This window comes from Salvelinus namaycush, chromosome 31 (assembly GCF_016432855.1).
Source record: "Salvelinus namaycush isolate Seneca chromosome 31, SaNama_1.0, whole genome shotgun sequence".
NCBI lineage: Eukaryota > Metazoa > Chordata > Actinopteri > Salmoniformes > Salmonidae > Salvelinus > Salvelinus namaycush.
Window position 1 is genome coordinate 32,907,680 of NC_052337.1, and position 119,579 is coordinate 33,027,258.

A 119,579-nucleotide genomic window follows, 5' to 3' on the forward strand; every position below is an offset into this window, starting at 1 on the left:
TACAGACAGAAATACTCCTCAGTTTCATCAGTTCTCAGTGTGGCTGGTCTCAGACGATCCCGCAGGTGAAGAAGCCGGATGTGGAGGTCCTGTGCTGGCGTGGTTGCATGTGGTCTGCGGTTGGGAGACTGGTTGGACGTACTGCCAAATTCTATAAAATGGTGTTGGAAGCAGCTTATGGTAGAGAAATGAACATTCAACTCTCTGGCAACAGCTCTGGTGGACATTCCTGCAGTCAGCATTACAATTGCCCGCTCCCTCAACTTAAGACATCTGTTGCGACAAAACTGCACATTTTAGTGGCCTTTTATTGTCCACAGCGCAAGGTGCACCTGTGTAATGATCATGCTGTTTAATCAGCTTCTTGATATGCCACACCTGTCAGGTGGATGGATTATCTTGGCAAAGGAGAAATGCTCACTAACAGGGATGTAAACCACATTTGAGAGAAATAAACTTTTTGTGCATATGGAACATTTCTGGGATCTTTTATTTCAGCTCATGAAACATGTACCAACACTTTGCATGTTGCGTATATATTTTTGTTCAGTATATAATATAACATATTACTGTTTTGAATCAGTCACTTAGTAAACTTGTATTGCTTTGTACATGAGTTATGTAGATGAGGTTAGTGTCTTGGGTGGTCTGTCCTTATTGTCTACAGCTGGACACTCACCTATGTGCCAAAGCAGGAAGGGCTCCATTGAAAGGCCACTACACATGACCATGTACAATCTTGTGTTATGTAGATTAAGTTAATGTCTCAAGGGTCTAGCCTGGGCAATTATTTTCCATGGAGGGCCACATTAGAATACATTTTTGCCATCGTGGGCCAGAATCATATTACAGGATTATAAATGTGTATGACTGTGCTGACATATCTCCTGTAAATCACGTCCAGATATGCTACTTATTCCATTTTTTTAACATGCACAGAAATAAACCACAATGTTCTCCTTTTGGTAGGTATTTTCATTATTTAACATGCGATGAACTACACAGAGGGAAAGTACACTGCATTCAGCACCACGGACAGAGCTCTTGTTAATGGTTATGCACAAAAACACAGAGAGAGCTCAACATTTACATTTAAACTACTCAATCAGCGTGAAGAGTGAAGTCTCTGATGGGTATTGACTAGAGCAGTGAAGTCAGGTATAGTTTCTGATGTCGCTATGCGCAGGATTGCTGAGAGGTGAGAATCAGTAAGAGATGATCTGTGCCTTGACTTGTTATATTTCGTCACTGAAAATGTCTGTTCAAATACATAGGTTGACCCGAACATCTTCTGAGCATGACTCCTAATCTTTGGAAAGTTTTGTTCATCGAAAGATGCATAGAACCTCGTCAGTGACATTGTTTTGAATAGTTCTCCAATCACTGCACCAGACTGAGGATCGATAAACTCAAGTTGCAGGTCAGTGGGAGCGTTATCCCACTGAGCTGCAAGGTCCTAAACGATATAACCGCCATCGATAAGAGACAATACCATGCAGCTGTATTCATCGACCTGGCCAAGGCTTTTGACTCTGTCAATCACCACATTCTTATCGGCAGACTCAACAGCCTTGGTTTCTCAAATGACTGCCTCGCCTGGTTCACCAACTACTTCTTAGACAGAGCTCAGTGTGTCAAATCGGAGGGCCTGTTGTCCGGACCTCTGGCAGTCTCTATGGGGGTGCCACAGGGTTCAATTCTCAGGCCGACTCTTTTCTCTGTATATATCAATGATGTCGCTCTTGCTGCTGGTAATTCTCTGATCCACCTCTACGCAGACGACACCATTCTGTATACTTCTGGCCCTTCTTTGGACACTGTTAACTAACCCCCAGACGAGCTTCAATGCCATACAACTCTCCTTCCATGGCCTCCAACTGCTCTTAAATGCAAGTAAAACGAAATGCATGCTCTTCAACCGATCGCTGCCCACACCTGCCCGCCCATCCAGCATCACTACTCTGTACGGTTCTGACTTAGAATATGTGGACAACTACAAATACCTAGGTGTGTGGTTAGACTGTAAACTCTCCTTCCAGACTCACATTAAGCATCTCCAATCCAAAATTAAATCTAGAATCGGCTTCCTATTTCGCAGCAACGCATCCTTCACTCATGCTGCCAAACATACCCTCGTAAAACTGACTATCCTGCCGATTCTTGACTTCGGCGATGTCATTTACAAAATAGCCTCCAACACTCTACTCAGCAAATTGGATGCAGTCTATCACAGTGCCATCCATTTTGTCACCAGTGCCCCATACCCACCACTGCGACCTGTATACTCTCGTTGGCTGGCCCTCGCTTCATATTCATCGCCAAATCCACTGGCTCCAGGTCATCTATAAGTCTTTGCTAGGTAAAGCTCCGCCTTATCTCAGCTCACTGGTCACCATAGCAGCATCCACCCGTAGCACGCGCTCCAGAAGGTATATTTTGCTGGTCACCCCCAAAGCCAATTCCTACTTTGGCCACCTTTCCTTCCAGTTCTCTGCTGCCAATGACTGGAACAAATTGCAAAAATCACTGAAGCTGGAGACCCATATCTCCCTCACTAGCTTTAAGCACCAGCTGTCAGAGCAGCTCACAAGATCACTGCACCTGTACATAGCCCATCTGTAAAGAGCCCATCCATCTTCCTCATCTCCATACTGTTATTTTTTTTTTTTAATTGCTCCTTTGCACCCCAATATCTCTACTTGCACATTCACCTTTTGCACATCTATCACTCCAGTGTTTAATTGCTAAATTGTAATTATTTCGCCACTATGGCCTATTTATTGCCTTACCTCCCTTATCTTATCTCATTTGCACACACTGTATATAGACTTTGTCTCTATTGTGTTCTTGACTGTACGCTTGTTTATTCCATGTGTAACTCTGTGTTGTTGTTTGTGTCGCACTGCTTTGCTTTATCTTGGCCAGGTCGCAGTTGTAAATGAGAACTTGTTCTCAACTAGCCTACCTGGTTAAATAAAGGTCACACACCACACACTGAGAAAAAGTTATTTTGTTGGCATTTACATATGTCCCCATTACCAGTAAAACATAATCAAAACCTATTTCTTTCACCTCTTTCGTTGTTCATTTGTTCAGTTGTTATATTCTCAACCAGGATTTCATCATACATGTCAAACAGTGAAGTTTCAGCTCTGTCTGTCCGTGGCCTCCTCCTCGGTGCGCACTGTCACTGTCCGTTTCCATCTCGTCCAGCTGTGTATAGAACATCCCACGTAAACCCTGTTTCTTGTCTGCATCGAAGTAGCGGTCCTTGGACATAGCATCGAGCATGGTGGCGACACAGTAAAGAGGCTCAGAGAGAATGCCTGTTAACGAAGTAGCGGTCCTTGTATCTAGCGTCGAGCATGGTGGCGACACAGTAAAGAGGCTCAGAGAGAATGCCTGTTAACGAAGTAGCGGTCCTTGTACCTAGCATCGAGCATGGTGGCGACACAGTAAAGAGGCTCAGAGAGAATGCCTGTTAACGAAGTAGCGGTCCTTGTATCTAGCATCGAGCATGGTGGCGACACAGTAAAGAGGCTCAGAGAGAATGCCTGTTAACGAAGTAGCGGTCCTTGTACCTAGCATCGAGCATGGTGGCGACACAGTAAAGAGGCTCAGAGAGAATGCCTGTTAACGAAGTAGCGGTCCTTGCACATAGCATCGAGCATGGTGGCGACACAGTAAAGAGGCTCAGAGAGAATGCCACCGAATCGCTTGTTCACTGCCTCGAGTACTTTTGTAAGTTTTAACACCACGATCTGTGTCGGTAGTTTTGTTGACGGGGTATCACATCTGCTGCAGATGCAGTTTATGAGCTTATTTCTCGAGTCAGTTGTTCGAATGGAGCTAGGAGTGTGTTCATGTTTCCAGGTTTCAAACACGTTCTCAAATGCCATTGAAATGGCAGTATGAGAACCAGCACATTCTTGAGCATGCAAAACAGCTTTCGTCAGTACGAAATCCTCATCCACCCACTGTGCTGTCAGACTCGGCATGCTCATGGGGCTGACATCGCTGGTCCAAATGTCAGTCGTGAAGCTAATAGCAGTGACGCCCATAGCATGTAGCTCATTGATGTACGTTTCAACAATACTGTGTAACTCCGGTAGGGCAACATCTGAAAAATAGTGTGTACCGCGGCTTGACCAGTCGGCGAAAGCCAACATCAGAGGACAGTTGATTGTCAAGGGCAATGAATTCCATTATCTTGCCGTTAATAGATTTCGCCTTTGAGTTGTCTCGCTGAAATGTTCTTACTCTTTCAAATGACTGCTCGACTTGAACTTGTTTAGTTGTTGGAAGTGTGTGCTTAGTATTTTTCTGCTTTTGTTCTGTGTAGCGCTGTATTTTTTGTGGCGTCATTACGTCATCTACTTATGTTATAGGTATGCACGTCAGCTTTGACATCGGTTTTGCATATTGGCGTTAAACTAATCATCGGGCCGCTGCCGATGTTGGCATTTTTAGCTAATATTGTCCGATTCCGATATGCTCACCGATATATCATGCATCCCTAGTTCAAAGCACGCAGCAGCGATATATACGTCTCTAGTAGTGTCGGAAGGTGGGTGAGATTGTTGGCTTCTACTTGGCGGGTCAGGAGGAGTAATCTTCCCTTGAAGGCTTTGACAAGGCTGTACATCTGATGTGCAAAAGGCCCTTCCCTTGTAGTTTGGAATTCAGTTCATTCATGAGGGCCATGATGTCCATGGTGAAAGCAAAATCAGCCAACCATTCTTTGTCTTGCAGTTGAGGGAAATCCACATATTTTCCTTTCATTTGCAAAAACTCAGCAATCTCTGACTTCAGGTCCCACACCCTTTTAAGCACCTTCCCCAAACTCAGCCATCTCACGTTTGTGTGGTAGGGGAGATCTGCATGACCCGACTCTGTCTCTTCCAACAGTGAGACAAACTGCCTGTGGTAAAAGATTTTGCTCTTATGAAGTTTACCACTTTAGTGACTGTATCCACAACATGGCTCATTTTCAGAACACATTTACAGAGCAGCTCCTGATGAATAAATGCAATGCAGGAAAATCATTTTATGTTCTGGGTTCAGCTCAGCTACCTGATCTGGTATCCTTTTCAAAGGGCCAATGTTTTTTCCTGTCAAGTTTGGCACCCATCACTGGATAACTTTTCAAAACTCAGTCCCAGCTTTGCCACACACTTATTAACCTCCTCCAATATTGACTGCACTGAAGCAAGCTCCTCTGTAATTTCAAAGTCTGGGGTTATGCCTCGTAAGAATATCAACAACTGTGCTGTGTCACATGCATCACTGTTCTCATCCAGGGCCAAGGAGAAATGGGTGAAATCCTTTACCTTGTCTTTCAACTGATGTTCCATATTCTCTGCGATGTCCTCAACACGCTGTGTAACATGCTGTGTCACTGAAAATATTTCCCTGTCAAGACGAACAAACAGCTCTTTCTTGTCCGGGCAAAGTATTGCTGCAAAGTCAAATAAACATTCTTCAATGAATTCGCCCTCAGCAAATGGCTTGCTATGTTTAGCAATTTTGTGGGACAGTACATAGCTAGCTCTTGCAATTCCGTCGTTTGCTGAATGCAGTTTTGTGAAAAGTTCTTGCTGCTTTTGCAACTGAGAAAGCAACTCTTTCGATGCACTGGCCCTCTGTTCAGAAGACATATTCCTATATTTCTCTGCATGCTTCGTCTGGAAGTGTCGGGACAAGTTGTAGTCTTTCAAGACAGTGATGCTCTCTCTGCACACTAAGCACACAGCTTTCCCTGATACCTCAATAAAGAAGTATTTCGATGTCCACTCTTGCTGGAACACCCTACATTCATTGTCTACTTTCCTTTTCTTTGAAATCTTTAAACTTATTTTTGCGCAATTTCTAGCTAGCTACTATTTGTAACTGTGACGTGTGTGTCAGCCTGTCAGACACTGTCTGTCCTCGTGCAGTTGTTATTTATACGTGCCTTCAAAATAAATGTCCCACGAGCTGTGGGAGTTAAATCCTTACACAAAGACGAGTATTCATTGGGCTTTTAATGTTCTTTTAATGTTTTTATTTAACTAGGCAAGTCAGTTAAGGACACATTTTTATTTACAATGACGGCCTACCAAAAGGCAAAAGACCTCCTGCGGGGACGGGGGCCTGGGATTAAACATTTAAAATAAATAACATATAAATATAGGACAAAACACACATCACGACAAGAGAGACAACACAACACTACATAAAGAGAGACCTAAAGACAACAACATAGCATGGCAGCAACACATGACAACACAGCATGGTAGCAACACAACATGACAACAACACGATAGCAAAACAATATGGTAGCACCACAAAACATGGTACAAACATTATTGGGCACAGACAACAGCACAAAGGGCAAGAAGGTAGAGACAACAATGCATCACGCAAAGCTGCCATAACTGTCAGTAAGAGTGTCCATGATTGAGTCTTTGAATGAAGAGATTGCGATAAAACTGTCCAGTTTGAGTGTTTGTTGCAGCTCATTCCAGTCGCTAGCTGCAGTGAACTGAAGAGGAGCGTCCCAGGGATGTGTGTGCTTTGGGGACCTTTAACAGAATGTGACTGGCAGAACGGGTGTTGTATGTGGAGGATGAGGGCTGCAGTAGATATCTCAGATAGGGGGTAGTGAGGCTTAAGAGGGTTTTATAAATGAGCATCAACCAGTGGGTCTTGCGACGGGTATACAGAGATGACCAGTTTACAGAGTAGTATAGAGTGCAGTGATGTGTCCTATAAGGAGCATTGGTGGCAAATCTGATGGCCGAATGGTAAAGATCATCTAGCCGCTCGAGAGCACCCTTACCTGCTGATCTATAAATTACGTCTCCGTAATCTAGCATTGGTAGGATGGTCATCTGAATCATGGTTAGTTTGGCAGCTGGGGTGAAAGAGGAGTGATTACGATAGAGGAAACCAAGTCTAGATTTAACTTTAACCTCCAGCTTTGATATGTGCTGAGAGAAGGACAGTGTACCGTCTAGCCATACTCCCAAGTACTTGTATGAGGTGACTACCTCAAGCTTTAAACCCTCAGAGGTAGTAATCACACCGGTGGGGAGAGGAGCATTCTTCTTACCAAACCACATTACTTTTGTTTTGGAGGTGTTCAGAACAAGGTTAAGGGTAGAGAAAGCTTGTTGGACATTAAGAAAGCTTTGTTGTAGAGCGTTTAACACAAAATCCGGGGAGGGGCCAGCTGAGTATAAGACTGTATCATCTGTATATAAATGGATGAGAGAGCTTCCTACTGCCTGAGCTATGTTGTTGTAATTTGAATAACAAATGCGTTTTTCAAAACTTTACTGTCGCAAATGATTTGATCTGTGTTTTAATCACTTAATAACTCCTAAACAAAAATGTATATCAAAAAACACTAGGCCTATAACTCATTGGTAGGTCTACGTTTTTACTTCTGTGAACTTGTATTATCCCTCCTCATGGGAGAAATTAGAAAATCTCTTTCAAGATATGTGCTTTTGGTAAACTTACAGAAGGCCAATCATTTGTCCAAAATGAAATACAAGTGTTGAAATTAGTTGGCAGGTTTTTTACTTCAACACCATTGTTTTGATGTATTACCTTATTAATACTTTTTATTTGCAAGTATTTTTAGAAGAACCCATTTCCATCTGTTTGACCAGAAATCAAAGCCATACATTTTTCAGATGGAAAATGTTATGAAAATGTATCAATGCCTTTTATTTCCCCAAAATATAGACTCTTTGCTTTCATTTCACACCCAATTTGATATCCTCCTATAAACTTCACATGTTGGTGCTCATGGATACTTTTACATGGAAATGTATCACATTCCTTCCATTGACAATGTAACATTAGACTAATATTAGTTTACTGCTGTTTGGAAGATCAAAAAACAAACTGATCCTGATAATGACAGGTTTGTTTATTTGTTACTGGTGTGGTGGGGAAGGTAGTTGATAGGCTAGTAAAATGTGGAAGTGGATCCCACTCCGATTCAGCTGCATTTTGGACTCACTGGTCCAACCAAGCTGAGGAAATCTGCAAATTTCAAAGCCTGGATTTCTGTATTTTACAGACAATTTATGGCACGGAATACAAAGTTCATAACTTTTGAATATTCCACACACATCTTCTAACAGAGGTTTCCAGCTGTCATTTCTTAAGGCCTACATTTTCTGTCCCTCCATAAAAATGGAGCGCAGTATGGAATCGCTGGAATAATGAAAGACACAACAGTCAGATTCTCAAAGTGTGAATGATTATTATTATTACTGGAATAGGCTGGATGGCTTGTAATAATTATCAGGGCCATATCCCAGTCGGCCTCTCCACTAAAACATCATTAAAATGGCTTTGGACACCCTTTTTTACTCTCTGAACCTCTGCAATTTGCATTAAATGTTATGAATCTACAGGATGGAAATATCCTAGGCTTCCTAAACAGAATGGTGGTTTGGTGTTTGCTCAGTCAAGACAGGTGTGTAAACCTACTGCCCAGATTAAATTATGCTTTCCTCTCATGCTACTCCTTACAGACATAGCTTTTTTTACTTCATAAATGATACAGTATTGCATTGTTTTAAAGCAAATTGTCAATGAAAGTGTAGAGACATCTCTATATATGATCAGTTTCCTCCTAGTGGTTTTGTGGCTCTTATGGTCTCTTGGCTGACTGTAGATGGATTTGGACCCCTCTTATGGCCTCTTGGCTGACTATAGATGAATTTGGACCCCTCTTATGGCCTCTTGGCTGACTATAGATGGATTTGGACCCCTCTTATGGCCTCTTGGATGAGGAAGGAGAAAGCTCCAGGGTTGTTGTAAGGAAGGAAAAGCTCCATGGTTCTCTGTGTTGCATCATCATTCTCTACAGTCAGGTCCACTGGGTGTTCTCTGCAGCCAGCCGCAGCCCTCTGTTCCCACCTAGGGGAGAGGAACAGGTGTGTGTCGAGAGGGGGAGGTGGAAGGGGGGACAGGTGCACAGTGGGTCTTAGTGGGACTCCTGACCACCTAGGGGAGAGGAACAGGTGTGTGTCGAGAGGGGGAGGTGGAAGGGGGGACAGGTGCACAGTGGGTCTTAGTGGGACTCCTGACCACCTAAGGGGGAGAGGAACAGGTGTGTCGAGAGGGGGAGGGGGAAGGGGGGACAGGTGCACAGTGGGTCTTAGTGGGACTCCTGACCACCTAGGGGAGAGGAACAGGTGTGTGTCGAGAGGGGGAGGTGGAAGGGGGGACAGGTGCACAGTGGGTCTTAGTGGGACTCCTGACCACCTAGGGGAGAGGAACAGGTGTGTGTCGAGAGGGGGAGGTGGAAGGGGGGACAGGTGCACAGTGGATCTTAGTGGGACTCCTGAACACCTAAGGGGGAGAGGAACAGGTGTGTGTCGAGAGGGGGAGGTGGAAGGGGGGACAGGTGCACAGTGGGTCTTAGTGGGACTCCTGACCACCTAGGGGAGAGGAACAGGTGTGTGTAGAGAGGGGGAGGTGGAAGGGGGGACAGGTGCACAGTGGGTCTTAGTGGGACTCCTGACCACCTAGGGGAGAGGAACAGGTGTGTGTCGAGAGGGGGAGGTGGAAGGGGGGACAGGTGCACAGTGGGTCTTAGTGGGACTCCTGACCACCTAGGCTAATTGTTTTTGGGCCACCCTAAGTCTTTCCCTGACAAACATGCCAAGAAATGACTGGTATATATGTAGATAGGCTATAGGCCCACCAAGCTTGCAATTAGGCTAGATATTACAATTTCCATGGTTACTGCAAGTTTATATGGGTAGCATCTCACAATAAAGTCGTTTCAATCTGTCACTCCATATTCCACTGAATTTGTGTGGACCATGATGCGATAAGACACATAGCAATCCCAAATGAACGGAACAGACTGGCAACATCTGGAAAATAAGCTAATGAATTTAACTGAAATTAATTAGCTTAATGATTATTTGCACAGCTTGATTTTAGTTAAAATAAGTTATTTCTGTGATATGAGGACTCCAGTTCTAAACCGTGAGCATTTGAAGGTCTGTCTATTGACACTATTGTTGTTTTGCATTGTAAAAATAGTGCCTAGGCCAGGGATGGATAACTGGTGGCCCCCCTTTTGTAGGCCCATGGATAAATTCCCCCACCCCCCCCCCCCCCCACAAATGTATTTGTGTATACACTACCGGTTAAAATTTTTAGAACACCTACTCATTCAAGGGTTTATCTTTATTTATACTATTTTCTACATTGTAGAATAATAGTGAAGACATCAAAACTATGAAATAACACATATGGAATCATGTAGTAACCAAAAAAGTGTTAAGCAAATATTTGAGATTCTTCAAATAGCCACCCGTTGCTATTTAACACTTTGTTTTGTTTACTACATGATTCCATGTGTGTTATTTCATAGTTTTGATGTCTTCACTATTATTCTACAATGTAGAAAATAGTACAAATAAAGAAAATCCCTTGAATGTGTAGGTCTGTCCAAACTTTTGACTGATTGTGTGTGTCTGTCATTTATATATATTTATTTCTTTATTTATTTGTTTATTTTTAGGACTCAGTTGGGTCTCGACTTAAGTGTTGAGAGTTAGAATAGTAGAATATACAAGGTGCAATTTTTAAATGTTGTGTATCAGCAGTTTTTATCTTGTCGGTCACTGACAGTCACTCAAATTAGAACATGTCAAAAAATGTTTAGATTGGTAAGTTAGTATAGCAGCCAGCTATCTTAACTTGTAGTAAGCATGGTCGAATTACTGACCCGGGCCCCCATTGATTTTGTTAGGCACTCTCACTCAGATGTCATATTAAGAACTGCAAATATTCGCTCCACCCCAAGGCAAAATGTGTAGAATTGCAGCAAACCTGCATTAAAACGGTAACATTTTCTCTACTCCCCATGGAAAAATGTGGAGAATGGCAGGAAATGAACTCTAAAACGTCACTTTGCTGTCAAGAGGGGGGGCCACTAAAATGTTTTGCTCCCAAGTTGGGGGAAGCCCCCCAACAAAATATTCCTTATGGCCCGTAAAAGGCTAGCGCCGCATGTATGGATGTGGGTATGTAGACCCGCGAGCCACTGCAGCTTTTTTGTGGCCCCCACCCCCATCAAAGATGCCCATCCCTGGCCTAGGCCTATAGCCTATTCTAAGGCAATAATGGCATACACACCTCTGTGGACAGAGGACAGGATGTCAGAAATGGCTAGTTATCAGATCACGTTACCACTTACCTGAAGTCAGGTGTTGGGTGGGCAAAAATAGAACCATGCCACCTGTTCACTGGATCCTGTTCCGTTTCCAATCACTTAAAGAGCCGCTGATTCATTTGATTATTCATCCATCAATTTTCATGGCTTAGCAGCATTAACTGGGGCTTTTGCTGTGTTATTTGCACGCACAGCAGCCTGTGTACACTGTTTTTACATTGCAAGGTGTACTTTATCACTAACCTCAACCCTGTTCCATAGTTGTAAAGGAAATGGGTTAATGCTGCAGCTTCAGACAGTGTTTTTATCACTGCCAGCCTAACATGGCCACAGGTCTAACATGATGGAGATGGGAAGGAAATGAGATCAATACAAAGGAGACGTGCCTCTTTCTTTGGGGTTGTGTTTCTTTCACAGTGTTACAACTCCTCTCTAAAGCATGTTGTTCCTGGACATTCATCAATACTTTTTAGGTTGAGGACAATCCACTTGCTACCAGTCTCATGCTCACAATGGATATCCCAGGCATTTTAACCGCATTTTAGACTTTAAACATATTTTGTTTTGATCATGCCATTAAAGTTACCCCTTTATTGACTGTGGGTGATGTGATGAGATAACATTATAGATCTCGTTCTGATCGTCTGATGTAATAAGTCCTGTTCCCCCTATTTCCCCAGCTGTCAGTCAAATGGGGAGGAAGGACCCGGGGGAGGGTGAAGGAGAGGCAAGGCGAGTGCTGCCCTCCTCTCTGGCCTTTGTTCCTGCGTGGGCTTGTAGAGCTTGCAGTTGTTCAGTTGAGCACAGCGCTTAAGTGGGCCACAGGGGAGCGAGAGCAGGCTGAAGGGGTGGGGGGTGCTGCGGCAGGAGTGGGGTAGGTGCCCTGTTTACATCCAGAAAGTCCCTCCTCTCCTCATCTCCTAATCATCAGGGGCAGGCTGCAGGGAGCAGGTGGATTTTGTGTAGTAGAGGCCTATAGGGCCTTGCACTTTAGCTCTCCTACTGCAGAGTGCATGGAGCAGAAGACAAATGGTACCTGTAGAGACTAAAAAGAGAAAGCATGACAACCTCTGAATGGATCACTTGACTGCCATGTCAGCAGCATCTCCCTGGCACCAAGACTGGCACAATTTACCGTATAACCACGTAACTGATGGTTATAAAAGAACTGAAGACGGGATGGCCAGGCATTTGTAAGGCTGAGTCCATTTTTGAGGTAACATGGACTCTTAACAATGTGAAGAAACTTTGTTGCTCAAGCAAATTGTTGTAGCAAACGAGTCTTCGGTTGCCTAGGTGACGCTCGCATGCCTGCAGCAGCAGCACTCATAGAAATAGAGTTGATAGTCCCAGTCGGTATTCACGCAAACAAATTGGGGGAAACCAACATTATTTTCTATTGGCTCCCATTGTAAAAGAGGTAACTTCGTCATACATTTTTTTGTTATACAGAAATAACAAAACATGCCGAAAAGCTGCTGTGTTAGTTAATGTACATGTAACCTTGTCACAAATCATGACCTCTGGTTCGCAATGCTCCCACGTAGGGAAATAGAGCCTGTGAGCAGAGTTCTGTGTGGGGGATGCAGTGTCCGAAGAGTCTACACGTACTGTAGATATGTGTGTGGGAAACATTCAATCACAGGTAAGACATAGCTTGTTTAGTACAGTCCGTTTGTAACTCCACTCACTACTTGCAGCTGTATAGTCCGTTTGTTTGTGTTGTTAGTCTTGGCAAGTTTAATGTTACGGTCGGTAGCTAGCACTCACTCAAGTGGCTGCTAGCATCGTCATGAAAAGGGGCACGAGGAAAGCCCTACAATATTACGTTTTTGTAAGTAGTGAGAACGCTAGGGAGCACGATTACAGAATGTAGTTTTGTAATCGACTAAAACAAGCAGACAACAAGAACTGCATTTGAAAAAGTTAATGGGGTAGCCTATTGTAGGTAACCACAGGTTGTTTTCCCCACAGGCGGGATGGGTCGCGACGTTCTATCTAATACCAACTGGGTCTATAGAAGAGGCTTGGTAAAGAGGTCAATCGAACCCGACCAAAACAATGGAATTGCCATGGAAACGCGTGGAGGAAAGGGCGGTGGGGGAAAGATCCTTAGTCTCCTCATTGCCCCCCCAGCAAAATGAGGCTACATTTAGGCTATTGTTTACATGTGTATTTCACACTATGTTGAGGTAACAATCTGAGTATAATGCTTGTATGGATGTCAACCCCAACACATGTTCATGTCATCATTACTAATCAACTGCATTACAGTTCAAAACGACTGACTTCCACCACCGTTGCTAACCAGCTTATACATTTGGCATTTTTAGCAGTCACTTCTTCTAAACCTGAAAATAGACTTGTTGAAGTTCTACATGTTATGCAGAGGAAAAAATCTCAATATATAAAAATTGTGCGCCTGTTACAATACATAAATCATGACTGATTTGACGAATATCCACTTTGTCAGATCAGTTGAATGTGAGCCAATCTGCTCAATGGAACTATCTGCGTTCCATTGACTCCTTTACCGCATCTACAGTATTTGACTGGTGAACTCATGGATACACTCTCAATGGCTGCCTCGTATTGGGATGCAATCATTTCAATGGTAATGTAGAATGTTAATTCAAGTAACTGATGTGGCTCATTCAATGGAATGTATTTTTTGTGATGTCGGTTGAGTTGAATCAACAAATCACAGCACATACTGATGGGTATAGAAACAAGGGGAACACTTTTCTAAAACCCCTGCTGCACCATCAAAGTATAGGCTATGTTCCTTCAACTGAGAGGTTTCAGTTTGAAAGTCCTGACTGGTGGCAGAACAGGAGCGGAATGGTCTGACTGACTGGTCTCTGGTTCTTTCTGTGAACAGCATGGAGAACCACCTGTCTGAATCAGTGCTCAACTGTTTTAGTGTTTTACCAATACAGGATGGAAGAAAATACTATTCAATCCAATGCAGCCTCCTGAGTTAAAAGGAAACTACGCTGATTGACACCCTGTGCATGCACTATACTGTGCTGTACTATCATGCACTATACTGTGCTGTACTATCATGCACTATACTGTGCTGTACTATCATGCACTATACTGTGCTGTACTATCATGCACAATACTGTGCTGTACTATCATGCACTATACTGTGCTGTACTATCATGCACTATACTGTGCTGTACTATCATGCACTATACTGTGCTGTACTATCATGCACTATACTGTGCTGTACTATCATGCACTATACTGTACTGTACTATCATGCACTATACTGTACTGTACTATCATGCACTATGAAGGGAGAAATGCATCTGAACACAACCTCTGGTATATCACTAAAGATGAAGAGGAGTAGTAGTAGGGTGGAGAGAAGGAGGTGGAGGAGGACAGGCAGACCCCGGAGAGATCCAGGGCTCTTAGGAGACAGGTTAATTAACCAGGAGAGGCTTGGTCATGGAAACTAAGTTGAGCAGATGAGGGGGAGTGTGGGAGGGGGGGGGGGGGGGGGGGGGTCACCGCAGAGGACAGAGCAGGAGGAGGAGAGGTGGCTGTTCTATGATTAGCCTACATGCTGCTTTACTGTGAATGTCTCCCTCTGCCCAAGTCCTCATCTCACCGTAGCTCTGTGTGTTCAGGGTTGGGTCGTTAGCCAATAAAGATGGATTCTAAATCTCTGACACCAGCTGCATTTTTGGACACCTATGCATGTGTTCCAATGCCGAGGTGTGAGAACAAAGTAAAAACCGCGGTTTGACAAATACGACCACATTTTCACAAAATTAGCCTAAATGTGTTTGGCAAGAATTAATCAACGAATGTCTGAATGATAAAAATCGTTGGAAGATGTGAAGGGAACAGATTTGTGAGAGCAGAGGGAGAAAGATAAGCTCATTAGGGCTGTTAAATATTAACTGTTTTTTTATTGCTGTGAACACGGAGACAGGAGACGAGCTCTCTGCTCGGACCACTGACTCATACACTACCTTGAGTACATTCAGTACTGCTGGCCACAGCTGCCTGTTCTAGCAGCACAGCAGTCAGAATTACATCGGTGCAGTCAATGTGATGAGTTGCTTAAGCACTGACTCTCAAATGGACAGTTATTGTACACACAGAGTCAGTATTCTTATTCCAATTATACCAAAGAATAATGATGATATGGTATTGTGACTGTATTAGTACATGTTGTGCATAGATGATTGGTTGAGAGAAGCGTACTTCGTCTTCCCAGGAACCAAATAATCTAATCAAATCACTTTTTTTTTGTCACGTGCGCCGAATACAACAGGTGTAGACCTTACCATGAAATGCTTACTTACAAGCCGTTAACCAACAATGCAGTTCAAGAAAGTGGTTAAGAAAATATTTACTAAATAAACTAAAGTACAAATAGTAAAATAAATAAAAAGTAACAAAATAAAAATAACAATAATGAGTCTATATACAAGTCAATGTGCAGGTTAGTAGAGTTAGTAGAGGGGGGGGGGGGTGTGTCAATGTAAATAGTCCAGGTGGCCATTTTGATTAATTGTTCAGCAGTCTTAAGGCTTGGGGGTAGAAGCTGTTAAGGAGCCTTTTGGTCCTAGACTTGGCGCTCCGGTACTGCTTGCCGTGTGGTAGCAGAGAGAACAGTCCATAACTTGGGTGACTGGAGTCTTTGACAATTTTATGGGCTTTCCTCTAACACCGCCTAGTACATAGAGTTGAGGTCAGAAGTTTACATACACCTTAGCCAAATACATTTAAACTCAGTTTTTCACAATTCCTGACATTTAGTCCTAGTAAAAATTCCCTGTCTTAGGTCAGTTAGGATCACCACTTTATTTTAAGAATGTGAAATGTCAGAATAATAGTAGAGAGCATTATTTATTTCAGCTTTTATTTCTTTCATCACATTCCCAGTGGGTCAGAAGTTTACATACACTCAATTAGTATTTGGTAACATTGCCTTCAAAGCTATTTAATTTGGGTCAAACATTTTGGGTAGCCTTCCACAAGCTTCCCACAATAAGTTGGGTGAATTTTGGCCCATTCCTCCTGGCAGAGCTGGTGTAACTGAGTCAGGTTTGTAGGCCTCCTTGCTTGCACACGCTTTTTCAGTTCTGCCCACAAATCTTCTATAGGATTGAGGTCAGGGCTTTGTAATGGCCACTCCAATACCTTGACTTTGTTGTCCTTAAGCTATTTTGCCACAACTTTGTAAGTATGCCTGGGGTCGTTGTCCATTTGGAAGACCCATTTGCGACCAAGCTTTAACTTCCTGACTGAATTCTTGAGATTTTGCTTTAATATATCCACATAATTTTCCATCCTCATGATGCCATTTATTTTGTGAAGTGCACCAGTCCCTCTTGCAGCAAAGCCCCCCCACAACATGACGCTGCCACCTCCGTGCTTCACGGTTGGGATGGGGTTCTTCGGCTTGCAAGCCTCCCCCTTTTTCCTCCAAACATAATGATGGTCATTAAAGATTTTATTTTTGTTTCATCAGACCAGAGGACATTTCTCCAAAAAGTACGATCTTTGTCTCCATGTGCAGTTGCAAACTGTAGTCTGGCTTTTTTATGGCGGTTTTGGAGCAGTGGCAACTTCCTTGCTGAGTGGCCTTTCAGGTTATGTCAACATAGGACTCGTTTTACTGTGGATCTAGATACTTTTGTACCTGTTTCATCCAGCATCTTCACAAGGTCCTTTTGCTGTTGTTCTGGGATTGATTTGCACTTTTCGCACCAAGGTACGTTCATCTCTAGGAGACAGAACGCGTCTCCTTCCTGAGCGGTATAATGGCTGCGTTGTCCCATGGTGTTTATACTTGCGTACTATTGTTTGTACAGATGAACCTGGTACCGTCAGGCATTTGGAAATTGCTCCCAAGGATGAACCAGACTTGTGGAGGTCTACAATTTTTTGACTGATTTCTTTCGATTTTCCCATGATGTCAAGCTGAAATACATCTACAAGTACACCTCCAATTGACTCAAATGATGTCAATTAGCCTATCAGAAGTTTCTAAAGCCATGACATCATTTTATGGAAGTTTCCAAGCTATTTAAAGGCACAGTCAACTTAGTGTATGTAAACTTCTGACCCACTGGAATTGTGATACAGTGAATTATAAGTGAAATAATCTGTCTGTAAACAATTGTTGGGAAAATTACTTGTGTCATGCACAAAGTAGATGTCCTAACCAACTTACCAAAACTATAGTTTGTCAGCAATAAATTTGTGGAGTGGTTGAAAAACGAGTTTTAATGACTCCAACCTAAGTGAATGTAAACTTCCGACTTCAACTGTAGGTCCTGGATGGTAGGAAGCTTGGCTCCAGTGATGTACTGGGCCATACGCACTACCCTCTGTAGCGCCTTACGGTCAGATGCCGCGCAGTTTCCATACTAGGCAGGGATGCAACCGGTCCGGATGCTCTCGATGGTGCAGCTGTTGAACTTTTTGAGGATCTGGGGACCCATGCCAAATCTTTTCAGTCTCCTGTGGGGGAAAAGGTTTTGTCGTACCATCTTCACGACTGTCTTGGAGTGTTTGGACCATGATAGTTTGTTGGTGATGTGAACACCAAGGAACTTGAAACTCTCGACCCGCTCCTCTACAGCCCCTGTTCATTAGTCAACCTGGGTACAGTAGATATAATCTAGAATTTATGTCTCTGTGAGTGATATTGATTTTATACTCCCAGACCCAGATACACCTTAGTTAGCGCTTAAATTGTCCTGGTACTGTGCATGCAAACCAAATTGAGACAAAGGTTGCTTGTGGAGTTCTTTGCAGTGGACTTTGTTCTGCCACTTTGGCGCCAGGCCAGAGAAGAGCTTGTGGTTCTCTATAGTCCGTCTATCAATGTGCTCCCCTCCATCGATGGCTCTGGTGGTACCCAGTTGACCAATGTGTCCTCTCTCTCCTGCAGGCGCCATGCAGACCCCTGAGGCAGGCGCTGACTCCGCCTCCACTGTCCCTCTCCAGACCGCCGTGTCTGTGCAGCCCGCAGGCTCCGCCCAGCAGGTGACCTCTCAGGTGCCTGTCCAGCAGCAGGTAAACGGGCTGTGTGTGTGTGTGTGTGTGTGTGTGTGTGTGTGTGTGTGTGTGTGTGTGTGTGTGTGTGTGTGTGTGTGTGTGTGTGTGTGTGTGTTTGTGTGTCGTTTCTAACTTGTTGCCCTACCGTTGCAGACCCAGACTGTTCAACAGGTTCAGCATGTATACCCAGCACAGGTGCAGTACGTGGAGGAGAACAGTGGCGTCTACACCAACGGAACCATGTGAGTGTTTAGTGTTGCTCAACCACCGCTGCCTTTGTCACTCACTCTGCAGTGGCACTACACAGTGGCTTTCACGTCTTCTCTGTAGTCAACGGCAACAGGTAAAGTCACTTCACAGCAGTAGTTCTGCCACACACACATGGCGGGCGCGGAGGGCGTATGTAACAGCACAGTGAAGTACTGTGTGATTGTGTGCAGTCACCTGGAGATGATCAGGAGTATGAATAAGTGCTGCGTACTCCTTGGCTCGGGGGACAAGGTTATGTACACACTCCACAGGTTGGGGCTGTCCCATAGTGAGTGACACACAGTCACAAATCGACCGACAGCAGTCTCTGATGGAGGGGCTTAGGGAGGGGCAAGGCCTGGCTAACAAGCCAGCTCAACACAGTCTCACTTCAGGACAGAACAAGTGAGCTGAGCACACACCCACTTACTATTTGAGTCTGTTAACAGTGTGTTAGTACCAGCTGCTTGTCCCCTCCACAGTTCTATTGGGTATAGAAGTAGACTCACTACACACCAGAAGAGTACATGAGAAAGGGGCAGGGGTTATTTCTTACCGTTCAGATGATTTGTCAACAAGAATCATTCCGGTGTCTTAAACTTTCCTCCATAACCTGGTATTTCTCCAGAGTTTCAGTATAAGTCTTATGCACTCCTCTACACATTTATTTGGACAGTGACACTTTTAATTTGGCTTTGGATTTGAGATCAAATGTTTTATGAGGCGAGAGAACAGACAATAGGACAGCATTCTGGTAAATAAACTTAAATTGACGTTTTTATTACTGCACTAAAAATATGTCAATTTAAGTTTATTTCCCGGAGTGCTGTCCGATTTCTGTTCTTTGGATTATATACAAGTACAGAATGTCACCTTTTTATTTGAGGTTATTTTATTACATATCTGTTTCACCCTTTAGAAATGAAAGCACTTTATGTATCTTGGCCCCCCATTTAAAAGTATGTGGACAAATTCACTTATAATGTATTTCATTTTGTCAAGTTTAGTATTTGGTCCCATATTCCTAGCACACAAACACTGCGTCAAGCTTGTGACTCTACAAACTTGTTGGATTCATTTGCAGTTTGTTTATGTTGTGTTTTGGATTGTGTTGTGCCCAATAGAAATGAATGGTAAATAACATATTGTCTTATTTTGGAGTCACTTTTATTGTCAATAATTATATAATATGTTTCTGAACACGTCTACATTAATGTGGATGCTACCATTACGGATAATCATGAATGAATCGTGACTAATGAGCGAAAAAGTTAGAGGCATAATTATCACATATGACGCAATACATTATTTACCATTCATTTCTATTTGGCATAACATAATCCAAAACATAACCAACATGAACTGCAAATGAATCCAACAAATTTGTAGTCACAAGCTTGATGTAGTCATTGCGTGCTAGGAATATGGGACCAAATTAGTGCTGCATGGTATACTGAAACTTCTGTACCTTTCTGATACTAGAACCTGAAAAACAGTTTGGTACTCAAATGTTTGTTTCTTTCAGTACTTCTGTCAAATGTGTCTCACTTCGTCTACTGACTGAGAGAGGATCAAGTCTGTCTATCAGCGAGTCAATGTCTCTTTTATAGCACGAGTGCACTGTGCCTGCTCCAAGTACTCATTGCTAGCTCTAGCCTGAACCACTGCACTCACTGGGACTCTGGGCTGCGTAACATTAGCTTCCCACTCACGCTGCATAGAAGCTAACACACAGTTTCAACACAATGTTGAAACTGTTCATTACTGTTTGCAAAACTATTTCCGTTACAGACTAGAATGCTTTACAATGTAAGAAGAAACTGTTAGCTTCCAGTTTTGTAGGCTAACTTTTCTTGCTAGCTTACAGCTGAAGCTAACATCAATTTACTACCCTAGTACTTCTTTGTGATAATGTGCAAACCATAATGCAAAATATGCTGATTGTCACCACAAACTTTATTCATTCAGTTCAGAGCAACTGACCGTGTGTGAATTACTTCTTTACTGGGTCTTAAAGAGACAGCGCACACTTTTATAAAATAAGAGATTGCTTCGTTTATGCAAATCTTGTTCAGCCGTATAATAAAAGAAGTCCCAAATGGAAGGGAAACGAATAGTTTTTCTCCTTCCTTCTCCCCATGAAAGCTGCCAAATCAAGCTCAATATCTCAATGCATGCGCACACTCCTATTGAATATGCATTTCCCTGTATTAGGAATAGGCCTAGGCTTGATTATATCTTGATTTACCCAGTTCATCAATAGAGATTTACCATTCAAATAAATTATTACTATTATGTTGTTACGTAGTTAGATTGGTAAAAACAAAGGCAAATTCATGAATGCATATACATGGCTGTCTCTGAAAAAAATGGACATATAACATTTCAAATGTAATGATATTGAACTCAAAAGATCTATCTGGATCAAGTGCCTTTCTTTGACTTTTTTTTGCGTATTGAGTATTGTGATGGTATCGAGTATTGTTATACTAAAACTGGTATCCGTATGGAAGTCAAAATTCGGGTATCGTGACAACCCTAGACCAAATACTAAACTTTTGACGAAATGTAATACATTATAAATGAATTTGTCCAAATACTTATGACACCCTCAAATGGGAGGACTAGATGCATAAAGTGCATTTATTTCTTAACGGTGAAACAGATATGTATGAAAATACCCTCAAGTTAAAGGTGACATGCTGTACTGTCGCTTCATATGAAACATTTGATCTCAAATCCAAAATGGAGTATAGAGCCGCATTTGAAAGTTTTAGCATCACTGTCCCAAATTTATATGTAGGGGAATGTATATAAAGGTCTGACAGAGAGAATATATTTCTGGTCCACAACACCTGTTGTGTCAAGGCACTGAAGGGTGTCATTATATCAGAGGCCAAGGTAATGGTCTGAGTCACTGCAGAGGAAAACGACAATCACACAAATCTCTGTCGGCACGGCGACTCCTCAGGTGATTTGTGTAACTATGGAAACTCCACTTTCATTAACACAGGAATATTGCCTTCCCGTGAAGGCTCAGAATGGCACCGCTAATTCACATCAAATAGGCACTCTAGCACCATTCAAACTTGCCTTTATGTAAAAGGAAATTATCCTGACCTATCACTCTTGGGGGGGGGGGAAATTCCTAACTTTTCCCTCCATTGTTTTTGTCCAGACGGACGTACTCGTACTCCGAGCCCCAGGTGTACAGCCAGAACAGTGGAGGGAGCTACTTTGATACGCAGGGCAGCTCGTCCGAGGTGTCTACAGTGGTGTCGTCCCATGGCATGGCCAACAATGGAGGGGGGAACGGGGGTCTGACCATGGGTCTGGCCGGGGGGCAGATCATCAGCAGCTCTGGAGCCTACCTCATCGGGGGCAACTCCATGGACAACTCTGCCCCCCACCCAGCCACCCAGACTACCCGAGCCTCCCCGTCCACTGTGAGTGTACGGCCCCCCTTTACTTACTCTTCTCGTCCTGTCAGTCTGTCTGTCTGTCTGTCTGTCTGGCCGCTCTCTCCTGCCTGTCATAATGCATATCTGAAGCCTTTCTTGAGTAACTATAGTACCGCTTAGCTACTTTATGTCAGTGTCTGAGAATGTGTTATTTTGTCAAGTCTCCCTCTGTCCTGTGGTCTTCTCAGCTAGTACTTTCTATAGGTATCTACCCTTCCAGTGCTGTGAATTGGAATTTCCTCTCGTGCTGTGTTTTAACTAAAGATTAAAATAAATATTAAATAATATTTGTTAGTACTGCTTTACTGTGTCGTGAAGCTTTTAAGACAAAACACAATGGGTGTGTTTGAGCAGTAAGCGTAACGAAGACTACTGTAGAGTGAAGTCGGCGAGTGAAGTCAGGAGTTTCATCTTCGACAGCCGAAGGTCGGATACTGTAGTGGTTTTCCAACAGCAAGGCTCGGACCAACATGGCAGTGTCAACAAAGCTGCTATTATTTCTAAACGTATTTCTGTATAAATGTCACAAAACTTTATACCCCCATATCACACACTCACAAACTGAAAACATAACGGGGCAATACTTGCGAACATTAGAAACAGTTTAAATGTAAACAATTTCTCAGTCTAAAACTGTTCATCAGACAGTTAAAATCGTCGATTTTGATACAACGCTACATTGTAGCTAGTCCCATCAGATAATCTGGCACACGTTAGCCCTATGCTAACCTCAACAGATGACCGGGATTATTTCCTGTCAAAGACCTTAGACTTTATATCCACCAACTAATGGCATTTCTTAAAATCAACCCTGGCCACCAGAGGGATATTTTAAACCTTAAAATTCAAGATTCACTTTTGTTCCATTGGTCTGTAACAAAATGTTTTGTGCCAATATTGCATTGAGGCATCCTTGACTAGGCTACTAGCTATTAGTACTAACGTTAGACAAAATGTTCACGTTTTGGCCGCGACCGGGAGGTCCGTGGGGCGACGCACAATTGGCATAGCGTCGTCCGGGTTAGGGAGGGTTTGGCCGGTAGGGATATCCTTGTCTCATCGCGCTCCAGCGACTCCTGTGGCGGGCCGGGCGCAGTGCGCGCTAACCAAGGGGGCCAGGTACACGGTGTTTCCTCCGACACATTGGTGCGGCTGGCTTCCGGGTTGGAGGCGCGCTGTGTTAAGAAGCAGTGCGGCTTGGTTGGGTTGTGCTTCGGAGGACGCATGGCTTTCGACCTTCGTCTCTCCCGAGCCCGTACGGGAGTTGTAGCGATGAGACAAGATAGTAATTACTAGCGATTGTATACCACGAAAATTGGGGAGAAAATGGGATAAAATAAAAAAATATATAATAATAATAATAATAATAATAATGTTCACGTTTTCGCATATATTTGACACGCATTCATGTGCTTTCACAGCAATAAAGATGTAGGAGGATTGTACAACATGTACGTTGTATATTCACAAATTCTTAGTTTTTTAAAACTCTGACGCTCGCGGTCTTGTCAAATACCCTACATGACCAAAAGTATGTGGACAGCTGCTCGTCGAACATCTCATTCTAAAATCATCGGTATTAATATGGAGTCAGTCTCGCCTTTGCTGTTATAACAGCCTCCACTCTTCTGGGAAGGCTTTCCACTAGATGTTGGAACATTGTTGCAGGGACTTGCTTCCATTCAGCAACAAGAGCGTTAGTGAGGTCGGGCACTGATGTTGTGCGATTAGGCCTGGCTCGCAGTCGGTGTTCCAATTCATCCCAAAGGTGTTCGATGGGGTTGAGGTCAACGTCTGTGCAGGCCAGTCAAGTTCTTCCACTCCGATCTCGACAAACCATTTCTGTATGGACCTCGCTTTGTGCATGGGGGCATTGTCATGCTGAAACAGGGAACTAAGGGGCCTAGCCCAAACCATGAAAAACAGCCCCAGACCATTATTCCTCCTCTACCAAACTTTACAGTTAGCACTATGCATTGGGGCAGGTAGCGTTCTCCTGGCATCCGCCAAACCCAGATTCGTCTGTCGGACTGCCAGATGGTGAAGCGTGATTCATCACTCCTGAGAACGCGTTTCCACTGCTCCAGAGTCCAATGACGGCAAGCTTTACACCACTCCAGCCGACGCTTGGCATTGCGCATGGTGATCTTAGGCTTGTGTGTGGCTGCTCGGCCAGGGAAACCCATTTCATGAAGCTCCAGACAAACAGTTATTTTGCTGACATTGCTTCCAGAGGCAGTTTGGAACGCGGTAGTGAGTTGCAACTGAGGACAAACAATTTTTACACACTTCAGCACTCGGCGGTACCATTCTTTGAGCTTGTGTGGCCTACCACTTCGCAACTGAGCCGTTTTTGCTCCTAGACATTTCACAGCACTTACCTTTGACTGGGGCAGCTCTAGCAAGGTAGAAATTTTACAAACTGACTTGTTGGAAAGGTGGCATCCTATGACAGTTCCACGTTGAAAGTCACTGAGCTCTTCAGTAAGGTCATTCTACTGCCAATGTTGCCTAAGGAGATTGCATGGCTGTGTGCTCGATTTTATACATCTGTCATGTTCTAGTATACACATGTCAGCAATCCACCAATTTGAAGGGGTCTCCACATAGATTTGTGTGTATATATAGTGTAGCTGTAATTTACCCTTACTGCTATCATTAATTTTTGGCGTGATCCACTAAGGCAGTAAGCCCAGAGATGGCAAGATTTTTATTTGAGGGAAAAATCGCTCCATTGTTGGTCCTCGAGTCAAATAACGCATATGTGACAAAGTAGATGATTATAAAAACGCATATAAAACATTGTACATGTAAGTGTAGCCTACACGTCTATGTAATATAGCCTATATTAGCAAATATTATTTATGTAGCACTGCCAGTAGCTTATGTGTCGTCTGGAAGAGGGACTCCAACAAGAAGCTCCTCATAAAATATATTCGTAACCTTCATTTACAAGGTTTTGCCGGCACAACACACTACCACAATTAGTGTAGGTCTAATATGTAGTTCTACATTTGTGTCACCCCTCCAAGCCATGTGAAGTGAGTGATTTTAGGTTGTTTCGTTATAACTGTGCTTGTAATAGGCTGTTTGGGGAAAAGTTTCTCTGGTGAAAACACGTGATTGGAATGACTAACAGAACATACCATTTCATTTTTGTCATTTGCATCAAATGTAAGGTAAACGACAAGTTGTAGGTTACAATTGTAGAAAGTGTCTCCTCGCCAGGCGAGGGCGTAATCGCTACGGGTATCCTCTACTAGGCTTTCACCTCACAGCCTGGAAACCGAGGCTGCCCTATGGAATAGTTGACCTGCATGGGGGAAGGTTTGTTCCTGGGTTGTCATGTTCTGTGCTAAGCTAGCAGTAAGATGAAATATGAATCGTCGAGGAGAGAGGTTGTTCAGCTCGTCTTTCTATCCACGCCTTACACAATCAAGGAGAAACACTTGAGCAACGAGGCAAGCAGTGACATGCTGTAAAATATGTGCTGGCGATGTAAAAGACGTGCTGTTGAGTTAATACATTTAAATACCGTTTTTTAAAAGTTATTTTTCATGGTATTATATGCAGTTGTCACTATGACAATGAAGACACCCTGAAAGCACGGAATGATCTTGTTACCACCTTATTAGTAGGCCTACAGCGTGCAGTAGGATGTGTTGATCAGTTGATTGACAGGTGTGCTGTAGAACGATAAACATCAAACTTTCCTCTAGTGTGGATGCTTGCAAATGTGGGTTCTTCAAAATAACTTAACACTATTACTGCAATACTGCCATCTGTAGGATGATAACGAGAGTGCTTGACTTTGTTAAGGACGCTGTTATGGAAAAGCGTTTGTTCACCTCCATCACCTCAACATTTGTAATTGGCTGATGTAGAACTTGTTCCAAGAAATCATCACTGTCATCTGGTGAGGTTAGCATAGGGCAAAGTGCTAACGTGTGCCAGGTTATCTGATGGAACCAGCTACAATGTATCGTACTATCATGTAAATCGACTATTTTACTTGGCAGATGGGTATTTTGAGACGGGTCCAACAAAAACACCCTAATGATTGGTTGACAGTGCGTCCCACAATGCAGGTGAGAAGCAACTGCAGCGACTTCATCAAAAGCTTCATGATCTTTGATCACATCATTTTTGTAAAGTTCGTGCAGTCGACATGGAGTCGCAAGTCTGACAATTTTTAGAACTATAATACAACACACTTTGAAAGGACTTGAAAAAATTGGTCTCCTCCAACATGCGCAGTGAGGTCTACCTCAGTGGATCTGTGCTCTCCTCTGGTGGCTGAAAATGGTAGTTTCACAGCTTCTGTTTACTGTGGCGCTTGTTTATTTATGTAACTATGCAAGTCAGTTAAGAACAAATTCTTATTTACAATGACGGCCTACCGGGGAACAGTGGGTTAACTACGTTGTTCAGGGGCAGAACAACAGATTTTTACCTTGTCAGTTCCGGGATTTGATCCAGCAACCTTTCAGTTACTGGCCCAACGCTCTAACCACTAGGCTATGTGCCTCTTGACTTTCTGTTAGCACTCTGCTTCATTAAGACAATGGGAAATGTAATTCAAATGACAGTTAGGTAAATTTAAGTTTAAACTGACTTTGCTATGCTGGGCTTTTGGCACTAGTTTGGGTGACGCTTGCTTTCGGAGCTGTTCTGGATTTTTCTGATTTTCTATGTGTGTCAGTACTGTGTCAGTATTCTAGTGCAACTTTTTCCTTTGTTGTTTTTGTTTTTCCTTCTATTTTTTGCTCCTTGGTCTATCAGATTGAAATGGCGATTGAGACGCTCCAAAAGACTGAAGGTTTATCCAGTCAGAGAAGCTCGCTGCTCAACAGCCATGTAAGTCGCCACTCTAAACGCCTCGCCTGCCTGACCTGTATAGCTGTTCTCACTCTCTAGTACCTCCAGAACTCTCTCTTTGCCTCTCCCTCTCTTTCTCTCTATGGTGGTGGGGGTGCTTCCTATGCTCCAATTTTTATTTTCCGCTGCTTTAGTTAATTGTGCTTTTAAAGCTAGGGAAGGGGGTGTTTGTATTTACAGACAAGTGGGTGGTGAAACATGCATCTGCTGTGGATTACAGAGAGGTGTAGTGACATACATGTGTGTAATTGACAGCATATCTTCTCTCCCCCACAGCTGCAATGGCTACTGGATAACTATGAGACTGCGGAGGGGGTGAGTCTGCCTCGCTCCACCCTCTACAACCACTACTTGCGCCACTGCCAGGAGCAGAAATTGGACCCGGTCAACGCCGCTTCCTTCGGCAAACTCATCCGCTCCATCTTCATGGGGCTACGCACGCGACGCCTCGGCACAAGGTGAGCTACTGAGAGGACAGACACGTTCTGATAACTCCCCCTGCACCTTGCACCCCCTCCTCCCCTTCTCCTCTATCCTGTCACTGCATCTCAAGTCCCCCAGTTCTGCTCTCCCTAACTCTCCTCTGACGCCTTCAGTTTAGCCTTGTCCCTTCCTTTTTCCTTGGTTGTCTTCATTATGATTTCCTGTTTGGTATTACAGCATGTTTTGGAAAAAAAATTATAAACACATTAAAATATTTTTTGGCTGCTGAATTAATATAGGGGAAACACTGAGGACTGTTAGCTGTCTGTTCATTCCTGTCTGTCTGTCTGTCTCTCTCTCTCTGTGTGTGTGTGTGTGTGTGTGTGTGTGTGTGTGTGTGTGTGTGTGTGTGTGTGTGTGTGTGTGTGTGTGTGTGTGTGTGTGTGTGTGTGTGTGTGTGTGTTGCAGAGGGAACTCGAAGTACCACTACTATGGGATCCGGCTGAAGCCGGACTCTCCTCTCAACAGACTGCAGGAGGACATGCAGTACATGGCCCTCAGACAGCAGCCTGTCCAACAGAAACAAAGGTACAATGCATACAGTGCATTTGGAAATTATTCAGACCCCTTTACCTTTTCCACATTTTGTTTACGTTACAGCTTTACTCTAAAATGTATCAAATTGTTTTTTTCCCTCAACAATCTACACACAATACCCAATAATGACAAAGCAAAAACAGGTTTTTAGAATGTTTGCAAATGTATATAAAAAAACAAAAACTGAAATAACACATTTCAGTAAGTATTCAGACCCTTTACTCAGTACCTTGTTGAAGCACCTTTTGCAATGATTACAGCCTCGAGTCTTCTTGGGTATGACACTACAAGCTTGGCACACCTGTATTTGGGGAGTTTCTCCCATTCTTTTCTGTAGATCCTCTCAAGCTCTGTCAGGTTGGATGGGGAGTGTCAATGCAAGTCTCCAGTAATGTTCGATCGGGTTCAAGTCTGGGCTCTGGCTGGGCCACTCAAGGACATTCAGAAACTTGTCCCGAAGCCACTCCTGCATTGTCTTGGTTGTGTGCTTAGGGTCGTTGTCCTGAGCGCTCTGGAGCAGGTTTTCATCAAGGATCTCTCTCTCTGTGCTCTGTTCATCTTTCCTTCGATCCTGACTAGTCTCCCAGTTCCTGCCGCTGAAAAGCATCACAGAATGATGCTGCCATCACCATGCTTCACCATAGGGATGGTGCCAAGTTTCCTCCAGATGAGACCAAAGCTAATTGACATTCAGGCCAAAGAGTTCAATCTTGGTTTCATCAGACCAGAGAATCATGTTTCTCATGGTTAGAGTCCTGTAGGTGCCTTTTGGCAAACTCCAAGCGGGCTGTCATGTGTCTTTTTACTGAGGAGTGGCTTCTGTCTGGCAACTCTACCACAAAGGCCTGATTGGTGGAGTGCTGAAAAGATGGTTGTCCTTCTGGATGGTTCTCCCATCTCCACAGAGGGACTCTGGAGCTCTGTCAGTGACCATCGGGTTCTTGGTCACCTCCCTGACCAAGGCCCTTCTCCCCCGGTTGCTCAGTTTGGCCGGGCGTCCAGCTCTAGGAAGAGTCTTGGTGGTTCCAAACTTCTTCCATTTAAGAATGATTGAGGCCACTGTGTTCTTGGGGACCTTCAATGCTGCAGACATTTTTTGGTACCCTTCCCCAGATCAGTGCCTCAACACAATCCTGTCTCGGTGCTCTAAGGACAATTCCTTCGACCTCATGGCTTGGTTTTTGCTCTGACATGCACTGTCAACTGTGGGACCTTATGTAGACAGGTGTGTGTCTTTCCAAGTCATGTCCAATCAATTGAATTTACCACAGGTGGACTCCAGTCACGTTGTAGAAACATCTCAAGGATGATCAATGGAAACCGGATGCACCTGGGATAAATTTCGAGTCTCATAGCAAAGGGGCTGAATACTTATGTAAATAAGGTATTTCAGTTTATTAAAAAAACTGTTTTTCGCTTTTTCGTTATGGGGTATTGTGTGTAGATTGAGGATTTTTAAATATTTTTTTATGCATTTTAGAATAAGGCTGTAACGTAACACTGTGGAAAAGGGGAAGGGGTCTGAATACTTTCCGAATGTACTGTACATACTTACACTGACATTAAGAACCCTGCTTTTTTCATGACCTAGATTAACCAGTTGAATCCAGGTGAAAGCTATGATCCCTTATTGATGTCACTTGTTAAATCCACTTCAATCAGTGTAGATTAAGTGGAGGAGACAGGTCAAAGAAGGACTTTTTAGCCCTGAGACAATTGAGACATGGATTGTGTATGTGTGCCATTCAGAGGGTGAATGGGCAAGACAAAAGATGGAAGTGCCTTTGAACGGGGTATGGTAGTAGGTGCCAGGCGTACCGGTTTGTGTCAAGAACTGCAACTGCTGGGTTTCTCACGCTCAACAGTTTCCCTTGTGTATCAAGAATGGTCCACCATCCAAAGGACATCCAGCCAACTTGACACAGCTGTGGGAAGCATTGACTTCGGCGATATCATTTACAAAATAGCCTCCAACACTCTACTCAGCTAATTGGATGCGGTCTATCACAGTGCCATCCGTTTTGTCACCAAAGCCCCATATACTACCCACCACTGCAACCTGTATGCTCTCGTTGGCTGGCCCTCGCTTCATATCCGTCGCCAAACCCACTGGCTTCAGGTCATCTATAAGTCTTTGCTAGGTAAAGCCCCGCCTTATCTCAGCTCACTGGTCACCATAGCAGCACCCACCCGTAGCACGCGCTCCAGCAGGTATATTTCACTGGTCACCCCCAAATCCTATTCCTCCTTTGGCCGCCTTTCCTTCCAGTTCTCTGCTGCCAATGACTGGAACGAATTGCAAAAATCACTGAAGCTGGAGACTCATATCTCCCTCGCCAACTTTAAGTATCAGCTGTCAGAGCAGCTCACAGATCATTGTACCTGTACACAGCCCATCTGTAAATAGCCCATCCAACTACCTCATTCCCATATTGTTATTTATTTTTTGCTCCTTTGCACCCCAGTATCTCTACTTGCACATTCATCTTCTGCACATCTATCACTCCAGTGTTTAATTGCTACATTGTAATTACTTCGCCACTACGGCCTATTTATTGCCTTACATCCCTAATCTTTCCTCATTTTCACACACTGTATATAGATTTTTTTCTATTGTGTTATTGACTGTACGTTTGTTTATTCCGTGTGTAACTCTGTGTTGTTGTTTGTGTCGCACTGCTTTGCTTTATCTTGGCCAGGTCGCAGTTGTAAATGAGAACTTGTTCTCAAATAGCCTACCTGGTTAAATAAAGGTTAAATAAAAAAATAAACAAATTGGAGTCAACATGGGCCAGCATCCCTGTTGAACGATTTCGACACCTTGTAGAGTCCATGCCCCGACGAATTGAGGCTGTTCTGAGGGGAAAAGGGTGTTCAACTCAATATTAGGAAGGTGTTCCTAATGTTTGCTATACTCAGTGTACATATACAAACAGTACTGACTGAGGCATTGTCATTGTAGGTTTAAGCCGGTGCAGAAGGTTGATGGTGTGTCTGGGGAGAACTTCTCAGGCGGTGGCCAGCACACCCCCAGTGCAGCGGAGCAGACCGTCATTGCACAGAGCCAGCATCACCAGCAGTACCTGGGTGAGTGAGCGGTGTGTATGCATCTGTGTGTGTAGACTGACTCAGTGACTTTCAGCAGCAATAGACTGCTACTGTTTGATGTTCCCTTGTTATGACACAATAAGTTGTGATACCACTTCATGAAAATGCTCCTCCGCTGAGTGCAGTAAGGGTTCCCCTGTCGGGTTATATTCTGCAATGAACCACTGATAGGATTTTCTCAGCCTTCAGTATTTCCTTGTTAAATATCTACCCCTGTGTTCCTTTGCTTTATACTGGATTCATAACGTGAGTTGTTGTTGACCTTGTCTGATTTACATACGTCTCTCCCTGACAGACGCGTCCCGGGCGCTGCCAGACTTTATGGAGCTGGACCTGGGAGAGACCAACGTGGACAACATCGGCCCAGACGACATCAAAGCTCTCCAGTCACTCTACAGAGAGCACTGTGAGGTCAGAGATTATACATCACCTCTAACAAAGTTCTACAGGAAAGTTTGTATTATTCTCTACGGGGTAAATTCAGACCAGAGATACGCGCATGTAAATGTAACTTCATTCTGTTTTCATGCACTTTCCTCTCTGCACACATTCTGACCTAGAACTTAAGCAAGGGGAATCGAATGTGCCCAACAGGTATTCGTTTGGGGTGGAGATTGCAGAAATGGAGGTGTATCTACAAATCAAATCAAACTTTGTCACATGCGCCGAATACAACAAGTGTAGACCTTACAGTGAAATGTGTACTTAACAAGACCTTAACCAACAGTGCAGTTCAAGAGGAGTTAAGAAAATATTTACCAAATAAACTAAACTAAAAAATAATACAAATTAACATAGTAATAACGAGGCTATATACAGGGGGTACCGAGTCAGTGTGCGGGGGTACAGGTTAGAGGGAATTTGTACATGTAGGTAGGGGTGAAGTGACTATGCATAGATAATAAACAGCGAGTAGCAGCAGTGTACAAAACAAATGGAGGGGGGGGGGTCAATGCAATAGTCCGGTGGCCATTTGATTAATAGTTCAGCAGTCTTATGGCTTGGGGATGAAGCTGTTAACTTCTCTGGGATATGTGGGACGCTAACGTCCCACTTGGCCAAAAGCCAGTAAAAATGCAGAGCGCCAAATTCAAATAAATTACTATAAAAATCTAACTTTCATGAAATCACACATGAAAGACACCAAATTAAAGCTACACTTGTTGTGAATCCAGCCAACATGTCTGATTTCAAAAAGGATTTACGGCGAAAGCACACCTTGCGATTATGTTAGGTCAGTACCTAGTCACAGAAAAACACAGCCCTTTTTCCAGCCAAAGAGAGGAGTAACAAAAAGCAGAAATAGAGATTAAATTAATCACTAACCTTTGATGATCTTCATCAGATGACACTCATAGGACTTCATGTTACACAATACATGTATGTTTTGTTCGGTAATGTTCATATTTATATCCAAAAATCTGAGTTTAGGCGGGACGCTACTGTCTCACTTGGCCAAAAGCCAGAGAAAATGCAGAGCGCCAAATTCAAATAAATTACTATAAAAATCAAACTTTCATTAAATCACACATGAAAGATACCAAATTAAAGCTACACTGGTTGTGAATCCAGCCAACATGTCAGAATTCAAATAGGCTTTTCGGCGAAAGCAAACGATGCTATTATCTGAGGATAGCATCATAGTAAACAAAGAGAGAGAAGCATATTTCAACCCTGCAGGTGCGACACAAAACTCAGAAATAAAAATATAATTCATGCCTTACCTTTGACGAGCTTCTGTTGTTGGCACTCCAATATGTCCCATAAACATCACAAATGGTCCTTTTGTTCGATTAATTCCGTCGATATATCCAAAATGTCCATTTATTTGGCGCGTTTGATCCAGAAAAACACCGGTTCCAACCTGAGCAACGTGACTAAAAAATATCTCAAAGGTTACCTGTAAACTTTGCCAAAACATTTCAAACTACTTTTGTAATACAACTTTAGGTATTTTTTAACGTAAATAATCGATCAAATTGAAGACGGGATGATCTGTGTTCAATACAGAATTAAAACAAACTGTAGCTAGCTTTCTGGTCACGCGCATCTAACAAACAGTACACAACAAGTGACCCTCGTTGAAGATGGCCGTACTTCTTCATTACACAAAGGAAAAACCCTCAACCAACTTCTAAAGACTGTTGACATCCAGTGGAAGCGGTAGGAACTGCAAGAAGGTCAATTAGAAATCTGGATTCCCAATGAAAATCCATTGAAAAGAGAGTGACCTCAAAAAAAAGCACTGAGTGGTTTGTCCTCGGGGTTTCGCCTGCTAAATAAGTTCTGTTATACTCACAGACATGATTCAAACAGTTTTAGAAACTTCAGAGTGTTTTCTATCCAAATCTACTAATGATATGCATATCTTATCTTCTGGGGATGAGTAGCTGGCAGTTGAATTTGGGTATGCTTTTCATCCAAACGTGAAAATGCTGCCCCCTATCCTAGAGAAGTTAACTGACTTGCCTAGTTAAATAAAGGTAAAATAAAAAAAAATACATTCAAAATCTAGTCCTGATAGCATAAGCTACCAGCTAACTGGTAATAAAATGTGGTGAGTAGTAGACTCAAAGAGAAAGACAAAAGTTGAACAGTTTTGAACAAATTCATTTGAGTCTTTTTTTATACATTTGTTTTACTTTCAATTACTTAGCTAGCAAATGCAGCTAGCTAGTTTAGCCTACTCAAACAGAGAGATGCTATGTTAGCTAGCTGGCTATGACTATCCAACACTGGAACTTTTCCAAATCAAGGTAAGCTTTTGGTTTTACAAATGTATTGCCACCGGGCCCCACAGGTGTATCTGCTTACTAACTGTACCCCATACAGCATGATTGTAGCCGGTTTACTAACGCGTTAGTTCTATTAGCTATTTTGACTATGACGTTACTTTAGCTAATCAAATCAAATCTTATTTGTCACATACACAAGGTTAGCAGATGTTAATGCGAGTGTAGCGAAATGCTTGTGCTTCTAGTTCCGACAATGCAGTAATAACCAACGAGTAATCTAACCTAACAATTCCACAACTACTACCTTATACACACAAGTGTAAAGGGATAAAGAATATGTACATAAAGATATATGAATGAGTGATGGTACAGAACGGCATAGGCAAGATGCAGTAGATGGTATCGAGTACAGTATATACATATGAGATGAGTAATGTAGGGTATGTAAACATAAGAGTGCATAGTTTAAAGTGGCTAGTGATACATGTATTACATAAAGATGGCAAGATGCAGTAGATGATATAGAGTACAGTATATACATATTCATTATATTAAGTGGCATTGTTTAAAGTGGCTAGTGATACATTTTTGATCAATTTCCATCAATTTCCATTATTAAAGTGAGCTGGAATTGAGTCAGTATGTTGGCAGCAGCCGCTCAATGTTAGTGGTGGCTGTTTAACAGTCTGATGGCCTTGAGATAGAAGCTGTTTTTCAGTCTCTCGGTCCCTGCTTTGATGCACCTGTACTGACCTCGCCTTCTGGATGATAGCGGGGTGAACAGGCAGTGGCTCGGGTGGTTGTTGTTCTTGATGATCTTTATGGCCTTCCTGTGACATCGGGTGGTGTAGGTGTCCTGGAGGGCAGGTAGTTTGCCCCCAGTGATGCGTTGTGCAGACCTCACTACCCTCTGGAGAGCCTTACGGTTGTGGGTGGAGCAGTTGCCGTACCAGGCGGTGATACAGCCCGACAGGATGCCCTCGATTGTGCATCTGTAGAAGTTTGTGAGTGCTTTTGGTGACAAGCGGAATTTCTTCAGCCTCCTGAGGTTGAAGAGGCGCTGCTGCGCCTTCTTCACAACGCTGTCTGTGTGGGTGGACCAATTCAGTTTGTCCGTGATGCGTACGCCGAGGAACTTAAAACTTACTACCCTCTCCACTACTGTCCCGTCGATGTGGATAGGGGGGTGCTCCCTCTGCTGTTTCCTGAAGTCCACAATCATCTCCTTTGTTTTGTTGACGTTGAGTGTGAGGTTATTTTCCTGACACCACACTCCGAGGGCCCTCACCTCCTCCCTGTAGGCCGTCTCGTTGTTGTTGGTAATCAAGCCTACCACTGTAGTGTCGTCCGCAAACTTGATGATTGAGTTGGAGGCGTGCATGGCCACGCAGTCGTGGGTGAACAGGGAGTACAGGAGAGGGCTCAGAACGCACCCTTGTGGGGCCCCAGTGTTGAGGATCAGCGGGGTGGAGATGTTGTTACCTACCCTCACCACCTGGGGGCGGCCCGTCAGGAAGTCCAGTACCCAGTTGCACAGGGCGGGGTCGAGACCCAGGGTCTCGAGCTTGATGACGAGTTTGGAGCGTACTATGGTGTTAAATTCTGAGCTGTAGTCGATGAACAGCATTCTCACATAGGTATTCCTCTTGTCCAGATGGGTTAGGGCAGTGTGGTTGCGATTGCGTTGTCTGTGGACCTATTGGGGCGGTAAGCAAATTGGAGTGGGTCTAGGGTGTCAGGTAGGGTGGAGGTGATATGGTCCTTGACTAGTCTCTCAAAGCACTTCATGATGACGGAAGTGAGTGCTACGGGGCGGTAGTCGTTTAGCTCAGTTACCTTAGCTTTCTTGGGAACAGGAACAATGGTGGCCCTCTTGAAGCATGTGGGAACAGCAGACTGGGATAAGGATTCATTGAATATGTCCGTAAACACACCAGCCAGCTGGTCTGAGCATGCTCTGAGGACGCGGCTGGGGATGCCGTCTGGGCCTGCAGCCTTGCGAGGGTTAACACGTTTAAATGTTTTACTCACGTTGGCTGCAGTGAAGGAGAGTCCGCAGGTTTTGGTAGCGGGCCGTGTCAGTGGCACTGTATTGTCCTCAAAGTGAGAAAATAAGTTATTTAGTCTGTCTGGGAGCAAGACATCCTAATATGGTGACAACGATGTAGGCTGTGAGTAGCGGTTATGATATGAAGGTTTGGCTTTTTTTTGCATCTACAGCTGATGTATTGGTCATTGAAGTCCACAAGTGAAGGGAAACCCTGAGAAGAGGAGAGCGCATAGATGCGAGAGGGAATACAACAAGGTGTTTGTATGTGGCTATGAAATTGAACTATTTTCGTGTGATCAGGGTGTATTCATTCCGCCGATTCTGTTGAAACATTTTCTTAAATAGAAGCATACGGAATGAAATGGGGATAAACATACCTGAATTTGTCTAATAGAAACTTGTTTGCAACTTTTAAACTAATGATTACACCCTAAATCAACTAGATGCAGGCAAGAGTGTGCAAGGCTGTATTGAATGTGTCACTGTCTGTCACCTCAAATCTTTCTCTCGACCTGTGTGCACCTACGTTGTAAACTTTCATTCATAGGCTAGGTTGTAGCAACCTCATGATGGGTATAGGGAAAATGTTTGTATTATGTAGTAGCCTAGACCTATCAATGTTACATTGAGCTGGGTGAATGGAATATGAATAACAGTCATCCAATATGCTGTAATAAAAATAAGGCCATGCTCATAAAAACAAATATCGTCCTCCTTCATCTTAAACGGCACCGACCCCCACCGTTGTATACTTTTCTCACCTTACAATAATTCATGGATTGAATATGGCAACTTTCAGGATGAATCAAACCACTGTATTGTTTTATGCAACAATATATTTAGTGTGTAAAGGCTCTCCTCAACCTTTTTTAAAAAATTATTCATAAATACATTCCCAACCCTAAGTAATCTACAAGATCAGAGTATTTTTTAATCTTAAAGGGATGGCTTTAGATAAAACCCTATTGAGCGAACACTCCACAAGAACACTCCACGAACACTCCACGAGAAAATCTATTGGCCAGCAAGAGTGAGGGGTTTTCAGCAGTTGAATTGAATGTATTCAGTATGCGCAAGGGAGCCACACCCATAAGGTAAGTCTGAATACCAACTACTGAGAAGTACTTGAATTAAAAGGTGTTTTAAAAAAACACAAATAAACAGATTTTCCATGTCTGAATCAGCCCCCATGTGCAGATTAATGGGAGCTTTCTTTGGTATGCATGATATTTACAAGTCTTCATCTTCATTGATCCACACCAGGTCATCCACACTAATCAGCTTGACTGTGAATAGTTATTCAGCTCAGTTGTGTGATGCTGACCATGTCTCTCTTGCAGGCCATCCTGGATGTGGTGGTGAACCTCCAGTTCAGTCTAATAGAGAAGCTGTGGCAGACATTCTGGCGCTATTCCCCCTCTGACTTAGTGGAGGGCACCACCATCACAGAAAACAGGTCAGCTCTTTCGGTTTCTCTCTCGGTTTCTCTCTCGTTCTCTCCCTCTCTCTTGAAGGTCAGTTCTGGTGACTTTTTAAAATTCTGGGGACTCCAAAATGAATGAAAATGTAATTATGTTGACACCATGTAAAATATAATTTCTACCTCGAGAAATGAGCCCAATATCATATTGGTATAGCCTATGCATGCTCCATATTATCAGGTATACTATTAGCAATATACAATTATCACCTGTATCTCGTAGACAGATGACTAGTACCGTAGAATCTGTTTGGACTGAAAGGGATGTGTAGGATAACGAGAAGCAGTAGTTCTGGTGTTTGGGTTTTTCGTCTCTGGTTATTTGGACAAATCAGAATTTTGTAGATGTTAGCATCTTTCATATTTCGGAAGGGGAGGGGATATTTGGCCCATAGCTTGCAAAGAGAGAGGGCGGAGCTCCTCATTCTAGCATTTCTTGATCCCTGTCTGTGTATGGACTGTCTGTTTGGAACCAGAACTTAATCGGGCCGCTGACTTTAGTTCTGGGTTAACCCGAGATTAAGTTGGCCTCGACTCCGATTCTTCTTGAATGCTTCAAATATCCTTTGATCAGTGGCAACGCTGAGGAGTATTTCTCTCTGCTCTGCTGAGGAGTATTTCTCGCTGCTCTGCTCTCTGCTGAGGAGTATTTCTCTCTGCTCTGCTGAGGAGTATTTCTCTCTGCTCTGCTGAGGAGTATTTCTCTCTGCTCTGCTGAGGAGTATTTCTCTCTGCTCTGCTGAGGAGTATTTCTCTCTGCTCTGCTGAGGAGTATTTCTCTCTGCTCTGCTCTCTGCTGAGGAGTATTTCTCTCTGCTCTCCTGAGGAGTATTTCTCTCTGCTCTGCTGAGGAGTATTTCTCTCTGCTCTGCTGAGGAGTATTTCTCTCTGCTCTGCTGAGGAGTATTTATCTCTGCTCTGCTGAGGAGTATTTATATCTGCTCTGCTGAGGAGTATTTTTCTCCGCTCATACAGGAGCAAAAAAGGCCTAGTGCACTTTGGTGGGATTTAAAAAAATATATATAATATATTTTTTATACGGGTGAGTGAATTCATTGGGACAGTGCACGACCCCTGTAACTACTGTAAAACTTCAAACAAATGCAAATAGCCGTTTGTCCCTTTTTAATAGCTGGGCAACGGCACACTTTTCAGCAAATACACACCTGTTTCAAATAAATACCTGGTTTAAATTAATTGTTTACCAGGTTTAATATTTGATTTGCTACATACAATAATTCAGTAATGACTCAACCCCCCCCCCCCGCCCCCCCACAGTAGGCCGAGTGAGATTGAGGTGAATCTGATCCAGTATATAAGATGAGTATGTGTAACTTTGAACTCTGTCTCCACAGTGGTATGAGTGAGATTGAGGGCCGTTTGCCCTGCTCCAGGCTGGTGGTGCTCTGTAGGAACGAGGCTGTGCTCAAGTGGATGAGTTCCTGTGACCACCTGATGTACCAGGCCCTAGTGGAGATCCTCATTCCTGATGTCCTCAGACCTATCCCCAGTGAGTGACTGACACACACAGTCACACACACACTTTCTCGCTCATTCCTAGTTGGGTATCAGAATTAAAATGGTGATCTTTATATAGACTTCTGTCCTCTGTATCTGTCCCTCTCTAGGTGCCTTGACTCAAGCCATCCGCAACTTTGCCAAAAGCCTGGAAGGCTGGCTCAACAATGCCATGAACGTCATTCCACAGAGAATGATCCAAACCAAGGTACAGACACTCTCTCTCGCTCACACTCACTCACACACATATTGGCAAATAAACTTAAATTGCCTCTATTTTGTTTGATCCAGACTTTCCTCTCTTTTATCTTTTCTGACTGGTCTTGGTCTGATTTTAATTGGCTGCTGTTTGATCCTCTGTGTGTTTGATTGGCTGCAGGTTGCCGCTGTTAGTGCCTTTTCTCAGACGATGCGTCGTTACACTAGTCTGAACCACCTGGCCCAGGCAGCCCGCGCCGTGTTGCAGAACACCTCCCAGATCAATCAGATGCTCAGCGACCTCAATCGCGTCGACTTCGCCAACGTGCAGGTCCGTCTGTCCCTCTGGCTGGCTGTCTGTCTGCTTGTCCCTCCATCTGGCTGGATGTGGTTTGGTCTGCCTGTCTGTGTATTTAGTTAGAGGGACACGTCTGTCCACCGTATAGCCATCTGTCATCATCTCTATGTCCTCTCCCCGCTTGAGGTTGCTGTTTATTTCATCAAGGGGTGCGTGTGCATCTGTGTTTTTGTATGTTTGTTTGTGTTATCCCACCCTGATCCGTCCTCTCTCTCTCGCTCTCTCTTTCTTTAGGAGCAGGCGTCGTGGGTTTGTCAGTGTGAGGAGGGTATGGTTCAGAGGTTAGAGCAGGACTTCAAGGCCACCCTGCAGCAGCAGAGCTCTCTGGAGCAGTGGGCTGCCTGGCTGGACAACGTGGTGACCCAGGTCCTACAGCCCTTCGAGGACCGGCCCAGCTTCCCCAGGGCTGCGCGGCAGTTCCTGCTCAAGTGGTCCTTCTACAGGTCAGCTACTGTACTGTCCATAGAAATTGAATGAGATCATAGATGAGATCATGAGATCAAAAAATGTCTTATTTTGGTACGCAACTCACAGAAAATACAACGTACACACTTAAAAAGTATATATGTTTTTGCTCCCTCAAACAATTTAAGTAGTGTGTTGTGATATTTATTGTTTATCATATCAATTGATTTGGTTTGGCAGCTAATTAGAAGTTTTCCAGTGGTTGATCTCGTTGTCCATCTCTTTGTCAGCTCCATGGTGATTCGAGACCTGACTCTGCGCAGCGCGGCCAGTTTCGGCTCGTTCCACCTGATCCGCCTGCTCTACGACGAGTACATGTTCTACCTGGTGGAACACCGCGTCGCCCAGGCAACCGGCGAGACGCCCATCGGCGTCATGGGAGAAGTAAGGCCCCGATGAAATGAACACACACCACACACGCACATAATTATAATGTTCCCATTACTCCTTGGCTCAGTCTCAGTATGGTTTCTTTGTGCTGCTTAATGTATTGCAGTTCGATGACCTCAACGCCATGTCGCCTGCTTACATGGACAAAGGTAAGCCAACCCCAAGCTGTGTCTACAGGCTAAGTCTCTGTAGGCTTCTGCTTCCACATTACATGGAGTTATTAAGCCCTTTGAAGCCATGTCCGTTCAGCATTGCTGTGCGTCATTCTTCTTTTGTTCCGCGTCGTACCTCCTTCTACATTCGTCTCAACGTGCTGCAACTTAGAGAATAGCAGTTTCAATTATTACCCGTTCAAAAATGTTATGGTCAGTTGCAGCCGAGAAGCTATTGGATCCTTTCACATTTTTGTGAAGTTACATTTAATACTAAGATGTTCATGAGAAAAGGCGAGGAACTTTTGTTAAACAGTTGCCGTGCCTAAACACCAGCCTGTTGCCATGGTTACCCCATGAATATCAGTCAGAAAGAAGTCGCTGTTAAAAAATAAGCAATAGTCTCTACAAGGCAGAATGTTGAGTAAGATGATATTTACACTTATTTTAACGGTTGTACATGCTGTTGGTCCTTTTGGCAGTAGGAGGTGGCGATAGGGTGTCCACAGGAAAGGGTTGTTTACCCGACTTCTTGTGGCGCCTGTTGGTTCTGTCGCTTGTATTTTCCATATGTTGCACGTAATGCACAATATGTAAACAATAGCTGAATGTAACCGGATGTAGTCGACCAAAACACGTTTCCTCCCAATCAGCTAGAAGTGGTTGCCGTTCGGTTAGGCTCATCCGTATTGTGAAAGTTTTTGTCACGTGCGAATTGCATCAGTATTGAAAATAAAAACCGGAAATACAAACTGGAAATACAAACTATGTGCAGACCAACATACTGAAGGTCGGGTTGATAACACTACTCTGAAGATATTTTGTCTCACAAAAGTATGTGGACACCTGCTTGTCGAACATCTCATTCAAAAATCATGGGCATTAATATGGAGTTGGTCCTCCCTTTGCTGCATATAACAGCCTCCACTCTTCTGGGAAGGCTTTCCACTAGATGTTGGAACATTGATTTGGGGACTTTCTTCCATTCAGCCACAAGAGCCTTAGTGAGGTCGGGCACTGATGTTGGGCGATTAGGCCTGGCCCGCAGTCGGTGTACCAATTCATCCAAAATGTGTTCAATGGGGTTGAGATCAGGGCTCTGTGCAGGCCAGTCAAGTTCTTCCACACCGATCTTGACAAACTATTTCTGTATGGACCTCGCTTTGTGCACGGGGGAATTGTCATGCTGAAACAGGAAAGGGCCTTCCCCAAACAGTTGCCACACATTTGGAGGCACAGAATCGTCTAGAATGTCATTGTATGTTGTAGCATTAAGATTTCCCTTCACTGGAATTAAGGGGCCTAGCCGAAACCTTGAAAAACATCCCCAGACCATTATTCCTCCTCCACCAAACTTTACAGTTGGCACTATGCATTGGGGCAGGTACTGTTCTCCTGGCATCTGCCAAACTCAGATTTGTCAGTCGGACTGCCAGATGGTGAAGCGTGATTCATCACTCCAGACTTTCGCCACTCCAGCCGATGCTTGGCATTGCGCATGGTGATCTTAGGCTTGTGTGCGACTGCTCGGCCATGGAAACCCATTTCATGAAGCTCTTGATGAGCAGTTCTTGTGCTGGCGTTGCTTCCAGAGGCAGTTTGGAACTCAGTAGTGAGTGTTGCAATGTAGGACAGACGATTTTTACGCGCTTCAGCACTCGGTGGTCTCGTTCTGTAAGCTTGTGTGGCCTACCACTTCGCGGCTGAGCCGTTGCTCCTAGACGTTTCTACTTCACAATAACAGCACTTACAGTTGACCGGGGCAGCTCTAGCAGGGGAGAAATTTGACGAACTGACTTGTTGGAAAGGTGGCATCCTATGACAGTTCCACGTTGAAAGTCACTGAGCTCTTCAGTAAGGTCATTCTACTGCCAATGTGTGTCTGGAGTTTGAATGCCTGTGTGCTCAATTTTATACATCTGTCAGCAATGGGTGTGGCTGAATTCAAATCAAGCTTTCTTTATACAGCACATTTCAGACATGGAATGCAACGCAATGTGCTTTACAGAAAGAAAATATATATATTTACTACACAAAATACATTAGATAAAAAAACTAAAGAATGACACAAACTGAACTAAAATGAACCCTAACACTGTAGGCAAACTGTCCGCAAATAGATTTTGTCCCCCCACACCAAACGCGATCACGACACGCAGGTTGAAATATCAAAACAAACTCTGAACCAATTATATTCATTTGGGGACAGGTCGAAAAGCATTAAACATTTATGGCAATTTAGCTAGCTAGCTTGCAGTTGCTAGCTAATTTGTCCTATTTAGCTAGCTTGCTGTAGGTAGCTAATTTGTCCTGGGATATAAATGTTGAGTTGTTATTTTACCTGAAATGCGCAAGGTCCTCTACTCCGATAATTAATCCACACAAAACGGTCAACCGAATCGTTTGTAGTCATCTCTCCTCCTTCCAGGCTTTTTTTTCTTTGGACTTTATATGGTGATTGGCATCTCACTTTCATAGTTACCACGACGACCGACCAAACTCAGTTCATTTTCAATCACCCACGTGGGTATAACCAATGAGGAGATGGCACGTGGATATCTGCTTCTATAAACCAATGAGGAGATGGAAGAGGCAGGACTTGCACCGCGTTCAGCGTAACAAATGGAACTGACTATTTTAGCGCTTGGCAACACAGGCGCTCGTTGGCGCACGCAATAATTGAATCCACGTGTATCCACATGTATGCTTACATTTATTTTGCAACGCTCGCACGCACCATGCGATCGGTGTGGTCAGCATGTAAGGTGCTTTTAAGATCTCTTTTAAATATGTCCACAGTTTTCGGCCCCCCTCAGGTTCTCTGGTAGGCTATTCCTGAGGCTGCGGGCATAATAACTAAAGGCTGCCTCTTCATGCCTCTTGGTCCTAGGCTTTGGGATAGTTAAAAGGCCAGTGCCAGAGGACCGAGGGACCTACTGGGTACATAACTTAAAGCACGTCTGACATGTATTGGGATGAGCAATTGTGGATTGGTTTAAAAACAGTAGAAGAATCTTTAAATTATTTTTAAAACTCACAGGCAGCCAGTACAGAGACCTTTAAACCAGTGTAATGTGTGCTCTCCGTCTGGTCTTGGTCAGTACCCGTGCTGCAGCATTCTGTATGTTTTGCAGTTGACCAATGGCTTTCTAAGGTAGACCAGACAGGAGAGCATTACAGTAGTCAAGCCTGCTTGTAGTAAAAGCATGGATGTGTCTCTCTGTATCAGTCAGAGAGAGAAACAGCCGCACCTTGGCAATTTTCCTCAGGTGGTAAAAAGCTATTTTGGTCACTTTCCTAATGTGTGACTCAAAATGTTGTTCACAATCTAAAATAACACAGTTTTTTTTTTACCTGGTGTTTTATCTTTATTGCTTGTGAATTCAAATGTGCGGCTAGATTCTCTCTCTGTGCTTCGGCTCCAAGTACCATTGTCTTGATTTAGCTGGAGGAAGTTGTGAGCCATCCAAGTATTTAAATCAGTAATACAGTCCAATAATTTATCTGTGGAGCTAAAATCCTCAGGTGACACAGAAATGTAAAGTTGTGTATCGTCTGCGTAGGTGTGAAAATCAATGCTGTGCTTTCTGATAATGCTGTCAAGGCATAACATATAAACTGAACAGTACCAGACCCAAAATCGAACCTTGTGGAACGCCACATGTGATATGTATTTTCTGAGTTATGTTCACTAAGGGTGACAAAAAAACGAATTGACTGGTTAAATTGGTCCTAAACTCATTTAGAACTGGACCTGAGAGGCCAACCTACCTCTCCAGTCTGTCCAGAAAGACATCATGATCAACAGTGTCGAATGCAGCACTTAAATCTAAGAGTACAACGACCGAGAGCTGTTATCTGTCAAGATAATTTACCACTTTAACTAAGGCTTTCTCTGTGCTGTGGTGGGCACAAAAACCAGATTGGAATTTTTCACTTGGCAATACAGTTGGCACTTCAAACAATATTTTAGCTTTTTGAACACCAATTCATCCCGAATTTTTCTTAAGAATGGAAGGTTTGAGGTTGGCAGAGAATGGAAGGTTGAGAATTGCTAAGAGCTGAAGAATCTAAATGACTTTTCTTCAGAAGGGGTTTCACCATAGCAGTTTTTAGTGCAGTGGGGAAAGTGCCTGTGAACAGGGAGTGATTAACAATAGCTTGCACTTCTTCAGATATGCAATTAAAAACCGTTTTAAAGAAAGTGGTGAGGATAGGATTGAGAAATCAGGTTGAAGGCTTAAATTGTGATATCACTTTCCTGCGCATGTCTGTGTCAACTTCTCATCAGGCCTTGACTGAAATATGCCACAAACTCATTACATTTCGATGTGGAGGAAAGTTCTCATAGGTTTGCGGGGGTGGGATTTATCAGGCCACCAATGGTCGTGAAGAGTGCTCTCTAATTATTCTGATTAATAGTGATCAAGTTAGAAAAATGAGCCCGTCTGGCAATTCTAATTGCCAACTTGCGCTCTCAGAATATCATAATAGACCTGCAACTTTTACTTTCACCACTTCCGCTCTGCCTTTGTGCAATTTCTCTTTATTTGATTAGTTTCTTCACTTATCCAAGGGGCTCTGCGTTTGGATGTGGCCTTTTTCAACTTTACTGGAGCTATGGCATCAATGGTTGCCCTTAATTTGCTATTAACGTTATCAACTAAATCATCACAAGACGAAGGCAGAATAGGTGGTGGAGTATTGTTTATACACTCAATAAAATCTGTAGCAACTTCAGAGGTAAGATAGCGTTTCTTAATGATGCGTTCAGTATTACCCTGTGCTATGGGCAACAAGGTAGTAAGAAATCCACAGTGGTGATCAGATAAAGCAACATCAACAATAGAGGATATGTCAATACAAAGCCCCTTGGTAATAACCTGGTATGGCTGCAGCTATGGGTGTGCCCGGTAACATGTTGGATAAAGTCCATAGAGCTCAAAAGATTCATAAATTCAATGGCCTTTGAGTCAGTCTCTTTGTCAACATGAATATTAAAATCTCCCAACACAATGATTTTATCATCTTAAGGACAATAGGCAATAGTTCAGATAAACCAGTAAAGAAAGTGGGGCAGTGCTTTGGTGGCCTATACAGGGTTATGGCCATCACTGGTGGCTGACATTTAAACAGTACAGCATGATGCTCAAAATACCCAAAGTCGCCAAACAAAATGTCCGTAGAGCTAAGAGCATTAGTAAAAACAGAGGCTGATAGAGTATGAACAGCTGTAGTCCGAGGGGGAGGCTTCAATAAGATCGGCACTACAGTCTGATGACAGCTATGTTTCAGTGAGAAACATGCAATCATCTTAACGCTCAGTAATGAGGTCAATCACGAGAAAGGTTTTACTAGTGATTGCTCTAACATTTAAAAGCACCATATTCAATGAGTGTGGGCCACTCTGCCACTGGGGCATCTGCCTTCGAGGTAACCAATAGAATAACAACCAAATGATTAACGTTACAACCACATTTTCTGACAGTCTCCAATCTATCAGAATGGTAGGAGATGACAGTTTGTATAACCTCACTAGAAGGCAGAGTTAAAGGAACATACAGTGCCTTCGGAAAGTATAAAGACCCCTTGACTTTTTTTGCAAATGTATTAATAAAATACATAAATACCTTATTTACATAAGTATTCAGACCCTTTGCTATGAGACTTGAAAATGAGCTCCGGTGAATCCTGTTTCCATTGATCATTGTCGAGATGTTTCTACAACTTGATTGGAGTCCACCTGTGGTCAATTAAATTGATTGGACATGATTTGGAAAGGCACACACCTGTCTATATAATGTCCCACAGTTGTCCGTACATGTCAGAGCAAAAACCAAGCCATGAGGTCGAAGGAATTGTCCATAGAGCTCCGAGACAGGATTGTGTCAAGGCACAGATCTGGGGAAGGGTACCAAAACATTTCTGCAGCATTGTAGATCCCCAAGAACACAGTGGCCTCCATCATTCTTAAATGAAGATGTTTGGAACCACCAAGACTCTTCCTAGAGCTGGCCGCCCGGCCAAATTGAGCAATCGGGGGAGAAGGGCGTTGGTCAGGACCCGATGGTCACTCTGACCGAGCTCTAGAATTCCTCTATGGAGATGGGAGAACTTTCTAGAAGGACAACCATCTATGCAGCACTCCACCAATCAGGCCTTTATGGTAGAGTGGCCAGACAGAAGCCACTCCTCAGTAAAAGGCAATTGACAGCCCACTTGGAGTTTGCCAAAAGGCACCTAAAGACTGATGAGATTGATGAGGAAAAGGCAATCGATTTTAGAAGAAGGCTGTAACGTAACAAAATGTGGGAAAAGTCTGAATACTTTCACAGACCATGAGAAACATGATTCTCTGGTCTGATGAAACCAAGCGTCACATCTTTAAGAAATAGGGCACCATCCCTACGATGAAGCATGGTGGTGGCTGCATCATGCTGTGGGGATGTTTTTCAGCGGCATTATGGGGTGTTGCTTTGTCATTATGGGGTTTTGTGTGTAGATTGATGAGGAAAAGGCAATCGATTTTAGAAGAAGGCTGTAACGTAACAAAATGGGGAAAAAGTCTGAATACTTTGCCGAAGGCACTGTAAATTGGGTTACTCACAATAACTATAGTGCCATTTCTACAGGAATTGATATGCTTTCCAAGTCCTCTGTTGCTTATTCTGACAGGGAGAACTGGAGGACTACCAGGCCCTGTCCATCAGTCTCTAAAACAGTTTGTGATGTTGCTCGAACTAAGCCTGGAACCCCTGCGTTGTTACAAAAAGAGATGTTCCTGTCGTTGGAAAGTTTTCTTCAAGTACTTGTTCGGGGCAAAGAGTTGTCTGAAACGTTCCGAACCCCTTTGGTAGCATGGGAGGGTGCCAGATATAATTATTCTCTTCTATGTGCTAGTGAGGGTGTTTAAAACATGTTTGTAGTCCTCCCTCAGTTCCGAATCCACTCATTTGAAGGGGTGTCCACATCATTTTCTGTTTATATAGTGTTCCTTCAAAAGGACCAACCACTCAGACAACCGTTAAAGTATCATTTTATTCAGCATTCGGGCTTATAGAGGTTGTGAGAGGAAACCTTCTTGAACCAAACGCTCATTTCTGCCCAACGTAGAATTCTATGCAATTCAAAGTCGGGTCTTCAGGTCTATCAGCCTTTCCTGCAAACACAATGGGCCAACCTGACTAATGAGAATCCTGAAGAGTCGGCATTCTAACCCTGTACATCTTTCTGTCTGTCTGTCTACCTGTCTGTCTGACTGACTGACCCTGTCCCCTTGTCTGTGTCTCCAGATGAGGTGAGTGAGATGGACAGTGACCTGGAGGAGGACATGGAGGAGTCTGGGGAGCCGCTGGCCAAGCGGGAGAAGGCTGAGTTGCAGCATGAGCACCAGGTGATCCAGGTGATCCAGGTGGGGGCTCTGGAGGACGGCTGTAACCCCGTGGTGGGGGTGGTCCAGCCGGGCATCCTGCACTCCCTGCCCCAGCCCCCCCAGGACCACGCTGAGCACATCCTCACCCCTTCTGCTGCCACCCCCACCATCCGCCACTGCAGCGCCACCGGCAACACCTACGCCTCCGTCTGAAGAGAGAGAGACGCCCACAAACCACTCGTCTCTTGATCTGTCTGTCTCTCCCTCTCTCTCTATTTCTATGGATCACGCTGTCACACACACGTCTGCACTATTTCCCTCTGTCATGCGCTGTGTTTTCTCTGCTCTCCTCCGCCCCGGGCCACTAGAGGACGATGAAAATCACCATGACCACAGCCGCTGGCGTCACACAAACCGTGGATAGATTAAGAGAGCTAGATGTGAATAGGAATGTGGGCGGGCCGCCTCTGTCTGCTGTCATCCCATGTTTCTGTCCTCTGGGAGGGGATGCTGGGTGAAGGAGGAGGATTGGAAGGGGTGGGGGGGGGTGACCCATGAGATGCTGCCAGACGTGAGACACTGACTGACCCTAGCTGTGTAGAGGGGAGGGTATATATTCAAAGCTCAAATCCAAGCCACCAGCCCCAGATGAGCGATGTGATTGATTGATAAGAGTACACTTGGTTCACTCTTAGATCGGGTTGTTTTGTATATAGTGCATATATAATAAACAAAACACAGGTGCTGTTCTCTCAAATTAGCAGATATTCCTCCCAATCATGAGGTGATATACGTTCTTACAGAGAAAGCATTGACACATTCCAGTTAAGGACAGAATTGAGTTGAACGATATGAGATTTTTTTGTTGTTGACTTTTCTGTGTATTTCAAACCTTTGTTTAGATATGACATTCGGTGATGTATGATTGCTTGTGATGTGGCAGTTGTTTTGCGTTCTATGATTTATTGAATAGTGTATAATCGTAGCCATGATCCCCTGATTACCCCTAATGGCTTCTAGCCGTGAAGTATGTTCTGCCCATGAAGAAAGACGTACTCTTATGTGTGCTGCTACTCTATAGAAACACGAGGTGAGACAGACAGACGGACTGGATGTACTATACCACTACAACACTAGCTTTTCTACGCACTTCATGCATCGTATGGGATGCTCTTGACTTATTGCCTTGGTTTGGTTAGATTTAGATCCTGGATAGTGTGATTAAAAATGTAATTAGTTAGACTCGTATAATCTACTGACATGTTCTCAGTGTGTGTGTGTGTGTTTGTAGTTTCTATCTTGGTAGATGTCTTAAGTTGTGAATGGACCAAAAAACAAACCAACCAGAGGAAACTGGCAGAGAATGAGAGCCATCATGGCCGCCACAGTGGTCCCGGCGAGGCTGCTGCGTGTCCCGTTTTCCTGTCCCAATGTCAGGGATTCTATGTACCTCAGCTTCATCCTAGTGCCTTAATAACCCTTACTGCAGCTGTCCACGTAGTCCTGACTGATTATGTGGTTGTGGGGAGGGATAGTACATTCTGCGTTACTGTCCCAGCCACAGCTTTGGCCCTCTCTCTGGTGACTTGTGGCTGGATTTGGGCTGGCTCATTGGTGTTACTGAAGGCTGGGGAGGTGCACGTTCAGAGGTGCTTGTAGTTTTCTCTGGATTGTGCCGGTTCTATTACTTTTTGTTTGTTTGTTCGGTACTCCGATGTGGGTGTGTTGCCTCGTTCCTGCTCTCACTCTCTCTTGAGGCTCCTGCTTTGGCATGTGCTATCGGGTGAAGCGTGCACGTGAGCCGACGTGATTGAGATGATGGTTGCGCGTGCCGTTGTGGTTGTTGTGGATGAATGAGTCCGAGCGTGGGTTTTGCGCACACCCACTAGTCACCCTACCTCACACCAGCGGTGCCAGCCTTTTAACACATGCAGCACGTCACCAAACCTTGTTCTCGCACACATATGTAACCTTACTACTCCCACGACACACCACGATAACACTATATGCCTCTCACACTACACAGCTAAAAATACACATTGTCATTTTAGCCCATTCAGTCCTCAGTCCTCAGTCCACATCATCATCTCTTGTTCTATCGGTTGTAAAGTGCATATTTGTATAGTGGACCAAAAGTAGATATTTTCTGATATTTAAAGATATATATATATAGATATATATAAGGATGATACAATACGTATGTATTCATCTTTGTTTGTTTTGTTTTTCATGTGGTTGATCTGTCATCTGTGGTTGTTTCGTTGTTAGCTAGCTCTTCTGTGATTGGTCGATTGACTGTGAAATGGGCGGGGCATGGGGACCAGCTTCTGACGACACTGGATACACATCTGAGCTGTTACTGATAGCTTTTAGGAGATGGACATCACACTGGCAAAAGGTGTTGAACTGGAAGAATCTTGTTGATACTACTGAAATTACCTTTCTGTTTTTTGTTTAACTCTCATATCTGGAGAACTGTATGCACCAATGCTTTGCCTAGACTTTATTTATTGGTATTTATTGTGCTTTTGTTTTACTATTTGAGAAGTTATTCTTAAGTTATGCACACGTATCCATACCAGTCTTGAAAATGAAATTACACTGTATATACAAAAGTATGTGGACATCCCTTCAAATTAGTGGATTCAGCTATTTCAGCCACACCCGTTGCTGACAGGTGTATAAAATCATCGATCACACAGCCATGCAATCTCCATAGACACACTTTGTCAGTAGTTTGGCCTCACTGAAGAGCTCTGTGACTTTCAACGTGGCACCGTCTTTCCAACAAGTCAGTTCGTCAAATTTCTGCCCTGCTAGAGCTGCCCCAGTCAACTGTAAGTGCTGTTATTGTAAAGTGGAAACCTCTAGGAGTAACAATCACTCCGAAGTGAAGTGGTAGGCCACACAAGTTCACAGAACAGGACCACCGAGTGCTGAAGCGCGTAGCGAGTAAAAATTGTCTGTCCTCGGTTGCAACACTCACTAACGAGTTCCAAACGGCCTCTGGAAGCAACGTCAGCACAAAAACTTGCCTGCACAGACCCTGACCTCAACCCCATTGAACATCTTTGGGATGAATTGGAAGGCTGAATGCAAGCCAGGCCTAAAAGCCTTCCCAGAAGAGTGGAGGCTGTTATAGCAGCAAAGGAGAGACCAACTCCATATTAATGCCCATGATTTTGAAATGAGATGTTCGACGAGCAGGTGTCCACATACTTTTGGTCTTGTAGTGTATGAGTTCTGATGATTTTTACTACTGAGAAACAAAATGTACCTGCTAAAAAACTGGAAATTATGTTTTCAGAGGATCATGAATTTATTTGATCAACTACATTTTCTTTAGATATATATGGTACTTAGCAGATTGTGCTTGTGTGATTTACTTTATGAGAAAGGGCCATTCTACTGATAATGCCTTTTACTAGTTCACTGAAGATAGTGCATTCACTTTAGACTGAAAAGGCAATTGACCTTGCTTACAGATTATTGAAGGCTTTGGGCATTTGTTTACATGTCAAACTCAGACCACACAGAAATTACAAGATCTTACTCAACCTGACTGTACAGTCACCTAACATGTCATTAGAGATGGCTCTTGAACTTTGAACATTGACCTTTTTGTCCGGAAAATACTGAAGATGTTAAGATGAATTGTGTATTCATTTGTGCCTGGAGTGCAAACAGCTTACAGATGTGCTTTAGAATCTTGAAAGTGCTTTTTTTGATCTTGCATGCCTTTTTGTGCTGCTAGAATCTATTGGTTCGTCTACTTTGTGTTTGGTTTTCTTTGGAATATGTGCCAGATTGTAAATGCTGTATTCACTCTGCGACCTCATCAAACCTGCCTGTTTCAAAACTGGACTCAAGCCAATTCTGTCAACACAAATTATGTTGTAATCATAGATAACCATTCACAAAAAGTAATACGTTTATTTGTTTGGAACAAAAAATATTATAGGGCCTTCCCCATTGTCTTACGTCACTGACGGCTCCTGGCAACGTGTGGCGTTAGAAGACAATAGGGCCTTTTTAGTTCCTTGATTAATTGAGCCCATTTCTAACGTAAAAGGTTTGATACAGCAACTACAACAACAACAAAATGAAAAGGAAACAATCTTAACATCCTGAAAAACATATCAGCTATTCTCAAACTGTCAGTTGGAAGTGGTGAGAATACATCAGCTTCACTGATCCACAAGACTCCAGTGCCTTTAATTTGACCCAGACAGCTGGGCCTAACGTCTCTGGTCTGACTCCATGGTTCCAGACACAGGCTCTTTAGAGCAGACTTTATGGAAGAGGTGAAAATGGCTGCTCACATGGAGAAGAGGATATGGGCCTAAGGGATCGTACAGTCTTAATTCTTAATTCTGACCTCATCCAACTGACTACTGGTCAACTGTCACTGACCAATGACCAAACATGACAGTTTACACTGGGTGGGGCTTTCTCCACATATTTGCTGTTGGATGGAGCTTTAGGAGAGAACTACAGATTTACATTATCACTAAACTAAGAGAAAGATTGGAGTACTACTGGACTGGGATATTTGTCAATGGCAACACTGTACTATCATTGTCATCATTATCATTTCCTTTTGTATGATATTCACTGATTGCTGTATGGTGGCTTTATTCAGTTTGATTTTGAATATTTTCTTGATCTATTTTAAGTGCCATTTGACGGTCTAGTGAGTTGTGGCCCACTGTAGCACGCTCTAATGCAAGCATTAGGCAGTGGATACTAGGGAAACCTTTTCAATGAACCACCCCCAAGATGTAACCAAGATGTAAATATAGACAAAATGGGAAGAAAGGATATTTATTTGTCTCTTAAATATTTGTTTTGTTCCTTTTCGATGAGTTTTATTTCATCCGATATGTTGGCAAAAGTACTTTGTGATTTCTCTTGTTTTGGATAATGTATTTGTATTTATATATACATATCATGTGACTTTTTGTTTCAAGTTACGTCTTAGTATATACTATATTGGCAAGAGAAAACCAATAAGTGTAGGGTGATTTGTATTGTGTATTTTACATAAAAGATGAAACTGTGGAACTTTTATATTTATAAAGGCATATTAACATTAAGGCCAAGGGCTCTATTCAATTTAAAGGCAATGTTCCCGCGTTAGCAGAGACTGCATTCACGGTAAACACTGCATGTCGGCTCAATCGGAAATAACTATTTACAGTTCTATCGCGCAATCTGTAACGCTTCAGCGATAGATTGAATAGAGCCCTCAGTGTGTCGTAATGATGGAAATATAGGAACTATTAAAGACATGTTTGGTTTTCTGAATATTTCAGACTTGAGCTCAGGCTAGCTTAGTGTTGTTTTCTTAATTTGTGGCTTGTCTTTAAATTAATAAACTTTTTCTTGTTAAAAATAAGTCATTGTTATGACTGTTGTCATAGAGAAGGGACACACAGAAGATGAACGGATAAAACTATTGGTGATCAACTGCTGTATGATCAATGGTGAGGCAACACGTCGAATCGGCTGGAAATTTACACTACATATTTTTGTCAAGAGGCAATAGGACAGCCACCTGCTGCTTAAGTACTCGACTGATCGCTGGTGTGTTTCCTCTTATACACCACAGGGAGAACCTTGCTCTGTGGGAGTGATACAGCTGTGTGCTAAGACCAAGCGAAAGAATGAACACCAAACATAATTAATGGAAATAAAATGGTGTATAATTTATGAAGGTAAAGGACGAGCACTGGAGCACATCTGTCCTTAGCCTACATATTTATCATTTTCTAACATATGGTCATAAGGCAGAAAAATATATAATTAAGCAATAAGGCCCAAAGGGGAGTAGTATATGGCCAATATTCCACGGCTAAGGGCTGCCCTTAGCAGTGGTAAATTAGCCATATACCACAACTCCCTGAGGTGCCTTATTGCTATTATAAACATGTTACCAACATAATTAGAACAGTAAACAAGTAGTTTTGCGTCATACCTGTGGTATATTGTGTCATACCACAGTTTGTAATTATAAAGTGACAAGTAGTCCAGGCCCACACAAGTGCTGATGTTCTCATAATGCAGCATCTAGTCATAAAAACCTGTATTTATTTATAACTTTCACAATACTGACTGACAGGACTGTGCTCTGAACTGTTTCCTTTCATATGGGTTCATTTGGCATCAATATGGCTTCCTTTCCTCCAATATCTCCAAGGAATGTTACCACAAGTCAATTCATCAAAGTCACGATTACAGAAATATAAAGTGGAGATAAAAATGTTAACTGAAATGAACACCCGTCTAGACATTGAGACATCTGAAAACATTATTGAAGTCCGTGAAGTGAACACCATCTGGCCTAGAGCCCACTCATCGCTACAAAAGCTGAATATTCTAAGATAAACTAGAAATGTATGCGGAAACTACCCCTCACACCTAAACTAACAACAAGACAACATACTGAAAACAAGCACATGAAAAGCAAACCAATAAAGTGCTTAATTAAGCTTATATGCCATCTGGAAAAAAAGTAGCATTGAAACTCAAATACAGCATATAAAGTGTCATGACATGGCCGTCTGTCAGTCAATGAACAGGATGATATGAATAGAACAGAATGAAAAGCATCCATGAGTAACGACTGTATATCCTGATTCTGAGGCAAGTAGAAAACAGATTCATGAGCTAGTATCTTCAGAGAAGGAACCCTGGCTGGCTTTGATGCCAGTGGGTAGAAAAAAGAAATAATTCACCCCCCCTCTCTCATGCCGAACAGCGTTCAAATGGGCTAGCCTACGCGGCATGGGCAGTCAGTCCAGCATGTGGTGTTGTCAGTTATAAACAAAGTGGAGTTAGTGTTGCCGTTCTATAACTCAGTCCAGGGGCTGGGGGTCAGCGATGGGCATGGTATGCAGCACCTCATCCAGTAGCTGCAGGGCCCGGTGGAGATGAATCTCAATCCAGCACGGAGTCTCTTTGATGCTCTGCCGGGGGTAGTCAGGCCCCCAGCCCTTCACAAAGCTCATCCTCAGGATACACAGCCTGCGCAGGTCGTCCACTCCTATACCTGCCGCCGCAGACAAACCTGGAGGGAGGGGGTTAAAAACAATAGTTACATTTTTTTGATTTAACTAGGCAAGTCAGTTAAGAACAAATTCTTATTTACAATGACGGCCAAACCCGGATGACGCTGGGCCAATTGTGCGCCGCCCAATCACGGCCGGATGTGATGCAGCCTGGATTCAAACCAGGTACTGCAGTGATGCCTCTTAGACCGCTGCGCCACTCGGGAGCCCAGTTAGGGGGTAGTACTACATATTTGATAGAATGATTCACTACCTATATAGAGTTACACGTCTAAGGCAGTGCACACATTTAGCCATTTCTGTAAGGTTCTGAGATGCTCGGAGACAAGACAGATGGAAATATTGCTTGGCAGACAGGTTAAAGGATGAATAGTGTGAAGAGAGAGACTCACTGATGGCGGGGGCGATGCCTCCTACAGAGCCAGGCCCGGGGATGTTTCCAGCCACTGCTGCTGCCTGTGCTGCGGCTGCCGCCTGTGCTGTGGCTGCCTGCTGCTGCATCTGCCTGTGGCACTGGCGCAGGTCAAACACCTGCACAGCACACAGGGAGGGTTAGGGACTACACACATTTTCCAACAAGGTAGAACTGCCAAAGGGGGCAGAGTAGCAATCTACTGCAGAGATAGCCTGTAGAGTTCTGTCTTACTATCCAGGTCTGTGAGCTTCTACTTTTAAAAATCCACCTTTCCAGAAACAAGTCTCTCACTGTTGCCGCTTGCTATAGACCTCCCTCTGCCCCCAGCTGTGCCCTGGACACCATATGTGAATTGATTGCCCACCATCTATCTTCAGAGCTCGTGCTGTTAGGTGACATAAACTGGGACATGCTTAACACCCCGGCCGTCCTACAATATAAGCTTGATGCCCTCAATCTCACGCAAATGATCAAGGAACCTACCAGGTACAACCCCAAATCCGTAAACTCGGGCACCCTCATAGATATCATCCTAACCAACCTGCCCTCCAAATACACCTCTGCTGTCTTCAACCAGGATCTCAGCGATCATTGCCTCATTGCCTGCGTCCGTAATGGGTCTGCGGTCAAACGACCACCCCTCATCACTGTCAAACGCTCCCTAAAACACTTCAGCGAGCAGGCCTTTCTAATCGACCTGGCCCGGGTATCCTGGAAGGATATTGACCTCATTCCGTCAGTAGAGGATGCCTGGCTATTCTTTAAAAGTGCTTTCCTCACAATCTTAAATAAGCATGCCCCTTTCAAAAAATGTAGAACCAGGAACAGATATAGCCCTTGGTTCACTCCAGACCTGACTGCCCTTGACCAGCACAAAAACATCCTGTGGCGTACTGCATTAGCATCGAATAGCCACTGTGATATGCAACTTTTCAGGGAAGTTAGGAACCAATATACACAGGCAGTTAGGAAAGCAAAGACTAGCTTTTTCAAACAGAAATTTGCATCTTGTAGCACAAACTCCAAAAAGTTCTGGGACACTGTAAAGTCCATGGAGAATAAGAGCACCTCCCCCCAGCTGCTCACTGCACTGAGGCTAGGAAACACTGTCACCACCGATAAATCCGCAATAATTGAGAATTGAGAAGCATTTTTCTACAGCTGGCCATGCTTTCCACCTGGCTACCCCTACCCCGGTCAACAGCCCTGCACCCCCCACAGCAACTTGCCCAAGCCTCCCCCATTTCTCCTTCAACCAAATCCAGATAGCTGATGTTCTGAAAGAGCTGCAAAATCTGGACCCCTACAAATCAGCCGGGCTAGACAATCTGGACCCTCTCTTTCTAAAATTATCCGCCGAAATTGTTGCAACCCCTATTACTAGCCTGTTCAACCTCTCTTTCGTATCGTCTGAGATCCCCAAAGATTGGAAAGCTGCCGCGGTCATCCCCCTCTTCAAAAGGGGGAGACACTCTAGACCCAAACTGCTACAGACCTATATCTATCCTACCCTGCCTTTCTAAGGTCTTCGAAAGCCAAGTTAACAAACAGATCACCGACCATTTCGAATCCCACCCTACCTTCTCCGCTATGCAATCTGGTTTCCGAGCTGGTCATGGGTGCACCTCAGCCACGCTCAAGGTACTAAACGATATCATAACCGCCATCGATAAGAGACAATACCGTGCAGCTGTAATCATCGACCTGGCCAAGGCTTTCGACTCTGTCAATCACCACAATTTTATCGGCACTCAACAGCCTTGGTTTCTCAAATGACTGCCTCGCCTGGTTCACCAACTACTTCTCAGACAGAGTTCAGTGTGTCAAATCGGAGGGCCTGTTGTCCGGACCTCTGGCAGTCTCTATGGGGGTGCCACAGGGTTCAATCCTCGGGCCGACTCTTTTCTCTGTATATATCAATGATGTTGCTCTTGCTGCTGGTGATTCTCTGATCCACCTCTACGCAGACGACACCATTCTGTATACTTCTGGCCCTTCTTTGGACACTGTGTTAACTAACCCCCAATGAGCTTCAATGCCACACAACTCTCCTTCCGTGGCCTCCAACTGCTCTTAAATGCAAGTAAAACTAAATGAATGCTCTAAAACCGATCGCTGCCCACACCTGCCCGCCCGTCCAGCATCACTACTCTGGAAGGTTCTGACTTGTGGACAACTACAAATACCTAGGTGTCTGGTTAGACTAAACTCTCCTTCCAGACTCACATTAAGCATCTCCAATCCAAAATTAAATCTAGAATCGGCTTCCTATTTTGCAACAAAGCATCCTTCACTCATGCTGCCAAACATACCCGAGTAAAACTGACTATCCTACCGATCCTTGACTTCGGCGATGTCATTTATAAAATAGCCTCCAACACTACTCAGCAAACTGGATGTAGTCTATCACAGTGCCATCCGTTTTGTCACCAAAGCCCCATATACTACCCACCACGACCTGTATGTTCTCATTGGCTGGCCCTCGCTTCATATTCGTTGCCAAACCCACTGGCTCCAGGTCATCTATAAGTCTTTGCTAGGTAAAGCCCCGCCTTATCTCAGCTCACTGGTCACCATAGCAGTACCCACCCGTAGCACGCGCTCCAGCAGGTATATTTCACTAGTCACCCCCAAAGACAATTCCTCCTTCAGCCGCCTTTCCTTCTAGTTCTCTGCTGCCAATGACTGGAACGAACTGCAAAAATCACGGAAGCTGGAGACTCATATCTCCCTCACTAGCTTTAAGCGCCACCTGTCAGAGCAGCTCACAGATCACTGCCCCTGTATATAGCCCATCTGTAAATAGCCCATCCAACTACCTCATCCCCATACTGTTATTTATTTAATTTATTTTGCTCCTTTGCACCCCGGTATCTCTCCTTGCACACTCATCTTCTGCACATCTATCACTCCAGTGTTTAATTGCTATATTGTAACTATTTCACCACTATGGCCTATTTATTGCGTTACCTCCCTTATCCTACCTCATTTGCACACACTGTATATATACTTTTTCTATTGTATTATTGACTTTGTTTGTTTATTCCATGTGTAACTCTGTGTTGTTGTTTGTGTCGCACTGCTTTGCTTTATCTTGGCCAGGTCGCCGTTGTAAATGAGAATTTGTTCTCAACTAGCCTACCTGGTTAAATAAAGGTGAAATAAAAAAATTTAAAAAAAGAGGGGTTCAACTAGAGATGGGCAACTGAAATAATTTCACTATTCAAATAATATTATGAAATTTGATATCTGGATAGTCGAAATACATGGGTTTTTTGTGTACTTATTTTCTTTAACCTGAGCAGTTATTGCTGCACGAGGGAGAAGCGGTGGAGCTCTGCTGTTGCAGCAGGGGGAGGGGCCGGTGTGTTTGGGACGCAGGAGTGCAGGGCAAGTAGAGAGATGTAGAATGTATCAAAGCCGACTCATGCTAGTTAGAAAACTTCTACATTTACATTTACATTTTAGTCATTTAGCAGACGCTCTTATCCAGAGCGACTTACAGTAGAGTGCATACATTTTATTACATTTTTACATACTGAGACAAGGATATCCCTACCGGCCAAACCCTCCCTAACCCGGACGACGCTATGCCAATTGTGCGTCGCCCCACGGACCTCCCGGTTGCGGCCGGCTGCGACAGAGCCTGGGCGCGAACCCAGAGACTCTGGTGGCGCAGCTAGCACTTCTAGCTACCATAGGTTATTTATCATCCCATCTGATAGTGCTGGTCTTGACTGCTTCGATTACAGCAGTGTTTCCCAACTCCAGTACCCCCACAACAGCACACATGGTTGTCGCAGCCCCGGACAAACATACCTGATTTAATTAATCAAATGGCTTGATGATTAGTTGACAAGTTGAATCAGGTGTGCTTGTCCACACCTATAATAAAAATGCGTACTGTGGGGCAGGTTTTCCATTTTAATTTGGACATTAGAGAAGTCTGACGGACCCTTATGCGTTGGGTGCGCAACCTTTAGGGTGTCCACCCACAGTGCTCAGAATGACAGAAATCCCATGTAGATTATGGTAATTCATATTAACAGAACATGCAAGTCGAGGATGCAACAATGTGCAGTCCTTACCGAATTCTGATGTGCAGAATTCATTAACAAGCTGGTTTTTAGATATGACCTATTCTATTGGTCAGCTTGTCGAGGTAGAAATAACCTATTCCAAACAGACTCTGGGACAGTTGTGGGAAGATAGATGCCAAATTCATACAACCAGTAGGCCTAGGTTACATTAAAAAAAAAAGTTAAAAAGCAAATGAGTCAGATGCAACAGATCAGAAAGTTTAGCTTAAAATGTTGCTAAACTATGCTTCACATTATTAAGCACAGCAATGCGCACAAGGCATTAGACCATGCGCAAATGTTTGATCCATAATGCATTAGCGGGAAAACACAGTTGTCAAAAGGGCACCGCACATGCAAGCGATTTCATGTGATAGAGATGAAAATATCCATAGCTGCGGGAAGTAGGGGTTCCCCTGAAAAATCTGTTTTTAATACAAAAATAATGCACTGGGCCTTTACTAGTCCTGTATTAGCAGACCGATACAGCCGTCTGTAGTGCATGCAAAATATTTATTTAACAGCTTATCTACATTTTTTTTATAACCCTAACAGAAACCTTTTGTTGAAGGTACTTGAGGACTGGAGTTGGGAAACACTGGATAAGAGAAGCCAGCTAGACTAATTGGTGCTACATGTTGTTGTGCTTTCTCCCTGTCCTTGTCTACACATAACATCCATTCAGATTAAACAACCTACCTGTTGGCCTACTCCTCCTCATTAGTTAACTTTTAATTCTGTCATTTTGATTCCATCTTGCATTGATTAAATATCTCATCAATTCACTTGCTACAAATGTAGCCTTTGAATGAATAAAGTCCCGCTTCGATTGGCCGACAAAAATAAAAAATATAATGTAAGCTACTGAGCGTGCATGTCATAAGAACTACATTCAAACATTTGTTGTTTATTACATCTAATGTCATGGTATATCCCTGTATGTAATAAATGTCACGTAGATAATCAAATTGAGCTTTTTAACTTTTAAAACTGGCCTTATTTGTATCTTCTCAAAAATTAATACTAAAGTCAGTTCAGATTTTCGAATAACTGTGCTCATCCAAAGGTTCAACGGTCTAAAACGTAAGGATTTTAACCAGTTTTGAGAACAATCAACCTTACCAAGCTGTCAAATAACCACTGAGACACAATGCATGTAAATAATACATACAGATCAAAAACATGTCCTTGTTTACTTAGGGGTGCCATTCCTCAGCAGTGAGTCTGTGGGCTGTGATATCAAATCTATTTGTCATATGCACAGAATACGCATAGTGTGTATACAGTACAATGACATGTTCACTTGCAGGTACCCCTCTCAACTACGCGACAAAAATAAGAATAGAAGTAATTCAAATAATAAAAATAGTACAAAATAAAAGCTCAATGGAATACAATAAAAATATAATATCTCACCTTGATGTAGGCGCTGGGGTAGATCTTGTGCACTGCATCTCCAGGGGCACGTCCTGCCTCCCTGTCCAAGTAATAACTCTGCACAAACACTGCATGATCGCTAAGGCAATGCACCCACACGTCCCCTTCCCCTTTACACTCCAGCTGCACCCCTTTACCAATGTGAAGTCTATAGAGCCAGGAAGGAGGGAAGAAGAGACGCAAACAGAGAGACAGTATGACAAGATTTTTTATTTATCTGCCTAAAAAAATACTTTATATTGCTATGGTACACCAATACTCTTCCAAAAATATGAATGATATAAACTGAAGGGAGTGGCAGGCACTCTGCTTAGCCATTTAATTTCGCAAAGACATGAAATCCTTCCTTTTTCTATGGTAGAGTACCTGGCTCTCTCGATTGCCTCTGTCCTGTGGACGTTGCAGAGCTGACCCAGGCAGAAGCGGTCCCCTCCTGAGGGATCCACGTACCCGTCCACAGTCACCGTGGAGCAGCTGGCCGGAACCTTGAACGTCTCCCCAGCCTGAACATCCATTTCAAAGTAGGCAATGGAACACCAGTAGTCAGGGGCTGGAACAGAACAAAAGAACCAGCATCAATTGGTCTCGGTCTCTATACCCTCTACAGTGCCTTCAGAAAGTATTCATACCCCTTGATTATTGTCCATATTGTGTTGTGTTACGAAGTAAGATTGAAATGGATTTAATTGTCTTTTTTTGTCAAAGATTTACATAAAATACTCTAAATGTCAAAGTAGAATTTTATTTATATTTTTTATGTATGGAAAATAAAAACACTTAATCTTCATTAGATAAGTATTCAACCCCCTGAGTCAATACATGTTAGAATCACCTTCGGCAGCTGTAAGTCTTTCTGGGTAACTCAAAGAGCTTTGCACACCTGGATTGTACAATATTTGCCCATTATTCTTCAAAAAAAATTCTTCAAGCTCTATCAAGTTGGTTGTTGATTATTACTAGACAGCCATTTTCAAGTCTTGCCATAGATTTCCAAGCCGATTCAAGTCAAATTTGTAACTAGGCTACATTCAATGTCGTCTTTGTAAGCAACAACTCCCGTGTATAGTCCTTGCCAATGACAAGCATACCCATAACATAATGCAGCCACCACCATGCTTGAAAATATGAAGAGTGGTACTAAGTGATGTGTTGTGTTTGCCCCAAATATAATGCCTTGTATTGAGGACAAATAATTACAATTCTTTGCCACATTTTTTGCAGTATTACTTTAGTGCCTTGTCGCAAACAGGATGCATCTTTTAGAATATTTTTATTCTGTACAGGCTTTCTTCTTTTCACTGTCATATGTTAGCATTGCGAAATAACTACAATGTTGTTGATCCATCCTCAGTTATCTCCTATCACAATCATGAAACTCAAACTGTTTCAAAATCACCATTGGCCTCATGGTTAAATCCTTGAGCGGTTTCCTTCCTCTCCGGCAACTGAGTTAGGAAGGGCGCTTGTATCTTTGTAGTAACTAGGTTTATTGACACCATACAAAATGTAATTAATAACTGCACCCTGCTCAAAGGGATATTCAATGTCTGCTTCTTTTTTACCCATCTACCAATAGGTTCCCTTCTTTGCAAACCATTGGAAAACCTCCCTGGTCTTTGTGGTTGTGCTTGAAATTCACTGCTCGACTGAGGGACCTTACAAATAATTGTATGTGTGTGGGGTAGAGATTAGGTAGCCATTTAAAAAATCATGTTAAACACTACTGCACACAGAGTGAGTCCATGCAACTTATTATGTACATTTGTACACCTGAACTTTAAGCTTGCCATAAAAAAAGAGTTGAATACTTATCAACTCAAGACATTTCAGCTTTTCATTTGTTATTTAATTTGTTTTAAAAAAGATGTAAAACCATAATTCACTATGACATTATGGGGTGTTGTGGGTAGGCCAGTGACAAACATCTAAATGTAATCAATTTTATATGTAGGCTGTAACGCCGCAAAATGTGGAATACGTCAAGGGGTGTGAATACTTTCTGAAGGCCCTGTATTTCACACCTCATGCCGGATCAGATGGGGACACATACTCTGGTGGGGACACAGAACCTTGCACACAGACTCACCAGGGTGATTGGAGATGGGGGGCTGGAATGCAATCTTATTGTGCGAGAGCCCTGGAAGAGAATGGCAGGTAAATAAGACAACAATCCAGAGAATGGTGCTGTTTGTACTGCTCATGCTAAATGAACAAAAAATGTATGTTGAATGGCATAAGTACAAATTCACATAATTTCTGGAAAATAGCTCTTTCATTTCACAAGACCATAATCTTTGTTACATGAATTCAATGTTAGCTTGTTGCTTTGTGCCATAGATTTGTACAATCCAGGTGTGCAAAGCTAACATATGTTAGGCTCAGATGTTGGCAGCAGCACCACTAGCTGTATACCCAGAGAGGGGGCCAACACAGCCACTCACAGTAGTGTGGGGTGTTGGGCATGGGTTGGTGGTGCTGCAGGTGCCCATTCTGGTGATGAGGCACTGGGGGAGAGAAGTTCCCATTTCTCAGCCAGCCTGAGGTGGCACCTGAAAGCAGAACAATCACACGTTGCGTCAGACCATCAATATAGCAAGAAAAGACCTAGCTTTGAACTAAACACAACTCACAAATCACACTCGACACATACATGGGTTACAGTCACAGGGGTGAGAGGAATTCTATAACTGACCGAGGAGGAATGAACCCGCTGGAGATGCAATGTGGTAACGCTGAAAAGCTTTTTTGAGAGAAGAAAAATGTTGAGAACATCCAGGTTCTGAGAAGTTAATAGGGTTACTGTGAAAAGCAGCAGGGAGGAAATATGAGGGCTGTTATGGTATATGGAGGGCGGATGAATGAGAGTGCTACCTGTAATGGTTGCTTGTAAGTGCAGGTCATTTCTGTAATTGCTAATAGCACAGGCAGTGAGAGTTATATTTAGGCTGATGAATGCAGGTGCCCACTCCCTTTAAAGGTCAACTTGCCCTTAGAATCAACTTCTCTGGTTTTAAATGGCCTATGTGGCATCAATATGAGTCAGAAACACACATTTCTGTCAAAATTGACTACAAAGTGGAAATATCCTCATTTTGGTCCTAAATTTAGTCTCGTACAAAGTCAGTCTCGTACTGAGTTTTGTAAGTCAGTGCGTCACGACTTACTGGAGGGTTGGGGGTATGGATTATGATCATGCCCACTTGCTCAGTGCACACTAACACGAGAGAAGCAGCTGTGCTGACTGTGCTCAGATGTGTGCTCTATCCAATCATATAGCCAGAACCCCCAGACATTTAGATGGACCAGGGCTGCTTTCAGTACTTGTTTACGTTCTGGCACATTCAATTGAATGGAAACGGTGTTGTACTGAATGACCAGTTGAAAAACTGGGAGGGGTTGGGTTGTGGAACGCTGTCAGCGTGGCCACTGCCCTTTACATACATCACTTATTGCCTCAAGCCACGCCCACCAAACGGGAGCAAACATATCTCAAAGTCTGTTGTAGAACGTACAAGAACGGTTTGGGGAATCGTGTCATTCAGTACAAACCGTTCCGCAACATAGTAAACATTCAAGCAAACTGAACGCACCTCTGGGCTCGGTTTCCCAAAAACATCTTATGGCTAAGTTCATCATTAGAACCTTAGTAGGGGCATCATTAAATCTCTGTGGTGTTTCCCCAAACCAGCTTAACTAAAGCTGCACTTGTTATTTATCGACTGCCTCAGACCACTCGTAGACCAGGTAAGTGCTTCGTTAGATAAAAATCTCCGCTAAACATAGAATCAAGAGGTTTGTCTGTCTGAAGGCTGATAATTTCTGAACAGGGTTGACTACAAAGTCACCAAAGTCTTTACAATGGTTACAAAAAAAGTGAAGGATGACAAGATGCTTCAAATGAAAACCGAGATGACTGCATTAAAATATATTTAGGCTACATGGGCCTATAATATATATATATATATATATATTTCAATCAATTTCATGTTCAATCAATTGAGTACTATTGTGCCAATAGGCTACTGTCAAATTTTTTGCCTCAATATATTTGTTGGGTAGCCTTGCATAATAAGCCGCCTTGACATTTACAGCCATAGGTGATAGCACTCTAGAAACTGATCCGTCATTATTGTGAAGTAATTATAATGTTAAAAGGTAAGATTTTAATGAATAAAGCTGATCCGAGAGCAGTGAGGATTTTCTATCCTATAAGTATCTAACAACGCACTTAAAGAACGTTCTCTGCATAGTGTTTTGGGGAATGCACATTACATCTTCGGCCGTTGTAGGAACAATGCATCGTTAAAACAAGTGATGCCCCATATACACATCGTGACATATTTAATTTAAGCAATAAGACACGAGGGGGTGTGCTACATGGCCAATATATTTTTCCACCAACTGTTGTGTCGTCAGCGAACTTAATGATGCCGTTGGAGTCGTGCTTGTCCACGCAGTCGTGGGTGAACAGGGAGTACAGGAGGGGCCCCGGTGTTGAGGATCAGCGTGGCAGGCATTGCCACCTACCCTTACCACCTGGGGGCAGCCCGTCAGGAAGTCCATGATCGAGTTTCAGAGGGAGGTGTTTAGTCCCAGGATCATTAGCTTAGTGATGGGCTTTGTGGGCACTATGGTGTTGAATGCTGAGCTGTAGTCAATAAACAACATTCTCACATTGGTGTTCCATTTGTCCAATTGGGAAAGGGCTATGTGGAGTGCGATGGAGATTGCGTCATCTGTGGATCTGTTGGGGCAGTATGCAAATTGGAGTGGGTCTAGGGTTTCCGGTATGATTGTGTTGATGTGAGCCATGACCAGCCTTTCAAAGCACTTCATGGCTACCGACGTGAGTGCTACAGGGCATTAGTTATTTAGGCAGGTTACCTTCACTTTCTTGGGAACAGACAGGGACTATACTATGGTGGTCTGCTTGAAACATGTAGGTATTACAGACTCGGTCAGGAAGAGGTTGAAAATGTCAGTGAAGACACTTGCCAGTTGGTCCGCACATGCTCTGTGTACACGTCCTGGTAATCCATCTGGCCCCACGGCCTTGTGAATGTTGACCTGTTTAAAGGTCTTGCTCACATCGACTACAGAGTGCATTACCACACAGTCGTCCGGAACAGCTGGTGCTCTCATGCATGCTTACCTCTGAAGCGAGCATAAAAAGGCATTTAGCTAATCTGGTAGGCTTGCTTCGCTGGGCAGCTCGCGGCTGGGTCTCCCTTTGTGATCCGTAATATTTTGCAAGTCTTGCCACGTCCGACGAGGGTGAGGGAGAGCTTTTTATGCATCTCTGTGTGTGAAGTAAAGGTGTTGTAGTTTATTTTCCTCTGGTTGCACATTTGACATGCTGGTAGAAATTAGGTAAAACAGATTTAAGTTTGCCTGCATTAAAGTCCCCGGCGCATTTTCTTGTTTACTTATGGCCTTATACAGCTCGTTGAGTGCGGTCTTAGTGCCAGTATCGGTTTGTGGTGGTAAATAGACAGCTATGAATAATGTAGATGAAAACTTTTGGTAGATAAGTGTGGTCTACAGCTTATCATGAGGTACAATTCCTCAGGCGAGCAATACCTCAAAGGCTTCTTTAATATTAGACATCACGCACCAGCTGTTATTGGCAAATAGACCCCCCCACCCCTTGTCTTACCAGACGTGGCTGCTCTGTCTTGCCGATGCACGGAAAACCCAGCCAGCTCTATATTAGCCATGTCGTCGTTCAGCCACGACTTGGTGAAACATAAGATATTACAGTTTTTCATGTTCCATTGGTAGGATAAGCTCAATCGTAGATCATCCAGTTTATTTTCCAGTGATTGCACGTTGGCCAATAGAACGGATGGTAAAGGCAGTTTACCCACTCGCCAACAAATTCTCACAAGGCACCCCGACCTCCGCCCCCTGTATTTCCGTCTTTTCTTCACAAGAATGACGGGAATTTGGGCCTGGTCTCAGGGAAGCAGTATATCCTTCCTGTCGGATTCATTAAAGAAAAGTATTGTATCTGGTATTGTATTAAATTTGGAGGGCTGAGTGTGGGTGCTTACTGTGATGGTATGTGGCGCTCTGTGCCAGGGGATAGCCGTTCTGCTGTGAGCTCTGTCCCTGTGCTGGGCCTGGCCCTGAGGATAGCTGCCGCAGACCTTCACTGATATGGCTCCCTGACAGAAGGCTACTGGATTGGGCTATAGGGACAGAAGCAGGACGGGCCAGGGTGGGTGGGTATGGAAAACATACGCACACACAGCCAAACAGAAACACACATACATACACCACGATACAGACACACACACAAACAAAAGTGATCAGGAATGACACATCTGAAAAACTTCTCAGCATGACCTTGACTTGGGGTATGAGGGATCCACTGTGTCCTGTATTTATGTCAGAAGCGTATTCACCACAAAATGAAACTTTACATTTAAAGGGAGTAATGAACTACAAGACAGCGTCTCACTTGAAGCTCCAGCAGCGAGGCTGGAGAAGGCAGAGGTGGAGGCTGAGCTGCTGCCCTCGGGGGGAGGGAACAGGGCTGGGCTGCTGAACAAATCCTGAGGACCCCCTGGTCTGGAGAGTTGGTGCTGGATGGTCTGATGGTGGCCGTCCGCGCCAGAGTGAGATGGCTGGTTCTCAAATTCATACTCATCTTTGACCATGAGTGTGCCTGGTAGGTCAGGTAGGGTGAGAGGGTCGAGGTTTTGGGGAACTTCACTTTAATCCTCCATTGTGAACTGCAAATTACTAGTACAGAGCGAGAGCCTCCCTTACCTGAGCTTGAAAGAGTCAGTCCTGAAAGGTCTGTGAAGAGAAGTAGAAGGACACAAATGAGATCCAACTTAGAATTCAAAGGAAAAGTCAGAGGGGCTGAACAACAGTATTCAAGAAGAGGAGAAAATAAATCCCACTCACCAATCCCTGGTGATACCACCCTCTCATAGTGGTACGGGTTAACACACACGTTGTCAGCTTTGAGGTCAAAAGCAAACTGGCAGTATTTCACATGCTTCAGTTCATTTTTGTGCAGGTCAGGCCACCGCCACAGTCTTGCATAGATCACATGGGGGAAGCCTTTACGCCCCGCAACCTGAGAGCAGAGATGAGAAGACAAGAGTTATGAACATAGTACAGCAGTCCTGTAATGCAAGTGTAATATCTCCTCTCTATCACCAAGGTGGAATTCATTAGGCACCAAAGGGACTGAAACAGGGAGGGACGATCAGAACTTGTCCAATAAGAAATGCTCTTTTTCATTTTAAGTTGCAAAATGTTTTACTACGGGATGACCTAATGAATGACCAAGCTATCCCATTACCTGCAGGCGTCCATCCAGCGTGCGCTGTATGGTGGCACACTTGCTGGGGTGAGCTCCGTTGGTGGTGATTGCTGTGATTAAAGAATCTAGCTCATCTTTCTTCTCCTTCAGTTTCTTAACAAGGCTCTCAATGGCTCGCTTGGCGAAGGTCTCGCTCTCTCCACCCTGTCTGTGGCACATCAGGCTGTGCACGATGTTCAGACAAGCGTCATTGCTTGTGGGGGTGTTTGTGATCGACATCTTGCTCACCGTTCCACAGTCTCTATTACTTGGAGTTCAATCTTAAGGCTTCCAGTTCAGTCCTCCCTCCAGATCAATGAGTCAAAAACACATTTTCTGAAACCTTTTGCCAGGGTTAGAATGGAATGTGTTCCCTTCACTGTACAGGTGGGGTGTACAGGACAGACTGCAGTGAGGGAGCAAGAAAATAACGTTAGAGCACTACGTTACCGTACTATCAATGCACAGAAGCATTGACTGGCAGCAAATGAATAATGCCATCATGTTTAGTTAGCTAGCAAGAAAACGTTAGCACCTCAAACTTAGCTAGCTACTTTCCTACACAATCTTAGCTAGTTAGTAACAAAAATATTACTTACAAAAGCTAACTATTTTACATAAAATCCCTCGTTTTAACGTTAGCTAACGCAAATACCCAGCTAACTAGCTATGGTTAACGTTTACATATGTAACAGGATAGTACGCTAGCTAGCTAGCTACAGTAGTAGGCTCGCTTAAAATAAAAAAATTACGTGCCCGTGTGGTTAAGTTGTAGCTAATAGTCAGTGTAGCTAAATTACCATTTTTTTTTACATGCTAATACTTTCTCGTAGCAAACCTAAAATGGTATTATCGTTGAACTAGTTAGCTTGCTAGCCGACAACAAAACCAGTGTTCTTTGAATCGAAGTTCGAGCCAATAACGTTACTTGACTAACTTCTAATTATGAGATATGATGCGACTCTTTGATGTTTCTCAATTGTGCCAGTGGCGAAACAAGACAAACATGGTCGCAATATACTGACTGGTAAACAATGCTAAAGTGCTAACTACGAAAATAAACAATTCCCTCTCTCCCTGCAACGCCCTCGCGACTCCAGTGCAAATGTGCAATGGGTGCATTGCTCCAGTGCTACTCATATCAGCAGGGGGAGCATGTTCTGTGACTCAGCTTTGCTCGAGTTCAGAGAACCAGGCTGGGCGGCCCAAAAATTGGCCCTAGGGCTGAAAAGGTCCGTTTTGATTTCTTATCGGTGTGTTCATTCTGTTTTCCATTCATGACAAACACATGTTATTTATAAAATATCAATGTAATTTTCACGTGCAGCTATCCTACAAACTCATGTAGAAGTGTTCATAAGTCCCATATATGAGGTCTGAAAAACCAAGATGTGCCTTCATGAGTCAATCTCTGCTCCTGGTTTATAACCTACAAATGTAATTAGTTTCCAAGTAAATGTACCATGTACCTATGTGCATATCCAACATTCTGGAGATTTGATCTGGCATTTCATTCAACAACACCATATGCCAACCATGTCTTCGTGCTGCAAAACAAATAAAGTTTATTTTTCCTCAAAAGAATTAATTTCCACAAGATGCAATAAGTCTACTGAACTTTCACATGCACATCAAATTTACTAAATAAATAACCATCACCTTTCAAGTCATGAATAAATACTCTGAAATAATTTCTGTAACAGCTCAATAGCTATTAGGTACAGTATACAGTATAGGTTTGATTAACAAATGCATGGCAGTGAAAAGCAAATCTTGACTGAGAACCAAGTCCAGTTGGTTTAAAAGTTCAGCGTGATTCCATAGAGGTTGTCTCTCCTTCAGTCTGCTGACAGCAGAACAGGAGTGGTGATGTGACATGTTTTTTTCCATCTGTACTGCAGGCAAAGCCATGATAAGGGACCCAGAGTATCCATGCCAGAGAAGGGAAGTGGGAGTGTTTGGGGCCAGGCAGTGGTGAATAGAGAGAGACTGGCCAGTAAACAGAGGCTGGCTGGGGGGTGTATTGAATGTTCCATAGAGATTGTTGGTGTTGGGGCCCAAGAATCTGACAGCCCACTCTCCCTACTGCTCCCCACTTGGAATGGTTTCTCATCCTGAGTGATGGTCTACACGTCTCCAGGCCCTAACACCTCCTTATCACCAATGCTTTCATTGCATGTGGCTCTAGAAGGATGTGTGATGGTGGGGTGGTAGGGGGTGTGAGTCGGACTGAGGCAGATAGATTAGCCCAATAATAAGTGGGCAGAAAGGATTTAAAACATTAATTTGGTTCCATGGACATGGACAGTATATTATGTATTCAGGAAAAATAACTTTCTTTCTGGCAAACTTAATCTATGGCTTTGTACATCGTCTGTGCCTTTTTGCTTCTGCTTTCTCCAAATGTAGAGGTTAGACATTTTGCAGAGACATAAAGTCATCTGCAATTTAAAAAAAAGTCATAACACCTTCTGAATTGTTTACCCTTTGATTTCACATTCTCTGACCTGATATGACACTCCTCTTGAAAGGTTTTAATATTTTTTTAACCAAATATGATATTTTTTAAATCAAATACAAACAACCACTTACAGATGCACGCAAACAACGACCTCATCTCCACTGCCCAGACCCACATGCTCACATCTCCATCCCTAGTGCCTGCATTATTGTTGCCACGTGGCCTTAAATTGTACCAATTCACTTTTCTCGTTTGCCCTTGCTATTTCAATATTTCCATAATAAATAATTAGATTTTTTTTCCATTGTGTTAATGATGGTGGATTAATTGAATTACAAGTTTTTTATTTAATAAAATTCAAGATGAGTGATGAGAGGAGAATCGTCCAGGCCATTGGGCATCTCAATACACCTCCATATGCCATGTCTTGAAATATGCAGACAGATTAAAAGTACATTTACATTGTAATATTTCAGACACCCAACTTTCTAGCTCCGACCACAATTTCTGGACTTTATAGCATAACCCAGACAGAATGGATTATTGAATCATTGTTAGTTTTACACTTCAGACCTGACTCTGCCGTTGTGCTGTGGAATTTGTGAAATGTGTCTGTTCTATAACAACATTCTATATTCAAGGTTGCTCTGATGTCCAAAATATTTCAAATCGACATTTTGTGATATATAACTTTTAAATTGCATGTATTTGAAACTATACATTGGTCAGTCCAAAATTACTTTTTTCATTCTGTCATGGAAATAAATGTTTTTCCTGTTACCAAGTCATTTACGGTTTATATGCCTTTGGTTTTCCATGTGGACCAATTTATCAGTGAATTCAGAAAAGCTATCCACGATTATTCCATAAAGTTCATTTCCTTCCATATTGTTATAGTGTTCTTAACTATGAAGTTGTTAATGTTCGTAGCTTTATCCTTAGAAAATAGACAAGTAAACAGATTCTGGGGATGAGCGTGTGCATCTTCAATATGTACCCATTGTTCCTCTTTAGTGCATTTAACTATATGCGGCAAGTAAAAGCCTTGCTTTGCGAGTTAATACAATATTCCAAGTCTGGAAGGTTAAAACCACTCTTATACTTAGGTAGATGTAAAAATTTCCTTTTTATTTTATGAATTTATTAGCCCATATAAAGTATGTTATGACCGAGTATACTTTTTTAAAGAATGTCTTCGGTAGGGTAATTGGTATTACCGAAAATAAATATAAAAACTTTTGGAGCAATGCCATTTTTGAAAGGTTTTTCATATGGCAATTGCATTTATCAATGCCATTTGGCACAATACCACTCTATTCAAAGCAAGATTAACGTCTGTAGTGAACATGTAGTCTTGGCTTGTCCACAGGCCTTTGTAAAAGACGACCTCAAACAAAGTTCCATTCCCATAATACATTTCTGGAACACATGTGTTTCTATAATACATTTCATTTCACATTTTATGACATCTAGTCCATCATGGAAGCACTCATATTTGAAATATCAAACACCATTCATCCTGCGCTCTTTTAGAATGAGCATCTGTCTTTGCATGTAGAATATATGGTTATATTTATGTAACAGCATGTATATATACTGTGCATGCAGGAGTGATCTGTTCTGTTTTTCTGTCATTTAAACCAAGAGAGTTTTGTGCATATCTGACAGTACATACCAACAAATCGTCATAATTAAAGTAAAATGTAAGATGACAAACATATACAAACTATAAAGAACAGCATAATATTCACATTCAAATATTTTTTGTGTTTCTCTTTTGTTTTACAAAATGACATTATATTGCTGGCATTATAAAATAGCATTTTATATAATCTCCATATAATAAGAAATGTACTTTCACAAATGACAAATTTCCATCATATAATGCACTCTTTTGCTCTGTCATCTTCCTATTTACTCCTCCCTGTTTATCTTTATCTTAAAATGTAGTTGAAGCGGCGTGTTCATTAGATACTGTAAATATAAATTATTCATGCCCTACTATATATCAGTTTCTAGCGCACAAAGCAAGTATCCTTGATGCTTGTGGAAATGGATGTTATTTTCAAATCGGCACTTATGATCTGGTTTTCTTCTTTGACAGTGAAACTGATGACCACTCAGTCTATGCTAATCCAAAGTCTCTATAATTCTCTCCTGAACCTTCAGTCAGTTTTATGACTATCTACAGCCGCACTCTGCCACCACCATGCCCTCGTACTTGTGCATGTAGGTGACCACTCCTCCATCCTCGTAAAGGAGTGAGATGGGCTCTAGCTTGGTGGGAACACAGCAGGCTGGTGACACCTTCTGTGGAATCTTACTGCTCAGCTGAGTCTGGACAATGGCATGCTTGGTAGGCGAGACCTCAGAGGTCATAGGGTAGCTGCATACACCATTGCACTCGTAGGCTTCATAACCCATGGGCTGTATGACCCAGGTATCCCAGCCAATGTCCTTAAACTCCACATAGAGAGGGATCTTCTTACAGGGGTCACCCTTGACATTGCGGCGGATTCGGGGAGGAGTGTCGTAATAGAGGTTGGAGTGCAGTTGCATGAGAGTCTCCTCATCCAGCTCCACTCCATCAGTGTTCCTTGCATCGCTCCCAGCCTGGTACCCCCGGTTCCCGTGTGGACTCAGCTCCAGGTCAGCCGGCAAGTCGTTCTCATGTTGCATCATCCAGTTGAGCTCCCCCATGTCCTCCTCATGATGGTCTCTGCTTTGATCATCTGAGAACACAATAACCACTGGCTTGTGTTTCTCACCCGAGCCCATGTCAACATCCACTTTCTTTCCATCCTCTTTTCTGACTTCCTGGCGGATCTTCCCACCTTTGCACCTCAGACTTGCAATGTGGACTTCCAGTCGGTGGGTGGAGCTCTCTGCCTTCCGCCAAAGGTTGACCTGATTGGTCAGGTCGAAGGTAACCCAGACATCGTCTTTACCATAGACGTGCCGGGTTGCCAGCTCCTCCATTTCCTCAATTTCATCTGTCTCCTGCTCATTCTTTCTTCTGTCCCTCCCCTCTTCTTTCCTCCAGTGCCCCCCCTCGTGTATCTTGTAGACGGTCACCTTGCGGTCAAGGCCGGCGTAGTGTCTGCGGTCCTTCTGGACCAGGGTGTAAAGGCGGAGCTCGGCGGTGAAGATGTGCTCGTGGTGGGGGATGGAGATGTTGAACAGCAGGGGGTGTCTCCTCATGCCCCTGACTGTCACACTGTAGGGGGAGGAATCTGGAATTAAAATATCAATGAAGGTCTGAATTGGGTTTAGACTTCAATTGGATTTAATCAATTTGATATGAAATAATGCATCAATAATAAGGGGTTAATTTTAGCTCTTTTGTTAATGGTTAGATTTTATTGCAATCATATCATCTGACTTCAAGCAGAGGAAATAAGCACCTGTTAAACCAATTTAAATTCAATAAAAGTTTCTTTAAGGGCAAATAAAATATTTTATTCTTGTCAATTTAGGGCTAAAGTTCAAAAAACTTGCTTTAATAAAGTCAACCTCAGTTAACCTGAGCCCAAAACAAAGAGTGATTTACAGTTACAGTCAAATATTAACTCCTCTAAAAGAAAACAAACAGCTGTGTATACCTTTTGACATACTAAGTTGTATTAGTCAATATATTGTATCATGCTATAGTTGTCAAATTAAACAAAACTAATTTGAGTGGCTTTATAATGTTAGCTCAATAAACAATTAATAATATCCCAAAGATACATTTTCAGGATGATAAAAATAAGAAAGTGTTAAACAAAAATAAAAAATGTCTTCAGACAAATAGAAGTAAGTGTTCTACCTTCATTCTTGAAACTACGCACTATGTTGGCAGAGGGCACCGCTGTGTGACCGTTGGCAAAGCGGTTGTACAGTTCCAGCATGTATTCTGGTGTCTCTTTACGTGTGGCACGGGGCCTGACCCGGGCCTCCAGCTCTGTGAGGTTCAACGTAGACAGAAACTGACCCAGAGAGTCCTGTATGTCCAGCTCTACATCCTGATCCTGCTCCAACATGGAGGTATCCACCAGACCCCTGGCCCCAGGGCCCCGTCGAGGCTCCTCGGGGGACATGATGGGACTGCCCTGGCTCCAACCAGGCAGTAGCAGGGGCAGGAGGCTAAAAGAGTAGATGTATCCCAGTATGGAGAACACTGGAGCGACCATGACTGACTGACTCAAGGGCAGGTTCAGGTCCAAAGGATGAGTATCAAATATGGAAATATGAAAGGATCCTTAGCAGAGGACACCTGTGGAACAGTTCCCCCCTATCCAGCTGCAGTTTGTCTCGGTTGGGGCTGAAAGGGTGGTGTGTGGGTCGAGGGAAAACAGCTTTGTCCTTGTTGATCTTGTGATCGGGTGCAGAGGGCAGGGTGAGATGTGTTGTCCACCCCACTGTGCTGACAAGTTTGGAGATGTCACTAGGGCTCTACTCGCCCCCTGCCTCTCTCCGGGCCCGCCAGCCTGCTGACGACCACTAACTCCAACTCCACTCATCTTCTATCTACTACTTTCTATGCATGCTTTTCTCTGGCTGCTCGCAGGCCACTGCTGAGGGGAGACTTGCTTTGTACACATAATTTTCTGCTTGAATGATATTTTATGTAGAATCCACCTGAGAACATGAGAACATGTTGTGATACAAGTTGCTTAATGTTTGTAGGACAAAGTCTATATTTCTTTACAACATCTGAGTGAGGGCACTAGATATCAGCATAAATGCATTTTCAGAGTAACCTCTGAAAAGTGAGTTACAAGGTACTGCAACAGCACTGTTGACAAGCTAATGCAGTGCTACAGGTGTTCCACAAGAGGTCAGAGTAAATCGATCCATGACAGTTTCTTTCTTTCACTGTATAGGGAAAGCAAGATACCAAGATATCTCGTCAGTTGTACAACTGAATGCCTCAACTGAAATGTGTCTTCTGCAATAAACCCAACCCCTCTGAATCAGAGAGGTGCAGGGGGCTGCCTTAATCAATCAACATCCATGTCTTCAGCACCCAGGGAACAGTTAACTGCCTTGCTCAAGGGCAGAATGACAGATTTGTACCTTGTCAGCTTGGGGATTCGATCCAGCAACCGGAACACTCTAACCACCAGGCTATCTGCCACCCTATAGTATATTGGTTACAACAATTTGCTTATCAGTAGTTCTAATATTCAACAATGAATTTCAATACATTTCCTGATTAGATGTTTCAGCGACATTTATTGATTAGATGAAAAATAAATTCATTTAAAAAGCATACTCTAAAATCTGCAAGACCAATTACAAAGCTTTGATATCTCTTGATGAGGTGTTATTGATTGATTGACATCTCACAGCTGATTTTAATGAAGCCCTCTGCACTGCCTAATGACAGCCTCTGGGCAGTTGTATTTTATGGGCAGACTGAGTAGTGCTTAAGGCTTTGATATACTTTTACAGTAGGGGAGAGTGGGGTAGGCTTAAGTTTAGCGAAAGCATTTATTCAGCATCACTACATCAAGGGAAATATAGTATTATTTCTAACAACGATATGTAAGTGAAAATCAACGAGGGGCTATGCGTTCTATGGAAAATAATGAACGACGTGGAGGTGTGTTCGACGCGCTAGCTGAGTGGCACTGACCTTCCACTTAGTTTAATTATCTTCCAGAGAACGCATTGAACACCGAGTTGATTATCCCTTTTATACCATGACTATAATTTAACACATTTGCCTCTAGAAATGTGTTCATTTGCCGGAAGAAATGTGTTCAACATCCACTGCAGTAGCCAGTAAGTTTGCTAGAGAGCTGCAGTGGTTGCCATGGTAACCAAACAAACAGACTTGTTTAGCTAACCCAACCCTTAATCTTAGTTTGCCATTATGAAAATCAATTTTAACAATGCCAATAACGTTTTCAATTTGACTTTTGCTTTCAAAAGGAGTTCAAACATAGAACATGTAAGAATTGAATTCCACCATGCAAATATACTGTGCGTTATAGGGAAATAATACGCGCTCTAGAATGCCAATCAGAAACAAGTATTCAACAATGCCATGGTATAATTAAGCAATAAGGCCCGAGGGGCTGTGGTATATGGCCAATATTCGAAGGCTAAGGGCTATTCTTATGCACGATGCAAGGCGGAGTGCATGGATGCCTGGATACAGTATTTATACCACAAACCCCTGGTGTGCCTTACTGCTATTATAAACTGGTTACCTACTTAATTAGAGCAGTAAACATAAATGTTTTGTCATAGCCGTGGTATACGGTCTGATAGGTGTAGTTATGAACTAAATGGATCGAGTCCTGAATGCTGATTGCAGGGTTCGTACAGACATTGGCAAGTCAAACGTTCAAGTACTTTTTCAAGCGTTAATATTTATTTTTAAAGGACCATCAATTTGTAATAGTTAATATTATGCAATTGTTTCTAGTCGCCACCAGATGGCAGTATATCGTCACAACCTCATAAAAAATAACTAATTTAGTATTCATCACTAGGTTGTTTCACTACTTATTTACTACATACATGAGTGGTGAAGTCAGTACTGATGATTTTGTAATTGGAGCTGAGTAGAGTTTTGGGACATGCCGCCTAATGGTTGGTACACACATTTCCTATTCGCATTACTACACAATTCCAGCTTAATGACTGTGTTTTACGGGCCATTTGGGAATCTACTACTTAATAGCTACGAAAAAGCGTATTGATTCCGACTGGCAGCTTTAGTGAGGAAAACAGCACCTGAACGGCCGCCAGAACTGCAGGAGCACGGATGCCACTTGATAAAGCGGTATATCGCAGGCGCCCCGTGAATGAGGTGATTGGCAAAACAGCTCTGGATGTTATTGTAGAGAAAAAGTAACATAATGTAGAACTGGCGCTATCATAGTATGCAGCGTTGTGTCTTCCCCCCCTTCATGTGGCTCTTCAGGGCCGACTCACCCATGCAATGTCAGTCTGAAGCATTTTTTGCACCTTACATGGTGTGTGTTGGTTGGGTCCAGTGATGTAGAGGGAAAAAGTTGGGTAAACTATACTAAACGGAAATATAAAAAGCAACATGTAAAGATTAGGTTTAAAATCTGATTTGAATATTATATTTTTTTTAAATAGGCAGGGTTTATGACTTTGTGGCTGTGGTAACTAGTGACGACCATGGGTGATGGTAGCTGGGTCATTCCTTGCATGCGGTGCCTTTTCTGGCCCCAGGAAATATCAGTTCTTAATTAGTGTAAAATGTGGATTCTAAAAGGCTTTAAATGGTCAGGTGTGCATTACCTTAAAAACAGTCAAATATAGATCCTGAAAGGGAATTTTACGCATTTTAAACACTTTTTGTCAGTGGATGTAGGCGTTTTTGCCATGTCCCCAGGTGTTATGTATCAACTTCCACAATAAATATAAGCCATAAAATAATTACAATTTTAAAAATGTTTTTCATTATTTCATAGTCCTATTTCTTGATTATTGTATGTGTCCCTGACACCACTTTCCACCTTGTTAGTTTGTTGTAATTCTCCATTTAAGAAAACAATCCCTTCCTACAATGGCCCTGCATTCATGAAGTGTCATAGGCTAAATTATAGAGAAAAATAAATAAATAAAAATGGTAAAATACATTTGATAGAGAAGTTAAAATCCTGTTCAAGTGTTCACTATTATGCTCGCTCAATCTTGCTCACTCACAGAGCTATGGCTAATTTAGACAAACAATTCCACCCTGTTAGGTTCCACCCTGTTATGATTATGCACCTAACAAATTGGAAAATGCCTCTCAAAAAATTTTAGGTGCCTGAGCTTGACCAATATGTTTTTATGAAAGTCAAACATGCCCTTTTTCTGATGGAATACACATTTTTTAAATGTTACCACATTGTAGGAATGACCCAGCTATGAAGTAGCCTACTTCCTGTTAAGGCTTTTCTGCTTCTTCTCTTGGGTTTAAGAGGTGCAGCCACCAACTGTACGTTGTGATCAACACTTTTTTCAAGTGGGTGAGGCGGTTTAGGTAGTGGCATTTATTACTAGAAAGGGACCGTTTGTATTGCCTCAAATATATGTGCCTTCTAAAAGTTTAATAAACATTGCTTTGTGCCTTGTAATTCCGTTACCAAAAACCCACATATCTTTAAGATATTTTCCGACTTTTAAAGAAAGTTCACAGAAGTAACAAGTAAAGGTAGACCTACCAATTAGTTATAGTGTTTTTACTGATATCAAGCTTGTTTTTGAATTATTAACTGATTAAACCTGTAATTCTGTTATTTGGCTTATCGCGCTCTAGCGGCTCCTTGTGGCGGGCCGGATACCTGCAGGCTGACCTCGGTCACCAGTTGAACAATGTTTTCTCCGACACATTGGTGCGGCTGGCTTCCTGGCTAAACTGGCGGGTGTTAATAAGGATCCGCCCCTTTTTTAAAATTTTCGCCTAAAATGACATACCCAAATCTAACTGCCTGTAGCTCAGGACCTGAAGCAAGGATAAGCATATTCTTGATACCATTTGAAAGGAAACACTTTGAAGTTTGTGGAAATGTGAAAGGAATGTAGGAGAATAAAACATAATAGATCTGGTAAAAGATAATAAAAAGAAAAAAACTAAGTTTTTTGTACCTTCATCTTTGAAATGCAAGAGAAAGGCCATAATGTATTATTCCAGCCCAGGTGCAATTTAGAGTTTTCCAAATGCACAGAGTATTGCCTCTGCATGGTAAGTCAGGACTGGGTCATTGCTCTTTCACTGTAGATGCAGCCCTTTTACAGATGTTGAACTCTATTGGCAGGCGAAAGTTCCAGTGGAGCACCCTGAAAAGCTGTTTTGTTGTTCTGTTGAACTGAATACATGTTTTTGCAGCAGAATGTCACCTATATCGAGGTTCGCAGTTGAACCAGAGATGAACTGCAAATGTCCCTGCTTCTCTGATTAAATAAAAGGCTGGTTTAAAAATCCAATAATGTTCTTTGGTGAAGAATGACTTGATGTGCTTATAAGTGATATAAACTAGTCCTACAATTTTTTCCATGTGTCACGTTCTGACCTTTATTTCCTTTGTTTTTGTCTTTATTTTGTATGGTCAGGGCGTGAGTTGGGGTGGGCAGTCTATGTTTGTAATTCTATGTTTTCCTATTTCTGTGTTTGGCCTGATATGGTTCTCAGTCAGAGGCAGGTGTTTTGTGTTGTCTCTAACTGAGAACCATATTTAGGTAGCCTGTTTTGTGTTGGGTTTTGTGGGTGGTTGTCTTCAGTCTTTGTGTGTCTGCACCAGATAGAACTGTTTCGGTTTTCATGTTTGTTTGTTTTGGTATTTTGGAAGTGTTCAGTTTATTGTCTTTTATTAAACATGATGAACACTAATCACGCTGCGCTTTGGTCCTCTCCTTCTTCCACAGAAGAAAACCGTTACAGAACCACCCACCAAAACCGGACCAAGCAGCGTGGTAACAGGCAGCGGGAGCAGGAGCAGCGCGAGAAGGAGGAATGGACATGGGAGGACGAGTTGGACGGCAAAGGACCCTGGGCAGAGCCAGGGGAATATCGGCAGAGCGGCTGGAAGCCCGAGAGGCAGCCCCAAAAATGTCTTGGTGGGGGCAGCACACGGAGAGTGTGGCAGAGTCAGAAGTCAGACCTGAGCCAACTCCCCCTGCTTACCGTAAGGAGCCAAGGATGGAGCCAGAGCCGGTCAGGGCGGTATTGGAGGTGAGCGAAGCAGAGACAGTAAAGGAGTTAATGGGGAGATTGGAGGAGAGAGTTATGAGGGAGGTGCTGGTTTGGTGCATGAGGCACGACATCCGCACGACGGAGCGTGTCAGGGATTTGATGTCACCTGAGTCAGCTCTCCATACTCGTCCTGAGGTGCGTGCTAGCCGTCTGGTGAAGACTGTGCCAGCCCCACTCACCAGGCCTCCTGTGCGCCTCCCTAGCCCTGCACGTCCTGTGCCAGCTCAGCGCACCAGCTCTCCTGTGGCAGCCCCACGCACCAGCCCTCCGGTGCCGGCGCCACGTACCAGGCCTCCAGTTCCAGCACCCCGCACTCGCCTTGAGGTGCGTGTCCCCAGTCCGGTACCACCAGTTCCGGCACCACGCACCAAGCCTCCTGTGCGTCTCCAGAGCCCTGTACGCCCTGTTCCTGACCCCGGGCTCGCCCAGTGGTGCGTGTTCCCAGCCCGGGAGCACCTGTTCCGGCACCACGCACCAGGCCTACTGTGCGCCTCAGCAGGCCAGAGTCTTCCGTCTGCCCAGCGCCGCCTGAGCTGCCCGTCTGCCCAGCCCCGCCTGAGCTGCCCGTCTGCCCAGCGCCACCTGAGCTGCCCGTCTGTGGTGCGTGTCCCCAGCGGCTCCTGACTGGCGGACGGCTCTGGCGGCTCCTGACTGACGGACGGCTCTTGACTGACGGACGCCCGTCTGTCCTGAGCCGTCTGAGCCGCCCATCTGTCCTGAGCCGCTAGAGCCGACCGTCTGTCCTGAGCCGCTAGAGCCGCCCGTCTGTCCTGAGCCGCCAGAGCCGCCCGTCTGTCCTGAGCCGCCAGAGCCGTCCGTCAGTCAGGAGCCGCCAGAGCCGTCCGTCAGTCAGGAGCCGCCAGAGCCGTCCGCCAGTCAGGAGCCGCCAGAGCCGCCCGCCAGTCAGGAGCCGCCAGAGCCGCCCGCCAGTCAGGAGCCGCCAGAGCCGCCCGCCAGTCAGGAGCCGCCAGGGCCGCCCGCCAGTCAGGAGCCGCCAGGGCCGCCCGCCAGTCAGGAGCCGCCAGGGCCGCCCGCCAGTCAGGAGCCGCCAGGGCCGCCCGCCAGTCAGGAGCCGCCAGGGCCGCCCGCCAGTCAGGAGCCGCCAGGGCCGCCCGCCAGTCAGGAGCCGCCAGAGCCGCCCGCCAGTCAGGAGCCGCCAGGGCCGCTCGCCAGTCAGGAGCCGCCAGAGCCGCTCGCCAGTCAGGAGCCGCCAGAGCCGCTCGCCAGTCAGGAGCCGCCAGAGCCGCTCGCCAGTCAGGAGCCGCCAGAGCCGCCCGCCAGTCAGGAGCCGCCCGCCAGTCAGGAGCCGCCCGCCAGTCAGGAGCCGCCCGCCAGTCAGGAGCCGCCCGCCAGTCAGGAGCCGCCCGCCAGTCAGGAGCCGCCCGCCAGTCAGGAGCCGCGCGCCAGTCAGGAGCCGCCCGCCAGTCAGGAGCCGCCAGAGCCGCCCGCCAGTCAGGAGCCGCCAGAGCCACCCGCCAGTCAGGAGCCGCCCGCCAGTCAGGAGCCGCCCGCCAGTCAGGAGCCGCCCGCCAGTCAGGAGCCGCCAGGGCCGCCCGCCAGTCAGGAGCCGCCAGGGCCGCCCGCCAGTCAGGAGCCGCCAGGGCCGCCCGCCAGTCAGGAGCCGCCAGGGCCGCCCGCCAGTCAGGAGCCGCCAGAGCCCCCCGCCAGTCAGGAGCCGCCAGAGCCGCCCGCCAGTCAGGAGCCGCCAGGGCCGCCCGCCAGTCAGGAGCCGCTAGAGCCGCCCGCCAGTCAGGAGCCGCCCGCCAGTCAGGAGCCGCCCTTCAGTCATGAGCCGCCCTTCAGTCATGAGCCGTCCCTCAGTCATGAGCCGCCCCTCACTCCGGCGCTGCCCCTCAGTCCGGAGGAGTTTCCTCAGTCCAGAGGCGCCCCTCAGTCCAGAGGCGTTCCTCAGTCCAGTGGGGCCCTTTATTAGGGTTCCCAGGCCAAGGTCGGCGGCGAGGATCGCCACTCAAAGGACGCTAAGAAAGCGGACAAAGACAATGGTAGAGTGGGGTCCACGTCCAGCGCCAGAGCCGCCACCGCGGACAGATGCCCACCCAGACCATCCCCTATAGGTTCAGGTTTTGCGGCCGGAGTCACGTTCTGACCTTTATTTCCTTTGTTTTTGTCTTTATTTTGTATGGTCAGGGCGTGAGTTGGAGTGGGCAGTCTATGTTTGTAATTCTATGTTTTCCTATTTCTGTGTTTGGCCTGATATGGTTCTCAATCAGAGGCAGGTGTTTTGTGTTGTCTCTGATTGGGAACCATATTTAGGTAGCCTGTTTTGTGTTGGGTTTTGTGGGTGGTTGTCTTCAGTCTTTGTGTGTCTGCACCAGATAGAACTGTTTCGGTTTTCACGTTTGTTTGTTTTGGTATTTTGGAAGTGTTCAGTTTATTGTCTTTTATTAAACATGATGAACACTAATCACGCTGCGATTTGGTCCTCTCCTTCTTCCACAGAAGAAAACCGTTACACCATGGTTCTACCAAATGCAGAAAGGGTTGATCCATCTTCCCTCTCAGATGTAGAGGTTTTTGTTTGTAGATGAAAGCCTTGCTTTTTTGATGAGCAGATGTTGTGATTTAACAGTAAGATAGTATTAGTAGTAGTTGCTGTGCTAGTTCTGTTTTGATTCCTTCGATCCAATGCTAATGGCTGTTGATATTGCTGATGACAAAAGTGTAATTTTCTTATTATGGAAGTGATTTATTTTCATAGTGGCTGGCTATTTTCCATCAGAATACCATCTTTGGCAGAATTGCAGAACATTTATTATCTAGGGTCACTCTGCTCTCTACCTCTGCTTCTGTTCTCGAATGCTGCCTATCCAAGGTGGTACAATGGTAATTCAGTGATATGTATTGTGTCTAAAGGAGGACACCGTTTTTTAAAACGTTAAACCACTTTCAGAATCACTGGGCCAACTAAAGTACTGTACATTTCAGTGCAATCATACATTTTTCTCTTTAGTTAAACTATTAAAACGTTTATGACCATAGTCCAGCGATTCTTAAGCTTTTTCAGCCTGTGACCCAAATGAGAAATTCAGTGTTTTCCTGCAACCCAAGCTCATGAAAACATGCCCCCTTTTGGGCACCCTAAGTGAGATTTGGTTGGTGGGACCCCAACCTTGCAGGCAAAACATTTTAGTCGCCAACCTCCTGACAGTGGAGAGAATATTTTTTGTTTTAAAATTAATTTCCTGCAATTCTACACATTTTGCCATGGCTTATACTGTGTTAATATGATATCTAAGTGAGAGTGACTAACAAAATTATTGGGGGCCCCCTTGAGGTCAGGGCCCCTGGGCACGTGCTCTGCGTGCCCGGTCGATATTCGGACAGATTTACTACAAGTTTAGATAGCTGGCTAGACTAATTTACCAAAATTTAAAATTGTTAGCTGACATGGCTAATTGAGTGACTGTCAGTGACATAGCAAGAGAAAAACTCCTGATGCACAACCACATTTCGACCCATACTTTAAACACATTTTTTGCAGCAGAATGTCACCTATATCGAGGTTAGCAGTTGAACCAGAGATGAACTGCAAATGTCCCTGCTTCTCTGATTAAATAAAAGGCTGGTTTAAAAATCCAATAATGTTCTTTGGTGAATAAGCACATCAAGTCATTCTAAGTGATATAAACTAGTCCTACAATTTTTTCCATCGTTCTACCAAATGCAGAAAGGGTTGATCCATCTTCACTCTCAGATGTAGAGGTTTTCGACCCATACTTTATACACAACCACGAACCATACTTTAAAGGGGCAATCTGCAGTTGCTACATCCTACATTTTTGGACTTATAAATTAATGGTGATATGTTCCCATTTATTATTGAAGAAAATAACTTATAAATGCCTTATGAGCTTAGTTCAACTGTTGGTAAAACTTTACTTGACACCCAGTGTCATAACACGTTATGATATGATCATAACCATGTCATAATATGTCATAACAGCTGACATAACTTGTCACAAGCTGTTATAATAAATCAAATCAAATGTTATGTCACATGCGCCGAATACAACAGCCTTACCGTGAAATACTTACTTACAAGCCCTTAACCAACAATGCAGTTTTAAGAAAATAGAGTTATGAAAATATTTACTAAATAAACTAAAGTTTAAAAAAAAGAAGACAATAAAATAACAATAATGAGGCTATATACAGGGGGTACCGGTTCAGAGTCAGTGTGTGGGGGTACAGGTTAGTCAAGGTCATTTGTACATGTAGGTAAGGGGTAAAGTGAATATGCATAGACAATGAACAGCGAGTAGCAGCACTGTAAAAACAAAGGCGGTGGGTGTCAATATAAATAGTCCGGATGACCATTTGATTAATTGTTCAGCAGTCTTATGGCTTGGGGGTAGAAGCTGTTAAGGAGTATTTTGGACCTAGACTTGGCACTCCGGTACCACTTGCCGTGCGGTAGCAGAGAGAACAGTCTATGACTTGGGTGACTGGAGTCTTTGACAATTTTTTGGGCTTTCCTCTGACAAGCCTCTGACATTTTTACAATTTTCTATATTGTAGAATAATAGTGAAGACATCAACACTAAGAAATAACACATATGGAATCATGTAGTATCCAAAAGTGTTAAACAAATCAAAATATATTTAATGTTTTAGATTCTTCAAAGTAGCCACCCTTTGCCTTGATAACAGCATTGCACACGCTTTGCATTCTCTCAACCTGCTTCATGAGGAATACTTTTACAACAGTCTTGAAGGAGTTCCCACATATGCTGAGCACTTGCTGGCTGCTTTTCCTTCACTCTGCGATCCAACTCATCCCAAACCATCTCAATTGGGTTGAGGTCGGGTGAATGTGGAGGCCAGTTCATCTAATGCAACACTCCATCACTCTCCTTCTTGGTCAAATAGCCCTTACACAGCCTGGAGGTGTGTTTTGGGTCATTGTCCTGTTGAAAAACAAATGGTAGTCCCACTAAGCTCCAACCAGATGGGATGGCGTATCACTGCAGAATGCTGTGGTAGCCATGCTGGTTAAGTGTGCCTTGAATTCTAAATAAATCACTGACAGTATCACTAGCAAAGCACCCCCACACCATCACACCGCCTCCTCCATGCTTCACGGTGGGAACCACACATGCGGAGATCATCCATTCACCTACTCTACGTCTCAAAAAACACGGCGGTTGGAACCAAAAATATCAAATTTGGACTCATCAGACCAAAGGACAGGTTTCCACCAGTCTGATGTCCATTGCTTATGTTTTTTGGCCCAAGCAAGTCTCTTCTTCTTCTTGTTGTCATTTAGTTTAAACATCTTTGCAGCAATTCGACCATGAAGGCCAGATTCACATATTCTCCTCTGAACAGTTGCTGAGATGTGTCTGTTACTTGAACTCTGTGGAGCATTTATTTGGGCTCCAATCTGAGGTGCAGTTAACTCTAATGAACTTATCCTATGCAGCAGGTAACTCTGGGTCTTCCTTTCCTGGGTTGGTCCTCATGAGAGCCAGTTTCATCATAGTGCTTGATGGTTTTTGCGACTGCACTTGAAGAAACTTTCAAAGTTGTTGATATTTTCCTGATTGACTGACCTTCATGTCTTAAAGTAATGATGGACTTTCATTTGTCTTTGCTTATTTGAGCTGTTCTTGCCATAATATGGACTTGGTCTTTTACCAAATAGGGCTATCTTATGTATACCACCCCTACCTATACCACCCCTACAACACAAGTGATTGACTCAAATGCATTAAGAAGGAAAGAGATTCCACAAATTAACAAGGCACACCTGTTAATTGAAATGCATTCCAGGTGACTACTTCATGAAGCTGGTTGAGATAATACCAATTGTGTGCAAAGCTGTCATCAAGGCAAAGGGTGGCTACTTTTAAGAATCTCAAATATACATTTTATTTGATTTGTTTAACCCTTTTTTGATTATTACATGATTCCATATGTGTTATTTCATAGTTTTGATGTCTTCACTATTATTCTACAATGTAGAAAATAGTCAAAATAAAGAAAAACCCTTGAATGAGTAAGTGGGTCCAAACCTTTGACTGGTACTGTAGGTCCTGAATGGCAGGAAGCTTGGCCCCAGTGATGTACTGGGCCATACGCACTACCCTCTGTAGCACCTTACGGTCAGATGTCAAGCCGTTTCCATACCAGGCGGTGATGCAACCAGTCAGGATGCTCTCGATGGTGCAGCTGTAAAACCTTTTGAGGATCTGGGGAAACATGCCAAATCTTTTCAGTCTCCTGAGGGGGTAAAGGCGTTGTCGTGCCCTCTTCACGGCTTTCTTGGTGTGTTTGGTTTTTGGAGATCATTACAGCCTAAATTACGTTATTTTCATCATCGCTACGCAAACAGGGCTGATTTCCGCAACAATGTTGTTGTTTAAACAAGGTTTGTTTTGCTAATAAAATGAAAACATTAATTCTAGCTACTTTTGGGTACCTTGTTAACATGAAATCCATGTCTTAAACGTTGCTATGTTTCAGAAATGGCAAAGAAAATGTGTAATCTGCTTGACACAAAGTTACTCAACTTACAGATCACGAAGTCAGCTAATTTCCACTCCATTCATATGCAAATCCATTTGATTCAGACTGGCTTGTCTGGCTGTCATGTTTTTATTTTAACCTGCCCTTCCCTTCCCTATTTCACAGCTGTGAAAACCAACCCGGCAATATTTAAGATTTTAATACATAAACTTTTATATTTTGTCATTCATTTATTTTCACAGATAATTGTTTGTACACTCACATGGCAATCAGACTGAAATACTTCATTCTGGTGGGTGGAATAGAGAGATGGGTGCTGTGTGGTTGGGAGGTTCTGCCTGTCACTTGTTCTCAACAGGCAGCTAGGGGGACTTGAAGAGGGAGAGTACAAAGTCCAGGCACTGCTGCTCTCTTTGTTCTGAGTGTTTGCAGTGCTAGTTTTTTTTAGTTCATCTGTGTATCTCACATATTATGTGCCCAGTATGATACGGCTAGCAGACTTTATTAGCAGATAATGACAACATAACAATAACAGTAGCTTTAGATTATGTAATGAGATGGAGGGGATGGGATGAGGGGGCAGATTGTTGGGTAATCAGACGTCACTTGGTGCAGAATTTCATCTGGAGGGAGATGAGAGAAAGAGTTAAATGATGAGGAGATAGGAAAGAGGCAAAATCAAGAGACAGGTGCTGCGGCTAGTTCTTCCTGTCACTTGTCCTCGACAGGCAACCCGTCTCAGTCACGGGTGGTGGGATGGAAAAGCAAACAAAGGATACTTCATTTTCAATAACATGGTCCTGGTTTAGTTGGAAGCCCTCTCACCACGTCAAGGTACAGGCAGAGAGAAGTTTATTTTAAATGTTTATTACCCAGTTTAATTAAAGCCTTTAATCCCCTACTCTATCTCTGTAGTGTTTGACCTGATGGGGCTTGGATAGGTGTAGCAATATGGTGATGACTCAACCCTGCTGTGTAATGGACTCTGGGAGACTTCTGCCATATTACACACAAATCTAGAACCTCCAGATATGCAAACACTACCTAGAAACCAATGTCCAATTCCATACCAACCCTGGCCTAAAATTGGATTTGGAATTGGGCACAAAAGATTAATGGCTAGGGAGAATGGGTTAAGGACCAGTAAGGAACTGGGCAACTGAACAGTCAATTGAACATTTTAGCAAGTTTAAAATATTTACCAGCAAACAAATGGAAAAATATACAAATATTTACATGCTTGTTAACGTTACTTGCAATACAAGTACTTACCAACCAACTTCACAGCCAATGTCTGCAAGAAAACACATCTTTATACAAATTAAAAACAATATTACACAGGTTATTAAGGTTATTTACAATAACATACAATTTACAAAAAATATACAATGTAGTAAAATACCTACCGTCTTGAGGTGGGAAGCCGGTCAAGCAGTGACAACAAGGGTGGGGAAAACATCAGACAAAACAGATGACAGACGATGGACAGACAAATTCACGCACATTGACGACATGAGACAGACAAGACACATGAAAATTCTTGCCGCATCTCCTGCACCGGGCCACCTCCTTACCTTCTCTCACGTATTTCCGGCAGAAGCAGTGGACGCTGACCTCTGTTGTGTAGGGTGTGGACACCTTGGGAGGGCTGGACCCAGGACGGGGATTGGAATCGGGACGGGGAAATGGTGCCAGGTGCCCAGCCTGAAAACTAGAGAAAATATGTTTTCTCATGGATTTCTGATGGTATCGTGCCATGGAGGGCTCCTCATCTCTGCAGAGTAAGACAGTTTGCTTTAGCAAACAGCCCACAATCTGTGCCCCCTTTCTGCCGTTGGACTGCCGGCCACTACACAGTCACAAAGGTCCCTGGAAAAGATAAGACAGAGATGAGTTGTGAGAGAAACTCTGGGGTGGTCATGACCACTGGAGTCATACACCTTAACAGTACCTACCTGGCAGCGAAGGTTACTTACCGTGACCCAGTGGTTAGCCTTGAGATTGACTATCTGGACAAACCCCTGGACTAGTGTCGGTACTGCTGACGGCATGGCGTGCCGCCCACTGCGAGGAGGCCTCCTACTTCTGGATGCTGCACCTGCAAAAGAGCTTGAGCATGATCAATTGTAAAATTGTCTAACCAGGAACGTGATGAAGAATGACCCCCGAAAGTCCTCCATCCGGCCACAGAGATGTGGCCGGATGGAGGATAATACTGTATATTTCATATTATTACAAATACATCTCTTACATATCTCTTGGAGGGCCAGACAATAAATTACCAGCAGACAATCATTTTTACCTGGTCAAAAACCTCCACGTCCTTCTCAGCCCGTGCCTGAACATGATCCTCGAAGGCGTTCTGATCTGGTTCCACAACTTCCACCACATCAGGTGGACTTTCAGTGATCTGAAAGTATGTTATTCAAAAATAGCAATAGACTAACAACACATTAAGTCAATCACACATTTGAATGACTGCAGTAAATACAATAATTTGATATAATTATATATACAATTGCATTGTTTACCTCACTAAACAACTGCGGCTCCCGTCCGTACAGTAGGTGATAGGGTGAGTACTCTGGAGGCCTGGACACTGTTGTTGTGTGCAGTCTTGAGAGTCTGGTTGGTCCGTTAATCCAAACCTGGAAGAGGGGGTAGGAAAGGGATATCTATTGACAATGTAAGATATTAAAATCTGTCTGATTATGTACCATGGAAAAACAATAAAAACGAATTGTAAAAAAACAAAAACAAACAGTTGGTCTGTGGATGATATGCAGCGGAGACCCAGGGATTCACCCCCCAGTCCCCGAACAATACTTTTTTGGTCTAAAGAAAATTGCACATCAGTAAATAAACTTGGCTATTAATATACAGTTGAAGTTGAAAGTTTACATACACCTTAGCCAAATACATTTAAACTCAGTTTTTCACAATTCCTGACGTTTCATCCTAAACATTCCATGTCTTAGGTCAGTTAGGATCACCACTTATTTTAAGAATGTGAAATGTCAGAATAATAGCAGAGAGAATGATTTATTTCAGCTTTTATTTCCTTCATTACATTCCCAGTGGGTCAGAAGTTTACATACACTCAATTAGTATTTGGTAGCATTGCCTTTAAATTGTTTAACTTGGGTCAAACGTTTTGGGTAGCATTCCACAAGCTTCTTTTGGAAGTTTACATTCACTTAGGTTGCTGTCATTAAAACTCGTTTTTCAACCACTCCACACATTTCTTGTTAACAAACTTTTTGGCAAGTAAGTTAGTACATCTACTTTGTGCATGACACAAGTAATTTTTCGAACAATTGTTTACAGACAGATTATTTCACTTATAATTCACTGTATCACAATTCCAGTGGGTCAGAAGTTTACATACACTAAGTTGACTGTGCCTTTTAAACAGCCTGGGGGGAAAAAAATATGATGTCATGGCTTTAGAAGCTTCTGATAGGCTAATTGACATCATTTGAGTCAATTGGAGGTGTACCTGTGGATGTATTTCAAGGCCTACCTTCAAACTCAGTGCCTCTTTGCTTGACATCATGAGAAAATCAAAAGAAATCAGCCAAGTCTGGTTCATCCTTGGGAGCAATTTCCAAACGCCCGAAGGTACCACGTTCATCTGTACAAACAATAGTACGCAAGTATAAACACCATGGGACCACGCAGCTGTCATACCGCTCAGGAAGGAGACGCGTTCTGTCTCCTAGAGATGGACGTACTTTGGTGTGAAAAGTGCAACTCAATCCCAGAACAACAGCAAAGGACCTTGTGAAGATGCTGGAGGAAATAGATACAAAAGTATCTATATCCACAGTAAAACAAGTCCTATATCGACATAACCTGAAAGGCCGCTCAGCAAGGAAGAAGCCACTGCTCCAAAACCGCCATAAAAAAGCCAGACTACGGTTTGCAACTGCGTATGGGGACAAAGATCGTACTTTTTGGATAAATGTCCTCTGGTCTGATGAAACAAAAATAGAACTGTTTGGCCATAATGACCATCGTTATGATTGGAGGAAAAGGGGGGGACTTGCAAGTCAAAGAACACCATCCCAACCGTGAAGCAAGGAGGTGGCAGCATCATGTTGTGGGGGTGCTTTGCTGCAGGAGGGACTGGTGCACTTCACAAAATAGATGGCATCATGAGGATGAAAAATTATGTGGATATATTGAAGCAACATCTCAAGACATCAGTGAGGAAGTTAAAGCTTAGTCACAAATGGGTCTTCCAAATGGACAATGACCCCAAGCATACTTCCAAAGTTGTGGCAAAATGGACAACAAAGGACAACAAAGTCAAGGTATTGGAGTGACCATCACAAAGCCCTGACCTCAATCCCATAGATAATTTGTGGGCAGCACTGAAAAAGCATGTGCGAGCAAGGAGGCCTACAAACCTGACTCAGTTACACCAGCTCTGTCAGGAAGAATAGGCCAAAATTCTTATTGTGGGAAGCTTGTGGAAGGCTATTCGAAATGTTTGACCCAAGATAAACAATTTAAAAGCAATGCTACCAAATACTTATTGAGTGTATGTAAACTTCTGACACACTGGGAATAATGAAAGAAATAAAATATTAAATAAATAATTCTCTCTGCTATTATTCTGACATTTCAAATTCTTAAAATAAATTGGTGATCCTAACTGACCTAAGATAGGGAATTTTTACTAGGATTAAATGTCAGAAATTGTGAAAAACTGAGTTTAAATGTATTTGGCTAAGGTGTATGTAAGCTTCCAACTTCAACTGTATATCCACAAAGTGACAAATTTAAACACTGTGTGCGCTCTGATATGGCATTCATCGGAATCATAATAATTTCAAATATAATAGCATGTGATTGATAAACAAAATATTATTTTACTTGCCCAGCTGTCCACATCCTTGACATTCCCACGCTAGAAGAATCTTAGGTTGATTTTGGCAATTATGCGCTTCACTCCAAAAACGGACGCTTTGGTTCATATCGTAATCCGGTCAGAACTTTGCACGTTCTAGCAACAGCCCTAGCGTTGTTGTTGCATATCCTTACCACCTGGGAGCGGCCCGGCAGGAAGTCCAGGATCCAGTTGCAAATTGAGGTGATTAGTCCCAGACTCGGTCAGGGAGAGGTTGAAAATGACAGTGAAACTGTCACGCATGCTCTGAGGACACATCCTGGTAATCTGTCTGGCCCCGTGGCCTTGTGAATGTTGACCTGTTTAAAGGTCTTGCTCAAATCAGCTACGGAGAGCGTGATTGTGACAGGTTAAAGGAAATACTAATAGCCTGTTATACATTAAACAGTATTAGTAAATTCATAGTATGTGAGGATCTTAAAACATCTAAGGTTAAGAAGATCATGCACTCAGTATTAGTTGATAGATTGATAACATTTATATAATTGTGTTAAAATCCGTCAAGCATACAAAGGGTACGAATTGTGAGAGGAATGTGTAAACGTTATGTTGATTACTTTATGTTGTCGTGGGTAAAAGTGTTAATCTGTGATCTACTAAATGCTCTTAATCTATGAGCCTGAGATCGATTGCTCTGGTCTCCACTCAAGTTCACGGAGAATTCGCGGTCTTTTTCTCATTGCACTAATAGTTCAATGAGTAAACATTCCGTATCACAATTGTGATTCTTTCTCCCCTTTTTCAGGTACGTTATTGATGATAAAAAAAAGAGTAATTTAAATGTAATAACTCGCTAACATGTTAAGAGTGTTTAAGGTTTGTCTTAGTAACATATTGAGGAAGTTAGTTAAGTTTGCAGAGAGTAATATGAGCCCTGCTCGGTTGCAGCTAGCTTCGTACTGCTAGGTACTGCTACGTAGCTGCCATTTTATGTCGATTGTGAATGAACAGGTGCGTTGTTAATAAGATATTTTGCGGCGTTATTTGTGTAATGGTTTTTCAAACACTTTATTGCCTGTTGATAAATTGAGTTATGGTTTACTGAGTTAAAGCTTTGTGCTTGACAGTTATATTGAAAATAGTATTTGTTTCAGTGATGTACAGTGTATACTGTTGTGACTTGAATAAGCCTTGTACCCTACAAAACTATCTATTTCCTGTAGATCTGTTATTCTGTAAAATGTGTTACTTATGTAAAATGATTGCACTAAAAGTTCAATGAGTAAACATTCCGTATCACAATTGTGATTCTTTCTCCCCTTTTTCAGGGGTGTAACATGATCACACAGTCATCTGGAACAGCTGGTGCTCTCATGCATGCTTCAGTGTTGCTTGCCTCGAAGCCAGCATAAAAAGCATTTAGCCCATCTGGTAGGCTCGCGTCACTGGGCAGCTCATGGCTGGGTTTCCCTTTGTAGTCCGTAATAGTTTGTAAGCCCTGCCACATCCGACGAGCGTCAGAGCTGGTGTAGTATGATTCAATGTTAGTCCTGTATTGACGCTATGCCTGTTTGATGGTTCGTCTGAGGGAATAGCGGGATTTCTTATAAGCATCCGTATTAGTGTCCCGCTCTTTGAAAGCAGCAGCTCTAGCCTTAAGCTCTATGCGGATGTTGCCTGTATTCCATAGCTTCAGGTTGGAGATGTACATACGGTCACTAATATGGTCATAACACCGTCATGACACATATACTGTATTTAGACCTGTTGTGACATATATTGTATTATTTTATGGCTGGTTATGACACCTACATAAGAGTGTCAAAACCCACAAAACAAGGCAAAACATTGCTGTACACCATAGCCTACGTGTCAACAGTATGTTGATGTTATATAAAAAAAAATAAAAAAAATGTACCATATTCAATGATCATTGTAATTGCGCACACATTGAGGTCAGACATGCACCTACCCCAATGCTCTGTTGCTGATGACCTGGATGAATGCAGGAGCAGATTTCAGGAGCAGGACAAGACACCCTCTTTTTGACTGATATAAAAGCATGTACGTGATATGCCTATCTGGCTTACATGATTATCATGGTTATAATGCTTCTTGACAGTGTCATGAACAGTGACACAGTAACGTCATAATGCTGCTTTATTTTCTACGAGTTATTTAAAATATGATTTAAAAAACATGACTGTAAAGAATTCATAACAAAAATAAGCTTTGTGGCAGGGAAAAAACTAATTGTAATAAATGTGGGTTATGACACTCTATGTAGGTGTCATAACCAGTGGTGACCCGTTTTTGTTGTTGCCTGTTTTGCATGTTATTTTGGCATTAATAGGTGTCACATATCAGTTCGATAACAAATAAATAATTGAATGAATAAAGCTGCATACAAACATGGTCTCTTTTTTGCTTTCTTGAGTAAGGCAGGTGTTTCAGCCTAGCTCAGTGCTTTCTTGAGTAAGGCAGGTGTTTCAGCCTAGCTCAGTGCTTTCTTGAGTAAGGCAGGTGTTTCAGCCTAGCTCAGTGAGGAAGGTGTTTCAGCCTAAGGAAGGAAGGTGCCTAGCTCAGTGCTTTTTGAGTAAGGCAGGAGTTTCAGCCTAGCTCAGTGCTTTCTTGAGTAAGGCAGGTGTTTCAGCCTAGCTCAGTGCTTTCTGTGGTGGTGGGCAGCCAGCGGAAAATACGGAGCATAGGGGTTGGCAATGTTCTCTAGTTGCGCCGTGATTGGCTCAGTGTTCTGTCATTCATGGGAACAATGAGTGGTTTGGAAGGAATCAGTGGCTAACTGCAAGCGTTGCAAAACAATCACTAGCCTGCTATTCAGTGGAGTGGGTGTGTGGTTCAAGTCTGGGTTTAAAGGTCTGGTTTAAAGGTCACACCACGGGCCATAAAAGTTTGATAACAACATCATAACAACAAGATCATTTATAGTCAGCAATAGAGGAGTGACTGCTTTCTACAACAGCACAAAACGTCTACATTTCTAGGCATCTTTGAAAACCGAGTCAGGTAAAGAGCTTTTTTTGTCATAAAGGGACAGTGTTGTATTTTGAAACAGGCTTGAATAAGCTAAGTGGCCAATAGGCAGAGGGTAACATAATTTTCTAATTCTCTGTAATAATGGTATGGGAATAATAATGCATTTTATTTTGTAAAGTGGTTGCTTGCATCAAACAACACAACAACATTTTCAGTCACCTCCTTGTCTGAAGGACAAGTGGATAAACAGGTTAATGTCAAGCCCTGCATGTTTTTTTCAAAAGTCTCATCAAAAGCCACACATTGGCTGCTACTTTAGGCTGAGTGATAGAACAGCTATTTCCATGTTAAAATGTTATGGGATGCATTTTCTCCATTGTTTTTGATGGTAGGCCACTCTGGTATGCCTACATTATTATCAAATAGCCACAGTAGTCTACTTGGCCACTGTTAAAACTGTAACTTAAAGCAGGTACAGCCTCAGGGTTCACAGTAAACGTGCGCTGGAAGCTGCACAGAATTTCACAACGTTCAAGTTTGCGCTCAGCAGACCTGAAATCTGCTCAGTGCCGAACAATTTTTAGAGGGAACATTGATCGTAATGTATTATGACACTGGGTAGTCAAGTAAAGTGTTACCCCAAAATCTAATATCATGGATGGCCAGTCATTGCATCCGTACCTCTATCTATGAATTTAACAGTGGGGCGGACAGAACGGTTTGTTATTGTTTCACCTCTGATTGACGCTTTAACAGAGCGTTTACACTATACAAGCGGCACTCGCCTAGCCACGCTAGCCTCGTCCTCATGTGGGTGCTAATAAGCTAGTAAGCAAGCTAGGTAGTGCTACGTATCAACAGCCAGTGCTCTACTTCTACATACAGGACTTCTCAGTTGGAACATTGCAACTCTTATGACCTAACAGCCATTAGCTTAAGTACTCTGAATAAAATGACTCACTTTGTTCAAAACCCCAAGCCAAGGCCTGTATGACATAGCTTTTTTTTCTTAAATAGCATCTACTGGATCTGGGCCACATGGCTTCAGAGTCAATCAGTCAAATTAAATGCACTTTGGACTGCCTTATAAATATGGAACATGTAGGCCTACCCCATTTAGCTGTACCCTCCAGATCCCCTGTTATTGAGGTGATCAAGAGACAGTGGGAGGCCTGATAACATGCAGAGCACTGAGACAGACAGTGCATCTCACCAGTAGCAGATTATCATCTGCTGAGTGGCAGCAAGTCACGAATAAATGGCACAAACTCTCACTCATTTATCAATGTTTATACATACACTACCGTTCAAACGTTTGGGGTCACTTAGAAATGTCCTTGTTTTTTTTTTAAAGGCACATTTTTTGTCCATTAAAATAACATCAAATTGATCAGGAATACAGTGTAGACATTGTTAATGTTATAAATGACTATTGTAGCTGGAAACGGCTGATTTTTAATGGAATATCTACGTAGGCGTACAGAGGCCCATTATCAGCAACCATCACTCCTGTGTTCCAATGGCACGTTGTGTTAGCTCATCCAAGTTTATAGTTTTAAAAGGCTAATTGATCATGAGAAAACCCTTTTGCAATTATGTTAGCGCAGCTGAAAACAGTTGTTCTGATTAAAGAAGCAATAAAATTGCCCTTCATTAGACTAGTTGAGTATCTGGAGCATCAGCATTTGTGGGTTCGATTACAGGCTCAAAATGGCCAGAAACAAAACTTTCTTCTGAAACTTGTCAGTCTATTCTTGTTCTGAGAAATGGCTATTCCATGCGAGAAATTGCCAAGAAACTGAAGATCTCGTACACCGCTGTGCACTACTCCCTTCACAAAACAGCGCAAACTGTCTCTAAGCAGAATAGAAAGAGGAGTGGGAGGCCACGGTGCACAACTGAGCAAGAGGACAAGTACATTAGAGTGTCTAGTTTGAGAAACAGACGCCTCACAAGTCCTCAACTGGCAGCTTCATTAAATAGTACCCGCAAAACACCAGTCTCAACGTCATCAGTGAAGAGGCGACTCCGGGATGCTGGCCTTCTAGGCAGAGTTGCAAAGAAAAAGCCATATCTCATACTGGCCAATAAAAAGAAAAGATTAAGATGGGCAAAAGAACAGTTCCTCTGTCCAGTGTCTGTGTTCTTTTGCCCATCTTAATCTTTTACAACATTAACAATGTCTACACTGTATTTCTGATCAATTTGATGTTATTTTAAAGGACAAAAAACAAGGACATTTCTAAGTGACCCCAAACTTTTGAACGGTAGTGTACATACAAACACGCACTCGTTCTTCATCATGTTTTATACATGAAATGTTCATAATGGTAAATCCTGTTAACAAGTAATGTTTTTAACACTGATGGCTACAATAACAGATTTTTTTATTCCCAGTAACAAGAGACAACATGGGGGTGTGCATGTTAACATTTTGTGAACTTTATTCAAAGAAAACAAGCAATTTTATATATATTATTGATCCAGGAAGTAATTAACTTGTGTCTCTGTCGGAGATGGGAATTTGACGTGATAGGGAACTAATTGGAGATATCTCCTTACAACATGCACTAACAAGCAATCTACAGGAAAACAACATTGAATGTGATGAGAGGATTGTGATATTCAGAATGAGGAGGATGCAGTTCTAAAGGTGGTATAGAAGAAAATGGAATTGTTTTCGTAATATGGATAGCTTCACTCAAATTTCCATTAAAGGTAGAGCTTTATACAAGAATACAACTTAACAACAATTTTCACTTAACAACCAAGGCAGGACCTAAGGACAATATCTAACATGAGACAATTATTAAGAAATATAAACTCAGTGTGAGGTCGGTATTGTATCTACAACAATCCATCGTCATACTGAAATCTGGTAATGCAAACGTATCTCAAGATCACTTATACTTAAGCAATAAGGCCCGAGGAGGTGTAGTATATGGCCAATATATCACAACTAAGGGCTGTTCTTATGCCCGATGCAACGCAGAATGCCTGCATACAGCCCTTAGCCGTGGTATATAGGCCATATATCACAAACCCCCGAGGTGCCTTATTGCCATTATAAACTGGTTACCAACGTAATTAGTGTAGTAAAAATAAATGTTTTGTCATACCCGTGGTATACGGTCTGATATACCACGGCTGTCAGCCAATCAGCATTCAGGGCTCGAACCACCCAGTTTATAATGTACTATACACAACCACAGTCATTTTCTGTCACTCTTTTACTATTCCAACAGTTAAAGCAATAATCTGCGGTAGCTGCAAAAAAATAAATACACAAAACTATACTGAGAATCACAAACACAGCAGAAATAACTTTTCCACATTGTAAACACAGCACTTTGATCTGTATGCATACACAGTGCACACCAACATCACCTGTTGGATCATTTAAGGTTACATACTTCAAGGGAATATGCAGTTTCATTACCAATTAGCCTTGCAAAAGCTTGAAACTCTTCCAAGTTCCTTTCTGTTACTTTCTCGGCGTCTTATCATTTTACCATCTGGAAAAGGCTCATACTTGGTTCACAAGTTCATACAGAAACAGGAAACTCTGTTAAGAAAAATGTTATAGTTTAAATTCCAAACACGTTGCTCTCATGCAATGTCATTCCTTGACCAGAAGAAATCGAAAAACGTGCTATTTACATGTGAAAATGTAATGGGAGGAATTTTCTGCATTGTCTTTTTTTTTACGAACTCTTTCTGGGTTCTCTGGGTGATTTTATTGGCTAATTAATGTCAGTGATACCCAGTTAGTAGTAAAATATGAATAACCTCCTGCATAACCTGAAGATTTCCCTAATCATTGTTAACCAATATTTGATCTTTAGTTAAGCAACCTGTAACAAATACTTCTAGCTGGGGGACAGACATGCAGGTGGTTCACTTCATTCTTCCCTCACGTGTATGCTATAATTGGGTCTCTGTAGTTGAATTGAGGGTGCCTATATGGGACACTAAGAGCACTGAATGAAATGTTTGTGGCGTATGTACTGCACATCTGGTAGCTACAGTCAGGTGTAAAAAGCTCTTTCACAGTCAAATGTCATGTCAGTACCTTTGAGTGATTAGTGCTTTTTGAGGTCGGTTCAGTTTCTGTTTGTTATGAAAAAATAGTCACGGTTTTCAATTTCATATTTTTGGGGACTATGCACTAGTCCCCAAAAATGCACTATGCATTATGTGGGATGAATGCTGTAACAACACAGAATACAACTATTAATAAAGTCCCATTATGGTAGTGACTGCTCATTACTGCTTATCACTTATTAACCATCATTTAATCACATTACTTTACTTTGATAAAATATTTCAGTTGTTGTGTATATTACATCTCATCTCTATAGAGCTGCTACCTATGCTGTCTGAGAAAATCACTATTTTAGTAGTTCTTCAAAGTAAATAAGACATACTTTTATAACTGCTGAATGACAACTATCAATCACTTTGATCATGTATTTTCAGGTAGAGATTCCTCGCAGAGCAACTACTTTTTATTCCTCTATCTCTCTCCATCACGTGTTCTCTCTTCTCTCCGTCTCGTGTCTGCTCCACACAGACTGGACAAGTAGGCGGGCGCGCAATGGATTGTGATCATTGTAGTTAACTATTATGTTTTCTGTGCTGAACTATGTAGAATAATGGCCTGTTGGAAACTACAACTCCCTACTACATAGCACAGTTCGGTGGGGCTCCAGGCATAAGCGACTCCAGGCATAAGGAACATTAGCAATCGCTTTGGCCCCCCAACCCAATTTTTTTTTAATGAACTTGGTCGGGGTCTCAATTTACTGTTGCGAATTAGAATAGTAGAATACACAGGGTGCAAGTTAGAAATTTGGTTGTGTATCAGCAGTTTTTATCTTGTTTGGTCAGTCACTGACAGTCACTCAATTAGCAATGTCAACTAAGAATTTTTAGATTGATAAATTAGTCTAGCCAGTTATCTAAACTGATCTCCAGGGGGCCCCCATTGATTTTGTTAGTCACTCTCACTCAGATATCATTATGATGGCATACTGAAAGTCATGGCAAAATGTGTAGAATCGCATGACATTTGTTAGATATAGTTTTGTTGTTGTAACGTCTCTGCCCCATGCCCCAAAAATGTTTATTGCAGGAAATTTGCTTTTATGGTCAACTCCACCACTTTTCAACCTTATTTGCATTATCTCCAGCACGAATACCAGTGTCAACATATGTGAAAACAGCTAATTTCTTAGTTTTGTAGAAATACAGGGCCTTCAGAATGTATTCATACCCCTTGACTTATTCCACCTTTTGTTGTGTTACAGCCTGAATTCAAAATGGATTAAATATGTTTTTTCTCACCATCTACACACAATACCCTATAATGACAAAGTGAGAACATATTTTCAGAAAACTTTGCAAATTTATTGAAAATGAAATACAGAAATATCTCATTTACATAAGTATTCACAACCCTGAGTCAATACATGTTAGAATCATCTTTGACAGCGATTACAGCTGGAACTCTTTATGGGTGTCTTTAAGAGTTTTGCACACATTTTTACATTCTTCAAGCTCTGTCAAGTTTGTTGTTGATCATTGCTAGACAGCCATTTTCAAGTCTTGTCGATTCAAGTTGAAACTGTAACTAGGCCACTCAGAACATTCGATCTCGTCTTGGTCAGCAACTCCAGTGTATATTTGGCCTTGCGTTTTAGGTTATTGTCCTGCTGAAAGGTGAATTTGTCTCCCTGTGTCTGTTGGAAAGCAGACTGAACCAGGTTTCCCTCTAGGATTTTACCTGTGCTTAGCTCTATTCCGTTTCTTTTTATCTAAAGAACTCCTTTGTCCTTGACAATGACAAGCATACCCATACATGATGCAGCCACCACCATGCTTTAAAATATGAAGAGTGGTACTCAGTGATGTGTTGTGTTGGATTTGCCCCAAGCATAACGCTTTGTATACAGGACATAAAGGTCATCTATATATATTTTTACCCATCTACCAATAGGTGCCCTTCTTTGCGAGGCACTGGAAAAAATCCCTGGTCTTTGTGGTTGAATCTGTGCTTGAAATTCACTGCTCAACTGAGGGACCTTACAAATAATTGTATGTCTGGGGTACAGAGATGAGGTAGTCATTCCAAAATTAGGTTAAACATGAGTCCATGCAACTTATTATGTGACTTGTAAAAAAAAGTTTTACTCTGGAAGTTATTTAGGCTTGCCATAGCAAAGCGCTTCAATACTTATTGACTCAAGACATTTCCGCTTTTCATTTTGAATTAATTTGTGAACATTTGTAAAAACATAATTCCACTTTGACATTATGGGGTATTGTGTGTAGGCCAGTGACACAACATCTCAATTGAATCTATTTTAAATTCAGACTAACACAACAAAATGTGGAAAAAGTCAAGGGGTGTGAATACTTTCCGAAGGCACTGTAAATAGAAAGTTAAAAAGTTCTACCCGATGACATCATCAAAAGCCAAAACATTTTTTTAAACGTGATTTTCAAACAATATGAGATTCACAGTGACGTGGGGAACAAAAAAATACCCTCCCTTAGGTTAGAAACTCATTGCAGGTTTTGACCCTACCATGTGATGTCACAGAGAAGCAATTTTTTTGTACCTTATTTTTTTAATCACAGATCATAGAAAAACGCTTGCTCGTCGAACATCTCATTCCAAAATCGTGGGCATTAATATAGAGTTGGTCCCTCTTTTGCTGCTATAACAGCCTCTACTCTTCTGAGAAGGCTTTCCACTAGATGTTGAAACATTGCTGCAGGGACTTGCTTCCATTCAGCCACAAGAGCATTAGTGAGGTCGGGCACTGATGTTGGGCGATTAGGCCTGGCTCGCAGTCGGCGTTCCAATTCATCCCAAAGGTGTTCAATGGGGTTGAGGTCACGGCTCTGTGCAGGCCAGTCAATTTCTTCCACACTCGACAAACCATTTCTGTACGGACCTTGCTTTGTGCACGGAGGTATTGTCATTTTGAAACAGGAAAGGGACTTCCCCAAACTGTTGCCACAAAGTTGGAATCACAGAATCGTGTAGAATGTCATTGTATGTTGTAGCGTTAAGATTTCCCTTCACTGGAATTAAGGGGCCTAGCTGAAACCTTGAAAAACAGCCCCAGACCATTATTCCTCCTCCACCAAACTTTACAGTTGGCACTATGCATTCGGGTAGTTAGTGTTCTCTTGGCATCTGCCAAACCCAGATTCGTCCGTCAGACTGCCAGATGGTGAAGCGTCACTCCAGAGAACGCATTTCCACTGCTCCAGAATCCAATGGCAGTGAGCTTTACACCACACCAGCCAACGCTTGGCATAGCACATGGTAATCCTAGGCTTGTGTGAGGCTGCTCGGCCATGGAAACACATTTCATGAAGCTCCCGACGAACAGTTCTTGAGCTGACGTTGCTTCCAGAGGCATTTTTTCTCCCCAATTTCAATCTTGTCTCATCGCTGCAACTCCCCAACTGGCTCAGGAGAGGCAAAGGTCTAGTCATGCGTCCTCTGAAACATGACCCGCCAAACCACACTTCTTAACACCCGCCCACTTAACTAGCTGCACCAATGTGTCAGATGAAACACCGTTCAACTGATGACCAAAGTCAGCCTGCAAGCTCCTGACCCACCACAAGGAGTCACTCAAGCGCGATGAGACAACCCCCCCCTGCCAAACCCTCCCCTGGGCCAATTGTGCTCCTCCCTATGGGACTCCCGGTCACTTTCGGTTGTGACACAGCCTGGGATCGAACCCAGGTCTGTAAAGATGCCTCAAGCACTGCGATGCAGTGCCTTAGACCACTGCACCACTCGGGAGGCTTTTTCAGAGGCAGTTTGGAACTCGGTGGTCCCGTTCTGTGAGCTTGTGTGGCCTACCACTTCGTGGCTGAGCCGCTGTTGCTCCTAGACGTTTCCACTTCACTATAACTAATTTTAAGGGTGTCCACATATTTTTGTATATATAGTGTATGTAGACACTAGTTTGGTGCTGAATTTGATGAATATGAGGTTGAAAAGTGGCGTAATTGCCCTTTAAAATTGCAACCATTTCTCTCCATCCCATGACAAGATTGGTAGAATTGCAGTAAATCATTTTTAAAACTGCTAAATTTCTCTCTGCCAACTTGCAAAATTAGTAGAATTGCTTGAAACGTGTAAGAAAATTGCACAATTTTCTCTCCACTGCATGGCAAAATGTTTAAAACTGCAGAAAACTGGCTTTAAGACTGCAAAAGTTTCTCCCTGCCCCATGGCAAAATTTGTAGAATTGCATGAAATGTGTTATAAAATATATTTTTTTTCTCTACCACATGGCAAAATGTGTAAAATTGCAAATCTCCGATCTCTAGAGGACCACAACAACAAAAAAATCCCACTTGGTGGCCTCTTGTTAGGGGAGCCCCCCCAACCAAATCTTGTTTAGGGCCCCCAAAAGGCTACAGCCAGCCCTGCAGTTCTGGCTTGGTCTGATTTATCTCCAGAGAAACTGCAGATCGCGCTCACAGAAAGAAAACTAAAAATAACTTAACATTTCGGTTAATCGCTCAGCACTATTGCGCTCTTATCTCCAACCTGTCCATTTTCCAACCTCACCATGCATACACACCCCACTGTTGTTGTCCACCCAACTGCCTTTCAAAGCTTCCACACCTGACACATAGCGACCCCAGATGGAAAGAGTCTACCAACATCCTCTGCATGAACACCCCGTATTATTGACACTCTACCGTTACTGTTACTTCCCTCTGCCCAGGAGCCTCTGCAGAGCCTTCCTCCTTCTTCTGCTCCATCTCCAGACACACGCAGCCCATCAGGTCGCTGTCGGTGTAGATGCGGTTCCTCACCCCCAGGGTGGTGAGAAGGTTGGCACTGAGGGCTGTGTTCCGGGGGGCTCTGGCATTGTGCCCCCGCTGAGACTTGCTCACCGCCTGCTCCTGAGGGACCACGCTGCAACATGATCTAGGGTGACAGGCAGCCTGGAAGCCCTTCTTAAAGTTCTCATTGAAGTAGCCATAGATGATGGGGTTGATGCTGGAGTTGGAGAAGGCCAGCCAGTGGGAGAAAGGGAAGATGTAGCCTGTCAGAAGGTCCAGCTGGTCCCCTTCAGGTCTGGCGTAGTCTGTGAGGAGCATCAGGGTCCAGAGAGGCAGCCAGGACAGCATGAAGAGGAGGGCCACCACGATGAGCATCTTAACCACCTTGACTTTCCTCTGGGAGATGGGGGACTTGACGTCTGGGTGCCCCCTATTGGACAGAACAGCTGTAGAGTAGAGCTTGGCCCCAATGCAGCCATACATTATCATGATGAGAGCCAGGGGCATCAGATAGATGTGTGTGAACAGGACCATGGTGTAAACCTTCCTCATCTCCGGGTCAGGCCAGGTCTCATAGCAGTAGTAGAGAGGGTAGGTATGGTTGTCACTGGATACCATGAAGTGACCCTCCTCTTGCTCCACCATCAGCATCACAGCCGACGGAAGCATGATAACCAACGCAAGAGCCCATACCAGCCCTATAGTTGCCTTAGCAACAAGAAGGGTTAGCTTGGGCTTAAAGGGGTAAACAATACAGCGGAATCTAACAGGAGAGAGAAGAGATAGATGAGAAGTGATTAAGTGATTCATTTGAGCGATTATCTGCCACATAGATTAAACTGTTTATTGTACAACATTAAGTATTTAACATGCATAGATGAGAGCCTCACTATCCCCTTCCAGTTCCCATGTGTAGATACTTTTTGGGGAGGGGACTTACCTGTCCACAGCAATGGCAACCAAGGTGAATACTGATGCACCCACTGATATCCCCTGTACCAGACCACTTAGCTTACACACTGCATTGCTAAAGGGCCAACCTGCAAAACATCAATAGCAACAATAATACTTTATTAGTGAGCTGCCAGACATATCAATAGCCACACTGTGAACAGGTGTTTTTGACATGTTTGGTACATGTGAGTTTGGTGTATGGGATTTGGTCAGAATAATGAAGGGGAAAACATCTTCAGGAGCACTATATTCATGCTTTAGTACTTTTCTAACCTGCATGAAAGGTACAGAAATAAACTGTTAGACAAGAGTGGATAAAGTGGAGGAAGTCTTTATACCTGCCCAGCGAAAGAATTTAGCCTTGAAAAGGTCATTACTTTAAGTTATGCCTTCCTGACTGAGTGATTTTGTGTCAATGCATGTTTCACACTTTGTAAATGTGGGGTTTTCTAAAAGCCATTTTCCTGCCAAGACTCAACTAATGTCTGTATTGATGTTGTAAAACATGAAGAGATTGTGAAGAACTGTCTACAAATGTTAAGTAATTCATCAGGCTGTCAAATGAAAGACAGCTGTGATCATCATGTTCAGGCCCACTACTATTCTCTCAGTTCTGAGACTTCAGCAAATATCCAAACATTAATCAGCAATTTCCGCAAGTCCATGTGTAAAATAATAGTTTAAAAAAAGCAAAAATAACAGGATGGCGATCCAGCTCGTGGTTTGTGAGATGTGTGAAGATTCAGTACTGTGAGAATGAATTGAACAGATCTAAACCATTGCAAAGCTGGCTGTGCTGGTGTGTGTGCAACCACATAGACACATAGACCCGTGCTGAAACTGAATCATACATTACATGTGAATGAACATAATTATGCTTCTTTCAAGGCACGAGTTGTTTTTCCTAATAATTGTCATTATCGATAGCTAAAGGCAACTGGCCAATCTGTTATAAAAATAACTGTCTCTCGCTAAAGGTTGCATCATTATTTTCATCAAGGCCAACCGTAATCAATTCAAAGCATCATGTATTTATTAATTTATGGAATCATTATAACAGTAGGGTAAAATTAACTCAGTGGCCTTGTGGTTAGAGTGTCCGCTCTGAGATTTGAAGTGGGGGGGTTCGAACCCCAGTTGAGTCATACCAAAGACTCTAAAAATGGGAGGACCCAATGCCTCTCTGCTTTACACTCAGCATTAATGAGATGGATTACGGGTAAGGCCCCTGCGATAGACTAGCCTCCTGTCCAATGGATGTACTTGTACATCAAGCTGCCTCATACTACAGAAACAGGAAATTGGCCATTCTTCTATAGCAGTAGGGTATTACCTGTGATGAGGTTGTCCACCAGCGTGGTGGGGATGCAGAAGATGCCCACCAGCAGGTCACTGATAGCCAGATTGAAGATGAAGAGGTTGGTGACCGTCCGCATGTGACGGTTCCTCACAACAATAAGGCACACCAGGCCATTACCCACCATGCACAGCAGGAAAATGAACAGGTAGGCCAGGGTGTAGCTGGCTGCTATTGCCAGGGAGTGTTGGTAGTAAGGCGAGAGCTTGACGCTAGAGACGGTGCAGCTGGAGTTGGTGACGTTGGCGAGGTTTGTGGATAGCAAGAGGTCAGAGGTCATGTAAAGAGTAGTGGTCAGTTGAAGTTCCCATGTGTCCTCCATCTTGAACTTCTCTTCTTAGACCAGGAGGAAAGTATCAGGCATAGGCTAAAAAAAATATATATATACAGTATATATTTATCACATGGAAGTATTTGGTGTCTTAAAAAAAAGTGTAATCACATTATCAGTCTTTTGTCACTTTGGTAAATTCAATTAATTTATTGACTAGTAGATTGATATGGTTGTCCAGTTGATCCAGTGAGAATGCACTGCAGTGTATAGTTGTTTAGGACAATCCACTGTAGGACCTCAGGGTAATGTACAGTATACAGCAGGGGAGGCTGCCGAGGGGAGGACGGCTCACAATAATGGCTAGAACTGAGCGAATGGAATGGCATCAAACACATGGAAACCATGTGTTTAATACCGTTCTACTGAATCCTCTCCAGCCATTAACACATGCCTGTCCTCCCTAATTAAGGTGCCACCAACCTCCTGTGGTGTACAGTATTGTAGCAAATACAGGGGGTAGCCTCGACCGGGACTCAAACCTCAGTCCAGTGACTGTCAAAACCAACACCTTAACCGTTACGGCAAGAGGTCCACACCTCTTTACGAGGTCACTAGATGTTGGGTTAAGGTCGCTACATTACCTCCTTCCTTCAGGAGAGCGTGTCCCCACACTTTTCTATACCAAGTCCCTCACATGTACACAGTTCTCCGATGGTCTCACAGGCGCATTCCCACTTCTGACACCAATGTAGCCCCGACCGGGACTCAAACCCGGGTTATGCGACTGTCAAGCCAACACCTTAACTGTTATCCCAAGTGGGCCGGACCTCATGACGATGTCACAAGGTGTTGGGTTAAGGTTGTTACAGTATTTTTTTAGTAATCGGCCACAAGTTGGTCTGTTTGTCAGCTGTCTCCATCAAGCACAATGCTATGCATAACAAGCCTCAATGAATTACGCAATTAGGTGAAAGCAATGTTGTTGTAATTATAGCGAGACGGTGAATGTCGATTAAGGAATATGAGAACTTCTCTATGACAACCATTCATCTTGGATGGCACAACACCCATTCTACTTTACTGAAAGCATTCTGTTTTTCAAAGGGGATGAGAGATGTGTTTGTGAAAGTCATTGGCATTATGATATGTCAACAACGATGTTTTACATAATAATTCAACAAGTCAGTTAGCTCTGATATCTCTGATTGCATCGCATTCATTCATTACACATGAACAATTATCTATTTAAATATAATATTTTGTTTATGATATGCTTATCAAGTGAATAAAACTGTAAAAACATACACAACCAATCATTAAATGGTTTTTAGATGTCAAAATTAAGCTATCATTCAAAACCAAAAGCATTTCATTCAAACAATAAACAATGAAAGAATGTATAAACAATAAAATAATGTAACTATTTCTTACATTTCAATAAAACATTTAAAATAAATAAAGTGATACAATAGCCTATAAATATTTGGTGTTATTTCTCAACACATTAGTGAAGTGTTCACATAGATGTGCTGACATTGGGAGTAAATCTCATTTTCACAACAGGTACATTTCAATGGATCCGAATTTTTAAATGGAATGGGATTTGTTTTTGTTTTTTACGAGAATTTTACTTTTTATTATTTAATTCACCTTACATTTTCCGAAATAAAGTGAAAGCGCCTACCTTATCAAGATAATTCCGTTGACAAAGAAAGCCCTGTACTAGACTTAAAATAGTAAGAAAAGCCGTTGGTGATTTATAGAATAAAGACTATATCTTAAAGACCTCCACCCGTGCAGTAACAAAAGAAAAAATAACAAAATCGTAAATACTCTGCACACTAAATTAAGAAATAGATACAGAGAGAACGACTAAACTTTTCCCCACTAAAACACTTTCATATGCATTTTAAGCTCTTTTGCTTGTTTGTCTCATCCTCACAACCGTCTATGCGTCGGGCGAATGAGGAGGCGTACACGGTGCACGTGAACGGCTTTTATAGCTACAGCGCAGTCGTGCGTGCGCCACAGTTGGAGATGTTCTAGAGACCTCAGGCTACTCATCATCAGTTTTCGCAGAAAAGCAATGATCTCGAGTATTCCTTTACTTGGCAATTCCAATAAATTCCAATAATGAAATCACCCTACCATGTCGGAATACTATATATTGGTCTGAAGTCAGCGAAATGAATTAATTGTGTTAGGCCTACGGGGTTACTCAGTTGTCGGCGTCAAGTGTTGTCACAAGTCAACACTGTTGTCACAAGTCAACACTGTTGTCACAAGTCAACACTGTTGTCACAAGTCAACACTGTTGTCACAAGTCAACAGTGATACACTCATGTTTTAGCTTCCCCATGACCCTAGCCATTACACTGCTACTTGTGGTTGCACTTGTCATATCAGCTCATATCATGAACTCACTGCCTATATCCATATAACTCGAACAAACATCTGCACTGTAGGCATCCTGCATAAAGGGACAGTACATCGTGTAAATGGTATAACTGCATGATGAAAGTTGTTCAAATACATATAGGCTTTAGTTTCAAAATGAGAGAAAAAGTTGACGAGCTGTGGTATACCATAATTACCAATCCCATCAGAAGTCAGTGAATGAGACATCATTTAGCTTGGAAAACATGTTACCAAATGTCCCCAGGGTACAAGCAGAGAGACCAACATCAATACGGTATCAAACAATCTGTGTCTATATCCTTACAAAACAATTGTGTTGAGCCCCAGTACTATTCATCTGAGAGCCAATCATTTACAGGACCTGGGGAAACCATAAAAATACATAAACTGTATTTCAAAGCGTGAGCTAGCAGGGGTGCAAAGTGCTGTAGCTCAAATACAACATAATTATGCAAATAAGTGATGTGAAAGTACAAGTGATACATTTCATGCTCCTAGGGGAGCATTTGACATTCCTCATTTATAGCCCAGTCTACTGTACATCTCAGCCATTCAGCTGTTGAAAATAGCTTTTTTCATGTCCAGGACCAGTGGAGCAGGTAGCAGTATTTTGGACCTCATTCCTACTAAGGGCAACCACAATGTCCTCACTCCCTATCACCATTGGAATGCTTTCACATTGATTTCACGATAGAATTAACTAATCAAATATTTGTCATTGGTATTGACACAGCAACAGCTGAAAGCAACTAATTCCTGTCTTGAAATCTCTTTTCCAAATAAACCTATAATTCTAAGAACAGCTGAAAGTCAAGGTTCCCTGTTCACCGTTGTTGCCTTGAAACCTCTTTTATCCAGCAAAACACTGGCCAGACAATGAATTAGGCAGGTTGGAATAATGTGAAAGCAATGTGAAAGCATTCCAATGGTGAGAGGACATTGCAGTTGTCCTTGGTAGGAAGGACAACCACAATGTCCTCAGTCCCCATCACCATTAGGTCTGTGTCTTCTGGCATCCAGTACTTTCCAGTAGTTTACTTATACAGTTTAAGAACTGCAGAACACTGTACAATTCTATGTTCTTGCATCATCAATGTATCAATTCACATCAAGTTAGGTTGGAAGGTAAAGCCAAAGAACATACCAGTATGGATGGGACTGTAAAAGCGACATCATCATCCTCCATCAGCAAGCTTCAATACAGTAGGGCAAAGTGGAGAGTCACTCTGATGTACTACCATGGTGTAGTGCACTATGCATTGCTGACAAACTTGGGTTGTATAAAGTATAAGAGTATAGTCCCGGATTTCATTGATAGGCTGATGATTTTGTCATACATACAATCAGTGCAAATGGAGACGTTGCACTATCTGACATGAGGAAATGTAGTTGGCTCATGACTGGATGGTTAATATCATGACTGGATGGTTAATATCATGACTGGATGGTTAATATTGTGACTGAATGGTTAATATCATGACTGGATGGTTAATATCGTGACTGAATGGCTAATATCATGACTGAATGGTTAATATCATGACTGGATGGTTAATAAAGAAACCTCAGACAAGAGTTTGTCTGTGCTGTAGGGTAAGCATATCAGCTTGTCGTGTTAACTTATCATCCAAACAAACCTAAACAAAATATCTTATAGATTTAGGCTCCTCAATAACTCAAAAGTTTTATTGATGTTCAATATTCACATAGAAATGATTCAAAAGCACAGTGCTCTGTACATTTGTTTTGACAATTTGATAATCTGTACATTAGATTTAATTTCTCCCTTCATTATGACTAGGATTTGCATTAGGTTGGCATGAGACTGCCCTCCTGTGGTCACATGTGCAACCTTCAGCATGCCCAGCGTCCTGTATTTTTCAGCTAACTGCTTGTCAAAATGAAAGCAAGATCAAATCCATCTAAAATTAAACCAGTATCACAAGCATTGAAATCATCAATTCAAAGAGCTAAACTGCCAGTACTTACAGCAAATGAATATGTACATAAAGTATTTGACTCTGTATTTATTAAATAATTCTATCCAGAGAAAGAGTTAGAAACACAACCCAGGTGTACGAGCAGATGTTCAGCCTGTTAACGTGAACATCTTCTGTTTCCATTTGTCAGTCAGCCAAGTCCTGTCTGAACAGCTGCTCTGTGACTCCTTGCAGCTCTGCAGTGTAGCATGCTACAGTATCCTCATCTTCATCCTAACTCCTCTCACCTGGGAATTCACAAAGAAAATACTCACAAAATATGAAATGAAGCTGTGAAGAACGCATAGGTGTATTGTCCATAAAGTGTGGTACTCTGAGTCTACAGCCTGCATGCGTTACACCAGGGAGAAATCTTACAGCCAGGGGGTGGCTTTGTGTATGTAAACATGTATTGTGCGGCTATTATCCCATGTGTGACTCACATCTTTGTATTCTTTCTCAGTGATGGTGCCATTGATTGTGCAGGCCTCTCTTCCCTCTGTATAGAGGAGGATCGATGTGAAAGCACATTGTCAAAGGGTTAATTTCAAGGTAAGGACACTCAGACTTAAAAACAAATCTACAGAGCCGCAAACAAAGTGAGAGAAACGAATTGCCTTCTTTCACCTGTCCTGTGTGTGTGTCCTTTGGTCTGGAGGCTGGTTGGGTGTGGTCGGGAGGCAGGGGGTTGAGCCCTAGGCCAGGCTCACTGAGTCTTTGCCGGATGAGTCGTAGTTCTTCAGTCCAGGGGGGCTGGCTGGGGTCTGAGCTAAAAGCTGATGGGTCAGTGGTGGAGGATGTACCAGGGTCTTCAGGTGAAGGGCAGAGGCCAGGGATGGAGGTGGGTGGCACACCAAGCAGATAGCCCATGGCACTCACAATGGCATGGATAAGCTCCGGACTGCTGGGGCCGGGTCTGGAGCGGGGGGACAGGGAAGAGGACACTGACTCCTGAGGGACCTTCTGTGTTGTAGGGAGGGATCTGATGTCCTGAGAGTCTGTCCCTGGTACTTTAGCTACAGTATGGAGAGAACAGAGAACAGATAGATAAGCAGCTATTCAAAATGAACACATACACACTCACTTCTACCCATGTCTCCACCCATCACACACCAGATTTTGTAGAATGACTACTATTACATAGCAACAAAAGTATACTCTTTCACGTACTGAATCCATATTAACTTACATTTAGTCTGAGCTGAGGGTGAGTGCGTGCCTTTGATATTTTTGGAGTATGACTGGGGGCCATTTCTCGCAGGTGGAGGAATCTGGCAGGGTGAGGGTACATTTGGCCAACTCTTGTGACTGGTAGAGGGTTTTTGAGTTGGTGCCCATGGTATTTTGACTTTAGTTCTAAAGTCCTCCTGTCCTGTAGTAGTTTTGTCTTTCTTTCTAAAGCATTCTTTAGGATGATCCTCCCGGCTTGGCTGTGGAATTGGGCCCCGTGCTGGGTGAGGGTGTCTCGGTAAGGGTGGACACCTTTCCCTCTCCCATCTCTCCCTCTCTCTCTCCCATCTCTTCCTGTCCCTGTCCCTCTCTCTCTCCCTGTCCCTCTCTCTCTCCCTGTCCCTCTCTCTCTCTCTGTCCCTCTTTCCCTCCCATGGTAGTTTGGCAGAATATGAGGGTTTACTCAGAGAACTCCTGGTCTGAGATGGACAGTCATGGGGGATTGCCAGGCACCTAGAAGTGGGGGTAGTTGTTAGATTCCCCTCACTTCCACGTAAAGGAGTACCAGTACCCCTATAGTTCGGTGAAATCCCTGTTGATTTGCTCTTGGGGGAGTAGCTCTTTGGCCTGGGTGTGTCTGGTTTCTGGAAACCTTGACTAATTTTTAGCTCTAAACTCCTGCCCAGAATTGAGGTTGAGGCTGCAGGTCTCCCTTCTGGGTTGTTGCTGGAGGTGCTGGAGGTGGGCTGCATAGATGGGCTCTGATCCTGGATCGGATCTCGGACCCTCGGATCCTGGGTGAATCTGTGAAGAACTCTAGCCTGAGGCTTCTTGGGGGAGCGGGTCTTGGGAGAGGGGGTTTTGAGTGAAAGTGTCTTGGGGGAGGTGGTCTTGGATAAGGGAGTCTTGGTGGAGCGGGTCTTAGGGGAGGAGGTCTTGGATGAAGGGGTCTTAAACAGCCTATGTGTGTCAGTCGGCACCCCATTCAATTCGCTGGAGGGTTTAGCCACCACAGGCCTCTGCTGATAAAGGCCTGTAAATACCTGCTTCAATCTTCTAAGGCTAGGAAGGGGAGGTCTCTCTTTCCTCCCACTCTCCTCCTTTGGTTTTGGCACACAATCAGTGTTTGCAGAAGCTTTAGTTTTAAGACTAGGGTCACAAGGAGAAGTCTTGATGGTTGGCCGGCTCCCTACAGCACTTTTTTTTGTAGTTTTTGTGGATAGAACATGTTGTGACACTAAAGAGTCTGCCTTACTACTAACAACACTCTGAGGTTTTGATGGTTTCTTGAAATTACCCTCAGTTTTGTCTGTTTGCTTGTCTGACAAAGAAGGTGAAGGTGTTAATTTAGGTGAATCAGAGGTCTTGGCTTTAGGACTTTTCTTAGGACTTGTCTTATCTTGAGACTTGTGCTTCTGATGTGCTGTAGTTGATTGAGGAGATGACTTCTCGGGGCTTTTAAGTGGACTGCTTTTGAGCTGTGGTACATCATAAGGGTAGGAAAAGATGGAGGTGAGTGTTAGCTTACTGCCTGGGATGGGGGTCCCACGGTCTAGCTCAGTTGAAGAAACATCAGGTGAGGCCGATGATTTCATTGGTTTTCGTAGTCGTGGGTCAGCTTGTGGAATCTTAGATTCTTTCAGAGTGGGACTGGCATGTGATGATATGGAAGTCTTAACTCTGGCAGGAGAACATTTCTCAGTCGTTTCCTTTGGTGTTGAAGTCTTCTTCATTTCACTGCTCCTTCTCATCTCAGAATCATCTTTCTTCGCTGTATCTCCTTTAATATTGAACATGTCTGGGTATGGAGTGTTGTCCGCTTGGCATCTAGCTTTAGGGCTGTTTACTGAGTCTTCAGGGTTGTAACTGGTTACTGTCCCTTTAGCTATTGGTGGACAGCTCTCCAGCCCACAACATGTAGTCCTACTTCCTGAGATGTTACTCCTGGTGTGGAACAATGACTCCCTGTGAAGGGTTCCATGTTGTGGGGTGCAAGGGGCACTGGAGGTGAATAACGTGGTGCGTACTGGGGTGCTTGGGGCACTGGAAGATGTCACCTGACTTTGTACTGGGGTGCCAGAAACACTGGAAGATGTCACCTGACTTCGTAATGGGGTGCCAGGGGCACTGGAAGATGTCACCTGACTTCGTAATGGGGTGCCAGGGGCACTGGAAGATGTCAACTGACTTCGTAATGGGGTGCCAGGGGCACTGGAGGTGAAAGAGTGGGGGTAGAGTGGCGTGCTAGGACAACTGGAAGGCGTACTGAGAGAGAAGGAAGGGGAAAATATTGGGATGTTGGGAGATGTGTTAGAAAGAGGAGCAGGGTGGGGAGGAGTGCTGGTAGCTGTGGGAGAGAGGAAGGGGGAGTGGGTATAGAGTGGGCTGAGCATGACACTGCCATCAGATGCTGGGGAGTCCGAGGCACTGCTGTCTAGCTGTCGGCGCCATGACCGGCGGTCCCATCTCCTCACCTGGCTGGGGGGTAGGCAACCTGACCAAAAGAAAACAATGCACCAAAATCAATGGCAAACTGTCAACATCCTCTAACTGCTCTATCGGGGCCCCTCATGGATACTTTTGGGGCCCACTTTTATCCAGTTTATAGCTACATAAATGACCTGCCCTCTGGATGTCCCGAGATCAAAATGCAGATGTATGCAGACCAGTGGTGCACGGGTCAGCTGTTTGTTCACCCACACCTGTCCGCAATTGCTAATAACCCATCCCCAACCGCCCAACTATATGTGATAAAGTGAAAATCTGAGGCCCTTACCCGACCCTAACCCGCAAATATAGAACATGTGCCATAGGCTACAGTCAAAGACCGCAGAACGATTTTTTGACAGGGGGTGCAGGATTATTTTGCCTGATTTAGATACGTTTCTGCTTATAATTTCTGACATTTTGGTAGGCTATTTGTTAGTTAACTTGTCTATAATTAGATACATGCAGCTTCTCTTCTGTCATTATACTGTATGTTGGCCTTGAAGACTGAATAAACCTTTGTTCACCAGAATAATGTCATAGATCGATAGAATGAATGCTTCAATCTAGTTGACAGTTCTCTCTGTCAAAGATTTATCTCTATGAAAAAGATTTTCTGTGCAAAATGTCCAAATAACAAGCTGTGAAAACGACCCAACGTGTTTCTGATTAGATTTCAGTTCGGCTTAGATGCATATTTTATGTGTTTGAAATACGATCAGCTTTTATTATTCCTTTTTGATAAAGAAAGCCTCAGATACTACAGATGGTATCTAACTGAGCATTGCATTGTTTCAAGATGCAGAAAGAAATCAGATTTCTTCACTCCTGTTCCCAAGTCCACATTAGCAAGCTAGCCAAAGTTAGCCAGTTAGCTTGGATGCTTGAATGCAGTTGTGCTTCATTTGTAAATTATGTCTGTGTTGGAGTGTATCCGTAAATTTAAAAAACAAGAAAATCGTGCCGTCTGGTTTGCTTAATATAAGGAATTTGAAATGATTCATACTTTTACTTTGATTTTTGATACTTAAGTATAAAATACTTTTAGACTTTTACTCAAGTAGTATTTTACTGGGTGACTTTCACTTTTACTGAAGACATTTTCTGTTAAGATTAAGGTTAATTTTCTGTTACTTTTACTCAAGTATGACAATTGGGTACTTTTCCACCACAGCGTGCTAGCTACTTCCAGACACAAATGAGACCTGACTATTTTACTCGCCCTAGCAGAGCTGGTTAGGCTGTTTTCATGTGATGGTGACTGTCACTTTGCTGCTGGAAACAATTTAATGACTTTTTTTGCCGACATTTACTGACACCAGTCATATTCAACAGGTGTTGCCTTTTCGTAAATTCATCAGTTATTCTGCACTCTAGCACCCTCAGACGAGAGTGATCTGAAATCAGAGTAGATAGCCAGAGTGAATTTACGAACGCACCCTTCATCAGGAACAGTGAGACCCATCAACCTGAGATAAGTGTAAAGGGACAGAGGACTGAGGTGGTTTCACATTTTAAATACTTAGGAATAATTATTGACTCTAACCTGTCCTTCAAAAAATAATATATAAAGTATAATGAAGTCAAAAGCAGCCTGGTCATTTCAAATTGATCAGAAACCAAATGTCAACAAATGCTGCTAAGCTGTACATGCACTCAATGATTTTGTCCCATCTCTCATAAACCCGTACTGTGTATCACAGCAATGAAACCACTGCAAAAGCTCTATAAAAAAACTCTGAAAGTGCTGCACTAAAAACCAAACACCTATCACCAATGCAATATTATTAAGAAATACAACCTACTGAGCTTTGACAGCTTCTTATGCCGACACCTCTCTGCTGTTTAAGAACACTCATGACCTTTATCTTTATGCTATTTGCCTCATGACTCCTGCATGCTTTGTTGACTATGAACTTGCTTGCTTACCCAACCGTGGGGCAGTCTATGTTTGTTCCCACACTCAGGACTCTGACTCTCTATTGGTTACACGGACTCTTGGCCTCCGATCCTATTCTAACCACCTCTCGTCACCTTTGTATTCATGTTACCTGATGAAATTGCTGTATAATATGATCTTGTTGCCATCTAATGCACATTCAAATGTTATAAATCAACACTGCAGAGCTCTCCCTGTCCTCTGCCGTGCCCTGATTGTATTACTGCTGATTATATCTGGAAATGTGCATATACACCCTGGCCCATCTACTGTTGCTAGCCCATATTCTGATTTCTGCTCTGATACCTGCTTCACTGATTTCTGCTCTTGTAAAAGCCTGGGTTTTCTGCACATTAACACTGGAAGCGTATTACCTAAAATTGATCAATTGAAAGTGTGGGTTCACAGCTCCAATACAGATGTGTTGGTCATTACTGAGACGTGGTTAAGGAAGAGTGTTTTGAACACTGATATTAACATTTCTGTTTAGAACCTTTATCGGCAAGACAGATCTTCAAAAGGTGGTGGAGTGGCAATCTTTACCAAGGAACACCTTCAGTGCTCTGTTGTCTCTACCAAGTCTGTCTCCAAACAATTTGATTTGCTGGTTTTACACATTAAACTTTCAAATACGTCTTTGTTGAATGTTTCTGGGTGTTATCGGCCACCATCAGCACCGGCCTGTACTCTAAATGACCTAAGCGCTCTCCTGGCCACTTACACTAAGTCTGAATTTGTCCTGCTAGGTGACCTAAACTGGGACATGCTTAAACCACCTGACCAAGTCCTAAAGCAATGGGACTCCCTAAATGTTTCTCAGATTATTACCAATCCCACAAGGTATGACTCCAAACACCCAGAAAAGGCTACTCTCCTTGATGTAATCCTCACAAGTAATCCTGATAGGTATCAATCTTGTGTTTTCTGTAATGACCTTAGTGATCACTGTTTTACAGCCTGTGTTTGTAATGACTGCTCAGTGAAACGACCTGTCCTGACTTGTGACAGACGCTTGCTAAAAAACTTTAATAAGCAAGCCTTCCTTCATGATCTGGCCTCTGTAAATTGGTATAGAATCAGCTTGATCACCTCTGTCGAAGACGCTTGGACCTTTTTTATATTTTCAGAGGTATCGTTAAAAAATACGCGCCCATAAAGAAAAGGATAATTAAAAACAGGTTCAGCCCCTGGTTGACCGTGATCTGGCAGAGTTACTCCACCTCAAGAACTACATTTGGCAAATCGTTCGACACGCATACTCAGGGTGACTGGCTCTCGTCCAGACAAATTAGAAATAAGTGCACTCAGGCTATCCGGAAGGCCAAAGTTAGTTACTTAAGGAGCAGTTCTCTCTCTGTGGGTCTAACCACAAGAATTTCTGGAAAATGGTAAAAGACCATGTTTTGCCCGTCCAACATTTCCTCATCTCCCACCCCTTCTAATGTGACTATCCCCGATGCTCCTCCCTCTTTTTCCCCTGCTACAAAGTTTCTCCCTGCAGGCGGTCACTGAGTCCGAGGTGCTAAAGGAGCTCCTTAAACTTGACCCCCAAAAAACATCTGGTTCAGATGGTTTAGACCCTTTTAGATCTTCTTTAAGGTTGCTGCACCTATCATCGCCAAGCCCATCGCTGACCTTTTTAACCTGTCTCCCCTCTCTGGGGAGATTCCCATTGCTTGGAAGGCAGCCACGGCCAAGCTGATCCTGTTATAGGCCAATTTCTATTTTACATTTTACATTTTAGTCATTTAGCAGACGCTCTTATCCAGAGCGACTTACAGTGGAGTGCATACATTTTTATTACGTTTTACATACTGAGACAAGGATATCCCTACCGGCCAAACCCTCCCTAACCCGGACGACGCTATGCCAATTGTGCGTCGCCCCACGGACCTCCCGGTTGCGGCTGGCTGCGACAGAGCCTGGGCGCGAACCCAGAGACTCTGGTGGCGCAGCTAGCACTGCGATGCAGTGCCCTAGACCACTGCGCCACCCGGGAGGCCGGGTGGCGCATTTTGCCCTGTTTATCAAAAGTGTTGGAAAAACGTGTCAATAATCAAATGACTGACTGTGGTTTCCACTCAGGTTATGGATGTGTCACTGCAACTTTAAAGGTCCTAAATGATGTCACCATTGCCCTTGATTCTAAGCAATGTTGTGCTGCTATTTTTATTGACTTGGCCTAAGCTTTTGATACAGTATACCAAGGCTGCCCAACACTCTTCCTGGAGATCTACTGTCCTGTAGCTTTTCAGTCCAACCCCAATTTAGCATATCTGATTCAGCTAGTTAAGGTCTTGTTGAGCAGCTAATTAGTCGAATCAGGTGTGTTAAATTAGGGTTGGACTGAAAACCCACAGGATGGTAGATCTCCAAGAAGAGGGTTAGGCAGCCCTGCGGTAGACCATTCCATTCTTGTGGGCTGGCTAAGGAGTATTGGTGTCTCTGAGGGGTCTTTGGCCTGGTTTGCTAACTACCTCCCTCAAAAAGTACAGTGTATAAAGTCAGAACATCTGCTGACTCAGCCATTGCCTGTCACCAAGGGAGTACTCCAAGGCTAAATCCTAGGCCCCATGAATTTCTCAATTTACATCAACAACATAGCTCAAGCAGTAGGAAGCTCTCTCATCCATTTATATGCAGATGAGACAGTCTTATCCTCAGCTGGGCCCTCCCCGGATTTTGTGTTAAATGCTCTACAACAAAGCTTTCTTAGTGTCCAACAAACTTTCTCTGCCCTTAACCTTGTTCTGAACACCTCCAAAACAAAAGTAATGTGGTTTGGTAAGAAGAATGCCCCTCTCCCCACCGGTGTGATTACTACCTCTGAGGGTTTAAAGCTTGAGGTAGTCACCTCATACAAGTACTTGGGAGTATGGCTAGACGGTACACTGTCCTTCTCTCAGCACATATCAAAGCTGCAGGCTAGGGTTAAATTTAGACTTGGTTTCCTCTATTGTAATCACTCCTCTTTCACCACAGCTGCCAAACTAACCCTGATTCAGATGACCATCCTACCCATGCTAGATTACGGAGACGTAATTTATAGATCAGCTGGTATGGGTGCTCTCGAGCGGCTAGATGTTCTTTACCATTCGGCCATCAGATATGCCACCAATGCTCCCTATAGGACACATCACTGCACTCTATACTCCTCTGTAAACTGGACATCTTTGTATACACATCGCAAGACCCACTGATTGATGCTTATTTATAAAATCCTCTTAGGCCTCACTACCCCCTATCTGAGATATCTACTGCAGCCCTCATCCTCCACATACAACACCCATTCTGCCAGTCACATTCTGTTAATAGTCCCCAAATGACACACATCCCTGGGTCGCTCCTTATTTCAGTTCGCTGCAGCTAACGACTGGAACGAGCTGCAAAAAACACTCAAACTGGACCGTTTTAACAACATCTCTTCATTCAAAACCTAAATCATGGAATCTCAGTGACAGTTGTGGCTGCTTCACGTGATGTATCTACCTTCTTGCCCTTTGTGCTGTTGTCTGTGCCCAATAATGTTTGTACCATGTTTTGTGCTGCTACCACATTGTGCTGCTGCCATGCTATGTTGCTACCATGTTGTTGTCATGTTGTGTTGCTACCATGCGGTGTTTTCATGTGTTTCTGCCATGATATGTTGTTGTCTTAGGTCTCTCTTTATGTAGTGTTATGTGTTTTGTCCTAT

At 43.2% G+C, this 119,579-nt stretch overlaps 3 protein-coding genes and 1 pseudogene across 7 annotated transcripts; 1 reads left to right on the plus strand and 3 right to left on the minus strand.

The window, feature by feature from the left end:
• The first annotated feature begins 18,124 nt into the window (after positions 1–18,124).
• On the plus strand, positions 18,125–48,139 carry LOC120025699 (transcription factor RFX3-like). The gene is made up of 16 exons (XM_038970270.1): positions 18,125–18,259; positions 18,386–18,468; positions 21,654–21,921; positions 26,719–26,793; positions 27,091–27,272; positions 27,706–27,825; positions 30,797–30,921; positions 31,238–31,353; positions 37,068–37,183; positions 38,563–38,717; positions 38,836–38,933; positions 39,105–39,254; positions 39,516–39,724; positions 39,977–40,130; positions 40,243–40,285; positions 47,581–48,139. The coding sequence occupies exons 1-16, from the start codon at positions 18,125–18,127 to the stop codon at positions 47,871–47,873; spliced, it is 2,322 nt and encodes a 773-aa protein (XP_038826198.1). The 3' UTR covers positions 47,874–48,139.
• Positions 48,140–53,730: 5,591 nt separating this feature from the next.
• On the minus strand, positions 53,731–69,074 carry LOC120025700 (mothers against decapentaplegic homolog 4). 5 transcript variants are annotated; one of them, XM_038970273.1, is made up of 12 exons: positions 68,917–69,074; positions 67,980–68,385; positions 67,577–67,751; positions 67,436–67,465; positions 67,125–67,331; positions 66,715–66,852; positions 63,103–63,210; positions 62,748–62,798; positions 61,028–61,211; positions 60,641–60,809; positions 55,123–55,261; positions 53,731–54,729 (listed from the first exon to the last, which is right to left on the minus strand). In XM_038970273.1, exons 2-12 carry the CDS (start codon positions 68,217–68,219, stop codon positions 54,518–54,520), a joined length of 1,653 nt encoding a protein of 550 aa, XP_038826201.1. In that variant the 5' UTR covers positions 68,220–68,385; positions 68,917–69,074; the 3' UTR covers positions 53,731–54,517. The 5 variants fall into 5 exon arrangements, with proteins under 5 accessions (XP_038826201.1, XP_038826199.1, XP_038826200.1 ...); XM_038970271.1 differs by having other exon boundaries at positions 68,780–69,074; XM_038970272.1 differs by having other exon boundaries at positions 68,579–69,074.
• Positions 69,075–69,524: 450 nt separating this feature from the next.
• On the minus strand, positions 69,525–74,862 carry LOC120026210 (bone morphogenetic protein 10-like). The gene is made up of 2 exons (XM_038971034.1): positions 74,249–74,862; positions 69,525–73,673 (listed from the first exon to the last, which is right to left on the minus strand). The coding sequence occupies exons 1-2, from the start codon at positions 74,610–74,612 to the stop codon at positions 72,622–72,624; spliced, it is 1,416 nt and encodes a 471-aa protein (XP_038826962.1). The 5' UTR covers positions 74,613–74,862; the 3' UTR covers positions 69,525–72,621.
• Positions 74,863–103,131: 28,269 nt separating this feature from the next.
• On the minus strand, positions 103,132–105,943 carry LOC120025559 (annotated as a pseudogene).
• Positions 105,944–119,579: the final 13,636 nt, after the last annotated feature.

Bases quoted from the DNA above. Each gene is read 5' to 3' on its own strand.
- LOC120025699 (XM_038970270.1), top strand. From the start codon at position 18,125: ATGCAGACCCCTGAGGCAGGCGCTGACTCCGCCTCCACTGTCCCTCTC. The intron at 18,260-18,385 runs GTGTGTGTGTGT...TTGCAGACCCAG, and splicing joins AGCAGGTAAACGGGCTGTGT to ACTGTTCAACAGGTTCAGCA. The intron at 40,131-40,242 runs GTAAGGCCCCGA...AATGTATTGCAG, and splicing joins CCATCGGCGTCATGGGAGAA to TTCGATGACCTCAACGCCAT.
- LOC120025700 (XM_038970273.1), bottom strand. From the start codon at position 68,219: ATGTCGATCACAAACACCCCCACAAGCAATGACGCTTGTCTGAACATC. The intron at 67,466-67,576 runs GTGAGTGGGATT...TTCTCTTCACAG, and splicing joins GGTGGTATCACCAGGGATTG to ACCTTTCAGGACTGACTCTT. The intron at 67,332-67,435 runs GTAAGGGAGGCT...CTGACCTACCAG, and splicing joins ACTGACTCTTTCAAGCTCAG to GCACACTCATGGTCAAAGAT.
- LOC120026210 (XM_038971034.1), bottom strand. From the start codon at position 74,612: ATGGTCGCTCCAGTGTTCTCCATACTGGGATACATCTACTCTTTTAGC. The intron at 73,674-74,248 runs GTAGAACACTTA...TTTTAATTCCAG, and splicing joins GCGTAGTTTCAAGAATGAAG to ATTCCTCCCCCTACAGTGTG.